This window comes from Panicum virgatum, chromosome 9N, assembly GCF_016808335.1.
Source record: "Panicum virgatum strain AP13 chromosome 9N, P.virgatum_v5, whole genome shotgun sequence".
Taxonomy (NCBI): Eukaryota; Viridiplantae; Streptophyta; class Magnoliopsida; order Poales; family Poaceae; genus Panicum; species Panicum virgatum.
In genome coordinates this window covers 65267655-65387164 of record NC_053153.1, presented here as the reverse complement: position 1 = coordinate 65387164, position 119510 = coordinate 65267655, and the positions used below count along the sequence as shown (strand labels likewise).

Sequence of the window (119510 nt, the reverse complement as noted above, 5' to 3'; positions counted from 1 at the left end):
AAGTCCCTAGGACTTTTTAGTATTTAGAAGTATTAAATAAATATTAATTATAAAACTAACTGCAGAACCCTGGGGCTAAACTGCGAGACGAATCTAATGAGGTATCTTAATCTATGATTAGCGAATGGTATTGTAGCATCACTGTAGCAAAATTATGAATTAATTAGGCTCATTAGATTCGTCTCGCGAAAAAGCACTCAGCTGTCAAAAAACATTTATAAACAGATTTTATTTAATATTATAAAATAGTAAGATTCCTTTTGATGTGATAGGGACTTCTGAAAAAAATCCTGGAGCCAAACAAGGCCTAAATCTCTTGACAACGACGGCTGATTTATTTTCTTCCAATCGGATGCCAGCATGCTACTCATAACCGCAACGTTCACTAGGCTTGAGACTTGACCGGACAAATAATTTCCTGCCGCTCTTGCGCGTCGTAAGATCTGATTGTGCTGCTGCTTTTCCGGGCTATAAACTGGCGTGCCCGGAACACAGGAGACGTAGGGGTGTTTGTTGATGGGTGAAAAGTTTTTGGTGTCACATCGAATGTTTAATCGGATGTTGGAAGAGATTTTTGGATGCTAATAAAAAAACTAAAAGGGTGAACAAGTTGGTGAAAAAGTTTGAATTTTGGTACTGTAGCATATTTCGTTATTATTTGATAAATAGTGTCCAATTATAGACTAATTATACTATGAGAAAGCTTATCTTTCAATATTGAACCCTGGTCGCGCTCGCGGCCAGGGAGATGGGCCACGTCACCTCCAAAAATATTGGCTGTCGGATCGCGATCCGACGGTCAGAAATAGATAGGGACGTAAATTTTGCAAAAAAATCCCGAACTTTGTTAAAATGAACACGGAGTCCATCAATTTAACGGAAAACCCGTTGGACTTTGTGGAACCTTACTTTACAAAAAAAACCCTGAACTTTTAGTAATCGTGCCGTACTCCGTGAATTTTATAAAAAACCCTGGACTTTGTTAAAATAATTATGAAGTCCATCAATTTTATAAAAAACCCCTTGAACTTTTCAGTACTCGACCGGTACTCCGTCGACACCAAATTTACCAAATAACCCCCGCAGTCTACCAATTTTACGAAAATCCCCCCGGACTTTTTGCAGTTCAATTTCTTAAAATAAACCTGAATTGGAGGGCATATTTCTGCGCGGCAACGCCACGCAATGTTCTAGTGATAGAGTGGACTGGGGTTTCCTTGAGGAGGCCATAGAAAATAGAGGTTTCTCTGAAACCTGGATAAATTGGATTAGAAGTTTAATTAGAGGGGGGTCTATCTGTGTGAGGATGAATGATGAAAATAGTAGTTATTTTACTCCTGACAAAGGCCTTAGACAAGGAAATCCCCTCTCCCCCATCTTATTTAACTTGGTTGCAGATGTGTTCACTAGAATGCTAATGAAAGCTGCAAATCAAGGTTTTATCCAAGGTTTGCTACCTGAGGTGCATGAAAGAGGAATTATTAGCCTGCAATATGTAGATGACACCCTTCTCTTCCTCCATAAGGATCTTAATCAAGCTAGACATTTCAAATTCCTCCCGGCCTGTTTTGAACAACTTTCTGGCATGAAGATCAATTATGCTAAAAGTGACCTACTGACTCTAGGAATGAATGAAGATGAAAATACTGAAATTGCAAAAGTTTTTTGTTGTAAAACTAGCTCCTTTCCTATTAAGTACCTAGGTGTTCCTCTACACTACACTAAGTTGAAGAGAGAAGATATTCAACCTATTGTTGATAAGTTGATTAAGAGGATTGTTGGTTGGAGAGGAAGGCTTCTCTCTAGTGCTGGCAAGCTTACCTTGCTTAAGTCCTGCCTGGCCAGCATCCCAATCTATTTGTTATCGGTCATTAAATTCCCAAAGTGGGTCATTCAGAATATTAATTCTCAGATGGCTAGTTTTCTCTGGCATGATGCTGAAGGAAACCATAAATACCATTTATCTAACTGGAATAGCCTTGCTCAACCTAAAGAGTATGGTGGCTGGGGTATCCCTGATATCAGTAATATGAACCTATGTCTCTTAGCTGCTTGGATAAACAGATATCATCTCAATGATTCTGTAATCTGGAAGAAAATAGTAAGTTACAAGTATAATAGTAGCCCTAATATCTTCTGCTGCCCTGAGATTAGTGCCTCTCCTTTTTGGAAAAGGGTACTTTGGGCTTATAAGGCAGCTCAAGTAGGAATAAAGTGGAAGATAGGAGATGGTAAGACTGTTAAGTTCTAGGAAGACTGGTGATTTAGTAATTGTAGCCTAGCTACCCAATTTTGGGATTTATATATAATTGCAGATCAAAAAAATATCTGTGTGGCAGATGTTTGGAATGGTTCTGAGTTACAAATCTCCTTTAGGAGAGGAGTAACTGAAAATGGTATGCAAAATTGGCATATTCTAACTTCTATAGCTGAATCCATCAACTATACAGAGGATTGTGACTCAATTATTTGGGCCTTTGATGCTAGTTCTAACTTTTCTGTCCAATCCATGTACAAAACGATCAGTTTTAGAGGCATTCAGCATGTCTTCACTCCTGTGGTTTGGGAGTTGAATGTCCCACCTAGAATTCATATATTTCTTTGGCTGTTGAGTAATAATAAAAGTTTTACTAGAACAAATTTAGCTAAGAGAAGGAATCTTGACAATCAATCTTGCTTGTATTGCTCTGAAAATGAAACTGTCCATCATTTGTTTTTTGGCTGCTGTGTTGCCACAGCCCTTTGGAATTATATTGCTGACATCTTTGGTATCCCTATAGGGAGTAATTTTGAGTCTGTTGCCCGTTGGTGGGTGAGCAACAAAAGGAACAATGTACTCAATACGTGTGGTGCTGCTCTTCTTTGGAACATCTGGAAACTGAGAAATGAAATGTGTTTTCAGGGAAAAGTTTGGAAGGACGTGAAGGTTGTACTGAACAAGATGGTCAGGACGCTGGAGAGCTGGACACCGATCTGCAGAGCTGGAAGCGTGGAGAAGATGGAGTGGGTCCTGGAACAATTGAAGCAAAAATCTCGCTAACCACTACAGCTGACCTACAATGCGTCGGAGATGGGGAATGTTACACTGTCACCATTGGCTCTTCGTACATCAGAATTGGATCCATCTCTAGCGGCCTCCGGAGCCACGGCAGAAGTTCGTTTAGAGCTATCGCTGGATGTTACTACTCCAGATTTATCTATTTCAGTCTGAACCTTTTCTGTAGCGGGCGCGCTTATAATACGTAACGGTGAACTTTGTACTGCGATACTTTATTTCCTTGAAATAAAGCGGGGGAACTTTTTCTCCAAAATTATAGACTAATTAGGCTTAAAAGATTCAGCTCGTGATAATCAGTTAGACTATATAATCAGTTATTTTTTCAACTACATTTAATGCTTCATGCATATATCCAAAAATTCGATGTGACGGATACTATATAAACTTTTTTTGGGAACTAAACACCCCGTAAAAGGGTGATGATGATCTTCATCCCCCTGCTCATAGAATTTCCAGATAAAGCACAGCTACATGCCCAGCCTAGAAATAGATACACTACGTTCAGCACCACCATAAATGCCTCAGCTAGACTAGATCTTACATACACATCTTGGCCGACAATTTTGTCACCTTTTCTCCTTGCCAAGCAAAATGACATGAGGTGATCAGGTGAGGTGAAACTAGTAAAATATATATGAGTGTATTCTGCCTTTTCAAAAAGAAGGTTTTTCTATTATATATACCCCAAATACTTGTGCTGCCGGGAAAAGAAACCATTTGCATTATTTACTTCTTTTCTTGCTTTTGATGCAGTCGCCAAGAGAGGTGAAAAAAGGCAACTCCATTGCTGCTTTTCTGGAAAGCACCTGAAATGTTACCACTCCCATTATCACAAGTAACCGTGTGTGTCTAAGAACTAATATGTGCAGGTAGTATATCAAGATTCTTAAATGTGAAATTCTATCAGTGCCATCCCTTTGGATGGAGATTTGAGTATTTTTTTTTGCTTCGCAGTGAATAACAACTGCAAAGCACTCGAGCTCCTTTTGTCGCGAACCTAAGCTGGAGGGATTATGTTCTAAAAAATAACAGGAAGGATCATCGATTGAGTGACAAGCAGAAGACAACGATTTGAGCAAGCTTTTTACATTTCCCTTGGTGTCACTTTAGATTTTGTTTGGTTGTAAGGGAATTCAATAGAAATAGAGGGGATTGGAAGGGATGAGAAGGATTTTGACTTACTAGGTATTTAATCCCTTCCAATCTCCTTTGAAGGGGATTAACCGAATAAGATCTTAGGGCACCAGCAATGTTGGAATAAAAGTGGTCTTTAGGACCTTATGGATAGCTATAACCAGTGTGGAGGCAGTCCTTATGCGTGTCAGAAGCTTGAGCCACCCATAGTGTCGCTGCGGGAAATGGGCGACTACAAAACTACTCGATTGCTCGTTTATTGTACGCTTAATCGGATATGGTCTAGCACGCAAAGACTCGAGGATTTAGACTGGTTCGGGCCTGAAACACCCTACATCTAGTATGGGGGGTGGTGTTCTCGCTCTATTGCTCTCGAGCTCGGGTGCTCAAAGTTCAGATGGGAACTTACAAGCTGGTCAAGTAGTGTCGAACCCGTGGGAGTCCAACCCTTTCCTATGTGGGGGGCTTTCCCTTTTATAGTCCAAGGTGGGGGCCCCATTTACAGATATCTAGCGCTGTGTCTTGACACCGCCGGGGTGCAATTCATCCTTGTCAGTCTTCGGGGCCCACTCGGTCGGTCGGGTGTGGGCAGGCTTGATCCTGGCGATCTTCTGGGGCAAGGGATGATCCTAGCGATCTTCTTGGGCGGTGCGTTCCCCTGGTGTTGTCCCATCTTGGCTCAGTCGGGGCGGCGCGACCACTCGGACGGTCGTTCGGGGGTCTCTTCCGGTCTTGTCCGCCGGAACCCGTGTTCCTTACCCGCGGGGCTATCTTACATAGCTCTGTCACCGGACGGCGTGCCTGGTGAGGGGTGTCTTACCGAGGCCTGCCCGGTGGCGTCCGGTCACACTCGCTGGCGTAATGAGGTGAGGCATAGAGGCAACCATCATTACGGCGAGGGGAGGCAGCGTCTGTGGACGCCCCCTCCTGTTGTGTCGTGGGCCCGCGCGAGCGGCGCTGTCCTCTTGTCAGGGAGTCCTGCTGGCTTAGCCCTTGCCGCAAGATAAGGATGGCTGGCGTCTCAGGGCTCGCACGGAGCCTGTCTTGGCCGTCACGCCTGTCAGGAGGCGCGGCGCCCTTGGAGCGCACATCCCGGGTCATCGGCATGGCTCTGACCCGGGGCGCTAGGTCGGGGGGGGGGGGGGCGCCACGTGTCCTGGGAGGTCGGGCTCCCGGACCCGTTGGCTTAGCAGCGAAGGCAGCTCCCCGCACGGGTTAGCGGGCCGTTCCGTTCTTGGCCCAATAGGCTTGCTGGGCCTTCTATTACATGAGTCAGGCCCGTTAGGGGTCCTGGGTTTGTACCCCCGTCACATAGCGCTATGGGTGCCCATAAGAAGTAAAAAAAATATCTTCTCTCTCCTGTTGCTGGGATCCCTCTCTCTTCCTAATCTCGTTGTTCCTCCCACCGCCGTCAGGACTCCTCTCTTGGCCATCCTCGTTGCCGCATCTGCCATGGCCGCTGATCTGGTCGTTGCATCCTCGCTACCGCACGCAAGAACTCAACCTCATGTGCTCCACCAAGACTCGCGCGAAGAAAGGAGGCAGCCATGGAAGGGAGCACGACACGGAGCTCAGGCAAGACCACGAGCGTCAGTGAGTGTAACACCCCAGGTGTTAAATTACCAAGTAATTAGGATTAATCATGTGTTTAACATCATCATTAGCATTGAATCATGGTTTTTAAAGATTTAAACTATCTTCAAATTTCAAACCAATCTGCGTTTAAAATAACTTCTTAAATATAGTTCAAATGAAAATTTATCCCAAAAGCAAAGTTGTAGCATTTTAAATGTGGAACAACTTTCATGTTCAAGTATTTTTCAAGTTTCTATACAAAAAGTGAAGAAAAAATTAAATTTAAACTGGAATATGGCAATTATGCACAATCATCCAGAATTCAAATTTAACTTCCAAACCAAATCTCAAATGAAGTTTTGCCTAAAACAAAAGTTGAAGATCTCGAAATTTTGAACAACTTTCATATTCACAAGTTTTTCATTTGAGGCCAAGAAGTAGGAGAAAAACTGAATTTTTCAAACAGTATTATGAACTTCAGTTTAATTACCAATTTGCCATCACCACCATCTCACTTCTCCTCTGTTTCACGCTCACGGCGTCGACACCAGGCTGCCCCACACGCCGTGCCCCCAGCCAAACCACCTTCCCCGTCCCCGGTTTTGCCCCAAACCGGCATCCCTGGCGCCTTCCGCGCTCGCCACGCGCCCCCGCCGTCCTCCGCTCGCGCCGTCGCCATTTCGACGTCGGTGCCGAGCCACGCATCGCCGCGCCGTTGCCCTCGCCACCGCTCAAGCCGTCGGTGTCCGTTCACGAGCCCAATCCTCTTTTTGCTTCTCCCCGCCTCGCGCCAGAGCCTAGAGCCGAGCTCCCCTGCTCAGGGACGCCGCCGTCGCACGCCATGGCCGCCACCCCGCCGAGCTCGCCGCGGAGCTCCCCCTTCCGGCCTTCCCCGACCCCGATTCGATCCACCAATAGGTAGAGCTCGATGTCCTCTTGCTCCAAGACCCATCCCCCATCGCCGGCGAGCCCTCCCTCGCCGGGAATCGAAGCCACCGCCGCGGCACACCGCCACCGCCCCTACCTCGCCGTGGAGCTCCCCTGTCCGACCCTCTTTTGCCCCCACTGACCAGCTAGCGAGCTTTCTCGTCGCCCACTGATGCTCGTCGGCCCGGCCACCACCGCCACGCCACATCGGAGTGCCGCCGCCGCCGTGGACCACCACCGCTGCCCCCTGTCCTCGCCGGCGTGCCCCCTTCCGGTCACCTCAGCTCGCGCCGAAGCCTCCCCAAGGTAGCTCTCGACGTCCTCTAGCCCATCCACCCCGGTCCCCTCACCGCCGGTGACCGCCGTCGCCGGAAGCGGCCGACGCCGCCCTCCCTGCGTGCTGTCCCCTGTTTTTAACCGGCCAGAGGCCTATTTGCGAGCCTCAATTCTTTCTGAGCCCCTTTCTGCAAAACCCAGGGACTTAAACATAATATTAGTTTTGTTTTTAATTTTTGCAGTAAACTTGGTAATTCAATTAAAAATCATAGAAAAATCATAAAATAGCAAATAAATACTTTTTGGAATCCTTATCAAAATCTCTACCTTCTGGAACCATAATATGACAAGTTTTAGTTAGAAAGTTTTGCTGCAAAAATAGATTTATGTTTAATAGTGCATAAAGACTAGTTGTTCTTACCTTTTTAATAACTCATGTTTGGAGCCATGTTATACCATGAAATTTTTAGGGTAGTATGTACATGTGAATCTAGTGTTAGTGTAAAAATTTCATGATCATTTCTCATGTTTATCTTTAGTTTTAATTGAATCCTTATTTATGCTTGCTTGCTAATAATTTAAGTCCATAGCTACTTCTTTTTGGCTCTAGGTGGATCCTTAATCTTCGTAATGCTTAATCTTCCTAAGTGAATTAGTAGCCTTCCTTTATAGGAGACACTTCAGGCTAAAATAAATTGAACCTGAATTCTCTTATTACAGCACCAACCCTTTTGCCTTTTGAGTTTGTTTGTTGTGTTTACTCGATAAATGATTGTCCAGTCATGTCTTTCCTTTAATCGCATTGCATTTGCATCGTTGTGTATCATCTAGGTATGCTAGATGTGCGACACGTGGAACCGGAGAGCAATGTTAAAGCTGAGCCAGAAGATGGTGCACGGGTGGACCAATCCAGAAGACGGAAGGACCGACTGGAGTGCATGCTTGGACTGGGATGATGTCAATCCGGTGCCAGACTACAAGCTAACTAACTGACTTTGTGTCAAATCCAGGCAAGCCCCGGAGCATAACCCCTAATTTCAGTATTCAAAGTTTATTTAAGTATTTGTGCATTTACGTTTCTAGGAGTTGTATGGAACCCTAGTATGCATGCTTCTCCCTAGGTACCTATGAGTCTATACTAGTATATAGGTGTCGTTAGATATGCTTTGCTAAGTAGGAACTCGGTAGAAGTCGAGTGATTCCTGTCACTAGCGAGATATAAGATCTTGTTACTTATGGCAAAGTGAAGCGTCCCCTCAAAAGAGAAGACTTAAATGTGATACAAAGCACCAGTCCCAGGAGGCTGATGCCACATTTATTACATCAGATGGTTCAAAACCGTACAAACCTTGGAGGACACTCGATACAGATGATAATAATAATTAACCAGGCTACGACATAACACCAGACCGCGAACCACATAGGGTCTATCACGGGCTCAGAGTACTGCGACAGCGGAGGCATCTCGACAGGGCCGGTTCCACAGGCAAGGTTGGGTGTAGAACGATAACCCTACTCGGCGTCGTCTGGAACGAAGTCTGGGTCTTCTTCTGTAAAAAGTAAGAGTGGGGTGAGTACAAACGTACTCAGCAAGTCCAATCACACCCACGGAGGGGGGGTTATATCAGAATAATATGCATAGGTAAATCAAGGATAAGGTTATGGTTTAATTTGCAGAAAAACGATATTTTATGCAGGGGTTTGTTTTAAAGAAAACCTTTATGAAAATCGATTTCAGAAGTAACACGGAGTTTCCAATTTTAAACTGCTACCGGACTCCCCGTCCGTCGTAGCACACGGCACAACTGCCGGACACAATTCCAAAACAACTCACACCAGCCCATCCCAATGAAACACTAGTTATGTGACCACACCATAACTCGCCCAATACCGTGGGCACGGACTATTCGAATAGATTCTTATCTCTGCAGAGGTGTGCAACTTTCCCCACAAGAAGGATACCACAACTCGAACACCGTCGTGTCGGTGTAGATCCTAACATAGCCATTACCCACCATAGCTAAGCCTGACTAGCCATCACGGGTTGCACCAAGGGGTCATTGACCGTTCACTTAGGTATAACCGGGCATAAGTCACTCGGGGCTTATCCCTTCTCCTTAGACACCCGTTGCTCTCAGCTCTCCTGATGGCTATCACACCAACTAGTGGGATTTATGCTACGCCGTTGCCCATTCAACGGTCGAGTGGTTTGCACGAAAGTAGAGTTAGGTGAGATGACACACCAACTCGGTCCTTAGACACGACAAGATGGATGTCTCCCTTCTCGCTCTGCCACACAGGCACAAGCACACCAATCGGCAAATCACACAGAAATGCCGTCCATCTCGCCCATACTCATCTTTCGAAAATCCACATTTTACCCCTTCCCACACGCACACATTTTCTTTATCAAATAAATCATAATAAGAGTAAAGTCCTAAGCGTTCTAATATCGATTAACGTCCAAGCAAAATCAGACATTAATCTAGGTGGTCAAGGAATGGTCATCACAAATCAAGGGGTGGCTATCCAACCGTGTTTTCATGCAAGCAAAACATATGCAACTTTATAAAACAGGCCATTGGGTTGCGTTCATAAAAACTAGGACAGAAGCATGCATCAAAGGATGGGATTGAACTTGCCGTCTTCGTAGCCTTCGGGGAAGTCCTGTCCTTCGGGCTCGGGGTCGCGGAACTGGTCCTCGTTCTCCTGCTCACAGTACTGCTCGTTGACGGGCTCTCCTTCGTTCACTCCGTGGTCTACAATGCACACAAACAAGCATCCAATCAAAACAAAGATTCATCGCTGAGCTCAAATCGGAATCACATAAAATATGGAGATAGAAGTGACATCTTTGAGTGGTTTGGTAATAGCGCGGCCCGAAACTATAATAGAAGTGCCATGGTAAAGTTTGGGGTCAATCGGAGTTGTTTCGGCGCATGAAATAATAGGTTTTGTAAGGGTTCAGGGGCTAGATCAGGAAGCGGGGACCTACTTGTAATTATTCTCTTGAGAAGGGAGGGGTCTGGTTGTAATTTCTAGAAATATTTGGACTAGACTGAAAGGGTCAAAGGTATACTTAGAATTATGTTTTTAAGTGGAAAGGTTTACTTGAAATTAAAACAAAGGGCAGGGTTGTTTTTGGATAAGAGCCATAAATGGGGGGGGTTCTTTATGGAATAGAGGGAAGGGGGAGGGCCTAATGGCAAAACTACCATCTCCCTCCTCCCCTCGCACTGGGAAACAGGGGAGGCGGTAGGGGGGGCGCCGGCGGCGGCCGATTTGGCCGCCCTGGGCCACGGCGGCGGCCGGGAGTGGGGGGAAAAGGGGCTAGGGGCACTTGGGGTTCGATTCCCCGGCTCACCTCGGGCTGGGGAAGCGCTCAGAGGCGGGGCGACGGGAGCGGGTGGCGGCGGCTCTGGTGGCGCGTGGCGGCGGCGCTAGCGCTAGGGAGGAAGGGCTAGGGCTGGTGGGTGCGGTTGCGGGGATGGCCGGGGAGCTCGGGGGTTCTTTTATAGCCGAGCTAAGGCGGTGGAGGTGGGTAGCGGCTCGGCGAGGCTTGCGGGCGGGAGTAATGGCGGGCGGCCGCGTTAGGTTGTCACGGAGCGGCGTGCAGCGGCGAGGGCGTCGAGACCGCCCACTGTGGCACGTGGAGGAGAAGGCTGGGCGCTGGCCTTGGCGCGGCCGGCGAGGCGGCAGCTCTGCGGCGGCACTGCTGCTAGGCGTCGCGCGGCGCGGCGGCTGCACGCGGGCACAGGGCGAGCGGGGCCGGGGTGAGGCGCCAGCGGCAGGCGTCGCGGCGTGCGGCGGGGCGGTGATGGCGGGGCGCCGGTCAGGCGGCCGCGTCGTGGCGCGCAGGGGCGAGGCGGTGCGGCGTGTGCGCGCGAGCGGCGCCGAGCGGGGTAGCGGGCAGCGGCGCGTGCACGGGCACCACGGCGCGAGCAGCGTACGCGTGCGCGTGTACCGCGTCGATGCGCGCGGCGCGGGCGGTGGCGACGGCGTGCGCGGGGCCGGGGCAGCGCCAGCGGCGGCCTCGGTACAGTGGGCGCGCGCGTGCGGGGCAATGGCAGGGCGCGGCTGGGCAGCGCTCGGGCAGGCGGCACGGGAGCGGAGGAGGCGCGGCCGGGCAGGGCAGGCCGGGCTGGACGTGCGGGGAGAAGGGCCGGGCACGGCGGTGCTCGGGCGCAGAGAGAGGGAAGGAAGGAAGGAAGGGAAAGAAAAAAAGGAAGAAAAAGAAAATAGGAAAAAAAAGGAGAGAGAGAAAGGAAAAAGGAGGGGGGGCGGCGGTGCGCGCCAGCGGCGACTGCGGCTGCGGTCGGCCACGCGGGTGCGGGCCACGGGAGATGGGGCACGGGGCCAGGAGGGGGAGAGGGAAAAAGAGGGGGCGGGATTCGCGGCGGCTGGTCACAACGCGTCGCGTCGGATGGGAAGGAGATGTGACGTGGATCGAATTCGGGTGTCGGGTTGTTCGGGAGAGGCTCCGGGAATTTAGGATTCAGGGTTTAAGTCGAGCTCAACGATAAAAACCCCCTTTAGCGCATGATTTAATTTGGTGAGTTTTCGGGATGTTACACAAAGTGGTTTGAGAATGAATATGTGAGAAAAGAAAAATGGAGACCGGGCAGAGAGGAATTGGATGATGGATATGGAATGTATAGAAAGTGGACCTCCGCCTGTGTCGATTGAGGACCGTACCATTGTTGGCCCTGATGACCGAGGATTGAACATGTCGGTATCCTGCAACTGGGGTACCCACTCCTACTGTGCCAAGACTCGCGTAGTTACTCGTAACTACGCCCTAAGGAGCTGAGCAGCCGGACCCCTGGGTCCGACTCCATCTCACCGGACCAACGGTCCCAGACCCGCTTCCCGCTCGGGGGACGGGTCCGGTGTCACCACGTGTCCCAGCGGTGGAAATGCTCAGCACCTGTGGCCGCGGACCCGGACCCCCGCAGGTGGGTCCGGGACCTACACGTGCCATCCGAACTCCCGCAGATGGGTCCGGGACCTCCACATGCCTATCCGGACCCCCGTGAGCTCTCGGCTCAGCTAGCTGCTCGGGAGGGGTCCGGAGCCGCCACGTGTCACACAGACGCGGGCGCGGGCGCAAGCCTTCTGCTGGAAGCTCCCTCACCCACCCGCATTAAGCCGCCACGTGTCACACAGACGCGGGCTCTGCTGCCTCTAGTCATGGGGCAGCTTTTGTCAGTCCACACTGTGGATCGCCAGTTACGAGGCGGCTCGTCAGTTACCAAGGCAAGCATTAAAGACTCAGTGCCGCGCGCATGGGCGACGAGTCATGATGACCAGCTACTGACTGGAGCAACAGTGCATGCTGCTACAGTGGACTGAGTCAGTAGTTCGGCGCTTCATCATGACCTCTACGCGCGGCTACAGAGGCTAGACTCTACTATGACAGGACAGCTCAAGACCATCCTTGGTCAGAAGCTACGCATGGAAGCCGACGACAAGATCTCCGGATCTGAGGCATTGAAGACCAAAATATAGTTTATAATACATCGCCGGGTCCACATGTCGGGGCCCCGCTCAGTGTACGTGCTTCCCTTGGACATATAAAAGGGAGAGCACGCCCGCTAGAATGAGGGAGCTCTCTCAAGCTCTCTCGGACTCTCTCGAGATGAGGGGAACACAAGCAATACAACACACATTGGACGAGGGTATTACGCTCCGGCGGCCCGAACCACTCTAAACCAGCTGTGTTCATCGTGTTCTTCCAGCGAGGTCGAACTAGTCCTAACTAACCCCCGAGTACTCACCCTCTGGCTTAGGCGGGTGCATTACGCCACCCGGCTGTGGGTTTCCACTCCACGACAGACCAGTATTAACCACATACCGGAAGTAGGAGGCAGTCGAAACCGGTAAACTGTGTACCGCTTTACGACGATACTTTGAATTCCGTCCTGCTACGCTGGGCGTGGGATGATGGCGGGTGTTGGATTGGATGTCGCCTCCGGGTTCTCCGGGAGTTCACCGTGAGGGGCCCTTCACCTGGGTTTTAGCTGGCGTGGTTCAGATGTCGTGGTAATAATGGGAACAGCTGACGCGTGTGGCCCGGCGTGGTTTGCATGTGTCGTGTGAGTTAGGTCCACCTTGCAAGGTTAAATCGGATCGATTCGCCGTGACTCGCGGATATGAGAGCTTTGGTCACTGCGTCACATCGTAGTAAAGAAGTGGAATAAGAGTTGAAAGACGAAGATGGAATATATGTTTGTTGTACTCTTGGAAAATTAATCTGATCTACCATGTGTGCTCTAGATACTCAAGCAAACCTAGTTGGTATTCGATATACTAAACATGAGCTAAAATATTGAAAATAAGGATCCAGTATTTGTAGTTTTTTAGCAAAATAAATTTCAGAACCAAAAAGCTTTGCATGTCTAGGTAGTGGGCTAAGTATACCCATGTCGGGTAAGTCTTGCTGAGTATTAGTATACTAAGGGTTTGTTGTTACCCTGTTTTCAGGTAACTGCTGCTGGTTGGAGCTAACCAAGATTCACATCGGTGGGCTCGATGTGACGTCCTCACGTCATCGTAGTTTCCATTGTTTTTCTAAACTAAACTTCTATTTGAATTCCGCTGCACTTTTGAACTCTGATATTTTTACGTAAACTTGTTGGAGAAACTCCGCATTGTAAATTAACTTTGAGAACTTTTGTCTGCTTGTAATCATCTGTGCTCGTCTTCGTGCGAGACTTCCCGTGTTTTTCGATCCTTAACCCGACAGACGACCGGATTTAAGTGCGTGGCAATTTGATTAACTATTACTCCCTCCTTCCCAGTTTATAAGGCATACACGTATATCAAGATTCAAATCTTCTCATCTTTGACCAATAATTTGACTATTAAATTTTTGTTTTTATAATGCAAATTTCATATGATTGGATTCATAATCAAATATAGTTTACAATGATTATAAGCTTATAATCAAAAGTGATATAATATATGATAAATAAATGGTCAAAGTGTTGTTTAGAAGACCGTGTCATGTTCCACCATGCCTTATAAACGGGGAAGGAGGGAGTAAGATGATAGTTAGCGTACTTAAACCGGTTTAATTTGGACGGTTCTATTACAGTGAGATCCAGCAAAGCTTGGGAAGACATCTGCAAATGGGGCGCCATAGGTTGGGGAGGCCAACTTAGAAGTGGACAGCTTGGCAACAGCCATGGAGGTGGCAGATCTCTCCCTCTTCCATTTTCCCCCATCTCTCGTAGTCTCATTTAGAGTTTGATTTTAACGAAGAGAAATCTGATTCGGTGGTAGGGGATTTGACTTCATGGAGGAACGAAGGTGAGAGAGATGGGAAGGGGTGGTGCGTGCAGGGAAGCGGAGGTGGAGGCGCGGCGGTGTGTGCTGCGGCGGCGCTGCTGAGGAAGCGGAGGTGGAAGGAGGTTGGAAAGTCAGGAGGAGTTGGATGCCTAGAATTTTTTATTTCTTCATGGGTCCCACTGTTAATGTCTACTTTTACCATAAACATTGTGAGGTGAGAAATAACTATAGACCATTATTATAGGACCCACACTTAAGGACTACTTTTGCTATATACATTGCCCTTGCCCAAGGCTGTCTCCAACAGCGTACCTAAAAGGTGACCCAAAGGCAAAATGGGTTGTGTACAGTGGTTTGGATACTAAAAACCATCCTCCAACGGAAGACGCAAAGCGCTACCCATTTTGCCTACGCAGACGGAGCAGGACGCAAAATTGAGTCTCTCCTCCGCGCGACGCAAACCGACCGCGTCTTCTCCAGGCGGGACCCGCGCGGCTGGCAGGGAGATGCGGCGCGTCCAGGTTGGTCCGCAGGGAGCGGGGCGCGGAGCCGCCGGTGCAGCAGCTCCGTGGCGAAGTGCGGAGAGGAGCCATCGGCGCAGTGGGTCTGCGGCGGAGCACAGCCAGCCCGGCCAGGCGAGACCGCGGCGGGAGAGGCAAGACGAGCTCTCGGAGGTGAGCAGCCGCGGCGGCGGGGAGCAGTCGCAACGGAGGGCAACGGTGGGGGTGAGGAGCAGCCGACGGCCGGGAGCAGTCGCGGCGGGGAGCAGGCGTGGCGGAGGGCAGGCGCGGCGGCGGGGAGCAGTCGCAGCGGAGGGCAGCGGTGGCAGCGGGGAGCAGCCGCGGCGAGGAGCAGCCGACGGCGAGGAGCAGTCGCGGCTGGGAGCATCCGGCGGCGGAGGGCAGCCGTGGTGGGGACCACGCAGCGGAGAAAGAAAGACGGCGGTGGGGAAGAAGATTGGGTCTGCTGTTGGAGAGGATAAGTTTTGGGTCCGTAACCCTTCCACTGTGCGCCACCTGAAACTATGAAATGGGTCTCTAATTTGAGTGGCATTGTTGGAGATAGCCATGTGTTGCCTAGTGCAGGTTCCTACGTCTGATTGTGTAGGGAAGATTTGGTGCTGGATGGGTTGAGCGGGTTCTATTTTGTCTTTCGCCTCCCTTGACATGTTTGAAGTGTCCCATTACTGTCGAGAACTTCCGTTTACCAGGGTAATAAAGTTATCAGCCATATCATCACTTTAGCTAAAATTATACTGCACTTTCACTGCAAATACCTTCACCAACCACAGCATTCCCATTTCCCATGATCCGTATTGGGTATGAGGCCACGAGGGTATCTGCATCCCAAGCGAAATCGTCATTCCTGGGAATGGTTTTGGCATGTACGAAGCCCCCCTAGACTAGGGCCAGTGGTGGAGCCAGAAATCACGGCAGGAGGGGCTGCTTCCCCTTCTTCCTCCTCTAGCCCCTCCCCTCCTTCTTCTTCCTTCTCAAATTTATAGGAGGGGCTTAGGGGGGGCTTCATGAAGATTACAGCGGTAGGGGGGGCTTGAGCCCCTCCCGCCCCACCGCTGCCTCCGCCCCTGACTAGGGCTATGTTTGGTTAGGTGGTGAATGAATTTTTTTTGCCCCTTTGACCACTAATTAGTGGTATTAAATAAAATTTAATTACAAAATAATCTCTACAATTATGGTACTGTAGTATGTGCGGTAGTTAATAAGGCATTTGAAAGCATAATTAGAGGATAATTAGGGAGTGATTACTGTAGCATCACTATAGCCAATCATGGTAGAACTTGACTCATTAGATTCGTCTCGAAAAGTTACACTCATCCATAAAAAAAATTTGCAAATAAATTTTGTTTAGTACTCCATGCATACATTTGTTTTTTTGTGAAAAAAATCAGGAGACTAAGGCCGTGTTTAGATCAGGGTGGTGTAAACGCAAAAAAAAAATTGCGTGGGAATCTTCCCAATTTGAAGTACTAAATGAAGTCTATTTACAAAATTTTTTGCACAGATGGGTTGTAAATCGTGAGACAAATCTAATGATGCTAATTAATCCATGATTAATCAATAATTAGCGGATGGTTACTGTAGCATCACTGTTGCAAATCATGGATTAAGTAGGCTCATTAGATGCGTCTCGCGATTTACAGCCTAACCATACAAAAAGTTTTTTTAGTACTTCAAATTAGCAAAATTCTTTTTCACTTTAATGCGTTTACAACTTTTTTGTGTTTACGGAGTGGTATCTAAACACACCCTAACCAAACACGGTCTAGAGTGCTCACTGCAGACACTGAAATGTCGAAACCGAGCAGTAGAGTCATCATTGTACCAGGGAGGGGTGCCCAGGCACGTAGATCCCCAAACCTGTGATTTTGCGGGCACAAATCCGTGCCCCCCCCCCCCCCCCGGTACCACTACCCCGGGCCTCCCTCCTCTAGTCCTCTTCGCCAGTAGCCGTTGGCGCCCGAACCGCCGTGGTCCGCGCCTGCGCGACGACGACGAGGACGGACACGGTTTCCCGTCGAAAACGACACGAAACTGCTCGGCGCCGCTGCCCCCACGGATCCACTCATCTCCGATGACCGATTCCTTCCGCAACCGCGGAGAAACCAAACCAACCAGGAGTCCGGCGCCCTAGATGACACTAGCATGAGTAGCAAAAAAAAATCTTATCTGGATGAAGCACTAAATGAAATTTATTTGCAAAACTTTTTTACGGATGGGTGTAACTTTTCGCGACGAATCTAATGACAGTAATTAATCGATGATTGGCTACAGTGATGCTACAATAACCAAACTCTAATAGTACGGTCAAAGGATTCATCATATTCGTCTCGCGAAGTAGCGCATGAATTATGAAGTTAGTTTTACAAACTGTCTTTATTTAGTACCTCTAATTTTTAGTCAAAATTTGTGGCACTCATGCTACTGGACATCGCTGCCCCCTGGCGACCGTGCCTGGCTGCTGGCTCTGCGCCTTGTGCCGCCAGGCCCGACCGTGCCTGGCTGCCTGCTCTGCGCCTCTGTGCCACCAGGCCCCGGAGGCGGAGGCGGTCGTCGTACGGAAGACAGGCCCTTGTTTGGTTTGGTTCTTTCAAAGAAATAGTAATATTTTGACCGATAATTACAGTGTCAACCAAAATCAATTTAAAAAACTAACTTCAGAACCCTGCACTAGGAACTCTAAAGATTCTAACGAGGTCTTTGACCATGTGATTTGAGGATGGTTACTGCAGCATTATTGTAGCTAATCATCGATTAATTACCGTTATTAGATTCGTCGTGAAAAATTATACCGATCCCTGAAGACGTTTTGCAAATAGACTTCATTTAGTACTTCATGAGGGGGCTAGAATATCTGTTCCAGGAAATCTAGAATGGAACCAAACAGGCCAGGCATATGGGATCCCGCGACGCGTAGGTAGGGGTGGTAAAGGGCCCAACATTTTGAACTAGAAAATCTAAGGATCGGGCCCTAAAAGAGCCGGGCTCTAAACATATGTATTTTTGAACTAAAATTTTTAAGGGTTTTATTGGGCTGTGAAGAGGCCATTAGGGCCATGGCCCGTTACCACCCCTATGCGTAGGCGCAGCCAATAGCAGCCCGGCACGTGTCGGGAACCTAGCGCAATCATAGGCGCGTGCTGTGGCGCGGCGGGCTGGTGGCATTCTCGCCGCGCATTCTCGCCGCGCGCGCGGGGGACAGCTAGGGCGCGTACGTCGGTACGTGTGCTCCGCAGGTGAGGTTGAGGCCCGTTTGGTGGGGAGTAGCACAAAAATTTTGACCAATAATTGGGTATTAAATAAAGGCAATTTACAAAACTAACTATACAACCCTACGTTACTTCGCGAGACGAATCTAATGAAGCCTTTGACCGCGCGTTTGGAGGATGGTTACTGTATCATAATTGTAGTCCATCATCAATTAATTACTGTCATTAGATTCGTCGTGAAAAGTTACACTCATCCGTGAAAAAATTTTACAAATAAACTTCATTTAGTACTCCATGCATGTGAGATTCTTTTCTCGGGAATTGTGTGTGATAGTTGTGATAGAGAAACCAAACAGGGCCGAGCTGCCCGAGATGCTGCCGGGGCCCGGGGCCAAGGACGCTGGTCCCGCGAGCAAGAAAATTAAGGCTGCCTTTAGTTTCCAAAATAATTTGCACAGTACTCGTCACATCAAATTTTCGAACATATGTATGAAATATTAAATATAGTTGAAAAAATAACTAATTAAGAAGTCTAACTAATTCCTACGAGATAAATCTAACGATGCTAATTAATTTATGATTGTATATTAATTATCAAATAACAATGAAATGTACTACACTAGCCAAATTTAAACTTTTTTCACCAACTAAACACCCCCTAAGGACTGCTCTTAGAGCGTGCTTACCCAAGATACGCGCAGCTTATCCTATACCCGCTGGATTGGTTAACACATGATACTCCCGGGAACCGAGTTCTGCACGGTTTGAAAACTGGGGGCCTCAACAAAACGAGGCCACGGATTGGCCCGGCGCCCATGACGCGCTGCAGGTGTTGCCGTGTTGGCAGCGGCAGCCTCTTGCCTCTGACTGCGATCATGCGAAATGGGGCAGGGCAGAGCACGGGAGCCGGCACGCTTTCCCAGCTCCCGAGGCGCACGACTGCAACCGGGACGGACATGCGTAGCATTTAGGCAAGCAATTTAGGGAGTCTGCAATAGTAATATCTAGTACTCCCTCCATTCAGTTTTGATAGATATATTTTCATATGACACAATGACCAAGGGTACCACAAGTGTGCTTATCAATCTAATAAATGCCACAGACTTTTTTGTTGGTCATCCAATGTTTTAACTAGGAACTCCTTGTAACTAGTGCTATTTATTGCCAATATCCATGCTAATAGTAAATATAGCTATCATTTTTGAACATTTAAGTTTTTGAAATATAGCTATCAAAAGTGAATAGAGGGAGTATTAAATATTTAGTTTGTTGATGTAGAAGTAAAAAAAAAAATACTATTTTATACTGATGGACCCACCAAGCCCGGTCCTTAGGGGGGCAAGAGAGGCCGCCGCCCCGGCCCCCAACACAAAAGGGTCCCATGACATGTACTCTCTCCATTTCAAATTATAAGTCATTTCAAAAATCTTGAAGAGTCAAATTTTTCTAAGGCCCTATTTGGGACCGCGATGGCGTCGCGAATGAGCAAGAAAAGCGAAAAAAGTATGCCGAACGCTTCGCGACAGACACGCGTCCGCTGGCCGCGTGTGAAGGCAAAACGCGGGATTTGACCTGGGCGGCCAAAAATCGGAGAAGCAAGCTCGCGGCCGCTTATCGCTTATTCGCCTCGCGCTTATCGCCCACGCAGTCCCAAACATGGCCTAAGTGTGACCAAATTTATACAATAAAATAATAATATTTACGATATCAATTAAGTAACATTAGATTTTTTATTAGTTATATTTTTATAGTATATCTATTTAATGTCATAAATATTTGTGTTTCTCTTTATAATTTTGGTAAAACTTTGAAATGATTTGACTCTCCAATATTTTTTGAATGACTTGTAATTTGGAACGGAGGGAGTATGTATGCAGGAATGCAGCAGAGGTATAAGTAGATTCTACGACGCGGAGCCTGCTCGTCTCGTTGATTTTCGTCTCTGTTTTTTTGGGGTGATTGGTGCATCACGGAGAGGCAGCGTGCAGGCGCTACGCAACACGTCGGTGGTTCACCTTGCCAGTCTGTTACCGCTGTGGCCGATCATAGTTCGCGGGCGCACCCTCGGGGCATGCCGGCCATCATTTTACATTGATCACGTGTCCGACGGTCATGCCCTCCGATCCTCTAGCCTCCGGTCTCCTCGAATCACCGTCATGCAGGGCCGCATGCCGCATCCAAGAAAGCAAGAAGCAAGTCAGGAATCGGAGGAGTGAGGTAGTAATTTTCAATTTTTGCCCATAGCTAGTCCTGCTACGCACCAGCTCCAGAAATTAGATTAATTGGTATTTCATGTGTTAATAATCAATTTATTGGACATTAGTGACTGAGTGAGGAACGGATGATATTTGAGTTTAAGTTCTACATAGAAATCATCTCATCTATAAAAAAACCACTTGAAGGTCTAGGATTCTTCCAGTTGCGGCTTCCATTCCGTCTCTTTCCAGTATTCGCTATGATAGTTCGGACATGGAACAACCACTTGAAGGTCTAGGATTCTTCCACTCGTTTTTTAAGAATGCAAACCGGGCCGCTGGTTGGGGGACGAGACACGCAAAGTACGGCACCTTACGATCACCGCAAGGAACGTCTCGTCTCTGCGGATGCGGATGCGGATGCGAACCTTCTTTTTAATTCATCCACCGCTGCGGAGAGAGGGCAGGAACGAGCAAAGGCAGCTCGGGCCGAGGAATGCCGATGGATGATGTGTTCTTTTGTGCGCGCTCGCTCGTCTGACATCCCATGCATGGACGACGGGAATGAGCGCCGCCACACCCGATGTATTGTGCCGTGGGAACCACGTGGGGAAAGGGAAAGCAGCCTGCTGGGTGCCTAGGACTAGGATAGACGGATGCAGTGGGGGATCACACGATCAAGTAGTCCGAGTCGGCTGAAACCTTGTTTGTGTGCGCGCCAGCGCGCGGGATGCAAATGCAAGGGGGTAGTGGAGTTGATTGGAGATGGTCTTTGTTGCCGGATATCGATGGCCTGGATGCTTTGGCTGTGCTGGCCACCGGGGAATCGATATTACCTGCTTCGTTTACACGGCAGGCTGCACCGCACTCGCAGACTCGGCCCTACCACCGGGAAACCGCTGGCATGCAGTTGGGTGGAGTATTCTGTCCGTTCTAAATTGAAGATGTTTCGGTAAATTTAGAGCTATGTATTCAGATATAGTATTTGTCTACGTAAATAGTGAAAAATTAGATTTTACCAAACGATTGTTTTTTTTTTAATTTGGAACGGAGAGAGTATGCGGCAAATCGAGTGGAGGCGTGGAGCACCGAACCCACGAGCAGAGAAAAGGGAGCTGGACTAAAATCTGCCGCCGGGCGGTAGGATTTTCCGCGCCATGGCCCATTGAGCCGCCTTCGGCCCAATTCATTCTTTCCTTATGGGCCCTGTTAACCGTCGCGGCCCAGCTATTGCAGAGAGAGAGAGGACGGTCCGTTCGGTCGGACCCGAAACGAATGGACACTAGTAATTAATTTTAACTATTAATTACGGATATTAAATAAAGACAAGTTACAAAATTAACTCTATAATTTCTGCGCTACTTCGCGAGACAAATCTAATGAAATTTTTCACAGTATAATTATAGAATAGTTACTGTAGCGAATCATATATTAATTAGACTCATTATATTCGACGCGCAAAGTTGCATCCATCTGTTTAAAAGTTTTACAAATAAATTTTATTTTAATATTTCATGTATGTAAGATTCTCTTCTAGCGCTAGATGTGCTAGGGTAAACTTTCATCTTGTTCGGCTGACCGTATGAATAGTGTAGAATTGGTAGAATGAATAATATTATGTAAAAGAAAATAAGTCGAGATAAGCCAAATCTAGATAAACCGAAATGCCTCTTGTTTCGGCAGGGGACGGTGATGTGACGTGGGTTAGTTGCGTGCAACCGCATCAGTAGTACAACTGTTTTTTTACCAAACAAGGCCAAAATTTCAGAAGGGCTCGGGTCAATACGTTGGATAACGCATAGGAGACGGACCCGACCCCGACGAGGCGACAGACAAGCGCATTACACACACGAGACGTGACCATGTGTCGTTGTCGCACCGTCACGTAGGAGCTGTTCCACAAGGCGGGCTCTTCACAAGAAAATCAATGGAGCTTTACACCTGTGCACCTCTGGAACTGCCACTTCGGTTCGCGCCGAGACCCTTCCAGAGCAAAGAAAGCCGCGGCCGGGCCACGGCCACCACCTCCAAAACCCGACGAGCGATCGGCCAGCAGCACCGAGCAGACGCCAGAGCCCGGACGGAACCTTTCAGCTCACCCATCAGCCGTGTCACCAGCTGATCTCGCTTCTGGAAGGCCGACCGTACCGCATCGCATGGCGACGAGCCCGCCGGCGGAGGGGAAGCCGTGGGAGCTGGCGGCGCACCCGCGGCTGCCCAAGGGGACGGTGGTGGCCGTGGTGGTGCTGGACGGCTGGGGCGAGGCGCCGCCCGACCCCTTCAACTGCATCCACGCCGCCGACACGCCCACGCTCGACGCTCTCAAGAAGGTACGCGGCCCACTCAGCCTGGGGCTGTTGCCGCCGAGTTGCGTGCCGCGCGCGATCGCGGGCGTTCGCTGATGAACTCTGCTCGCGTACCATGCCAGGCGGCTCCGGCGAGGTGGAGGCTCATCAAGGCGCACGGCACGGCGGTGGGCCTGCCGACGGACGACGACATGGGGAACAGCGAGGTCGGCCACAACGCGCTCGGGGCGGGCCAGATATACGCCCAGGGGTAAACGCTCTCTGCTAGCTCTCCGGTTTCGTTCAACTTTCGATCAGCTGACGTCGGTCGACCACGACGGCGCAGGGCGAAGCTGGTGGATCTGGCGCTCGCCTCCGGGAAGATATACGACGGGGAGGGCTTCAAGTACATCCGGCAGTCTTTCGACGACGGCACCCTGCACCTCATCGGCCTGCTCAGCGACGGCGGCGTGCACTCGAGGTTCGACCAGCTGCCGGTTTCGTTGCTGCTACCGCTTGCTCCTGCTGGCAGGTTCCAACTTCCAAACGTCCCCAAACTGGTCGCGACACACAGCTGACGGTTACCGTCTGCCGCCTTCTTTCTTGGCAGCTGCTCCTGAAAGGGGCTAGCGAGCACGGGGCGAAGAGGATACGCGTCCACGTCCTCACGGATGGCCGCGACGTGCTGGACGGCAGCAGCGTCAGGTTCGTGGAGATGCTAGAGGAGGACCTCGCGAGGCTGCGGGAGAAGGGCGTTGACGCGAGGGTCGCGTCTGGCGGAGGCAGGATGTACGTCACAATGGATCGCTATGAGGTAGTACTGCTACCACTATTTGTCAATGTGTTTCGATTTGGATCGTTGGGTTGTCAGCTAGTAGGAGTAAAACGGTGGCTTGTTGCCACTCTGAGCATAGAGAAGAACGTTCGATCAGTTGCTGAACCGTGTATCCAATATTGTGAGAATTTTAGTTACCATGATAATTGTGATAGGACTGAGATTTCACCTAGAAGAAACAATCTGCAGAATACGAGAACCGCTGCTGCATTGTATTGGCCAGAAATCAGTTCTGAAAAATGAGTGCAGCTCAGCTACTCTGCATTTGTTGATTCGTACACCGCTGAAGTAACCTGTCTTCTTTCGCAGAATGACTGGCAGGTCGTGAAGCGGGGTTGGGATGCGCATGTCCTTGGCGAAGCCCCACACAAGTTCAAGAGCGCTCTTGAGGCTGTGAAAAAACTCAGGGAGGATCCAAAGGCCAACGACCAGTATCTACCCCACTTCGTTATAGTTGATGAAAGCGGAAAACCGGTCGGCCCGATACAGGACGGGGATGCTGTCGTGACGTTCAATTTCAGAGCTGACCGGATGGTGATGCTTGCAAAGGCATTGGAATACGAGAACTTTGACAAATTTGATCGGAGTTAGGTTCCCCAAGATACGCTATGCTGGTATGCTTCAGTACGACGGCGAGCTAAAACTTCCGAGCCATTACCTTGTTGCTCCCCCAGAGATAGAGAGGACATCTGGAGAATACTTAGCCCGTAATGGCGTTCGCACCTACGCTTGCAGGTAAATTTCTGTCTTGTTTAGTTGCCTCGTGTAAAGTTTTTGAAAAAAAAATCTTTCTACTTTTGAAGTACTAAACATAGACTAATCACAAAATTAATTACAGAACTCGTCTTTAAATCGCGAGACGAATCTAATGAGCCTAATTAATCTATCATTAGAGATTATTTACTGTAGCATTACTGTAGCAATTTAGCGTATAATTAGATTCATTAGATTCATCTCGCGATTTACAGACAAACTGTGCAATGCGTTTTTTATTTTATCTAGATTTAATTCTCCATGCAGGTGCCGGAAAAAATATTTAGATTTTTGAATTATGCAACTAAAAAGGGCTCTGTGGTTTTTCTTGTGAGAAGTCTTTGATCTGAAGGTCTGAATGTTACATTACTTGTGCATTGCTTGCTCATGTCTTTTCTATGTGAAAAAAAAATTGCAGTGAGACAGTCAAGTTTGGTCATGTCACCTTTTTCTTGGAACGGAAATCGATCTGGTTACTTCAACCCAAGTTTGGAGAAATATGAAGAAATTCCTAGCGACATAGGCATCCCCTTCAATGTTCAGCCGAAAATGAAGGCCTTGGAAATTGCACAGAAGGCAAGGGATGCCATCCTGAGCCGAAAATTTGATCAGGTAGTTCTTGGGTTAATATCTTCAAAGAAAAGAGCTTGGAACACTGAACACAAATGTAACTTATAGTTAAGCCAGGGAGTTCAAACACTAATAAGGACATCTTGTAGGTGAGGGTCAACATTGCAAATGAAGATATGGTTGGCCACACAGGAGACATTGAGGCAACTATAGTTGGATGCAAGGCAGCCGACGAGGCTGTTAAGGTACATGCGCATCATCTTTGCAATCCCCTAATCTATCTTACTGAGATTCCATAGTGATTGCTATCCTGTTGTAGATCATCCTCGATGCAATTGAGCAAGTGGGTGGCATCTTCGCACTCACCGCCGACCACGGCAACGCCGAGGACATGGCGAAGAGAGATAAATCTGGAAAACCACTCCGTGACAAGGACGGGAAGGTCCAGACCCTTAATTCACACACGCTGAATCCGGTAAGTGCACGGCACACGTCTCGGGATGCGTTAATCCATATATATGTCCCGGTCTGTCGGTGTGGTCTTAGGGTGTGTTTATTTGGTGAAAAAATTGGGTTTTTGGTACTGTAGCATATTTCGTTGTTATTTGACAAATAATATTTAATTATGGACTAATTAGGTTTAAAAGATTCAACTCGTGATAATTAATTAGACTATATAATTAGTTATTTTTTCAACTGCATTCATGTATGTGTACAAAAATTCGATGTGACGGATACTTTAGAAAAAATTTTGGGAACTAAACACCCCCTTGACTGAGCCTGAAACCATCTGCAGGTTCCAATCGCCATAGGAGGACCTGGGCTTGCCCCTGGGGTCAGGTTCCGGACGGACCTCCCAAACGCCGGCCTCGCTAATGTTGCGGCGACCGTCATGAACCTTCATGGCTTCCAGGCCCCTGATCACTATGAGCCAACACTCATCGAGGTCGTCGACAAGTGATTGTCCCAATCTTTTGCAGGTACCTCCCAGTCTCAAACTCTCAATAATTCATCTGCCGTCGCTTGCGAGTGCGGCGCAAGGCATGTGATGATGTATTGAAGCGTCAGTCTGTCCCTGATCTGTAGGCATGTGGTGATGTATTGAAGCGTCAGTCTGTCCCTGATCTGTATAGTTGACAGTCTCTTGAGAGATGTGTCATGTATGCGCTTCCTGCTTCGATCCAAAATAAAATTGCAACAGTGAGAAACTATGTTGCACCTGCAGAGTTTCCGATAGTTTGAGAAATTCTATGGGTTTGCCACGTCCGGGCGCATCACAGGCCGCTATACGAACACAAATTCACATCAGCTCCCGGTACCAACTACGGGTAAACCAAAACGATTTTGGTAGAAGCAGGTCTCTTGCGAGCCATGCAAACATATCGGTCATCTCAATCAGCTCGTAACCACTGTAAATGAAATTTACAGAAAAGCTGAAGCAAAGTATGACAACTCATAGGCGGAAGCTATATCAAATGGCAGGCGACCAGAGCCCAACACAGCAAGCTGGCACCGTCCCAACAATCAAATCGCAAACCATTCTCTTTTTACATCTATTAGGCATCCTGAACGGAGTTGGGATGAAACTATCCATGTATCTGCAGGGCAAAAGGCATATATGCTATCGAAGCTTCGAATCATTCGATCTGCTGCTCCGGAAGTTTGAGAGGGAGAAGAACGACCTTGATGCTGGGTACAAGGTGACGGATTAGAAATAGCGTAATTTTAGACGGCATGGTACATTACCTGACGAAAACTAACCTTTTGCTGATGCGGCAGCTCCAGGCCTCTCCCGTTGCTTATCTGAGTTCATAGAGTTGAAGCTGCCAATGGTTGATTGAGCTGCAAAAGAATAGGTCCAGATATATGAGTAGGATACATTAATAGCCTTGAACGTAAGAATGTGTACTCATGAACTAATTTGATCAAGCATAAGAAAGATGACATGATGTCATATTTCAGAAACACTCAAATGGTCCTCACATAACATATCTACCCAGTGACAGTATTAAGATAAGACTGCATATTTATTTTTCAAACTTGGATGCAACTACTATAAGGTCCTACACCATACACTATTATTCAGTATGATACAGGACCATCCTTTAGAACATGGTTGGTAAAGATACCTGATAAGATGCTATTAGTCTTTGAACCATCAAAAGTTCTCCGGCTCAAATTTGCACCATCACTAGTGCCTCTTGATTCTTCTAGTTCATCTTCTCCTTCAGAAACTACTGATGGGCTTGCCCAGCCATTAGTGTTGTTGTCTCCCTTATTTTTCCGAGCAAACTTTAGAAGTCTCTTGAGTCCTTTTGGAGAATCCTTTTGAAAAACTATTGCTGGTGGGTTTTCAGCATTTCCCCACTCAATAATTTCTGGTTCATTGCTATCTGCTTGCAGCATTTGTGACAAGGAATGACGGATTCTTGGGCTTGATGATGGCAATGGTGCAATTCCTGGGGAAGTCACATCCTCAGCCACTACATTTTCACTAGGGTCAGTGACTTCTTGTTCTTGATGCTCTACTTCTACCCAGGCAGCTGATGAGATGCCCATGTCCTCATCCGGAAGTTGTATGGCCTCATCTGCCTCATTGGTAGAGGGCTCAACCTGGTCACTGGAGCCCATTTCTGTAGCAGTTAAACTCGAGGCCGGTTTCTCTGTTTTTTCAATATTCAAGTCATTATCGAGCGAAATTTCTAAATTTTCATCAACATCATGTGCTGGTTGAGCAAGATCAGCCTCCAGTACCTTAGTAGTTGGCTCGGTTGTCATAGGAGATTGCTCCTTATCTTCAGCTTGATTAACACTTCCACTATCTTTATAGGACTCATCAAGTTGGGGCACCTTTTTCTTCACTGTACCAGAACCAACACTTTGACTAATCCCAGTGGCTTTCTTCAAGGGTTTGGACTCCAGTGGTACAACACTGCTTTTCTTTGAAACCTTACGCAAGCTTTCCTTAGTTGTTACACTTGATTTTTCTTCTGACGAAGGTGAAACTTTAGTTATTCTACTTGTCTTTGCTGCTGTTTTTGGCTTCTTCTCTTCTTGTCCCTTGATAGCTGGCTTCATAGCAGACACAGTTTCCTTCTTGTTCTTCACTGGTTGAATGGTTCTTTCCACTTTTGAAGCAGGCTGAGATGACGGATGTGTTGTCGGAGACCTCCTTCGGCTAGTTGGTATAGATGTCGAAGCCATCCCAGGAGAGCTTTTGGTTCTTTGAGTTGTAGTTGCTTTAGTCAAAGAACCTCCTGACCATGAACTATGTGTAGCAGGCGCAGGTGCAGGTGACGGTAATGGTTTTGGTGAGCTTTTTCTGACTGGTGTCTTTGAAGCAACTTCTTTGGGTAGGACTGGAGGTGATGAATTTCGCCGTGCCTTTTGTGGAACTGGTGAAATGCGTTTCTCTGTTACAGTGCCAGTTTTGGGGGTCCCTGCTGACTTCTTCTGCCCAACTGTATCCTTCAAGGGCTTGGAGCTCACCTCTTTTGTAGGCCGCCTTTTGCCTTTCTCAGCTGGAACCTTTGTGTCTCGCTTCTCTTTATGCTGACCATGAGTAACACCTTTCTTCTGATTGGTGGAATCGAAGCCAGCAGCAGTTGCATTAGCACCTGCAAACTTTCCAGGCATGACCTCCATCATTTTCAATAACATCTGATTAAGCTCAGCTTCCTTCTGGCGGTTCCACTCAGCTGAGGCCATTGCCCGATCACTACTTTCCTCAAATCCAGACTTTGTTTGTTCTGCACAAATATTATTAGAAACCACGCTCTCCGTTTCTGACACTCTGATGTCATGAGAATCAGCATGGGTAGTTAAACCTTCAACCTCAGATGCAACGAAATTCTTTGGTGCTTTATCTGGTTCAGCCTTCATTTCAGCTCCATCCTTATCTGTTTCGTAAGACAAGTTGTTTGATTTACTTTCAGAAGTGGAATCTGAGATTCTTTCTTCTGACTTGTCATTCAAAGAATCACCCATTCCTGCACTCCACCTTCTCAGGACAGACTTAGTAGCAAACAAGCCAGCTTTCTTATTTTGCGAATCTGGATTCTGATCCTTCTGCTTGCTCTCGAAAAGGTTAATTGCATCCTGCACACTCATTCTTCTTACGTTATTGTCAGATTTCCTTGGTGGCTGGTCAGTTTCACCATTGCAGTTACTACTTTCATCATTATCCAAAGGAATTCTCTGACTGGGAGGGAAGTAACTGAGGCTCTTGATGGCAATTGCCGTTGACCTACGTGATCCTGATCTCCCAATTTGAACCCTCCGCATTGGAGAAGCCGATCTTCTAGGAGAAGCAGATCTTACAAGAGGTCGGCTCCTTTCAACAACAGCCTCATCTTCATCACTGGACTCAGAGGAATCATCAGTTTCTGTCGAACTTTCACGCTCAATTTGTGCAAGCTTTGCTGGAGAAACATTGTTGGCAATAGGCCTCTGGAGATTGGTCTGAGGGCTGATATCACGAGTTTTATGTGCATTCTCACCCTTATCAATTTTCTCAGCTGTAGAATCCTGCTGTACAGGGAGCTCAGAGGGTTGACAATCCGCAACCAACAACACACACCGCATCAACCAACTAGCAAAAGAGAAAGACCAACAGTTAATTTCTTGTCTCAACTCAACTAAACAATTAAGACAGATCAAAAGATAGGACACGGCATACAAATATCAAGGCATACTAATTCCAAGTGACCAAGTTTGTCAGCTAATGAATGAATAGAAGGCACCAATGTAGCTAACTAGCATTATTTGTACCCTCTGGTTTTACAAGATTGAGTGACCATGCAGCGTACAATGCTATTTTAACATACCTAAACTCTGATGTTCCAAATCGCTGAACAAAAGCAGATAAATCAGAGATTTCTCTTGTCGACAAATTGGAACCAACTGCTCGATTCAATAAGACCAAGATCTCTTCCTTCAGTGCAGTCAACCTCAAATCCAATGCTCGAAGCAATTCGTTCCTAGCATATTTATTTTACCGTAAAAAGTGTCAACCAAAAGAGGTAGCACAGTAAAGTAGCAAGCAAACAGAAAGGAATTTACTTTGTAGCCTCAGACGAATTTGGCCCAACATTTCCCTAAAAGCGGATGTTTGAAAATGAAATGTAAGCTGATGGATCAAGAAAGAGTACAACAACGTAAAATTAAAGCCTTGCAGCAGTGCAAAATTACCTGTTGTGCAATGGCTCCAGTACCAAACAAGCCTCCTGCAAAAACAGTATACCATACCAAACTGAGGACACTGCCAATACAGGGCTGTCATGTCTGGTTACCAGGAATAAATATCACTGGAGCATTTAAAACAGCTCCTCTAGCAGTTTTACTGCTTATATATTTGATATTTCCAATGGTTTTTGAGTGTCCAACGGATAGTTTTGCCAGTGTACAATACTTGAGAGAAGCATGAATTGTACCCATCAAGACTAGATGAGTACTTTGGGATTAGGGTTTATCAACTAAAGTCAAAGCATCTAGTCAGACTAAACTAATTATTCTCAGAATTTACAACTGATAACTATTTCTTTGGTGATAATCAAGCAATTCATGGGCATAATGTTTGGAGGATTCATCGTCTGTAAAAAATTAGCAACCAAAACACGATACTTTTCACCACTGCTAAGATCAATTATGAGTATAATTACATTGCAAATGAAAATTGAAGCCTGCAACCCAGGAAACACATAGATGGTAAAATAAACCTAAAGCAACTGAAGCGGGTCAGTTCAGTGACTCAAAACAATGAGGGGGTCATAATGCATGCATATCTGTTATTCATTAAAAAAAGTTTTGATGCTCTCTCAAATAGTAAATAACATTCGAAGAACCAGATGCTTGTTTACCTGTCAAAGCACCACTAGTAACATTTTGTTGCCCCTGCAAAACAAATTCACTTCTATTATTAATGCCACGTGCATTCAAATGTTCAAGTGAAATTAGCTGAAATATTTTGTACCTTAATATAGAACAACTGATGAAACTTTCTAGTTTCCTCCAGCTGTGACATCTCGTCTAAAACTCCATTGACCGATTTTGATGTATCAGATGAATTAATGATATGCAAGAATCTGGTGGTGCAGCTCAATTTAGTCATACTTACAACTGAAAGAAATATAAACAACTAGAAAGGCTGCAAATACCTCTGTATCGTCGATTTCGTAAACCAGGAAGACCCTTCTCCATCACCAGCCAATAATAGTTCAAAAGTGCCACTTGATGAACGAGACTGGAATTTTTTGGCATCTTCCAGGTGCAGAACTAACTGATCGAAAGGACCAGATGCTATCCGTTCTGTATTCCCCTTACTGCAAGCAATTGCCTCATACCTATACATGAGACGCAAGAGGGGCAGAATTATGCTTTATACCCAATTGTTAATCATAATAGCCCGGCATAACAACAAAGAAAAGCAGCTTTGTACTTGACAAGATGTAACTACAAAAACTGAAGGACAGTTACTTCTAAGATATGCGAAACTCTCTTGTGGGAAAGGACTGTAAGAATATATGTAATGCTGGAGCATCACACGAACCGGACAACTTTTGAAAATTCTTAAGAACAACATTGCAAACAGGAGCCTAAAAGCAAATGTTAGAGAAACAGTGATTAAGCGTTGCGCATAAATATGCGACCAATATAAGCCAGCATGTGTTCACCTGTTGTCAGGCGAGGATACTTGGAAGACAGCAGAATCGAGCTCCACGTTGCTAGCAACTTTCCCGTCCATTTTGCTCACAACCGTGAATGGTTGCCGCTTTCAACACTACAACTCATGCAAACACAGCCAATTCCTCATCCACTTCAAAGCCCTGCAAACAAAAGGAAGGACAGATAAACCTCAGCAATCCGGCAACAAGGAAGTGTGTTCCAGATGAATCGGTTGAAATGCCATAGCCAAACCCCCAGACGGCGATTGTACCGGAACATATAACCCTACATGCTCCAAGTACCAGATCTGTAGCAGCCACTTTCAACACCAAGGGATTGAATAAGCCACGAATCCAAAACCCAAAGCCCCCCGAGATCCAGCCGCAATACGCCACGATACGAAAGCCTCTAGCCGACAGGAAGCGGATCCGGCGACAGCGGCCGCTCGCCGACCCACCCAACGCTTGGAGCGGAAGCAAGTCACCGGGAACCGCATCAAAACACCCCCGAGAAGAAAAAGCGCCAGAAAAAAAAATCGCAGCAGACGAGCGCCTCACCAGATCGAGCGCCCGCTTCCAGCGTCCGGTCCGTCCGGCGGCGCCGCGGTCCGGATCGAGAATTCGAAATGCTAGTCGGGAATTCCGTGGTGCCCTTTTCGCTGCGGAGCGGCAGCGGAGCAGGGCGGGGGAGCCGGGCGAGTGGGAGTGATGGGCGGAAATGGACGCGAGGAAAAGGGACAAGTGGGGAAGCCTGGGTTTAAATGGCGGAGGGGTAGGGTGGGGATGTGACACTGTGGTTCGCGGGTATCTGCCGTCCTGCCACTGGTGTGGTGTTTCGTGCGCTCCGTTCCGTGGAGTGCGCCCTGCTGGGGTTCGAACGCGGTGGGGAGTGGGACGGAAGCGGGCCGCGTCGGTCGGTGGGGAGGCGTCCCGTCCCGTGCGGCGCATGGACCAAAATGCCCTCCGGGGGAATTAGAAGCAGGAGCTTGGAGTACTGGATTAATTATTGGCCGGTGAGTGTCTTTGAATTTTGACGTAATCCGGGACACAGCAGATTTAGGCTTGAGCCATGCAATCAAGCGAAACGTGTGCCCCGTTCGTCTGAAATGGTAAAATCTCGGACAAAAAGGCGAGAGTGAGGACGCCACACGTCCACAGCACCAATCCAGTGCTCCCACTGCGGTTTACCCCCATCCCGCTGGAGAAGGTTCTAGCACGGGCACGCACCGGGCGGTCCCGTCTGCCTCGGGTTGGTAAAGGCCGTCCTCTCGTGTCTCGTCTCCCCACTCGACGATCGACGAGCCCTCGATTTGTCATCCCCGGAAAAGGACCGGTGGAGGGGGTACGGGCTGCCGTCGTCGCCTTCCGTAACGGGACGCGCCCGGCCGCCGGGCGCCGCCCAGCGATCCGGCGCCACGAGCCCACGACACGCTCCCCCACCCCCTCCCCTCTCTGCCTCTATCCATCGCCAGTCGCCAAGCGGACATGTGCCCCCGCGCGGGCGCGGCGCTGCCGTGCTCTGCCTGCTGCCCACGTGCCGCCGGGGCCCGGAGAACACCACCACCTCTCGCCGCCCCCCGCCCGCATCTCCGCCGGAAATCAGGAAGACAGCTCGGGTCGTAAACTCGTCCGTCGTCCGTGAGTGCTGGTCACCCGTGTCTCCGTGTGACGACGACCGCATGGACGCGTTTTATTTTTCTTGAGCACGACCGAATGGACGCGTTACGTGCCTGGAGCCCTGGACGGCTGAACCGGCGGGGGCACGAGGTCAAAACACTCCTCCTCAGGCCGCAATAATCGCGGGGGAAGGGTCCCCTGTTGCAGGATTGCAGCGACCGTCCGATCCTCTGTCGCTGGGATGTGCATTGCGCGGCGCGCATCGACTCGTCAAGGGACAAACCATCTCCAAAAGATTAGATAAACTTGGTTGGTTAGGTTAAAAATAAAAATAAAAAGAGAAAAAAGCTCCATCCAATAAACTCTCTATACTACTACACTCAGTATTCAGCTCGCCATCCCACGCCCCTCACTCGGAAAAAAACCGAGCCCGGTCCGCTCTGTACGCCCCTTCTGTTCCCGCACCGCCCCTTAGGTCTGAGCAAATATAACCGAGAATCAAATCAAAAACCGAGAACCAGAACCGAACCGAACTGAGATCGAGAATTTTGGTTCCTCTTCGGTTCCTGGCTCAGGAACAGAAGTACTTAGTTCGGTTGCGGTTCCTAAGTCGGTTAACTGAAAAACCGATCCATTGTACATTTAGCCTATCAAACTATTAGTTTGTAGTCTGTTGTGAGTGTGAAACACTGAATTGTTTATGATTGTTGCTTGTTTCCTTTGAATTTGAGAGAACCATAATAATAATATCTTGTGTTGTTGTTTTATGTTGAATTGCCACTGTTGATTGCATGAAAAATAAGGTGAAATGTTGTCGAAATTTGCTATTGAATGAGCTATTTTTGGTGCATCATGGAAGTTCGGTTCCATCGATTATAACCGGAACCGAACCGACAGGAATCGAAACCGAAGTTCCTCGGTTCCTAATTCTGAAAAGAACCGAATGATTCATGTTTTCTAGGAGAGTACGCTTTCGAGGAACCAAACTCCTTCAAGATCCGAGGATGTTCTAACTGAACGCCCAGGCCTGCCGGCCCTATCCGCCCTGAAAGCATCTAGGCCCCTAATTCGAGTTTTAGTAATTAATGATAATGGTTTGTGGATTAACGATTTCATTTGAGATAATGAGTATAGGTTGATTCATGAATGAAAGAGATTTGGTTGTGAACGTATGGAGTTTTTGGAGATGATGAGCAAAGCTCGGGCTCAAGGCAAAGGTATAAAATAGGTTTTTTGTATTTTACCGGTCACAAGGCGTTTAGTGGATGAAAAGTGACCGGATTTGTTGGATAGATAGTCGTACTATCAAGAGGGGTTGTGTACTCGTGCTTGACGGGTCCTTAGTGCCATTTTGCTCAAAATGTCTAGTTGCATGCATGAGGGCTAACGGCGTTTTGAAAAGATTTGAAAAAGAACAAGTTTGAGAGCTGACTGCACAAGCGCGGACAGTCCGCCCCCTGGGGTGCGGTCGGTCCGCAATCGTTCCAGAGAGCATGTTTGGCTCTGGTGGTTTTTAGAGGTGACTGGCGGACAGTCCGGCCCAGGTGGGCGGACGGTCCGCAGCTCTAACTCAATTTGTACCAGAGAGGGTGTTTTCTCTGGTTGGGCTTATGATCTGTGCGGCGGACGGTCTGCCGGCTTTTTGACAATTTGTACCAAAGACATTATTGTCTCTGGTGGATTTTCAAGGATGAACTGCGGACGGTCCGCTCCTGAGGCGCGGACGGTACGCAGGCTAATTTCAAAGTTGTACCAGAGACGATGTTCGTCTCTGGTGGTGTGGAACACTCACTGCGGACGGTCCGCACCTGGGGCGCGGACGGTCCGCCAGGGCTTAACGGCTAGTTCTGATACGCATTAAATGCACTCTGACTCACTGGTTTATAACGGCGGACAGTCCGGTTTTTGAAACGCGGATGGTCCGCGACTTCGCAGAAAAGAGTGTAACGGCTAGTTTTTGAAGGGTGTCTATATATACCCAATGCCCGGCCATTGGGTGTCTCTCTTGGCCATTTGGACTGCATACTTGACGTCATAGAGCTAAGGTATCCCTCTCTCACACACACTTGCTTAGATATTGCATTCTTGAGAGTGTGAGGGCCTTCTAGTGCATTACATCAATAGTTTAAGCTTTGTGGCACTAGGGAAACTTCAAGCAAACGTCATCGACTTGTTACTCTTGGGAGTTGCCGCTCCCTAGACAGCTTGGAGAAGATGATTTCTTGGAGCACCTCCAAGGAGATTGTTGAGGAGCCCTGATTTCGGTTGTGAGAGGTCTTGTGCTCACCTCACCGGAGTGGTGAAGAGCAACTCTAGTAGAATCGAGGTGTGGAGCGGTTCCTTGATTCAAGCCGGCTCAAGATCAAGAGGTTCTTGATAGAGGAGCGGTTGATTCTTGGAATCCACCTCAACGTGAATTAGGGGTGACCGGCAAGTCATCGACACCACAGGATAATTTCTTGTGTCAAACTTGGTTACTTCTCTTGCTCACTTTTATTCTTGTCTTTACTTTGAGAAATTTACTTTACTAGAGCTTGATTCGTATCTTGTCACCCTAGGTTGCAAAACCCATCCAGAGATAGTAATAGCATGACATAAGGCTTTCCTTTGTTACTAATTAAATTTCTTTAGTGTTATTGGCTTTAGTTTTTAAACCGCCTATTCACCCCCCTCTAGTCGGTGTTCTTGATCCTACACGCCCTCGGCCGCACCGGCGTCTGGCCGCGAGACTATGCTCGCCTTGCGCCGCCCTGGCCCGCCCTCCTACCGGGTGTTGCGCCACCGCCATGCCGTCCTCACCCTTCGGGACCCGCGCGCAGGGGCCTCCTGCTCGCTCCTCGACCACGTAGGCGTCTAGCCGCCTACGCCGTCCTAGCCCGCTCGCCACCTACCACTAAGGGAGCTACCATGCGAGGAGGTCCACCGCTTGCCGTTTCGCCCCAATCGGGATTCCCTGACTTGCTGAAGGCAAGTCAGGGAATACTGTTCCCGTGACTTTTGAGTCTCTGTGGGCCGTCCGATCTGAGATGGATGGACAGGATTGCTACAGTACCCCTGTTCATCTTCGTGCCTTCGCTTCTTCACGTCAGTGAAGTTGGACCCGTTTCGCCCCGCCCCGAGCCCCCAGGACCTGCCGCGCGAGGAGATTCGAGTAGGTCCAGGCCCGGCTCAGAGGGGAGGGCAGGCAGGGTGTTATATCACGAGCCCATGGGCCTAGAGCCCAAGAGATTCGAGTGGGCTACTGTAGCTACTGTAGCATCACGAAAACACTGTAGCGTCGCGAGATTGGTCCGGAAACATTAGATGAGCCAGACCAGCTTAAAAGGCTGGGCCTGGGAAGCTAGTTATTTCCGGATCGATTTTTTTACGCGAAGCGAGAACGAAAGCGCAAGAGAGTTATTTAGCAGGTGTGATTTACTCAATGTGTAGAGTAGATCATAGCCGTTATCCCGGACCGGGTCATTACAGAGGTATCAGAGTCGACTCTCGCAGTTTCACACCATATACGGACAGAAGTGCGCGGGCATGAGCACGGGCGCGTGGGGGCGCAGATGCCACTGGCATGTGGACGGGCGCGTGCGAGGTACGGATGTCGCACAGGGATCGTTGGCACTGGACGCACGGACGTGGCACATGGGACCGTTAGCACTAGACGTATGGGACGTGGCTAAGAGAGGAGATTCCGATCCTTTGTCCCGCCTGGGTAAGCTGGTTCGACGAGGACGTCGAATGGACGTGGCACATGGGACCGTTAGCACTAGACGTATGTGACGTGGCTAAGAGAGGAGATTCTGATCCTTTGTCCCGCCTGGGTAAGCTGGTTCGACGAGGACGTCGAATCTAAAAGGGTGGGCGAGTGGGTACTGTAGCTACTGTAGCATTGCGAAAAAAACTGCGGCGTCACGAGCTTGGTCCCATACTGGAAACGGTAGATGAGCCAGACCAGCTTAAAAGGCTGGGCCTGGGAAGCTAGTTAATTCCGGAGCAATCTTTTTGCACGAAGCGAGGACGAAAGCGCAAGAGAGTTATTTAGCAGGTGTGGTTTACTCAATATGTAGAGTAGATATTAGCTGTTATCCCGGGCCGAGTCGTTACACAGGGAGACCGCCCAGGGCCCACGAAGCTTAGGGGCCCAAGACTATATAGATAATTAGTACATATAATTTTTTATTTGGATGTTTTTTCTCAGGACAACAACTATAATGTTGATTGAATGATTTTTTCTCTAAACTAAAAGTGTTGCAAGTATCTTTGCTAGAAGAATTGATAACAGCAACTGAGATTCTTCAGTTTGTTAAAGCTGCAGATTGTTATCCGAATTGTCTCTATTGCATATTGGTCTCTACACTATTCCAGTAATAGTAGCATCAGCTAAAAGAAGTTTCTACAAAATGTAACAGTAACAATAGCATTGAGAAGGATATTTTGAATGATATTAATCTTGATATAGTTCTTGAATATTTTTGCATCAAGAAATGCGTGAAGGCGGTTTGTTACAAAGCATTGAAGCTTTATATTTTTATTTGAGATAATCATAATAGTTATTATTTGGGGTCCCTTATCATTTTAGTTTTTTACACTATTGTTATGTTTATGAGCTATGTATATATTGCAAAGTAATTTTTGTGATTTCATACTATATATTAATTTTGATACTAAAAGTTAGTTTAATGGGCTATTATTTTTTTCTTGCCCATAGGCCCTTAAAATTATAGGGCCGGCCCTGAGTAGATCCGGCCCCCCACCCCGAGCTCCGAGGAGCTGCAGCGCCGATGTGCTTCTCCACAGGGAAGAAGTGGGGTAGAGAGCGATGGAGGAACGAAGAGTGAAATTAACTAGTCTGTTGAAGTATCCTGACTAAACAGATAGCTAAATAGGGTAATAGAAAGTAAGATGTAGCTAAACTTTTGGAGGTGCCCTGGTGCAATCGCGTCAAGAGAGCGCTAATCATGACAGGGCCTGGGGGCTGGATTGGATTAGAGTATGGGCATGGGTTCCGTTTCGAAGTCTAGCTGCAGGCAGCAGAGTGTCCTGTTCAGGCTGCAGCCCGGAACGGGATCCTCCTGCAACGGTCGATCGAAGGAGCTGGCACCGCCAGAGTCCGGACTGGAGAGAAGAAAGAAGTCACAGCCACCGCGACCAGCCATGGTGGGGTCTGGAGCACGGCTGCGGAAATCGTGCGCTGCGGCGCGCACGGCCGCACATCGGCACATGCCATGTCCGGTTAGCACCGAGCTCATCCTGCGTCACTGCAACAAATACACCTCTGAAAACCGGGTCAGTTTTCCTTTGGCAACACGACGGTTTTATTTCTGCCACCATAGTGAATTCCGTAGAAGAATGACACTTAAATCTTCTCTCCCTTTCTATCATGAAAGCGTGAGCGCATTAAAGCCAGAATAGCGTGTTTCATCAAGGCAGTGAGTTGTGATGAGCATCTCTTGCCCATCTGGCAGTAATAAGGCCGAACCTGAACGTTGGTTGCAACAATGCACATGCATGTGAAAAGAACTTATGACACGCCTCAGCTTTTCATCTACAGCCACTACCTACCTGCCTCCCAGAGAAAGAATTTCGTGAAAACTTTTTGCACTTTTGATTGCTAATTTAGAGTATTAAATAAACTATAATTATAAAACAACCTCCACAACCCTCCTAGTAAATTGCGAGACGAGTCTAATGAAGCTTTTGATCACGTGATTAGAGAATAATTATTATAGCATCACTGTAGTAAATTATGAATTAATTACCGTCATTAGACTCATCGCGAAAAATTACACTCATCCCTAATTTTTTTTTGCAAATAGACTTCATTTAGTACTCCATACAGACAAGATTCCCTCTTCGCGAAATGGTTACTGACTTACTGTTGTAACCAAACACGACCAAACGCCCCTATAGCTGTAGGGTTGGGAAAAGGCCTCGAAAGCGTTGGCCTACCTCATGTGCCGCCATGTGAGGGGATTGACGGCGGCGGTGAGAAAAGCTACCTGCCCGGAGCTGAAATAGCACCCCGCAGTGGGCATCGTCTTTTCTGATTGCTACCAGCTGGTGCTGGATGCTGCCTGGCTAAATCCTGGATTAGGTGCGTGCATGGTGAGTAATTTACTGTTAAAAAAGGTTGTGTGCCAGTACGCAAATGCTGCTTTGTTTAGTGTCTCTCGTCGGCACACTTGGGACCGTGTTTGGTTCCAGGCGTGTAATTTTTTACACAAAAAGACGAATATATGCATGGAGTATTAAATAGAGTCTATTTGTAAAAAAAAATCAGAGATGAGTGTAACTTTTCGAGACGAATTCAATGACGGTAATTAATTGATGACTTGCTACATTGATACTACAGTAACCATTCTCTAATCACGCGGCCAGAGACCTCATTAGATTTGTCTCGTGATTTACACATGTGGTTATGGAGGTGGTTTTGTAATTAGACTTTATTTAATACTTCAAATTAGTGGTCAAATGTGCAAAAAGTTTTCGCGAAATTTTTTACAGCCAAACACAGCCTCAGTCGCTTTATCGGATGGAGTCTACATTTAGCGTTCTTGTTTACTCAGAAAGGTGTTCGTTGCTTCAGTCAAGATATGGGGCAGAATTCAAAAATGAGATAGCCCCGTAGGTAGCTAGCTTAGCTTAACGCCTCACTAGTTTTTATCAGCCCATACCGTGTGCTAGCAGAAAGCTACCCAAAGCTTATGCTTCTGCTACTCTCCTCATCCTCGCAATCAAGAACATAATTCCCAGGGCCTGATGTTCAATTAGGCAGGTCCAGAGCAATTGGTCACGGCGCCGTTGCCCGTTGGGGTGCGCCGTGCAAGGTTGCCGTAGCCACGCGCGCACGGATCGGAGGATCGCCGCCGTAACATCCCGCGCGCGCGTCGTCGTCGTCGGCACGGCACGGCTCGGGCACCAGCAGGCCATTGATAGCTCAAAGCGCGCAAGATAAAGCCAAAAAGGTCGCTGGTAATGGCATCCTTTGTTGCTTTGCTCCCACCGACAGGCGAGGCGACGCGCGGCATTAACGTGGCAACGTGCTGATGACTCGATCGGCGACTCCTACCCTAGACCACTCTACCAGCAACTTTTGGCCTTTGCTTGCGCCGGCGGTCGATGTGCGATGCCTTGACGCACAACATGTCATCACGAGGTGTGTTTGATAAGGGTCGCAACAACAAGCACACGAGTAGCTAGCTGGTAGCTAGGAAGGATGATAATTGTCGTGTGCACTGTGCAGTACAGTAGCTGGTACGAGGAGAGAAGTTCGGTGGAGGCATGAAGCTAGTATTCAAGAGGCGGTGTTTGTACGCGTCACGGGAGTGCTACATACGGCCGGCCGTGTATGGAAACACGGGGGAATTGTTCTTCTGCCATTAAATCTGTGCACAATTCGAGCTGTTTCCTACGTATGCCAGTATGAAATTCCAGGAATTTTAAAATCTGTTACGGATGGAGTACTATCTAGGACAAGGAGCTCCCAACTACCTCTCCTCGCCTCACGTAACAGCGCACACGACGCACTGCTGTTTAGGTATCATTTAGGATTTGGGGTGTGTTTAGTTCGTGAAATTTTTTGGGTTAGTATTTCATTTTTATTTGGTATTTAGTGTCCAAACATTGTCTAATTAGGCTCAAAAGATTCATCTCATCATTTCCAACTAAACTGTATAATTATTTATTTTTATAAACTACATTTAGTGCTCCATGCATTTGTCTAAAATTCGATGTAACAGAGAATCTTGAAAATTTTTAGAAACTAAACAGAGCCTTAGGCCCTGTTTGGAACTAAACTTTTTTCAGAAGTCCCTATCACATCAAAAGGAATCTTAATATTTTATAGTATTAAATAAAATCTGTTTATAAATGTTTTTTGATAGCTGAGTGCTTTTTCGCGAGACGAATCTAATGAGCCTAATTAATTCATAACTTGCTACAGTGATTCTACAGTAACCATTCGCTAATTATATATTAAGATACCTCATTAGATTCGTCTCGCAGTTTAGCCCCAGGGTTCTGCAGTTAGTTTTATAATTAATATTTATTTAATACTTCTAAATACTAAAAAGTTCCAGAGACTTAAAAAAGTCCCTGGAACCAAACAACCCGTTAGTATATGCAACACATTCAATCGCTCCCTCTGCCCCTCACGGGTTTATGCCTTTGATGGCAAACAGTGACACTACCTTTAGCAGGAGCTATAGATGGCCAACCAGGCCGCTCGAGCATGGCATGGCTCGAGCACGGTCGGCACTAGCACAGAACGGCATGGCACGCCGTGGCATGGCGGCATCACTGTGCAGTGCCGCGTAGTGCCGCCGTGCCGGCATCCCGCCCAAGGCACGGCACGACGAGGCCGCCGGCGTGGCGTACCGCGCCGTCCCCTGAGGCACGACAGCACGCCAGGTCGGGGGGCGGCGGCGGTCTGCGCGGGGGCGACAATGGTGGCCGGGGAGGCATGGACAGGAGGCGGTGCCCAGGGGCGACGGTGGCGGCCGGAGGCGGCGGCGGCGACAGGACGCGACGACAAGTGGCCGGTGAGGCGGGGACGACCGGCGGAGGCGGCGGCCGGGGGCGGCGGCGGCGGCGCGACCGCAAGGGAGAGTGCGGCCCGTGGAAAGAGAAATTAGGATTTCTTTGTTTATATGAGCTATTGAGTTATTGGGCTGTTGAACGGCCACATCGTGCCGGCCAATTAACCGGGCCATGCCCGTGCTAGTGCCGCAGGCTGCTTCGCCGGCCTAGCTACGGCACGGGCCCGAATGGCCACAGGCCGGGCTGTGCTTTCTCGGACTGTGCCCGTGCCGGCCCAGTGGGCTCGGCCAAGTTTGCCAACTATAGCAGGAGCAGTATGGATCAAAGCCAGCGATTCAGCGGTGGCAGTTGCGGCCGGGATAGTGCGCGATAGGGATTAGGGAAGCAGCGGTCGTGCGCGTTCGCCTGCACCTGCACGTGGGGCCACCGCAATCCTGGGTAGTGAGACCGCCGATGCCATGCCACTCACTCATCAATCACCAGTCACCAGCCACCAGTAGTGCTGCCGCCGTGGGCCATATGCCCATGCACTCATCCTGCGCCCGTGCCCGTGCGTGTCGCTGCTGCTGCGTGCGGGTGCATGACGGACCGGCAGATGCTGCCGGCCACGCGGCCGTGTACTCGCGTGCAAGGGAAGGTTTGCACTGCTTGCTTGCATCAGCGGATCCATCGAGTATTCGAGTTCGGCTACACTACACCACCAACCCACCACCATCGATCGAATTCGCCGTGACGCAAGCTGGACGAGGCGGCAGCGTGGGGAGCGACCCCAACCGACCGAGAACGCACTCACGGGCCGGTACGGGACGATGATCCCGAGGGCGTAGCGCGCTCCGCCAAAACCGGATCGCAGGGAATGCGCCGCAGGGCGCGCGATGCAAGCGTACATTTCCTTGTGATGATGAAACAAGGCGCCAAATCGCATGCAGATGGACACGCGGCCGCGCGCCTTTTTTTCTGTAAGAGTCTTTGATCCTCTCGTGTGGTTTCTTCTTTTTTTTTTTACAAGGAAAGGGATGCTGACATGCATGTTGATTATGGGTGGTTCGTGTGTCATGGCCACGCCTAGGCGGCCTTGGTGGTAGCGAGAGGCCACAGCCGTTGTGCGGACAGTGAACACAGGGTGACAGCATGGTCGCATGCATGTATGGCATGGCATGGACAGGCCGTGAGCGGGAGGGTCATCATGGTCCATCATTCCTGATGCCTACACCTGAATCATTACGTTGGGAAACCAGGTTCTACCAGCATCCAACAGGGAGGATCGCGGATCGGGGCCACGCTGGATGCCGTATTGGCATATCCTATCCTGCTGCGGCGACTGGCGAGCTGCCTGAAAATTCAGCCGAAAACGAATCTGAAAAGAAAGCTCCTCGGATGTCCATTTTTGCGAGAAATGTGGTCCATATGGACCGCGTGGTGATTCGTGACTACGCCTGGGCCGAAATTCCTCTTGACGGATTGGCACCCACGGCCCAAATTGCTCCTTCGGCCCATTACAATTCACTCCATCTTAGACATTGCTTACGCCGCCGCTGCACTCGCCGAGGCGAGTGCCCAAGCTAGGCGCCCACTCCACTTCTCTCTACAGATAAGGCTGTCCGCTTTCCGGCCTTCCGCCTCCGCACCCTCCACCTATCCTCCCCGGCACAGTCCACTTCAGCACAGCCCGACACCGCGACTCCACCCGGCGGCGCCGCGCCCGAGCCCAGCCGAGGCCGAGCCAATGGTGGCTGCCGCGACGTTCTCCCTCCGCCCCTGCGCGCCGCCCCGTACCGCGCCGCCCCGCGCGCGGGCCTGGTTCGCGCCCGCCACCCGCGCGACCCCGACCGTCGCCGTCTCCTACGCGGCGCGACCCTTCGGTGGCATCCGCCGCGCCGTCGCCGTCGACTCCGACCAGCAGGGCTCCCCCGAGCCTCCCGAGCAGGTACGATTCTCCTCCTGCCACGTCCCACTCCGCTCGCTCGCGCGTGCGCAGAATTCAGATGTTGTGATTTTCCCCGTGGCGTTCGCGCAGGAGAAGAAGCCCAAGACGTACTACTTCCTGGTGGCCAACGCCAAGTTCATGCTGGACGAGGAGGAGCATTTCCAGGAGCAGCTCGCCGAGAAGCTGCGCAACTACGCCGAGCGCGATAAGGAGCGCGACTTCTGGCTCGTCATCGAGCCCAAGTTCCTGGACAGGTTCCCCAACATCACCAAGCGCCTCAAGCGCCCGGCCGCCGCGCTTGTCTCCACCGACGGCAATTGGATCACGTGAGTGTCTATGCATCGAAAGAGCAATGCTAAATACCACTACAATGCATGCGCTTGCCTTGCCTTATGGCTTTTCCAAGCCAGCGATCGCTTTTTTTTAAAAAAAATATGGCGCCGTGTGAATATGCCGCTATCATGCATCCCACAGGGCTTGCGAATTCAAATTCTTGCGATTGTAATTGTCAAACAACCAGCATCCTATAATGGCCAACACTGGCTTGTAGTGTGCATGCGCAGCTGATTGCACCTTGCCATCTGTCATCAGTCAACGACATGCGCATATACCTACAGCATTAGCCTTGATAATCCTGCAACATAGTACTGTGCATGCGAAGCTGATTGCACCTTGCCATCTAGCTGTAACGTTTTTACTGTTAGAGCATCTCCAGCAATAGCTCCCAAATCACAGCCCTCGTATAGTTTTTTTGGGCTAGTCCCCATCTCAAACCCTCCAAATAATACATCCAACTCCAGCAGAAGCCCTCGTATTTGAGCCTTCATCCAAGTCTAGAGGGGCCGGTGAGTGGGGCCCACGGATGGAGGGCTCCCTAGAGTCTAGAGACCCCAGGCCTAGGGGGTGGAGGGGGAGATTTGGAGGCCTCCCTAGTTTAGGGACTCAAGTAGAGGGCCTGCTGGAGTTGTTTTGCTTGATTTCACCTTTCAAATTTGAGGTAGGGGGTTTGATAGAGGGTCTGCTGGAGTTGCTCTTATCAGTCAATGACGCCCGCTTGAAATGTGCATATACCTACAGCATTAGCCATTTAGCCTTGATAATCCTGCAACATAGTCACCATTGGGTACACATTCATCAGCAAGTGACCTTTGATTGTGCTGAGTGCTGACCTGTTGTCCTCTGTAGCTGTTGTGACTGGTGATTGGTCAGGTCTGCCTGCTTGATTACACTAGTGAAACTGTAAAATTAACTAGACGATCATCCCCATGGTTCACTCTAATGTTTTGAATGAGTCCATGACACACTACCTTTATATGTTGAGTCCTGATCAAAAAATTATGATCATATTTTTTCTTTGAAGTTTTGCTTGATGCTTTGAATTTTTGGAGTATTCCTGCATTTTACCCAACTAATTATGGTGTTGCATCCTTGGATTATATCCTGAATTCTTGATAATATTGGATAGTAGTGCCTAAGAGTGCCTCTTTTCTTTTTCCCCCCTTTCACTGACTTGTAGAACCTTATTATGATACTACAGCATGTGAACATAGTAATTAGAGTGATTAAATGTGAAACGAGTAAAAGTAAGCATAGACAAGTAGTTCATAAGCTAAATAGACACTAAGATGAACAGCGGGAGGTTATCTTTGATCGCTTGTATTTTCTGTCCATTCTTTTTAGCTGATGTAGTATACCTGCAGTACTGAGCTCTTAATGTCTCTTTTGATGCCAGTTTCATGAAGTTAAGGCTAGACAGGGTCTTACAAGACCAGTTCGACGCAGAGTCAGTTGAAGAGGCATTGGCTTCTAATCCTGTTGAGTTGAAATTTGAGAAGCCGGAGAAATGGACAGCTCCATATCCTAAATATGAGTTTGGATGGTGGGAACCCTTCTTGCCTCCAAAATCGAGCAATGGCACAGCGTAGGGATAAGCAGCAATCCGTATGAGGAATTGAAGATTTCTTCAATGTAAGTGATGAATGTAATTTTATTTTTGATGATGAGTATGTAGTACTTGAGGTTGTACGAGTACAGTTAGTTGAATTTGTTGCAGAGCTTTGGTAATATCAAATAATCACCGGTTTTGTTTGAGGAAGTCGTGGTTCTGTTATGGCTGATTGCATCTTTTCTTGATGGATGCTTTCTATAGGCTATAATACGAGGCACAACCCACTGCCTCACTCTACCCGGCCAAAAAAAAAAAAGAGCCACAAATAAGTAAAGCATTATTCAATTGTTTTATCCCCACAATGTGATGCCGAGTAATAGTTGTGCCAAAACGCTGATAAAAGCTTGTCATCGTACGAAGTTATTTGTGCCAAGAAGGATGACAATGCAGAAATCGTGTTCATAATAATTCAAGTGGATAAATAAACTGAATGTCTAATGTTCAGATGGTTTATTAGAGCAAGGGAGACATCAGACACGAGAGAAGCACAGTACCTACATCAGTGGTGGACGTGACCACCACAGTTAGAACTTAGAACACACTGAAATCACAAGTCATCAACTGGATTCTGACGACACACACCATGACTATTCCCAAGCTACCAAACTAACACAACCCTTAGTACTTTAAAACGTGGCACAAGTTACTGATGTTGTGGTTGCTCCTCCTCCAGTCTTTAGGTGCTGCAGAACCTGCAGAATCAAGCAAAATTAATGCTTGCGGATTAATGGAAATTTTGGCAGAAAATGAAATTCTCAGAGACTATGTGCTACTGCATGAATTGTTCATTTAGCTTGCTGCCAGTTAAGAAAGAAATTTTCTTGGCTGGTATAGTCTTGGGGTGAGTTTCTTTGAAAAATCTGTTAGTTTGCTGTCAGTCTGTCACTGAAGAAAAGAATAGCTTGGTTGGTGTGGCAATCTTCACGTGCTCAGTAGGTAGCCCTGGGGAGACATGGCCCATGTGGAGCTGCCTAAGACTTCCATTTTTGCGCATGCATGTGAGCAATGCTGGTATGTCAAATGATGAATGTATAAAGAACTTTAGAGTCGCTAGGCTTGTAAGTTGTAATGAGTTGGGTTGTTTAATTACTATAAGTAGCTTACGAGTAAAGACTGAAGAACCATGTCATCACTCATTATAGATGTTTGCAGGACCGGAGAAAAGAAGACATTTTTAATTTTCAAATCGCTCATTAACCAGGCATATATTGTTTTTACTAATTCTTTCACATAACCAGGAAAAATGAGAAGGGGCAAAAGTATATGGAGAAGGAACATTTTCAAACGACGAAACACCTTTGTTTTCTGAAAAGAACATTTTCAAATGACGCAACTGAATATGTAAACGCGCTGATAGTGATAGGGAGAGGCATAGGTGAGGGAAAGCACCAAGAAAGGGAAGGAAGATCAACTTGGAGGGGAGGGAAGCTGGTCAAGGTCAACGTTCTTCTTACATGTAATAATGCTACTCCCTCCTTCCCCGTTTATAAGGCATGGTGGAACATGACACGGTCTTCTAAACAACACTTTGACCATTTATTTATCATATATTATATCACTTTTGATTATAAGCTTATAATCATTGTAAACTATATTTGATTATGAATCCAATCATATGAAATTTGCATTATAAAAACAAAATTTTAATAGTCAAATTATTGGTCAAAGATGAGAAGGTTTGAATCTTGATATACGTGTATGCCTTATAAACTGGGAAGGAGGGAGTAGTAAATAAATCAAGAACAGGAAACAATGCCCGTGGCCTGTGGGCCTTCGCTGTTGCCCCAAATTTCTGAAGACTACGATCCCAACCAGAGCAAAGCCAAGAGCAAGAAGAAAACACTGCGCGATCAAGAAGAAGAAGAAGCGCTGGGTAGAAGAAAAGGCGCTGCCTAGCTAGATACATACATGTCAACACGCAGTAGAGGGCTGGCAACGCAGGGGCGCTGCAGCTAGGCGCCCCACACGGTGATCCCCTGCATCATGTTCTTGAACTCGCCGAAGTCGACGCGGCCGTCGCGGTCGCTGTCGACGTTGCATATCATCTCCTGCACCGTGGCGAGGTTCCGCGCCTCGGGCAGGCCGAGCTTCTTGAGCACGGCCTGGAGCTCGGCGGCCGAGATGTAGCCGTCGCCGTCCTCGTCGAACACGCGGAACGCCTCCTTCATGTCCCCCTCCTCGTCCTCCTCGGGCACCGCCTCCGGGATGGGGCCGAACAGCGCGTCCCCGAGCGCGCGGTGGAGGGACTCGAAGTCGCCGAAGCGGAGCCCCGCGGCGCCGGCCGGGATGTACGCCCCGACGGCGGCCTCCAGGCCGGCGCGGTCGGCGCCGAGGCCGAGCGCGTCGAGCGCCGAGGCCATCTCGTCGAGGGTGATCTCGCCGTCCCCGTTGCGGTCGAAGAGGTCGAACACGCGGCGCAGCCGCAGCGCGTTGAGGCTGCCGTTCCGGAGGCGGAACGACGGCGAGGGCTTCTTGGACAGCGACGGCTTCACGGCGGCGGGAGGGGCGTCGGCGTTCTCCATCGGGAGCAGCTTCTCTTCCTTCCTTTCTTCGCGGGTTTGTGGGCGCTGCAAATGCGAGGATTGAATAATTGTGATGGTCGTTGAGTGTCGCTGGGTGAGGGGTGGGGTGGGGTGGGGGGACGGGTTTTATAGCGACAACACGGCGCGGAATCAGGCCCGCCGCGCGGGGCCCAGATGAATTCTCCTCTTCTTTACACCACCTGTTTTGAATAGGGCCAATAGAATATCTTCCTCTTCAAACACCTTGTCCCTCTTTAAAAAAAATTCTTCATGACATATTCATATGGATCACCAAACTACTATCTTAGTACATACGTCAGCCTCACGGTAAATATGCTTATTGGCTCATCGGTTATTGCTTAGTGGCGTGCGCATTTTTTTTTACCCTAGGAAAAACGGGAGAAGTTGGACTACTCCAGTATTAGCGTTACATACAAATTGTGCGTTTGGATAGGCATGGACCAACCCCCGGTTCCTCCGTTCCAACTCCGTCGACTTGTTTTAGCGTTGATTAAACGCTGTTCTGGGAAGACCAGGGGCGTGGATGCATCTGCGGCTCTGCCCTTTCCGGGCTGTGACTGCGACTGCGAGGTCCTCGCTTCGTCAACATTGAGTACTAGTGTGTCCTCCCGTGAGTTAACCAGATCGGGATCAGTTCGTTGATTGGGGGGCGATCCTTCCAATCCACCGTTCGTTGTTGACCACCTCGCCCTCCCCATGTGTCTCCAATTATCACGCCCCGGTAGCTCTCTCCCGCCTCCTCGGAACGAATAATCATAGGCCCGCCTTGGGCACCGACGACGACGCGGCTCCGATCTCATCGCTGCTTCCCTGATGATTGCGGTGAACTACTCGGGCGCACGCCGGCGCTCCGGGGCCGGGAGAGCGAGTGCCGAGCACGACGACCGGTATCATCGACGACGTGCCCGTGACTCAAGGCCAGGCCACCACCGCGTCTCGTCTCATCAGGTACTACTACCCAGAAATAACAGGAGCCATTTTGCCCCCGCGGCAGCTGTCGACAAGACACGAGCAAGGGAACCACGAGCGCGCGCCCGGCCACTCCCTTGTCCCTTCAAATTTTCTAGCGCACCGCGTCGTCAACTCTCGCCGTGAAGCATGGCGGAAGGCCGGAAAGGCGGGCGCAACCACCGCGCACTAGCACTACCCTGACCCCGTGACCCTCTCGCCATCTAGAATGGTGGCCAGCGACAAGTCAGCTTGGGCTAGAACCGCACGCGGCTGGCTGCATAAAAAAGCATTCGTCTCATGCAGTATAGGAGTACTTCATTTCTAGATCGCCGAGGATTCCGTCGGGAGATTGCACAAATGTCATCGGGTCGCCGGTCACAGCGGCGACGGGGGGAGAGTTTCGAGTCTGGCGCGCGCCGATCATGACCAGGGGGAAAAGGGAAAATTAGCATCAGATGCGATCAAAACCCTAGACTACGTACGGAAGATTCGGCAAGAAAGTTGGGAGGCCTGGGGGTTGGCGGAGCGCCGCGCGCCAAGGCGCCTGTCTGTCCGCGGCTCCGCGCGCGCCGCGATCAAGTGTTGGCCTGGCCCGCCTGCGCGCGCGGCGCGGCTGCCCGGCTGCCGTTGACATCCTGACCCGGCGCTTCGGCACCGCAGGCGCCGGCCGGTTCGTGCTCGCCACGCCGGCGGGCGGTGGCTTCCTCCGATCCTCCTCCCTCCCTGCCCGCCGGCGGCGGCTACTACTCGGTCCAAGTCACCCCGCGCGGACATGTGCATGCTTTCCAACAATCTCGACGAGCTCGCGACGCCGCACAACAAAATTAAGTGTCCGGGTCTCAGCCTCTCAGGCAGTCAGCACCACTCCACGCGGGCACCGAGACGCGTGACGGTTGCTTCCGTTCATTTCTCTTGCGTTGCTGCACGGCTGCTCTGCTTTCACACTGCTGCTGCCGGTATCCGCTGCATCTGGAGCCCAATAATCCGAAGCGACCAGGCGAGGAGAAAGGAAACCCTCCTGTATGTGTATCGGCGCATCGCGATCAGGAGAGGACGCAGCCCCCCCAGCGAAATGACGGAGCCACGGAGGAGTTTCTTGCTGTACGGTTTATGCTGCGGCAAGGGCGGCTTCCGGCGTCCATCACGAGCGCGTACGGTTCACGCGTGGCGGGCTGCAGCCGTACTGGGGCCCCGCCGCCGACGGGGCACCGGCGCGCCGCGGCGGGCCACAGAGACAGAGGAAAGGAAAGGCCGGGCGCGGGGCTACCCGCCGGCGCCGGGGATATCTCTGACGCTGGCTGGGCGGAGTGGGCGCGTGGTTTTGACTAGGAGCGCGTTGCCGCGGTCTCGCCGTCGCCGTCGCGTCGCGTCGCTAGCAGTCGCGTGCCTATCACCCAAATAAACGCCAAGTGGTGGCGAGTACATTATGACCTAGTAGGAGGCTAGGAGTACGAGTATGAGGACGCACGCAGCCAGGACGTGACGACGGCGCCTGCGCCGCCGGTAACCACCACCGCGGGATCGACGCGGTTCCCACGCTGCTCCACCGGTAGCGTGTGCCGCGGCGCGTGGAGTCCTGGCGGCGTGGTCATCAACTTCTCGACTACGACTACGAAGCGCGAGGCGCGGACGCTGTCGCGGGGAGAACCCGCGTACGTTTTCCAACACAAAAATTTAAAAAGCGTCGCTGAAGTGGATTCCCTGAAGGCCTGAATGATCCCATCTCCGGGGCCCGGCGCCGCCAGGCTGCCCCAGGCCAGGCAGCCGCCGGACCGGTGTAGTGGTTGTTGAAGGCAGTTAGGCTGTTTCTCACCGGCACCGTGTGGTTTTATCCCCCCGCGAAGCAGGGCGTCAAAAAAATGGGTAGGAAAAACAAAACAAAACTGAGATATTCTATTTGTTCTTTGGTGTTTTTTTTGAAAGGAGATAAACTCTGCTTTTCTTGAAAGCGATAAGAGGTTCAGTACAAAAACTGGGGGATTCCCAGATACAAATCAGCACATAAAACTAATAAAAGGAACGCGACCACCCTCACAACTCCATAATGTCCGACACCACTACACTACTCGGCGTGAAACGGTCCAGCCAAGTCTTCATTTTGCCTCCCAGGATCATCAGCTCGTCTTGATCGGCAGCGTCCAGCAACGGCTTCCACCTCTGTACAAAAGAAACAGCAGAACGAATCACAGCTTGAGAACTTTTAGGGAAGATTTTATCAATCGCCATCTTATTCCTGGCTCTCCAAATAGCCCAGGAAACACCTGCACAGATAAAGAAATTCACAGATTTTGCAATATTTTTGTTGTCATTCCTAAGACCGCCCCCCCCCCCCCCCCCCCCCCCCCCCCCCCCCCCAGATCGGCAAAGGAAGAGGGACACCCAACCCAGCCCAAGGCATGCACCAAGTGAAACGTGCTAAGGAGCACTCGAAGAGCACATGCTTAGCAGACTCCGCTCGTCCATACAGGGCACACTGAACAGTTCCTTTCCAACCTCTCTTCTTAAGCGACATCGCAACCTGCAATTTGTCGTGTTTCAATTGCCAGAGGAAGATCTTAATTTTCAGTGGGAGCTTGGTCCTCCACACATTATCAGAATCAGGCAGGCGCACCCCCCTGTGTGTCAAGAATCTGTAGAGAGACTTGGTAGAGTAGTTCTTAGAACTGTCCAGCGCCCACAACATTTCATCTCTCTCGTTTTCATCCAGGTTCTCATTCTGCAGCATATCTAACAAAATATTCCAACTATCTGCCTCCCTAGCAGAAAAGGTCCTTCTGAAATTTACTCTCCATTCGCCATTCTCAAGGCAATCTACAACGGAGACTGTAGGATCCTCACCTATCCCAAACAGCTCTGGAAACTGAATCTTCAACGGAGTTTGCCCCAGCCACGTATCGCCCCAAAAGGAGGTTAAGCTACCATCCCCCAGTCCCCCACCTTGTGGATCGCTCCCCATTTAAATAAGTGCTTTACCTTGTGAAGCCCCTGCCAAAATTTTGAGGTGCCCTTGCATTTGGATTTGAAGAAGTTCCCATCTTGCATGTATTTCTTTGGTGTTTGGTCATAAACCGAAACGAGCTCATTGGAAGTCTGAAACATATATACAGTTCTTGGAATCCAATCCTCTATACATCAGATTAAAACAAGATGCACCAAAATCGACTGCAGATTTCTTTTTCACAAAAAAAACAACAACTGCAGATCCGATCAACAGCATATATTGGCAGGGAGCGGTTGGGCCGTTGAATGGGTGTGCACTCGGATCAGGCGTACTGATGGGCTGATTTGGTATCCTTCTCACGAAAGGCGTGGAGATAGGGCTCACTTGTAACCCATATTAGACTGGGCCGGATAGGTATGCTATGGGCCCTGGGCACGGGTTTGTGACACTTTCTCGACTCCAGATCGAAACGCCTCTCTCTCTCTCTCTGGAAGAAAAAAAAAGGGAGAAGTCTAAATACCCCCCCAAACTATCAGCGTTGGACTACATAACCCCCCCTACTACTAAACCAGGTAACGTGGACCCTAAACTTTGCAATCCCGTTTACTTCACCCCCTATAGTGGTTTTGTCCGGTGGTTTTGACACGCTGGAACGATGAGGTGGACTAGGCTGCTGAGATGGCGCCTCTGACTTGCGGGACCGGTATGTAAGTGAGGGATAGGCCATGGCGGCTCTGTTACTGCAGAGAATGGCGGGAAGGGCACTGCAGTTTCCCTCCAAAACTGATGGCTGGGACGCTGCAGCATTAATCCCTTTCACCAAACGTTAAGAGGAGCAGCTAGGGTGGGAGGACAGGGAAGGGGAGCAGTGACGGCCATGGCAACTTTGAGTTCGCGCTCGTCTCGAGCATCAGCATCGAGGGCGCAAGGAGGTGAAGCGGCGGAGCAGGTGAGGTCGCCGGTGCCGTACCGAGTGGGGCCTTTGGCGTATTCGCCTGCAGTGTTGTGCCAGTGCCGCCGGAAGACCCCGTGCTGGACCGCATGGAGCAATGAAAATCCTGGCCGAAGATACTACAGGTGTCCTGCGGGAATGGTAAGAAAGTTTGGTTTTCTCTTTTGTTTTTGCTAGATTGGTTCCCTGATATGTCAATTGCTACTGGCGATGTGATTGTGCAGGCGCCAGGGGACTGCGGGTTCTTTCAGTGGGTTGATCGTGAGGCGACACCATATGAGCGGACATTGCTATGTGATCTGCGTGATGCTGTTTGGAGCTTGAGAAGGGAAAATGCAGAGGCCAACCGGGTCATTGAGATGATGCAGAGTGATAATGCAGAGTTAAGGCACTTGAAGGCGAAACTGCAGAAGGAGAAAGAAGAGTTGATGCAAAAGCTGGGACAAACTGAAGCTACAATGGTTGAGATGGTCGACAAGATTAAGGAAGGGAATAGATGCTGGCTGTCTAGGTGCCTGGTTGTGTTCGTTGTAGTAGCCATCTTGTTTGGATTAATGTTGGTAAAAGTGTGACATTGTAGTAGCCATCTAGGTGCATGTTAAGTTTGTTCTTGGTACTGGAATGAAAAATGTTCAGCAAAAATGTTGGCCTCATCCTTTTTTTTCTGTGACTCCATTTGTCTTGTCATTGTGAATGAAAATTGTTTACAGAAAAAAATATGACAAATTCTAAAAAACATGACAGATCTGAGAAGGTTGATAGATGTAGATTCATAACCATATGTCTGTAACATTGAACGTTCACATTCAGACTTGTGACCAAAGTAGGTGCACAGTTACATCAAAAGACGCCTCATAACCATATGAGTTGTGAGCTTAGACTTCACAGTTACATCAAAAGACTATTCTTGCACATTCACTAGTGACAGTTGCACATTCAGTAGTTATCACCAAACAACAGGTACTGAAGGCCTCCACTCCTACGCGGGATGCTTTTCATGGCTTGATGAACCGGTGCTGCCGGGGATTGATGAACTGGTGCTGCTCTCGGGGCTTGATGAACTGGTGCTGCTCTCGGCGCTTGATGAGCCGGTGCTGCTCTCGGTGCAGGCCTTGGCTGTCCCTGAGGTTGTACCTACAAACAAAAATGTGTTGGAATTGAACAGACAAAAGAAAAGATGTGGCCAGAAGTAGATGTACACCGAAATCGACTTACACTTGGGCCAGGAGTAGATGTTGCAGCCTCATTTTGCTTTCTCTGCCTCTTAGCATCTCTTTTGATGTGTGCATTTTTCCTCTTGCCTGCTTGCTTGTTGTAAGGGCATTTTCTAATGTTGTGAGTTGTTTTCTTGCAAAGGCTGCATGCCATCTTGACTCCAACCTTGCTTATCTTTGTTCCAGCAGGCTTCTCACCTACCTCCCTTGTTCTCTTGGTCTTCTTTCTTCCAGGCATCTTTACATAAGCAGGAGGATATGGCCTTGGCATTTTAGAAACTGGCCAACTCTCCTGGCCTTCTACAGGTTGCAAACAGAACTGGTAGGTTTTCAAGTACTCTGTGATTGAGTAACATGGATTTATAAAGTCGTCCAAATTTTTTGAGGACTTGTAGATAGCACTGATTGCATGGCAACATGGAAGTCCTGAAAGTTGCCAATACCTGCAACTACATGTTCTCTGAGCTAAATTGACTGTAAACTTCATCTTGTCCTTCTCCTTCACCTCAAATCCATCTTGTCCATTCCAGAGTACATAGCATTTGCCTGATCTCTCAATGTTCAGCTTCAGCTTCTTAAAAATATTTGGGCATATTGTGCCTTGCCATTTCTCTGCCTTACTCCTATTCTGGTGAGGTTCTCAACATGTCCTTTGCACCATCTGGAGTTTCTTGAGCTAGCTTTGCTCTGTTGTAATTGAATATCACTTGAGAAGATGACTTTGCACATCTCCAGAATTTCCTTTGCAACTTCTGTCCTCCATACTTCTTCCTCCAGTTTGCATAGATGTGCCTTGCACACATCCTATGTTCAGCATTTGGAACAAGTTCTGATACAGCTTTCAATAGACCCTGCAATGTCAAGAACAAGTGTTCAGCACAAGTGTTAAGAAAAAGTGCTAATCAAAGTGTTAAGAATAAGCTGTAACCTTTTGCTGATCAGAAATGAGCACCCATCCTTCACCTCCATTGTTGATGTTAAGGTCTTTTTGCAGCAAACCAATAAACCAATACCAGGAGTCATGAGTCTCCAACTCAACATATGCCCATGCTATAGGGTACATCTGGTTGTTGGCATCTTTTCCAATAGCACATAGCAATTCACCATTGGTTGCCCCCTTGAAAAAACAACCATCTAGCCCAATAACTCTTCTGCAACCAGTGGAGAACCCCTTTTTACAAGCATCAAAGCACACATAGAATCTCTGAAATACTTGCTTCTGTATTATGTCAGGATTCAACATCACTACCACAGTGCTACTAGGGTTGCTTCTTAGTAACTCCATTTGATAATCATAAACCCTTGAGTATTCTCCTTTGGTAGAGTCCAAAGCTTCCTGCAGCACCAAAGCCTTTGCTCTCTTGCACTTGGACAGAGATACATCACAGAGAAAGTCATTTAGAACTGCTTGCCTAATCAAGTCCACCTTCCACGTGGGGTTGTCTCTTATCTGATCTTTGTATTTGTCTGCAATCCTTCTTGATGTCACCAGCTTGTTATCCCTCCTAGGTGGACAGCAATGTTCATCCACAAATGTGACTACTTTGAACCATTCTGACCTACTAGTTTTAGATCCATAAATCAACCATTTGCATCCTTTCCAAGAACAGATAGCTCTAACCTTATTCTTTTCATCCTTTGGAAACAAAAGATGCCTATGTGTTGTCAACCCATACCTAACAAGTGCTTTCTTGAACTGTCTACTAGACCTGAAAGCCATTCCAAGAGCAAACATAGGCACATGAGCTTTACTGTCATACCTATTTTCAGTGCTCCTCCACCTGATAGTTTCTCCATCACTACCCTCCTCATATGAGTACTCATCACTTGAGTTGAAATATGGACTGCCATCATCTTCTAAATTGTCTACTTCAGCCTCTAATCCACCTCCTGTCTTCTTGCATTTGATGTCCTTCTTGATTTGCTTAGCAAACTGTCTCAGTTGTTGTGTTTCATCATCATCTCCAGAGCTGTCCAGATCTTTAGGCACCCAGTCAACATCTGAACTCTCACTACTATCACCTTCTAGTTTGCTTGCATGTTCCTTTCCTTTCTCTGCAGGACACTTGGATGGAGACTTGTAGAATTGTCTGAATGAAAACAAGTCTTTATCTCTCTGCTTCTCTGGGGTTGTCTCAACATTAGTAGGCATAGATGAAGGAACATCAACATATATTTCCTCTTGTTCATCATCAGCTTCAGAAAACTCCAATTCCCAGTCACTGTCCTTTGCATACTGAACTGCAGGAACCTCAACATAGATATCTACTACTCCACCATCACCAATGTGCTTAGGAATCTCACAACATGCATTGTCATCATGTAGCAATCTCAAACCCTCACCCAATCCCATTCCTGGATACAACCAGTGCAACTGCACTCTACCATCCGTTGCCATATGATCAGCAAGATGACCTTCGATCTCGGGCAAAGACAACTTATCCACATCAATGACAGACATTCCAGTACTCCCACCAAAATATTGTAGGTGTCCTCCCACTGTCAGAAATTCCCCTCCATAGTGAAATCTCACCATCAGAGACTCGATTGGATCCATGCTGCCAAAAAAGTTAAAGATTTTACAAGATTAAAGGTTTATGGTTGTAATTCATTGCGCAAAAACACAAATTAAATCGTTCTTGGCCACTACGATCACATTGTATATCTAATCCCCATTCTTTCTTGCTTCTGTTCTTTTCTAACCCTAGGATTGACAGAATATGATGCGCAGCGGGTGAAATCAAGGGAAAGCGAATAACTTTTCAAACTAATTTCAACACTCATCGATGGTGAAATCCATGACAGAAAAAACCCCAACAAAACCCCACCTCGAAAACCCATGCCCTACTTCGAGTGCCCCAAAACAAACAAAACAGAGTGCGGAGTTGGAGTAGTGGACACTGACCTCGACTCCTGCAACACGACGATCAACCGAATCTCGTCCAGATCATCGCCTCGCCGGGGGAAGGGTTGGAGCCAGCGACGGAGCGGGCGGAAGATGGAAGACGGAGGGGCCGAGGGAGTTCCAGTGCCTTTTAACAGAGCCACCATGGCCTATCCCTCACTTACATACCGGTCCCGCAAGTCAGAGGCGCCATCTCAGCAGCCTAGTCCACCTCATCGTTCCAGCGTGTCAAAACCACCAGACAAAACCACTATAGGGGGTGAAGTAAACGGGATTGCAAAGTTTAGGGTCCACGTTACCTGGTTTAGTAGTAGGGGGGGTTATGTAGTCCAACACTGATAGTTTGGGGGGGGTATTTAGACTTCTCCCAGATCCAAACTTGTTGAACCCACAGCGAAGAAACGTCTTGCTGGTTGCTGCTGCGCGCATCTCCGTGCATTGGGTCTGGCCGTTGTCGCCCTTGCCTCACCGGCGTGCCGCACTTCCCCTCCTGCTTGCGTCTCGCCGTCCATCCAGCCACCGCGGCCTCTCGAGCTCTGAAGGTAAGCCCTCTACCCGCTTAACTTCCGATTTGAGATGCGTTTCACCGCCGGCCGTGGCATGCTGCGTCAAATTTCGCGGGCTAGGGTTTGAACCCGGTTTCCCGGTCTTTGGGGTTAGGGATGGCTACTGTGTTGGTGCCGCGAGGCTCACGATCTCGCAGAGCGGAGGCTTTCTCGGCTCGATTCGTGCTGGGATTGATGATCTCTTGTACCGAGTCCTGAATAAGAGATCTTAGAACCTAGTAAGTTTTTCACACAAAATTCGTGGTATGTCACGCCGATTACAATGGCTTATTATCTTGTGGGGTTGAAAGCAACACTGTATGTTTAAGTTTATTATCTGTTCTAGTTACCAGGATGTTGCTTCCTTTTGCTATGTCGAATGCGTGCATATGGAGTAATCTGTTACCTTTACTTTGATGTTTATTGACCTGCACACGTAAACAGGAACATCTTTTGAAAGTTGAAATTGACAGAAGTATGGTATGCAGGAATGGGCCTATGGACATTGCTGGAGGGTTTTTTGCTTCTCGCAAATGCATTGGCGATACTGAACGAAGACCGATTTCTTGCTCCCAGGCGATGGAGCATGTCTGAAGTGTCAGGAAATGGGCAAACAAAGTCGTTGAAGGGCCAGATCGTGGGGCTTATCTATGCTACACAATTTCTGAGGATGCCCTTGATAGCCCTTAATGTTCTTATCATTGTTGTGAAGTTGGTGTCAGGTTGAGCCTCACTGTCTGGTTTTGACCGTTGGGTTAGATTGATATCAGTTCCAGCATTATGTAAATGTTAATTATAACCAAAGTTGCTGGGAATTTGTTCATGTTGACTCTAATGTTTTTGTAAATTAATTGGTGTGAAATTGGTGCTGCCAACATTTATACTAAGTATGTGTGTGTGCCAGTGTGATCAATTTGTTTGAAATGTGTCTTGTGCGATACATGAGGTTATTTTTCCTTTGTCCTTATGAATTGCTGACACATTTGTTACTTATGAGCATGTTTTATGGTTTCCTCTCCCCATTTTAGTGCTCACTGTTGTTTGGCAGTTGGATACTTCTTACAGCCAGAAGCATTTGTCTCCCACCTCAGGCTGACTGGTGATACAAACCAACCTTATGTGTTATATGTTCAGCCATGTCTGCGTTTTACCCTCAGTTTACCAGTCGCAGATCTTCTCTATGGAGACTACCCTGGGTCCGATCTGGTTTTTAATTCACGTTCAGCTCCCTTAATATTCAGATATGAAGGCAGTACGTTTCAAGACAGATGGTGATCAAGCGGAGAAAGAAGAGCGATGATTTATTCACTCATTTCTTTTGCAACTTGCAGGGAGGTTTGAGTTATATTCATACGTCAGGTATGCAGATGCAGCACCCCTCTTGTTCATCAAACAATCCAGTATCTGTACTGGCATACTTGTCCATTGAACACCTTAATAATGTTCCAACATATATTTCATTTCGGTACTAAAGCTGTAGTGTTTTTCCATACAATATTGGCATAAATGGTTGGCTCATTTGGCACCATTTTTCTATCAACTTATTATGAACATGCATATCACATATCATGGGATATCTCTGTACAAATCCCCGCCCCCAAGCCGCGCCCATCAGATTATAGTTTTCTTTCCATCACATAGTACAACTAATATTATTGTGCCCAAATTGCAGAGCCCCTCTTAGTCAGTATAGACACTGCACTTTTGTTAAGGTGAGGTCCACACCAAGCTCTGGCTCCACGAGGAGCTTAAGTGTCGGAGAATGCTCGTAGTGCGGTGAGAGCTTCAGAACAAACTTGGAAATGATAAGAGAGATGAGGATTTTAAGCTCAGCCATAGCAAATCCCTGCCCTAGGCAGGTCCGTGCCCCAGCACCAAACGGCAAGTATGAATGTAGCTGGGGTTTAACATCAGAGAAGCGCTCTGGGTTGAACTCTTTCACATCAGCGCTCCATAGCTTGGGGTCAAGATGCATTGTGGAGACAGGGATGTAGATGTTGACACCTTTTGGTATATGTACACCACCAAGCTTCAGGTTCTGGAGGGCCTGCCTTGATACAAAGGCCCCTGCTGGGTACAAGCGCAAGGTTTCCTGGATCACCATTGTCAACTAAATTGGCAAAGAGAAGTTAGTGCCATGTTATAGAAAATCAAGGGAATGCCTTTTTGAACACTTGAGGATAAGATAAGAGCATACATTTTTCATTTTCTGAAGTGATTGGGAGTCTATTGGCCGGCCTCTGCAGACTTCATGCACTTCTGCACGTACCCGGTCCTGCCATTCTGGGTGCAGTCCAAGGAGCATTAGACACCAGGCAGCTGTGACAGCCGTGCTCTCATATCCTGCAAAATATATGCTCTTGCAGTTATCCACTATAAAGTTCTCTGCCTCGGCGATGCCCACCCTGCTGCAGCTTGCGCTGTGAAGAATTGCACTTAGTAAGTTCCTGTCTTCTCCACTTTCCTTTACGATGTCTAGAATAAGTTTGTGGATTTCTTTATGAAGCTCCCACGCCTGCTTGTTCCTCATTGAAGGAAAGAACCTGCAAGCATTTAAAATCTGTACCTTATAGCTCTTTTTAACCAATGTGTTACTTTGGATCAACAAGAATCTAATTTTTGTTCCTTCGCAAAGTCAAATATGTACTTGTGATGTGTTTCTAAATCAGTAGTTATATATATTTCCCCTAACCTTAGACCAGTCATTTCAGCTAGCACATTTGGCTTGGACACAGCCTGCTGGAGTTCTCTGATCTTCATAAAGATTTCTTTTCCTTTGATGTAGCTGCTACCGAAGCACGTTCTTGAGATCACATCTGCAGAGTAGGCCCTAATGCCATCATCAATCTTAATGTCTGTGATCCCACCATTTCTGTCAACTCTCTCCTCCCATGACTTCAGCAGTGGTTGCGCAGAATCGACCATGAGATCCACCATGCCCTGAATATGTGAAGGCATAAGAGATACGGTAACATGTCAAAATTCATGGCCGACTGCTGTCTCAAACCTCAAAATTCTAGTTTACTGATCAGCGCCCATGGTAAGGGGAAAAAGTCTCCCTCCAACCAATGAACTAAGTGACTGCAATATTTAGCTTAGTAAAAGATGCAGAGTTACTGAAAGTGGTCCTGACTCCTGACTAGAGTCAAATCCCACATTATCTAGCTGTTGCATGTTTTCATGCCAGCTCTCATACTGAACCGCCATTCTGAATTACTATGTTTGCGAATAAGCGGCCACATATAGACCCACAGCTTAATTGCTGCGGCCCACTGAGCACAAACAGCTTTAATGCTCCTGCGTCAATCTGAAACTTCTTAATTTTATCCGCAAATCGCCTTTAATTCTGTTTCTACAATACAGGTCCTTTTGAGCAAACATCTCAGGATTGCCAGCTACGGGAGCGGGTACGTGAGATGCATCTGAATCATGCTGGGCCTGAAGAGTTTCAATTTTCACATTGGTGTGTTTGCATAGCCTTGTTTACGTACATTGTCTTATGGTATAGCAGTTAATTGCTAGTACTTATTTGTTGGGACAGTGTGATGCCTCATACAGTCATACCTTGACCTTGTCCAGGAAGAACTCGGGGGCGATGATCTTCCTCTGGTGCAGCCAGGCCTCGCCGTTGGACTTGAGGATGCCCCCGCCGAAGAGCGGCTCGTGCGTGGCCTTGAGGTAGGAGCTCTTGCCGAGGTCCAGCGACACGCAGAGGTTGATGTCCCGGACCACGTCCGGCCGGCTCACGTGAAGGAATACGACGTTCCCCATGGAGTAAGTGAAGATGGGACCTGCATTTCAATAGAACCGGACAGCATTAGCTCAGGCTTGCTCCTCAACCGGTCACTGTCTAGCTGCGGAAGGAGCAGCGAATTAGGTTGATGGGAATCCGGTTTGGATCCTCACCAAGTAGGAGTAGAATGATCATTGATGTGGACAGGGGTCCAGCCACGGGGTGTTATTTACATACTCCTCAATAATGGAAAAATGAATACATCTGATGACACTGTCATCCAGAGTTTTTCCAGGTAAACCCAGTTCTCGTATCCCTGGCAAAATGGATCGCGACCTGTCTTCGAATTCTTTCCGAGAGGATCGTAGAATCTTGGCTTGAGGAAAACAAATTTCATGGCACATGGTGGCTAATGGCTTTCGCCTGTAGCTCCCGAGATGTTCATGGAAAAATATCAGCGGTTCGCTCGCCGGGAAGGCGTGGCGGCGGCTGTGGGGCGTGGGCACCCTGCCAGTCGTCCGCTTCCGGCCCCCTCCGCGCGAGTCCCGCCGCCCTATCTCCACCCGGCCCGGCCCGCCAGCCATACCCGTGCGACTTTTCTTCCCATCGCTTGGCGGGGCACCCGTAGCCCGTAGTGCCCGGAGGAGCCAACCCGCGCTCGTCATCGTCAGCCAGCCGATCCCTGTCGTCCCCGCGCGCTGTTGTTCACGGCCCCGGCAGGCAGGGGCCCTCTCGCGCGGGGATTCGAGGTCACATCGCGACGGTTGGACGCAGCGTCACCCGGCCATCATCGTCGTCCATGCCAGCCTGACTGCCTGCCGGTGACGCCGACGCGCCCGCGCGGCGGTGCGGCGGAGGGGAGGGCGGGGCGCAGAGCCACACGGAGAGAAGAGAACAAAGCGACACGCCCCCCACCCCACCTGCGCGCGCGTGCGGCCCCTCGCGCGGCCCACGCGCGCGCCCCGTGCTGCGATCCGGCGGCACCCGCGACGCCGACGTGCCGCGGATCACGCCAGCGGCGGGCCCTTTTCAAGCTACGAGCCTGACCGGTCTCGGCTCGAGGAAGTGATCATTGTTAGGAGCAAGCGCTACTGCACGACCGAGACCGGGGAACAGAACGCGAGCCTCCTCGATCCTCATCTTGCTGACGCGATGTGTTAGCTCATGTGTGTGCGCGCGCGCCCTGCGTCAGGACTCAGGACAGGAGCCATGCTGCGGGTGCTACATTGGCTTGCGTACAATTGTGGAATGTCCTTGTCCTCGTGACGTGACCTGATTGTGATTTTCTTCCTCGGATGGCTACTCATCGCTCGCCGTTCGTTGCGGTTTCATTCATTCAATTATGTGGTGAAGAATGGGACGGAACAAAAAAATAAATCCTACTTCAAAAGGGACAGAAAACTAACAAAGTTTAAGCCGGAGCTGCATGGCATGGCGCATCTACTTTTATCCGGAAGCAAACTATGGTGTCAGTGGAAGTAGCTCCTCTGCATTACTGCACAGGGATGGTCCACACGTAAATGAGGTAGAGTGCCTCTGCATACCGTAGAGAAGACTCGTCCGATGGGTGCACCCACTTGGCTAGCTATATCCTTTTGCGTCGTGCCAAAGCTACACGACATCATCTAAACCAAATCGTCGCCTCAACCCCCAACCCCACCGTACCCCAGCTTTTTCTTTACCATTATTTGTTGGTTGCAGATCTTTGTACGTTTGTTCTCTTGCTACGTCTCTCCGTGCCGCTAGCGTCCAGGGAGCTGTCCATCGTGATGGCCAGCTCACCCCATTTATCAGCAGAAGCAGCCTGCGCTGCCGCTGCGTGAGATGGACCCCCGTTCAGGGATGAGCTGTTACTGCTGAAACGGCTACAGTTAGCGTATGTAGTATGTAGGATCAGCATCGGCATGGGGTGATGGGGTTATCTTTGGCAGTTTAGTACGCCCAACTGGATGTGCACCCATCACCCATCGTCGCCAGCCGGGTCCCTGGAAAGGACGGCACTCGGTGACAAAAGAGCAAAGAAGTGTGGTGAGATTTCTGTTGCTACATGGTTGTTTTTGCTGTGGAGTGGCCAGCTTAGTGGTGGCTCAATTATTGGGGTAAACATGTAAGTATGTAGTGCCAGTGTGCCACCCATCTGCTAACTCATTGGTTTTGTTGACCAAAACACAGGGGCTTGGTGGATTCCATAGGCAGCTGTTTGCTATCACTTCCTACTAGTTGCAGCTACCCCCAGTGGTTGGATGAACCTCAACATTGTTTGTTTTTTTTTATCTTTTTCACTGTCTACAGCTACGTACTGATGACAGAGCATGTTCATTGAATGCTGGTAAAAGCTAGAATGAATGAACGCCGCCTTTAGTTTCTAATCACCTCAGGCGTGATCTATCTGTTTCGTTTCATCTATGATGACTCGCTTGCTTATGAATCATGGTCTCCGCCCGGCACTCAACGGAGCGGTGAAACATACAGCGGAAGTAGCTAAGAGAGCAAAGCCAGGACCATAGCCACACTCGAAAGGATCAAGAATTCCGTAAAAACACGCATGCCGAATGATCACGCCCAAAATGCTATGAAAGTATAGCTTAAAGATCGGCACGCACGTACCGTGCTCTTTCCTCCATTTCTCGTAGTAGGGCAGCACCGCAGGCCGGTAGTCGTGCCTGATGCCGCCGGCGCCGGCGCCTGCGGCGGCGCGGCGTGCCGATGCGCGCGCGGCCTTCGCGGCGGCGACGGCCTCCCGCATGTCGGCGATGTTGCCGTAAGGGAACGACGGCGGGGGCCCGCCGATGCCCTGCATCCTGAACTCGGCGAGAACCCTCTGTGGCACGAGCCAGAGGGTGTGGTAGAGGTACATGGCGAGGCCGCACGCCCCCACGCAGCACAGGCTCAGCAACACCTTCACCGCCATGGCCACCTGCTCCATCTTTCTCTTTCTCTATCTGCTTCCTCGGTGATGCAGACTAGAATGATTAATTCTTGCTCCCCCACTCCCCTCCCCTCTCTCCGATGATCTGGGGATCTCTACTCCTCTCTCTACCTATGATTATGAGAGAGTCCGGTTGGGTTGTGCGTGCTTGCTGAAGGTGGTGGTATGTGTATATAGGGGCCGTGGACTGGGGGAAGGTGCTAGAGTCCAAATGCCGTTTGGCATGAAAAGGCTCCCAAAAAAAGAAGTTGCATTACTCACATGTGCCACGATTGAAACTATCACGTGTTCAAAATATTTTTTTCCATAAGTGAATCCATAATTGGTCATATTTATCTCCTAGGATGAAAATATCCCTTTTTTGTCTATGAACATAGATCTTGCTATGCATCGAGACATATGCTATGCCCGAGCCAGCGCTGCGCCGCATCGGCGATGATGTGGCCCTCCCTGTCGCGCCACATGCACTGGCGCGACAAGCCTGTCGCGCCATGCGGGCTGGCGCGACAAGGCCAATGTCCTGGGCCCGCGCCGGCCTCTTCTCCCCCTCCCTTTCTTTCCCTCACTCCTCCCCGACCAGACCTCCTCCAGCGCGTCGCCCCCCAGATCCCCCCCCCCAAATCCGGCGTTTTGGGGGGGAGTGGGGGGAAACGTTCCCCACCCTCCCCCGAAGGTATTGCTCCCATTTTTTCCTTCTTTAACCATGCACAATTATAGATATTAGCGATTCTTGGTGATTAGGGTTTGGTTCTTGATTTGAAAAATAATGTCGTAGTTGATAGTTTTGTCATGATTAGTACTTTAGATGATGCGTAGATGGTACTCTGCTCTCGATTTGGACGTGAGATAGTACGTGCATGCATCGATTAATATGATTTCTAGGATTGAGTAGTGGGGATGTTAATATGAGTTTCACTCATGGATACTAGGCACCGTGAAGAATTGTTTTTGTAGTTGATTTCTTTGTATAAGTGATGAAGGTACTCTGATTTCTTTTTTGTTGTAGATGGATGAATTAGTTCGGGTTTTTCATGGTGATATGGTTAAGGAAAATGTAGAGTTTGAGAATATGGTAGAGGATATCAAACTGTTCGATAGTCCTCCATTGTTAAATGATTTGGTAGACCGGGTGGTTTTAAAACATTCATGTGGAATTGATGAAATATCTCTTAGGGGTAGATTTGATTGTGGTAAAGTTAGAGTACATTATGTTTTGATGACATTGGAATCTGAGATGCATTGGAGAAAGTACAAGGATATAGTAGCTCGTGCAAATGTGGTTTGCTTGGAGGTGGTTGTTGAAATAACTCGTAGAACAAGATTAGAAGAACCAGTTGGGAGAGTAGATGAAATTCCATTTCCTATTGAGAATATGACTCAAGAGTCAACCTTTGTAGAAGATGTCCCAAATCCCACTTGTGCTTCGGATTACGATATTGCAGTCGCTTCCGATCATTTGGGGCCAGATAGCTTCGAGGCACAAGATGACACGGATGCTGCAGATGATGATGATATTTCTTTAGGTTCGGAGGACAGTGAATACGATAGTAGTGATGAGGACGACGATGATGAAGACACCGGGGTAGAAGAACGGGAGGGTAATGGTGTAGAGGCCCAAGTAGAGCAGGAAAATGATGCCGACGATGGAGCCAACGCAATTGATGATGATCAACGATTTATTTATACCGCCGAGGAGTTGCGCATGTTGAAGTTAGCCCACGTTGAAGTCCCTGCGGTATCAAATGCTAAGGACCTTAGCAGGATCGATAGAGCCATTTGTGACTCAACTATTTTTGAAAGTGAGTGTGTAATTGATAGTGACTGTCCGGAGATTCGAAAGGGCATGAAGTTCAATTCACTTCTAGAGTTGCAGTTTTTCTTGGCTGATTATGCAGTGCGTCACCACCGACCATTTTATGTGGTTCATTCAGACAAGAGGGTACGCTACGATGTGCTATGTAAGCAGAGATGCCTTTGGGGTGTTTGGGCATGTATTGTTAGTGGCACTGGTCAGTGGAAGATCACCAATGTAAGACAGCCTTACACATGTGCATTGTCGAAGCCGAAGCAAGTTCATGCACAGTGCACTGCGCTTTACCTTGCTCATCAGATCCTTGGTATTGTTCGGAAGGACAGCGACACCTCAGTTCCATCGCTTATGGAGTCTATTTTCGCTTTAAGTTCTTACCGGGTGAAGTACTCCAAAGCGTGGCATGCAAAGCAACATGCTATAGCTCTGTTGTGGGGAGATTGGTTAGAGTCATATGCCAGGGTGCCCAGGGTGTTGACGGGCATGTCCCTCTTCAATCCAGGCATAAGATGGTTCACGTACACGGGAAACATGATGCTCCCTCATAATGGAGTGTACAAGCATGTTTTACAAAGGGTGTTCTGGTGTTTTCCCCAATGTGCTGAAGCATTCCAGCATTGCCGACCTGTGATTCTCGTGGACGCCACATTCCTGACGGGTAAATATAAGGGGGCACTAATGATGGCCGTTGCCGTGGACCCTGATAGGCAACTAGTCCCTCTAGCATTTGCTTTGACCGAAGGAGAAAACAATGACAGCTGGTCTGGGTTTATGAAGCTGGTGCAGCTGTATGTGTTGGGTCCCTCGAGACAAGTTTGTATGATATCTGACCGGCACCATGGTCTCCTAAACTGCGTTAAAGAGCACATGGATGGATTTCCACCTCTTGTGCATAGGTGGTGCATGCGACACTTTGCAGCAAACATGTGGAGGCGTCAGAAAAAGAAGGAACTAATTGGGAAACTAAAGTTGTTGTGTTCAGTGCGCACGAAGAAAACTTTTGAAGAAAAACTTGCTGATTTAGAAAAGGACATGAATGAGAGGGCCAAGGAGTGGTTGAAAGGTGAAATGGTGGACAAGGACAAATGTGCTCTTGCTTATGATGACGGGGGGTGGCGGTACGGTATCATGATCACAAACAACGCTGAGTCAGTGAACAATATATTCAAAGGTATTCGATCAAGACCTGTTGCTGGCATTGTAGAGTTCTCTTTCGAAAAGTTGAACGAGTACTTCGTCGATAGATGGGGGAAAGTTCAGAGTTTGTTGGATAAGGGTCAACAGTGGGTACTAATAGCGCATGAACACCTTGGGGATGCCGAGAATAGATCGGTGAACCAACTTGCAGCGCCTTACGGGCCTGAAAGAATGATTTATGGTGTTAGAGGAGCAGGTGGTACAAATATAGGAGGTGAGAGTCATGGAGGACGCCATTACAAAGTGGACCTCAGATCTGGAGACTATACTTGCATGACTCCACAATTGTTACACCTTCCATGCTCGCACCTAATAATGGCATGTAAGGACCGCGGTCTTTGTTTCAAAAGCCCCACTTACTTGAGTCCGTACTATGCTCGGTCGAACACAATCAAAATATGGGAGGCTAGTTTTGAACCTTACCTGGATCCATCTCAATGGCCGGAGTACAAGGGAGTAGAGTACGTGCCGGATGCGTCACTGTTGAAACCTAAGAAAGGAAGGAGGCGAAAGAAAAGGCTCAAAGGTGATATGGATGAGGTGCAAGGTCGGGCTAGTGCAGACTACGGAACCGGTGACTTTGATGAGGACAAGAGCCAAAACCGTTGCTCCAAGTGCCATAGATTTTGTTCTCAGTGCAAATGTAAGAAGAAAAAGAAATCTAAACGAAAAAGAACGGCCACAACAAGCGTTAGAAAGAGGACTAGGCATATCACACGGAGAGAGGTACAGTAGTTTGCGCTTAGTACAAATATTAATATATACATACAGTGTTTTGCATATCATTATTAGTTTGGGTTTGTCTTGGTCTTTTTTTTGGCTTATACTCATCAAGTTTTGATTCAGCATTGCAGGATGGCGCACCCCACGTTCCCCCTACTGGAGACGTTCTACGACTCCAAGCACCGAGCACACGTCCTAGTTGACCGTGGCGAGGTTAGTATTACTGTTTCTCAATAGTTCAGTTTAACTTTTTATCTGCCTCTAACGACTCCTTTGTTCCCATATTAGGTGTTGGTGCCCCTCCGCGCACGTACCCACTCCCCCTTCGGTGGGATGAGCGGTATGTGTCGTACCTTCACCGGGCTGGGATGCTTCCTCTTGCTCGAGCTGTGTGTGCAGGCCTCCCAGCGATGGATGAGCCTCTGCTAACTACTTTTGTGCACCGTTGGAGGCCGGAGACACATTCTTTTCATTTACCTTGCGGGGAGGTCAGCATGACTTTGCAAGATGTGGTGATGATTCTTGGGCTACCTTTAGAGGAAATTGCAGTGACCGGCATTATACAGACTGATGGCTAGAGAGATCTGGTAGAAGCACTGATTGGGATTCGGCCTCCAGAACCACCTGAGGGGGTCAAGGACAGGAAGACCTCAGGGGTTAGCTCGGCTTGGTTGAGGCAGAATTTTAACCATTGTCCTCAAGGAGCACCTCAGGAGGCTGTAGAGCGGTATGCTCGCGTATGGTTGTGGCACCTGTTTGGAGGTTTCCTGTTTCCTGATGGTTTGGGAAACACGATTTCATGGATGATACTTCCAATTCTGGGCCAGAAGTGGAAGAACATTGCTCAGTACAGCTGGGGGTCGGCAACTTTAGCTTGGATGTACCGGCAGCTTTGTGACACATGTCGGCAGATTGCTAATGATTCAAACCTAGGAGGTTGTGCATACCTCCTGCAAATCTGGATTTGGGAGCGCTTTCCAGTAGGCCGGCCGTACCGAGGCGAACTAGAGGTATTAATTAGCGTTGCAATCTCACTTTTCGTTGGCGGGACATTAAATGATTTTTGGATAACCATAATTTTCCTCCTTTTGCAGCCGTGGCCGCACCATGATGAAGACTCTAGGCCCACCGTTGCTTACTGTTGGAAGAACATGGGAGCTGTAAGAGGGGATCCTGCACATTGCTACATGCATTACATGGACGACCTAGACTGCCTCACTCAAAATCAGGTTATAACCTTCATACCGTTCTGTAAATAAATGCTTCTGTCTACATGATTTCTAATGCGTCCGTGGTATCTAGATCTTCTGGACACCGTACAGTAGAGACGAGCTGGACGAGTTGGAACTGAGTGACATTTGCACACGCGATGCTGAACTGTGGAGGACTTGCGTGCCTTTGATTTTTTTCTTTGTAGTCGAGATGCACTTGCCGCACCGTGTCAAGAGATAGTTCGGCAGATTGCAAGACTTCCCTCTGGAGGGAATTTCGACGTCCCAAGCTTTGCATAGGTACATTTTATGCCTTCAAATTCATTTCTCTTTACCAATATTATTTCACTAATAGACCGCTCTTATGTCAGTATTGACAGGAAGAAACTGTACACTGAGAATGATTGGCGTGTAAAACACGCACAGCCACTGGCACAGTGGGAACAAAGGCAAAGGATGCATTCGAAAAGTGGACCGGCACATAGGCACAACCATTACAAGGAGTACCTTCGGTGGCTTCATTCAGTGGCTAGAGTTTCAGTCAAGCCACCACAATCCACTGAACCTATAGAAGACCACGCGGACACCGACGATGATGATGACATCATCGATGAGTACGATGAGATCACTCGTGGAGGAGTTCAGCCCGAACGGGGCCCTTTGCAGAACTACATGGTACATCACGCTCTTTGTTTGACATTTCCTTACGTTTGGACATTTTCAATTATTTTTGGACTAACTGAATCCAAATAGGCACAACAACTCGGACGCCTTGCTAACGAGGCTGGTGTGTCAATGGCTCATGCAAACGAAGGAGACAATACCAGAGGGCACTTTAGGGCATTTGTCGAGGTTACTATCTTTCCTTTAATCCGAATGTAACCGGTTCTCTGAAATATAGTTCAATGGGTAATGACTCACATATTGCTCTTTGATACAGAGAGTCCGTCGGAGCTGCAGGCGGATGGCCGCTAGGCTCAATTGCATGGCTCGGCCAGACGAGGCGTTTGGTCCACAGGCCTCTGGTGCGGGAACTTCAAGTGCACGTGGCCCCACTTGTAGCATACGGACACCGATTCACTATGGTGCCGCAACCGCTACAACTCCTGGGCATTCCGGTTCGAGAAGCCGTTCAAGGTCCACTTCCAGGACTGGTTCACGTGCCTTGTCAAGGGGCAAAGCTATCCAATCATCCGAAGGTAGTGAAGAGTCCGACCGGCAAGGCGACTCAGAAGATGAGGACCCAAGCTTTCAGGTGCTTAGGATGTCGCAGATGTTTGATGCTCCCCCAGCTACGCAGACTCAGGGCGAATCAAGCCAGGTAAGCATGCGTAATTCAAATCATATAACTTGTACGGAACATTGGTCTTCTATATGCTTTGAATACTTTACCTTTGCAATGCAGGGACCTCGAGACGCTCCTTGAGACTCGGGAAATGCTTCCCCTCTGCCACGCCGACAAAGGCGTGTTTGTGACCACACCGACGTCAGTAGAGGGAACGTGCTCCCAACAGCCCCTGGAAGGCAACGGCGCCGCAATGACCCTTTCAGCACTGTCGAACAGCAGCGCCGCCGTAGATAAAGCAACGAGCTCCCAGTTGTGTGCGTGTATGATTTGTGTTGACCTTGTCAAAATCTAGATACTTATTTTTGTGTGTCATGCACTCTTTGTATTCGTGTTTATCTTGCACTATGAAACCTATGAATCTTGTAGTGGCACTATTTGTGTGTTTGATGCACTATATGTAAGACTGTCGCACTCTGGTATTCTTTGTATTCGCTTGGGTTTCTTGTGTCTGGTGATTTGCTTTGGAGCTGTGTAGGGCCACGAGCAGGCAACACTTGGTGACCTCAGACATCAGGGCGAGTCGCAGCAGGCAGATGTAGAGAGGACTCTAGGCTCATACATTCACAAACCTGGCGTAATTACTGTCATGCCAGGTGTGTTGGCGCGACCAAACTTCACTGTCATGCCATGAGGATGGCGCATCTAAGACTGGCACCGAGAAGAAAGGCTTAGCCTGATTCCCAGGCCTGTCGCGCCGTCGAAACTGGCGCGACAAAGTCAACCTGTCGCGCCGTCAAGACCGGCGCGACAAAAGTAGTCTGTCGCGCCACCGTCTCCGTTTGCGCATAGTGGCATGTTTCAGCGGGGCATTGGCGCGACAAGAGGCCTGTCGCGCCACTACCATTGGTGCGACAGGCCTCTTGTCGCGCCAACGTCCCTCCTTGCCCAGAGAGGGCTGTTTCGGCGAGCCATTGGCTCGACAGCAGGCCTGTCGCGCCACGGACGACGACACGACTAAGTTTTGTGCATTTTCCCATAATTCTGAGATCTGAGATGAAGGAAGGGGCTGTGTAGTTTTTTCATAATTTAGAGATGGGCCTTCACTCCTTTCACTACCCTTGGCCTTCACTCCTTTCACTACCCTTGGCCTTCACTCCTTTCACTACTCCTTTTACCTCCTCAAATTCATTAGTGAGAATTTAACCATCCCAAACTACTCCAATCAAAATATAGTGAATCGCATGATCCATAAATTGACATGGCACAATATATGAGGTTGAATGAATTGTGGAGGTAACTGCAAATGAACTAACTGTTTAGATTGGTGAATATTAATCATTATTCTACTATATGAGGCCAAAGGTCGCTATTTGTGGTACATAATAAAACACGGTGGATTAGTAAGGGAAGAAAAAGGAGATGAAATGAGTGCTTTGGTTCGCTGTTTGCGGCAGTCTTGTCAGCTTTGCACTGTCGGTCGTCAGTGCGCTTTTCAGTGTCTGGTCATATCAAGGAAACTTTTCATTGTCTGATCATATCCAGGAAACTTTTCAGTGTCTGATCATATCAACAGAACTGTTCCGCTTTGCACTGTTGATGTTCAGTGCGCTACTAGTAATAGCCTTTTCAGTGATGCATCATATCCGCTACAGTCACAGATAGCATTTTCAATAATGTCCGCCATGCCAGGATCGAGGTGTGTCCTAGGTGTAATATATCAATATCTCGACCATGTCGTTCACGCTGAACATTGTAAGCAGCTAGCGAAACCCAAACTAAGACAAACCATGTCATGGATGCAAGGGCCGATCGATCCGCCTCCTCCACAACCAAACTTAGAAGTGAGAACCAGAGCATTCTACGGTGCGCACAATGCCCTTCCAGTAGAATTCTGGCCGCCATGCCACCATGGAGACGATGCTGTTGTACAGGTCTACGAGCATTTTGGTGATGCCGTAAGACGGTTCCTCCATTGCCCTTACTACGAGGTTTTTATATATTTCACCTGTCTCTTGTATGCAAATTTATGATGAAATGTTGACATATAACTCTTTTTAATTGAATGTAGACTAGTGATTGTGGGTTCACTTATTGGATTGATGGCCCTATGGAAGTTCATATCCAAGAATACATACGTCACCTGCGCGTACTGAACCAGCAAAAGGACATAGAGATCAATATGAAGCATGATCAAATCAACCAAATTTTACATGAGAATCAAGAACATGCCCATCGCCTCAACAACATTGAGGCGGAGAAGTCGACAATGGCCGAGCGCATCACTCAACTAGAAGAAGAGCTGCGCCAGGAGCGTGCCAATAACTTGACGCGACGCTTCATGCCACCGATAGTTTCGGGACGACGGAGCTATTATGGTTAGAGGAGATGCATCTCTATTTGCAAAGCAACAATCTTGTAGGTGTCATGTATCGTTCTAGTTCTCTAGTTGGCACCGAGCGCATCTACTATTCTATATTCGCATTTGGAATATCATGTGTCATTCTAGTAATCTCTCTCAATGTTGAAGGTGTCATGTACTTTTCGATGCAATCCTAAATTATGTATCCATCTAAGTTGTAATCCTCAATTATGATATATGTATCCATCTACCATGCAATATTAAATCCAAAAGTTGTAGTTCACAAATTCGAGATCACCCTGCATTGCATCATGAATGAAATAAAATATAGTCTCAATTTAACAACCATACAAAGTCCATTACACAAACAACATAGTCCATTACACAAACGAGATACTTAACTAAAGTCTCTAACACATAGGTCTTGTACGCGAAATTACAGTCTGAAACTCAAGCAAAGTCCATTAAATAAATAATATAGAACAAATACGATACATCCTAATCCGAGTCGCAGTCCGCAAGCAACTCGTCCTCACCCCAATCATCATCTTCATTGTCCACCCAATTAGGGATGTCAACTGCTTTTCCTTTCCTATCAGACTGGTGATTCTGGGCAGGTAAGTCTCCTACAAGTGCCTTCATTGCCTCCATTTGAGTAGCTCTAACACCCAAAACCTCCATGCTCGCGGATGACACATCCTTCTCAACGTTGGGCACCTTGTGTGGCAGATCAGCAACTAGGGCCTGCATTGCCTCCATCTGAGCCTCTTGAGCTAAATCCTCCATCTTTTTCATTTCTTCCATCCTCTTCTTAGCCTCCAATTTTTGAAAATATTCTTCCCATGAACCCTTTGGGTATTTAGCTTCCGGATCAACAGTAATACCTTTCTTTGCTCTTTCCTCCCTTAACCTCTGCCTCTCCATCTCCTCCTCCTTCTTCTTCTCATAATTTGCCAAAAGCTCCCTATCTGTGAGGGGCCGTGGGTACTTGCTTCGGTTCCTCCTCCAATAAACAATGCCATCCTCAAGAGTTGCCTTTTATGCTGCCTTCTTTCCATACTCACGCCGTAGGTCTTGGAGTACAGGCCCTGACAGAAATGACTCAAGGGGCAAAGTAACTTGGTAATCCTTCCTTATCTTCAATTTTCTATTTAAAGTGTCTCCAGATTTCCAAGGCTCATTTGTTCTGCCCAATTGCAACATTAGCTCATACCGGCCTTCGAACCACTCCCAATCACATGTCCTTCACTCCTGAAAAATTATTGAGAGCCAAACATTCAGAAATGTTAATATACCAAGTACTAGCACAATGACCGAATCATAAGGAGTTTCAACTTTGTGGTTAATATACGAACCCAATACTCTCCGTAGCTATTGCCACAGTAATATCCGTAGCCAAGCTCAAAAGGAACTATGCCTTTTGTGGGCAGAATACCACACTTGCATCGAAGACTAGGAGTAGTTGTACATGGCCATGGCTTCTTCCCACTCTCAAATTCTCGCACTTCCTCTTCTGTCGGCCAATGAGATCTAGGACCATAAATATACTCATTGAAGTCACATGCCGGCCATCCATCCTGCATGACACATAACATTAGCCACATAATTACAGCAAAATTAAAGAATCAATGCTACGTTACATGACACTTACTCTAGTCTTTAGCGAGCATCTAAAAAAGGGAGTGAACTTTGGAGGGACACCAATATTAGGCCTTTGAAGTTTGGCACGAACACCGCAATGACATTTGGGAGGATTGTTCACACGATATATAGCAGCTTCTTGCTTCTCTTCCTCTGTCATAGGTGGTGGATTTGGTGGGGGAGGGACCCATCGTCTAAACTCATTGTACGCCCACGACTCTGACCGATAATAAGGGAACAGCCGAATTCTAGGATCGAACTTATCTGGACTATCGATCCACTGAAAGAAAAAGCAGTGGCAAGGATTCAATGAATCATTCCACTTGCATATGTAGAATGCTCTACCGGCCGTCTTGGGATGCCTCGATTGCTTCACTACTGCCAGCTGATTGCCCGGTTCACAACGACAGAATGGAACTGGAAGGGCAGGAGGGACTGTGCATCCTCATCACACTCGGATGGGTACTGTCCACCACCAAGCAGCTTGTACCGGGCATCGCTCATTGCCATGTGTACTGTAGATACATAAATTCCATTGCCATGTGAAATAAACAAAATACTTATGGAAACAAAAACAAAATACTTATGGAAACAAAGTATATACTAATTAAGCACAATATACCAGCGTTCAAAATATAATATGTACATTCGTAAAACTATGAAATAAAATTACATGTAACTCATATTAACATCCCCACTACTCAATCCTAGAAATCATATTAATCGATGCATGCACGTACTACCTCTCGTCCAAATCGAGAGCAGAGTACCATCTACGTATCATCTAAAGCCCTAATCATGAGAAAACTATCAACAACACCAACATTTCTCATATCAAGAACCTAACCCTAATAAAAAAACCACCAATAACTACTAATGCACACGCTTAAACGATGAGATATTAGGGGCAATACCTTCGGACAAGGATGGGGAACGATTTCCCCCACTTTTTCCCCTCAAAAAATTCGAATTGGGGGGGGGGGATCTTGGGGGGGGGCGGCGGCCGGCGGCGTCGCCCTGGCTGCAGCTCTGGTCGGGGAGGAGGAGGGAAAGAAAGAGAGGGTGGGGGAAGGTGCCGGCGCGGGCCCAGGACATTTGCCTTGTCGCGCCAGCCCGCATGGCGCGACAGGCTTGTCGCGTGTGACATCCCGAAAAACTTACCAAATAAATCACACGCTAAAAACAATTTTAAAAATAATTTTTCATCGTTGAGCTCAGTTAACCCTAAACCCTAATCTGAATTTTCTGCCGTCCCAACACCCGAGTTCATTCAACGTTCTGTCTTTCCTTTTTTCCGCCGACCGTACCCCTCCCCTTTTTCCTCGTCGCCGTCCCGTCCCGCGCCGCTCGGCGGCTTGTCACCCACGCGCGACCGCCGGCCGCGATCGGCGCCGGCGCACTCTCTCTCTCTCTTTCTCTCCCCCTCTTTTTTTCTTTTTCCCTTCTTTTCCTTTTTTCCGTTTTTCTTTTCTTTTCCTTTTCTTTTCTCCTCCCTCCTCCCTTCTCCTCTCTCCTTCCTCTGCTCCCGCGCACCGCTCGGCCCGTACCGACCAGCCCTGGCTCTTCGAGCCCCGCCGCTCCTCACGCGCAGCCCGGCCCGGCTCCCCCTCCCCTCTCCCGCGTGTTGCGGGGTGGCCCGCTCGCGCGCGCACGCACGCGGTACACCGAGCCGCGACGCACGTGCCACACCGCGGCCGCCTGCCCAGCGCCGGCCCTGCTCCTCGCCCACGCTCACGCACCGCGCACCCCGCCTGCTCAGCCCGCACGCCTCGCCCTCCTGTGCCGCAGCGCCTCGCCGCCGCCTGCTTCCCACGCGTGCGCACGCACACGCACGCCTGAGCCCGCCACGCCGCGGCGCACCGAGTCGCGCACGCCGCGATACGGGCTCGCCCGCGCACGCGTCCATGCCGCCCGACCACGCGCAGCCACCCACCGCCTTCCCCTCCACGCGCCCCACGCGCTGCACACCACGCTGCCGCGCTGAGCTCGCCGCGCCGCCCGGCACAGCGCCGCCGCCTCGCCGCTCGCGCCGCTCGGCGACAAGTACAGCGTCCGCCCCCCCCATGTGCCACAGTGGTCGGCGCGAATCGAGCTGTCGCGACGCCAATCGCCATTAAGGCGCCCCACCGAACTCGCCGGACCGCCACCGACACGGCTCCTCCCCTCCACCGCCTCGCCACAGCCATTCCTTGGCTATAAATACGCCCTTCGCGCGCCTCCGCTCGTCCACGAACCCGCTCAACTTCTGCGCGCCCCTTCCTGGCCTTGCAGCGCCGCCGCCGCGACCACCTCCACCCACCGCCGCCGGCCCTCGTCGCCCCACCTCCTCGCGCCGTCCCAGCTCGAGGTAGGACCGGGAATCGAACCCCCATGGCCTCCTCCACCTTTTCCCCTCCTACCCGGTCGCTGTCAAGGCCCCAGGACCGCCGGCCGGGGCCGCCCGCGCCCCTCACGCCCCTCCCCTGTTTCCCCGGTCGGGAGGAAGAGGAAAAGGGCAAATATGCCCAAAACCCCCTCCCCTCTCTTCTAATTGCTTAAGAGCCCTTCCACCTTTTAACCTTTTTGCAAATTAAACCCTTCCTTTATTATATTTCAAAATAAACCCTTCCCTCATATAAACATATCTATAAATAAACCCCCGACCTTTTTCAAAATGACCCAGATAAACTCTAAAATACCAAACAGGCCCCTGCCTTCTCAAGAATAATTACAAACAGGTCCCTGACTCCTTATTTAACCCCAAAACCTTTATATAACCTATCATTCCATGTGCCAAACAACCTCAGATCGACCAGAAACTTTACCACGCCTCTCATAACATAGTTTTGGCCATGCCATTAGGAAACCGCCCAAAAATCTTACTTCTATCTCCACATCTTAATTGTTTCTGATTCGAGCTCAATGATAAAACTTTTATTTCTTTTTCTTGATTGTGTGTTTGTTTGTATACGTCGTAGATCATGGTGTGAACGAAGGAGAGCCTGTGGACGAGCAGTACTGCGAGCAAGCGAACGAAGACCAGTTCTGCGACCTCGAGCCCGAAGGACGGCACTTCGATCAGGACCTCCCGGAAGGATTCGAAGACGGCAAGTTCAATCTCATCCTTTGATGCATGCTTTTATCCTAGTTTTTATAAACACAACCTATTGGCCTGTTTTACAAAATTGCATATGTTTTGCCTGCTGAAAACACGGTTGGATAGCCACCCCTTGATTTGTTATAACCATTCCTTGACCACCTAGGTTAATGTCTGAATGCGTTTGGACGTTAATCGCTACTAGAGCGCTCAGGACCTTAAACTCAATACAATTTGTTTTATAAAGGAAAATATGTGTGTGTGGGAAGGGAAAATGTGAAATTTTAAAAGATGAGTTTATACGGGATGGATGACATTTCTGTGTGATTTGCCGATGGGTGTGCTCGTGCGGTCGTGCCTGTGTGGCAGAGCAAGGAAGGGAGATATCCATCTTGTCACAACTAAGGACCGAGTTGGTGTGTCATCTCACCTAACTCCACTATCGTGCAAACCACTCGACCGTTGAATGGGCAACGGCTTAGCATAAACCCCACTAGTTAGTCTGATAGTCATCAGGAAGCTGAGAGCAACGGGTGATCAAAGAGAAGGGAATAGCTTTGTGTGACTTATGCCCCGATTAAAACCTCTGTGATAGGTCAATGACCCCTTGGTGGATCCCGTGATGGCTAGTCAGGTCTAGCTAAGGTGGGTAATGGCTTTGTTGGGATCTACACCGACACTACGGTGTTCGAGCTGTGGTACCCCGCTTGTGGGTAAAGTTGCACACCTCTGCAAAGTTAAAATCTATTCGAATAGCCGTGCCCACGGTACTGGGCGAGTTACGGTATGGTCACATAACTAGTGTTTCTTTTGGGATGGGTTGGCGTGAGTTATTTTGGGAAGGTGTCCGGCAGTTGTGCCGTGTGCTACGGCGGATGAGGAGTCCGGTAGCAGCTTAAAATTTGGGTCCTGTGTGGGCCAACATTATGTGATATTCGGTACAAAGAAAACTTGCTTTGAAAATCCTTTCTTTCAAATGAACCCTTGCATAAAATCTAGCTTTCCGCAAAATTAAATCTTAGTCTTATCCTTGATTTACCCTGTGCATTATATTCTGTTTATACCCCTCCGTGGGTGTGGTTGGACTTGCTGAGTACGTTTGTACTCACCCCATTCTTAATTTCTACAGAGGAAGATCCAGACTTCGTTCCCGAAGACGTCGAGTAGGGTACCGTCCTGTACCTAGCCTTGCCTGTGGATTAGGGTCACCCGCAGGAGGTTCCGCATGGCGCAAGACTCTGATGACCCCCTCTTCGTAGTGAATGTAGTTGTGTGGGTTTTAGTTGTAATCCTCGCGATAGTGGCGCTTCACTGCCCATTACCGCGTAGAGTTGTACGGTGATGAACCATCTGATATAATAAATGTGTCATCAGCCTCCTGGGATTGATATTGGTATCACATTTAAGTCTTCTCTTATGAGGGGACGCTTCATCGCGCCAGTGCATGTGGCGCGACAGGTTGGCCACGCCGCGTGGCCCTCCCTGTCGCGCCGCATGCACTGGCGCGACAGAGGCTATCTGTCGCGCCGGGGCAAGTGGCCGACCAAACGGGCTACTCCCTGCAAATAAAAATCAATACGGGTTGAAATTAAAATATTATTAAAAAAAGGTTAAAAAAACATTGTGGTTCCTCGCCCTCCCTCGTTCCTGCGTCTAGTCGGGCGTCGGCCCCTGCTTGGGCTCGCCACTTGCCCGCTTGGGTGGGCATTCGGGTAGCCCGAAAAATTTCGGGTCGAGTTTTCGAGTTTTCAAAATTTCAGGTTTTGAAATTTGATATCCGAAATTTGCCCGAAAAAATGAAAACCCGACATTTCGGGTACCCGAAAATTCGGATTCGGATTCGGGTATACCCGTATTACCCAAAGCAGCGGTGTGCCTGTGTCACAGCTTGAGTGGCGGCGGAGGCTCGGCCAAGGCGCCCCCACAGTGGTGGCTCGCCTAGCGCGCAGAGATCGGCGATGGAGGCGGCGGCGCGGCGCCGACTGCACTACCGGTGGGGGTGGTGGCGGGGACGAGGGCGTCGAAGGGCGGCGGCGGCCGGCGAGGGTGGGGCAAGGGCGGACGGTGGTGCCGACTGCACCGGCAGCCGGCGGGGGTGGAGGCGGGGCGGGGGCGTCGTCGAGAAGCAAGCCAGCGAGGAGTGAGGAGGGCAGCGGCCGGGGTGGGGTGGGGTGGGTGCAGCGCAGTGGGCGGCGGCGGCCGGCGAGGGTGGGGCGAGGCGGACGGCAGTGCAGAACTTCACCCGGCGGCCGGCGGGGGTGGAGGCGGGACTGGGGTGACGCATCGTCGTGGGGCGAGCCGGCGAGGAGGGTGGCAGGCGGCGCCCGGGGTGGGGTGGATGCAGCGCAGGGCCGACAGTGTGCAGTGGCGGCATGGGGGTTGGGAGCACCGAGCACGGGATCGGGAGCTCAGCTGCCCAGGGTTAGGGTTAGGAGGGGTTTGGTGGGCTGGGCTGGAAATATGAGTATGAGTGGGCTGAAACTAATGATATTTTTGGGCTGGGCACATGTTCGGGTTTTTCGGATAGTTCGGGTACCGTGGGCTGATACTCGAATTAACTGTAATAATTTCGGGTACCGTGGATTAGAACCCGAATTAAGGTTTGGGTTTTTCCAACTCGAGCTCGGGTTTTTCGGGTTCGGATTTCGAGTATTCTGCCCACTCCTCTGCCACCCGTCGGGGCCCGCGGCACCGTTTGGCCGTGCCCTGACTCGATCCTGGCGGCACTCCTCGGCTTCTCCACGGCTGCACGCCAGCCAACAGTTGCCTCTCGCCTCCTGCCCGGCGGCCGGTTGCCCCGATGTGTCCGCGCTCGTGTTTGATACTGCTAGTAAATACTTCTCTCCCTCTCACTCTAATCCATAATTTCATTAAGTACTGATTCCATTTGTATTATTTCTGAATTCAGACATTGATGAGTGATTAATTGAATATTTGGTACATCCATATGTACTGTTGTTGCGTGTTCTTGATCATTAAATTGGCGTTGATTCTACCAATGGCAATTGCAATAGTGGAAGGAGTATTTTCTGGATTGAATCTAGTGAAGACTTAAATAAGAAAATCGTATGTGTGATGAGTTAATGAATAATTGTTTGGTCACTTTCATTTATGATCAAATTTTCTCTAGTATAAGTGAGAATGACATAATCCACACTTTCATGGCATGAGGAAGCGTAAAGCAAAAGGATTAAACTAGACTAGTATTTGTCATCTTGTATTTATGTAAGATTTAATTGATGTTGCAGCTTTTTATATTGTAAATTATTTGAGTTTTGAACTGATTTGTTGAATTGAATGTAATATAAGACTTTTTTTACTTATGCTATTACAAATTTGATCATTATATACCATATTGTTGACAAAGTGCTGTTAAATAATACCGGATCGCACACACCCTAGTTTCTATTTTTGGGTCCGCCGCTGGGTAATATGCAGGGGGCAATGTGCCTAAAAAAACCCGTCCCGATCCCCAGCAGCACGCCCATGTGGCGCCATTCAATTCGACCTGTATCGAGCATGGGGGAGGCCTCTGTGATGGCGAGGATTGCGCCAGTGATGGCGCGCGGCCGTCTGCCCCGGCTGGTTCTGATTACATCGGGTCGAGTTGGGTTCCGCGCGCACGTGAATGCGGGCCTGGTCCAGCCAGACCACACCGCTGGAATGGGCTTCGTAGTCGGGCCGTGCTGTGCTTGCAACTTTTTGGGCTTGCCGCCCTCCAACAAATCGTGTACAAACGCATGTAGACGTGCTGTGCGTGACGCTGATTTCGGCGGGTGGAAAAAAGCTAGCCGATTTAGGCTGATTCAACAATTATTTGTGAAAGGGAATTTAATGAGCCTAATTTGGTGTGTTTAGTTCCCCCAATTTGAAAAAAAGCTAGCCGATTTTGGTGTGTTTAGTTCCTCCAATTTGAAATTTTGAAAGAGAATCTTTTCACATTATTTTAAGTATTAAACATAGATTAATCACAAAACTAATTATAGATTTTATCTGTAAACTACGAGACGAATCTAATGAGCCTAATTAATTCATCATTAGCACATGTTTATTGTATATTTACTGTAGCAATTTAGTACCTAATCACGACCTAATTTATTAGATTCATCTCGCGATTTACAGTCTATTTGTGTGATGGATTATTTTCGACTACATTTAATACACCATGCAGGTGATTTATAAATCTTTTGGAATTTTGAATTTGGAATCTAAACAAGACCTAAAGCTAAAATAAACTAAAAGCAGACATGCCAAATAGAGTTAGAAGAAGATTAACAGGTAGGGTAGCTGTTCCCTCAGTGGGCTTGGTGCTATTCGGGTCAGAATTCGATAAGGCCGTAGCCTGCGGCAGCTCTGAGCTCTCGTTTTATGTGGCGAGGAACCAAGGGTATATCCGACACGCCGCGGACTCTGCCGCCAGAACATTTCGTGTGTGGCGCGGACCGTAGCTGCCACCTGCCATACAGAGGGTATCTCTATCTCAGCAGCCAACATCGGTCGTGGCTCTAAATTCTGTGCCATCATCATCTGCCCGCAGTTCAGCCACGAAGTGAACCGCTGGACCTATACCCTCGCAAAAAAAAAATCTATAGTATGAATAAAGCATCGTCTGAAAGAAAAGATGCAGTTGAAGCTTTTCAAAAAATAGAAAAAATAGAAAAGATGCAGTTGCACAGCGTACCACGACGTCAGCGGCTGAACTTTCCTTCTTTTTTCTTCTCCTGACAGAACACTCGTCCTGCATTATTTTTCGTTTCGTTACGTCGTGTACTGGCCTCTATGGCCGAGCCGTGATTGGCCGCTGCTTGAGTCAGAGTTCAACGATTTCGTTTCCACGTGTCAGTATGTCGCGCCGTGGGTGCAGTGACTTTTGGAGCTCTTCCTATCCTGCGTGTCCGATCACGTGCGGATGAACTGGAAGAGCTGAGGCAACGACTTTTTCCTTTTGTACTCTCGCATGATGAATGCAAAGGTTCTGGCCATCTTTGAGAAATCCCAACGAGATTCAATGCCTCGTTTAGGCTCGGGAAAATATATCGTATAGGCTTATCAAGGGAATGTCTAAGGGTATGTTTGGATCGGAGGGTTTAAAGTCGAGTGCTAAATTTTAGGTATATCTTTACTAAAGTTTGTAAGTTTTAGCTAAACATTAGCACACTATATTAGCACTTCTGTTTGGATACAATAGTGCTAAAGTCCTCACTTTTATCGTTAGTACTCATTCCGTCCCAAATTATTAGTTATTTTGACTTTTCTAGATTCATATTCTTTACTGTGCACCTAGACGTAATCAGGGTCGGTTCTATAATTTTAAAAGCCCTTGGGCAAGCAAGAAGACAAGGGCACGTTGAACTAAATTTTAATATCAAAATTATAGTATATAGTGCGAATAATAAAAATTACTTTACAATATATGTATAGCTACTAAAGTATAATAATAATGTAATATAAACTAAAATAATAACAATTCTGATTATATCAAATAAAATTATAAAACTTCGGTGCCTCGTAAAAATCGCCTTCAGGCATATCTAGGTGCAAAATCTTCAAGAACTGTATCACCATTGATATCATCTAAAATATCCTTCTCAATGCTACATATAACCAAGCCTTTCAATCTTTCTTATAACATAGTTGATTTTAAATAATTTTTAACAGTTTCAATTTGGAGAAATTTCTTTCAGTTGATGCTACTGTCACTGGAATAGTTAAGAGAATCCGATATGCAATGGAGACATTCGGATAACAATCTGTAACCTTTACAAACTGAAGAATCTCAGTTACTGACATCAATTATTCTGGCAAAGATACTTGCAACACTTTTTTAATTTATAGAAAAAATTATCCAAATCAACATTAGAGTTGTTATCTTAAAAAATCATCCAAATAGAAAATTATATGTACTAATTATCTATACTATCTTGGGTCCCCAAGCTCCATGGCCCCAGGTCGCACTACCTGCCCTCTTCCTGAGCCGGCCACATAATATAGTGCCCTCTCTCTGAGCCGGCCACATAATACATATGTAGATGTATAGTAAAATTTATGAATTTAGAAAATTCAAGACCTAATAATTTAGGACTGAGGGAGTATTTGATCCAAACGGGAGTGGATTAGTTCCCTTTGTTTGCTCACACTGTATCTAAGCTTTGTGTCTTGCTGTACATCAATTTTAATATCAGCGCAACGCTGCACAAGGAGAGCATGACATCAATTTGATATACTCACTCTTCCTTTATTCAAAGTATGATAGAAATATGGTTGATTGTCGTAATCAAATAATAGAGAATAACGTGCCGGTTATCTCGTTAAAATGACTACCTAGTCTTCTCGTGAAGTAATTGATGGCCTAAAATTTCACCACATTTTTGCAAGAACTACCGTGTAAAATGGACTATCGAATTTTGGATAAATACCATATGAGTGCATTTTGTTTTCAAGGCTAGCAAGCCCATCTGTTGTCAAAATCTTACTCGCCTCACAAATCTGTCCAGGTACGATGAATCGTCCCGTTAAACACCAGGACACACCAAAAGAAAAGGAAGAATGTTAGGCTGGTTCCAACGGGGTCGGTACCGACCCCCGCCGGTCGGTACCGACCCGGCTACCGACTCGCGCCGGTCGGTAAGTGCGGAAACCGAGAGCGCGGGGCGGTAGCGCTACCGACCGGCCGGGCGGTCGGTACCGACCGGCGTTGGAGCCGCGCGCGGTCGGTACCGACCGGCGTTGGAGCCGCGCGTGGTCGGTACCGACCCGGCCGGTCGGTACCGACCCCACGTCCGGTCGGCTGCCACGCGGCGCTCTGTGATTGGCCAACGGCTGCCACGTCAGCTAGCTGTTGCAATTAGTCGTTTTTGACTGTTTGGACTCCAAAAAATTCGAAAAAATTTCCAAAAAATCACAAATTTCGTCCCCAAATTTCGTCGAATTTTTATGTAATTTCTGAATTTTTAAATTTAATAAAGTGGTTTTGCTGTGTCAATTTAAATCATAGAGCAACGCGTTCTGAAATGGTTAAGTCTGGAATGGAGAAGCTGACGTGGCGCTGATGTGGCTGTGGGCTGAGGCTGCAGGCTGACTGATGGAGCGCTGGGGTCGAGTGGGCTGGCGAGAGCTAACGTGGCGCTGACGTGGCTGTGGCTGTGGGCTGGGCTGCAGATCCGCGGTTGGAACCAGCCTTACTGCCAAAAGAAAAGACTGCCAAAAGAAAAGGAGTACTCGTAGATGGGAATTTGGGAAGAAAAGACCCTACTCTCTCACAGGGGGAGTCCACCTCCCCCTCCACGCTTCTCCCGCTGACCCTACCCAACACGGCCACCGCCGCCGCCGCCGCGGCCGGCAAGCGCCATGCGGCCTTCCTCGCGCATACTCGCGGCGGGCCACCTCCACCGCGGCTTCCGGCTTGAACCATCCCAGACCGCCGCCGCCGCCGCCGCCGCCGTATTCCGGCGGCTGAACGGAGCCAGCAGGCCGGGCGTGCCGAAACCTCTCACCAACCCTCTCCTCGGAGGCTTCGGACCCAACTGTGGCATCCCGCCCGGGAAAGGGGGCCTTTTTGGCCGCCTCGGCAGCTTCCTGCCCGACTCTGCCTACCCGCCGCACGGCGCGCGGCTTCCCCGGGACACGGTAATCTGTGCTTACTACCGCATTTGTGATTGGTTGAATTATAGGATTTTTAGAGACCATAGTGGGTGTTAGCATTTTTTCTTGGCACAATGCATACGCTGAAGTAGGCCTAGTGACAAGTGAAATATTGGTAGCAAAACAGAGTGCAATAGTAATAGTGTTTCCTTAGTACCTTTTGCTGATAAAAACACGAAGAAAATATTGGTGATGATCAGTGGGACCTGCTGTTTCGTCTCATTTTATTGTTAATGGTTGCAAAAGGACATTTGTAAAAATTCAGTATTAGCCTTTGCTTCTATAAAGTAATCTCTATTGAGGTGCTTTCAGTATAGTTTGCAATTAGTTAGCTTATGATGATACTTTCGTGCTTAGTGCATCAAGGCACTAAACAAGGGCAAGTTTGACGCAGAGAAAAAGGAGTATCACACCTAATGTTCTATTTGCGTGGTATTTTTTCCATTGAAAAAATTGGTAGTTTCACATGGTTGGTCTAAGGGCAAACTGCTGCCTTTTTTCTGTTGTCTTTCTAGGAATGTTTTTTGAATTCTTATTTTGTTTTTCATGCTATATGTGCAGAGAGGACATGCATTCTCCACATCTGCAAATGCTGTGACAGTTGGAAAGCCGGATAATGACAAGGTGAAGAAAGATGCTTCAAAAAAGGATGTTGATGAGCAGATAGCAGATTCTCAGATACTGAAAAACCTTGGGAAGTACTTATTATTGAATGACAGCCCTGACTTCCGCTTCAGGCTTGTGTTGTCGCTGGGCCTATTAGTTGGTGCAAAGGTAAAGCTACTCCCTCCAATTCGAAATGCATGCCTGTTTGGACTTCTGCACAGATTAAGGTTGACGATAAACGACTCTATGGTTTGGACTTATTTGTAGAAGAGTAAGAAAGGCTAGATGGACATATATATTTGAAATCTGAGGGAGTACTTGTTTGAAAATGGTAACTTTTATTTAGGCATGTGTAGTTTGATATTGCACTGCTTACGTTTAGTGAAGGCATTTGTTTCTTTTATCAGAGGCATTAATGAGCAAACTACCCATTTGAGCTGCCTCTTTTCGAAGAAAAATCAGCATTGACCTTTTGCATGAAATTTTCAACTTTCTTACCTGACCTTTTGCATTTGATATGAACAACAGGTTATTAATGTTCAAGTGCCTTTCTTGTTTAAGCTTGCTATCGATTGGCTTGCAGCCCTTGGTGGTGCTGAAGCCTCACTTGCATCGTTCACGGAAACTAATGCCACCCTATTGGCTCTCTTTGCAAGCCCAGCAGCTGTGCTGGTTGGTTATGGAATTGCACGATCAGGAGTGTCGGCGTGTACAGGTATACACCTTTCCAAGTCTTCCTGGATATCTTTCTTTGTTCCTCTTCTTGGAACGCATATAATTACCTTTTGTTCTCCCTAAATGTTCATTTCTGTGTTTCCAGAGCTTCGAAATGCTGTATTTTCTAAAGTGACCTTGAGAGCCATCCGTTCAGTATCCAGAATGGTAAATATTGGAACTTATTGTTTTCTTTCCTTGCTGTAGTGTTGATCATCTACATTTTTTTTTTGTAACTGTCCAGATGTTCCAACAAGTTGTGAATCTTTCTGGAATAAAATGTCTTGCTTTGTAGTTGTTGTGGACGCCTTTGTAGGCATCCAGTACCAGCGCCGGAGAAAGGGCAGCTCGGCTGGCCCTTCATCTAGTGGATAGAGTTTGTTACTATTCTTAGTAGATTTGTTTCAGAAATTACTAGAGTTTGTTATGGAAAATTGTAATCTCCGTGCTATATAAGAGACACGGCTGGACTCTTCAAGCCAGGCAATAAAATAGATTCAATCTACTCAGAGCCTCCTAGGGAGGGCGAGTTATCGAGTCTTACGATTGCCAATCGATCTGCTATATCATCTGGTATCAATCCTCTTGATCCTGCGCCTACTTCTTTCCTGTGTCTCCACGTCTTCCCACCGCCGCCGCCATCCTTCTCGCTGCGCCCTACGCATCGCCATCGGCACCTCGACGATGGGCGACGCACTCTCCGCCACCGACTTCAAGACCAGCATGGACAAGATCTTGGCCGAGATCACTTCGGTCCGGGATGAAATCACCACGATCAAGGGCGAACAGAGCCGCCTCACCGTCGCCGTCAATCGTCTGCAGTCCGACAAGCTCGCGTCCGGACATCCCGGCGAGAAGAACGACGACAAAGACGACGACATGCAGAAGCCTCCACCTCTTCCGCCTCCGCCAACCCACAAGCTGCGTTTTCCCAAGTACGACGGCGCCGAGGATCCGATCGGATGGCTTCATAAGTGTGAGCAATTCTTCCGGGCGCACCGCACGACGGAAGATGAGAAGGTCCTCACGGCCTCCTACTACATGGAAGGCACGGCTCAGCAGTGGTACTACCGCCTCGAGCGCAACCGCGGCGTGCCGACGTGGCCACAGTTCGTCGATTTCGTCAACCGTCGCTTTGGGCCGCCGGTGCGCAGCAACCCCTTGGGCGAGCTAGCGCACCTCCGCCGCACGGGCTCGGTCTCGGAGTACCAGGACCAGTTCCTGCTTCTGCTCGCCCGTTGTGACAACGTCTCCGAGCGCCAACAAGTCGATCTCTTCACCGCCGGCCTCCGCAATCCACTGCGCATGGACGTCGAGTTGCAGCGGCCGGAGACTCTGGAGGACGCCATGAGTCTCGCCCGCTCCTTCGAACGCCGGCTACAGATCGACGACGACGACGTCCAGGAGGCTGTGCGAGGACCAGCGCGGTCAGCCCCCCCACCGCGGTCTCCCTCGACGCCCTCCCCAGCGCCGCGCTCCTCCGGCACCAACGGCCCGCGCCCTCCACCGACGACGCCGTCCGCTCCCGCGCGGCCGCCACCGAAGCCCGGCGCTCGCTTCACGCGCCTGACGCCGCAGGAGATGGCTCAGAGACGCATCGACGGTCTCTGCTTCAACTGCCCCGAGAAATTCACCCCAGGCCACATCGACAAGTGCACCATGAAGGGCATCTACCTCATGGAACTTGATGATAGCGCGCCAATGGACGCCGCCGCCACGGACGAAGACCTCGGAATCTCCCTGCACGCGCTCACGGGCATCAAGACGGCGGACACAATGCACCTCGCTACAACTCTCGCCGGCTCCACCGTGCGTGCCCTGATCGACTCGGGCTCCACGCACTCCTTCATCTCCACCAAGGTGGCCGACCGGCTCGGCATCAGCTACTCGCCACGCCCCGGCCTATCGGTCGGTGTGGCTAACGGCGACCGCGTCCAGTGCGCCGGCCTCTGCTCTGCGGTGTCCCTCTCCATCGGACACGAGCAATTCGTCGTCGACCTCTACGTCCTTCCACTCGAGGAGTACGACGTCGTGCTCGGGTGCCAGTGGCTGAGGACTCTCGGTCCTATTCTCTGGGACTTCGAGCGCCGCTCCATGACGTTCTGGCGCGACGGCCAGCGCGTTCAGTGGCTGGGATCGTCCTCGACACTACTGCCGCGCGTGAACGCGCTGTCCCCCGTCGACCTCCTGGCGCTCCTCATCGCCGAGTTCGCCGACGTCTTCGAGGAACCTGTGCAGCTTCCACCGCAGCGCCGCCTGGACCACAGGATTCACCTCCTGCCTGGAACGGCCCCGGTGGCCGTGCGTCCATACCGTTACCCCCAGCTCCTCAAGGACGAGATCGAGCGTCAATGTGCTGAGATGCTCAAGCAGGGCATCATCCGCAGGAGTACCTCCGCATTCTCCTCGCCGGTCCTCCTCGTCCGCAAGAGGGACGGTTCTTGGCGTTTCTGCATCGACTACAGGGCGCTGAATGCGAGCACCGTCCGCGACATGTTTCCGATCCCCATCGTCGACGAGCTGCTGGACGAGCTCAAGGGGGCGATGTTCTTCACCAAGCTTGATCTGCGTAGCGGCTATCATCAAGTCCGCATGCACGTCGACGACATCCACAAGACGGCGTTTCGCACTCACCATGGCCACTTCGAATTCTTGGTGATGGCGTTTGGGCTCACGAACGCTCCGTCGACTTTCCAGGCGTTGATGAACGAGGTTCTGAGTCCGTTCCTTCGTCAATTCGTGCTTGTGTTTTTTGACGATATTTTGATTTACAGTCGCACATGGGCCGAGCACTTGAGTCACATCCGCCAGGTCCTCGCTGTATTGCGCGAGCACTCCCTCTTCCTCAAGAAATCCAAGTGCTGCTTTGCAGAACGCAGCGTGTCATATCTCGGCCACATCATATCATCCACGGGTGTCGCAATGGACCCCTCGAAGATCGAAGCTGTCCAGGACTGGCCCCAGCCACGCTCGGTCAAGGCGCTGCGCGGCTTCCTTGGCCTCACCGGCTACTACCGGCGCTTCATCAAGGACTACGGCACCATCGCTGCTCCATTGACGGCCTTGCTCAAGCGCGAGGCCTTTTTGTGGTCGCCGGCCGCTACTGAGGCGTTCCTGGCGCTCAAGGCGGCCCTCACCTCCGGGCCAACCCTGGCCCTGCCGGACTTCTCCGCCCGGTTCATCGTCGACTGCGATGCATCCGGCACAGGTGTCGGTGCGGTTCTTCACCAAGGCGCCGCCCCGATCGCCTTCTTCAGCCGCGCCATGGCGCCCCACCACGCCAAGTTGGCCGCCTACGAGCGCGAGCTGATCGGCCTCGTCAAGGCGGTCAAGCATTGGCGTCCCTACCTCTGGGCGCGCCCGTTCACCGTCCGCACGGACCACTTCGCGCTGAAGTACTTGCTGGATCAACGGCTATCGACCATCCCGCAGCACACTTGGGTCAGCAAGCTCTTCGGCTATGACTTTGCGGTGGAGTTCAAGCCGGGGCGCCAGAACGCTGCCGCTGACGCGCTCTCGCGTCGTGACGAGTCGGTGGTGTTCCCGGCCGCCTGCGCCATCTCCCGCCCGGATATCGAGCTATTCGAGGACTTCAGACGAGAGGCGTCTACCCTGCCAGAGCTCGTCGCCAAGCGGGCGGAAATCGAACGCGGCGACGCGGGCGCTTCCTGGAGCATGACTGATGGCTTCGTCATGCACAGAGGGCGAATCTTTGTGCCGGCGTCCTCCTCCCTCTGGCCGAGCATCCTCGCCACGGCCCATGGCACGGGTCATGAGGGTGTTCAGAAGACCCTGCACCGGCTGCGCGCCTCGTTCTACAACCCCGGCGCCAACCGTCTGGTGCGCGACTACGTCCACGGCTGCGCCACCTGCCAGCGCAACAAGACCGAACATCTGCATCCCGCCGGTCTCCTCCAGCCTCTTCCGGTGCCCACAGCGGTATGGCAGGATATCGCACTCGACTTCGTGGAAGGATTTCCTCGCGTCGGCGGCAAGTCGGTCGTCCTCACCGTCGTCGACAGGTTCTCCAAATATGCGCACTTCATCGCCCTCGGCCACCCCTACTCGGCGACCTCGGTGGCTCGTGCCTTCTTCGACCAGATCGTGCGTCTCCACGGCATTCCATGTTCCATCGTCAGTGATCGGGATCCCGTCTTCACCAGCGCATTCTGGACGGAGTTGTTCCACCTCTCTGGCGTCGAGCTTCGTCTCAGCTCTGCATTTCACCCGCAGACCGATGGGCAATCCGAGGTGACCAACCGCATCTTGGGCGTGTACCTTCGCTGTTTGGCGGGCGATCGGCCGCGCTCTTGGCTTCGCTGGCTTCCCTGGACGGAATTCTGCTACAACTCTTCGTACCAGACAGCGTTGAGGGCGACACCGTTTGAGGTCGTCTATGGTCGCCCCCCACCGACCATGGCCTCGTATCAGCCAGGAGTGGCCCGCGTCACTGCCTTGGACAAGCAGCTCAAGGAGCGGGACGTGTTCCTGCAGGAGATCCGGGATCGTCTCCTCGCCGCCCAAGTCTCCATGAAGCAATACTATGATAAAGGGCATCGTGACGTTGCCTTGCAGGTTGGTGATTGGGCCTGGTTGCGTCTTCACCACCGCTCTGCAGCCGGCATCACCGACAAGTCTTCTGGCAAGCTGGCCCCGAAATACTACGGGCCATACTTGGTGCTTGAGCGCATAGGTGATGTTGCTTACCGCCTGCAGCTTCCTCCCCGGTCCAAGATTCATAATGTCTTCCATATAGTCTTTCTCAAGAAGCATCAAGGTGATCCTCCTCCAGCACTCGTGCCCTTGCCGCCGGTGATTCATGGACGTGTCGTGCCTACACCAGCATCGGTCAAGCGAGCTCGCCTTAACCGTGGCGTTTGGGAGCTCTGTGTTCGCTGGGTCGGTCAAGATGCATCAGATTCTACTTGGGAGAAGCTTGACGAATTCAAGGAGACGTACCCGGAATTTCAGCTCGAGGACGAGCTGTTTCGCGAGGAGGGAGGTAATGTTGTGGACGCCTTTGTAGGCATCCAGTACCAGCGCCGGAGAAAGGGCAGCTCGGCTGGCCCTTCATCTAGTGGATAGAGTTTGTTACTATTCTTAGTAGATTTGTTTCAGAAATTACTAGAGTTTGTTATGGAAAATTGTAATCTCCGTGCTATATAAGAGACACGGCTGGACTCTTCAAGCCAGGCAATAAAATAGATTCAATCTACTCAGAGCCTCCTAGGGAGGGCGAGTTATCGAGTCTTACGATTGCCAATCGATCTGCTATATCAGTAGTTCTCCTATATATGTCTGTATTCATGAAATAATTACTGTTCCAGTTGTTGGTTGAGTAATGAACATGTTAGTGAACTGATGCTTATACACGCATTGAAATATTTTCTTAGATGAAGATGTTTTGAAGACTACACATCATTCTTCCAAATTTAAAAGCATAATTGAAGCATCATCCTTTGATCTATCTCAGGCATAAGATACTTCTGATTATTTTCTATTATTGATGCTGAACACATAATTAAATGGTAAAATTATCCTTAATTTGTGGGCTCTTGGTATGCAGGTATTTTCTCACTTGCATGAGCTTGATCTTCGTTATCATCTAAGGTACTTATAGGAAATGCTCCCTCCTGTACTAATTTTCTCAGTCTCTGGAAGGAATAAATCATTTCATTTATTTAACTCATGATATATTTGAGAAAACATCGAAACTCAAAAGTAACATAGAAGGTTACCCTTACCCAGATAACATCAGAGAATTAGATAACTTGACTGCTTGACTACTGGTATGAAATTGGTGATATTTCTTGTCAGTGAAAAATACTCCAGTCAAGGGACTGCTGACTGCACTATTTTCATTGCGATAGTCCCATTTTACTCCCAGTGAGGAAGGGAGTAGTTCCCTAATAAACATCTGTGGAAACAAGCCTTAAGAATTCAGCACTGGTTGTTATATATACTCCTTGCAGTCATGATAAAATGATGTTAGGGCAGCAAAATTAAACTAAACTTAGTTGTTGCTGCCCTAACTTCATGCTATTATGACTGGCAGGAGTACCTTTTTTTAGCATTGATGCATACAAGGTGGAGAATATTTGAAGTCTTTCTTATGCTTCTTACTTGCTTCTGTGTTTCTAGCCGACAAACTGGTGCTCTAAATCGCATAATTGATCGAGGCAGCCGTGCAATAAATTACATTCTGACAGTGATGGTATTCAATGTTGTGCCTACAATACTAGAGGTACCTATAATTTATTGTGTATGAATGCTATGATCCATGAGTTATGCATATTTCTCGTGATGTTGTTTCACCTTAGAAATATATGGCATTTTTCTTTTCGGCTTTTCTGTCACCTAAGCCTTGTGTTTTTGGTTCTCATTTACAGATTGGTATGGTCTCAAGCATACTTGCGTACAAGTTTGGTTCCACTTTTGCTTGGATTACTTCTGTTTCAGTTGCTACTTATATTGCTTTCACTTTGGCTGTCACACAGGTGCAAACACAATGCTATGCCATCAGATCTCTCAAAATATTCTTGTTATCGCAACTGTTCAATTTGTCTTTGTAATGATGTTGTCATGTGAAGTCTAATTGTGTTTTACTCTGTTTCTCATTGGTGTTCTTTTTTTAAAAAATATATATATTATTATGATAGTGGCGGACTAAATTCAGGACAGCCATGAATAAAGCTGATAATGCTTCCAGTACAGTGGCAGTTGACTCTCTTCTGAATTATGAGGTCACATCATGTCCATTACTCTAGATTCTCCATGTTACCTTATTTATTCTAGTTGTAACAAATTGTTGATCTTTCTTTGATTGTGTACAGACTGTGAAGTACTTCAACAATGAACAATTTGAAGTTGAGAAGTACGACAAATATTTAAGAAGTGAGTGCATATATTTCATTCTTCTTGGTTGAAATGTCATCGTAGAGTAGATGTGTGCAACCAGATGTTCCTTAAACATTAGTTTCAGCATTCGAGGTTACATTATTTTACAAAAGTCACCAAAAAAATATTTCGCAAAATTCGATACAAGGTTGGTAATTGGTGACATGTATCAGTTGCATTCTTGATATGTTGAATGTGCTCCCGAAAGTAAAAAGTGTTAGAATTGAATTGTTGAATTGATCTTTTTGATGAAAATTAAGGGTTCAGAATGCAGAAGTTGTTTTATAAGTGCTTAAACAGGACATCAAATTATGTTTCATAGATCTGATGAACCCCAGCTGACTATTTTGTTAAAGAGATCTGATCAATTAACTAATTTTTAAAGTGCTTAAACACTGGCACACATCATAAGTTGATTTTGTTTTATAGATCTGATCTTTTAACTATTTTCATTACCGTGCGGCCAGAATATGAGGATGCTGCATTGAAGACCCAAAGTAGCCTTGCCTACCTGAATTTTGGTCAAAATGTTATCTTTAGCTCGGCTTTATCAACAGCAATGGTTTTGAGCTCATATGGAGTAATGAGTGGTGCTCTTACTGTTGGTGATTTGGTAACTATTTATCACATCCATGTTCTATTTGTTTCCTATATCATGTGATGTTACCGTTGCATGTCTCACACTTTGACATGGCTAGTAACTCATTCGTATGACCGGATGACTAGAAGATATGGAATTATGATATTAAAAATGATTTGTGAGCTATATCAATAATTTTTTAAAAAACAAAAGTTTAATTAAACCTTGATTTTATATGGCTTTAGTTGTCAATTTTGTCTCTAGTCATTTTTTTTCTAGAACGTGCAAATCTCTAGTCATTTGCTAGTTGCTTTTGATTAATGTTGTGATTTTTTGGCAGGTCATGGTTAATGGACTTTTATTCCAGCTCTCATTGCCTCTAAATTTCCTTGGGAGTGTGTATCGAGAATCTAGACAAAGCCTGATTGACATGAAGTCTATGTTTCAGTTGCTTGATGTAAAGAGCGTCTACGTGCTAGTAGTTTCAGTTTCATTCTTAAAACATGCTCTCTGATGCTTCAGACTCGCTATTTTCATTTTCTTAGGAAAAACCTGGAATAAAGGATGAGCCTCATGCACAACCTTTGCAGTTCAAGGGAGGATGCATTGAATTCGAAAATGTTCATTTTGGGTAAGTTTTGTTCTTTAATAACTTGTTGAGAGGAGCAAAGTGCTTATATTCTTTCCTAAAAAACTATGCAAGTCTCAAACAACTAGCACCAAAGGCACTTATTTTTTCTAACCATTGATAACCATTAATTTTTGGCGACAAATATGGAAGCATTACAACTGTTCTTAATATGACCTGATTGAGAGTGAATATTTCCTTGCTGAAACCTATTTCAGAGCCGAAACTGTAGTGATCAAACTATTTTTGGTCAGTCAAATTTTGTGATCCCTATGTTTGTAGTCTCATCACTTAGAAGGTCAATATGGTGAAATGTCACCTGTTTATTTCTAACAAATTCCCATTGCCTAAGTCATTTTAGTAAACATCATTATATATGAGATAGACAGATGCCAATACACGAACATATTAGTCAACACAGAGCCTACAAACTTTAATTTCTGATTTCTCAGAAACAAGTTCTTATGCATCATGTGGGTTGGAGACTTCTATTATAAGTGTTAATAATTAATTTAAGATAGAATATTGAGAAACCCACTGAAGTTATTTTCCTGTTTGGTCGAACTAACCAAAGATTATCATAATTTGGTATATGGTGTGAACTACAATATATTGACATAATGGTGTATTTATTTATGATTTGATTTCTACAGGTATGTACCAGAAAGGAAGATTCTTGATGGTGCTACTTTCACTGTACCTGCAGGACAGAGCGTGGCCATTGTAGGAACTAGTGGCAGCGGTATGGGAATATTTTTTATTTATCAAGTTATATCTAATGCATCTGTGACCAGACCTAAAATTCGAAGGTTTCTATTGCTTATCATATGTTCAGATTATACATCCGAGAACCCGTTTGTTATTTTTTATTGAACTCATTAGTTTGCTGCTACTGTTGCATATGAGTTCTGGTATTGAATTGAATTCTTATGATTTTGGATCATAGTATTCATAGTTGGTAACAAAAGATAGTATTTATTAGGCTTCATTTGGTTTTGAGGTGGGTCACGACAATCTTGCTTTGGTAGGAATCCTTGAAGCTTTGGTATTCAGATTAAATTTTTTCTAATCTATATTGCAAATGGCGATGTTGTGTGTCAAACTACAAGACAAATATGGCATACAATAGTTGACCTTCATCCATCACATGGGCCCTAATTTGCTGGACATGACACAGTATAAATTATGCATTGACCAATACTTGCTTTCTTGTTTCCACCCCTTGTGTTCATGGTGAAGGATGATGCATGCTACTAGCCTTGGGGATGTGCACATATTTTTTGGGTCCTGCTTGGTCTATCTTCTCTATATGCTCACTGCTGGAACTAGCAACTACCAGCTAGTGTTCACCAAGTTATAAGCCTCTTATCTAAAATGATGCTGAAACTCACCATGTCCATTTTGATACCCAACTACTGTTAATAATCAACTGGCATGGTTCTATATTCTATCTGTTTGAAATTTCTATGCTAAATCTTGTGGACAGTGATTAACAACAGGTAGCATCATTGTTTGTGTAGTGTCAGGGATATCCTTTTTATGCTTTAGTGTGAGGCCTTAAAACTTTTATTATGTGAATTTATGTTCTGTATAAGGGTTCCTTAACTGTACTTTTCTTATGCAGGGAAATCAACCATTCTTAGACTTCTGTTCAGATTTTTCGAATCAACATCAGGATCTGTAAGAATATAAAAACATGAATCTTCTTTCTAATTTCATGTTAATCTAATCAATGCCCACCTCATGGTTTATTGACTTTGAGATATGTATATTGAAAATTCTATTCATGTGATCCCCCCGGCAGATACGGATTGATGGGCAAGATATCCGAGGAGTAACACTAGAGAGCCTTAGAAAATGTCTTGGTGTTATGCCTCAGGACACTGTAAGCCTTCTGATATGCAATAGTCAATGCTGCAGTTTTCAAACTATAGAGGAATGTGAAATTGGATTTCTTTGTTAAGTTCTGTTTTATAGTCCAGCCTTCCATGTGCAATGAGAACTTCTTCTAACTATTATTTGCGAACATCTTTTGATTATTTCTTTTACATTCAAACATGAGTTCAATACTCCAATTTAGTTAAAACGTAAAATAGTGAAGCAACATTTCTTCTGGAATTGCAGTTTGTGGAGTTTATTTAGCACAAGAGATTTCTAATAATAGCCAATGAATAAATCGTTTGGTGTCCTTAACTCCTTATGCATCTTTCTTCAACGTAGTGGATCACTAGCTATATTGAAGGTTCTCTGTTAACACGTTTTCAGGAAATTGTGTCTATAAATGTTAACATACGTTCCAAGCCCAGCCAAGCTCACATTGTAGACATCAATGCAGGTACTTTTTAATGACACGATTAAGCATAATATACAGTATGGGCGGTTATCAGCAAAAGACGAGGAGGTACCTATTTTCTTCCAAGACATTCTGAAGTGCATATAGCATGATTATATGTTTTTGTTTTGGAATGCTATAGTTTGTTCCCATGCAGGTCTATGATGCTGCCCGACGTGCTGCTATTCATGATACAATTATGAACTTCCCAGACAAGTATGACACAGTAGTAGGAGAACGAGGATTGAAGGTGAGACAACATATTGTTAACATGCCAGATGAGGAGATGTGGTAACCTGTTGTTCCACTGCCAAAATATCTAACAAGTTGTGGCTTGTTGCAGCTAAGTGGTGGGGAGAAACAACGAGTGTCAATAGCTCGTGTATTCTTGAAGGAGCCCTCAATTCTGTGAGTGCCCCTTGCTTTTGTTTACTCCTTTTTCATTTAGATCTTGATGACCTGAGCAATGTGTCACTGTGTTTAATCTTTTAAGGAAGCCAATCTGTTATAAGCTCTGTTTTTGTGCTTTTGTGGGAGTTCACGTAGTCACGTGATATGTCAAAGTCGGTCCTGCTGAATGCATTAGAACTAATTCCAGATTTCTCACAGTAAATGCTTTTGCAAATAATAGGCTTATCCAATGACCCTTTGTCTTATTTTTTTTCTTCTGAATTATGTCAGATTATGTGATGAAGCAACAAGTGCTCTTGATAGTACTACTGAAGCCTCCATTTTGAATTCTCTGAAATCTTTATCCGTTGATCGAACATCAATCTTTATTGCTCATCGACTCACGACTGCAATGCAGTGTGATCAGGTATGTTTTTGCAACTTCTCAAGATTCAAGAAACCTCAGTACTCTTTGAACTCACCGATTTTCCAGACCATAACTACAAAGCTTCCCAGTACACTCTAGAGTGGCAACTGCTTGTTGGTTTCATCTTTTCTCTGATGAGTCCTGTTTCAAATTTGAACTTTCAGATAATTGTTTTGGAGAATGGGAAGGTAATAGAACAAGGACCTCATGATGTTCTTCTGTCAAAGGGTGGGCGATACGCAGAATTGTGGTTTCAGCAGAACAACAGTGATGCCATTGACCCTGCTGCAGTTAACCTAGAGGTTTGATTGACATTGTATACTTTTCCCTTCTGCAAGGGAAAACAGTCTTGTAACTGAGAGGGGAGCAGGTTTCAACTTATCTGCGCCTTGTAAATGGAGTAGGATTTTAGATATGCGGGGACATAAGGAGAGAGAGATCTCCATTCCAAGATAGCCTGGGCGATTCTTTTTCCCCTTTGAGATTATATAGACAATCCCATCTGTTTTTTTCATGGCAATGTAACAATTCTGTAGCACAAGGAATAAGTTTAGTAAATATTTACTTGTCTCAGCTCAATTACCATTTTGGTATAGATGCTGTTACTGTGTACACGTATTTCTTGCTACTACAACTTACGTGCACAAAAAGAATATGATTTCCTGTAAATATTTGCCTGCCATGCGGTCAATTCAAACACTAGCAATTTTACGCCAATAATTGGTTGGTCGTTATCAGCTTGTTCTGTACCGTTCATGTTTTCAGTTTCTCAAGCCTGGCTTCCACACGCCTATACAGTTAGACATTGTTACAGTTTTTGTCCTTTTTAGAGAGAGAACCGTTAACAGTTTTTGTTTCTAAAAGATTGTGCTCTCTTTGGATTTGCAAAAGCGTGCAAGTTCATTCCGCTCAACAAAAGCTGCAAGTCAGCATTGCAGCAAAACGTGTGTTGCAATACTACACAGATGCCAAATTGGCAACTATATGCAACGTAAAACCCCAGTGTAGTATCATTCCACCTAAGCATTGTATCAAGTGATATGGTTGTTATTCATGATGGTTTAGGGCCTCTTAATTTGAGTTAAACCAGACCTTAACCTGCTGTAACACCTTAGTGCACAGCTGCGTGTGTGCTGTTGCCATGAGGCCAACTGTTTCTTACCCTGACGCGTTGGGATACTACATGATGTGGTGATGTGGTCACTCTTGCCTAGTACGTCTACTAGGATTCCAATTTTGTTGAAGAAAACTGCTCACAAAAGCTCTTACAAGCATGCTCACAATATCCAAAGTTAATGTTTGGGATACTCCTCACATTCAGCTCGCCGGGTCATCACTCCTCACAGCTAGCTTTTGCTGCATTCCTCCTATCTATAATAATCTGTCGCACCAAAACTGCAGGTCTTAAAGGCCTAGAATATCATGGCATTCCGGTGCCCCTCTAGCCCAGTAAAAGGTTCCATCCATCTGAGGCCATCTGAGGATAAACACTCACATACATGAGCTACCAGCTGTAAAATTGAATCATTTTCCATCTTGCAACATAAGAGCACAAAAGTTCAATGCAGATGCATTGCCATCATCATAGGCTCAGCCCTCTCTGTCCCTTGTTTTTGTTCTAAGCAGCAAGGAAGAAGAAATGTCTGGAAAAGGGAAGAGGCGAAGCGCTAGATTGTTGAAGCTGGAGGAGGAGAAGAACGACGGCGACTCCGGCGGCGTCTGCCTCCTTGATCCCTGGCAAATAATCCGGAACAGCATTTCCGGTTCCAGCGCGCGAGGGAAGAGAAAAAGGAATGAAGAAATCCAGGTAAATTGTGTAGGCAGCCATTGGGTGCTTCCAAGTTCCAACTCTCTTCATACGTGCGTAGAACTCTTCATATGTCGTCTTCCTGGTTCTCATCTGCCGGGCGATCTTTTTCAGCAGTTGCAGGGAGAAGCTTCATGTAGTCACCAACAGCCATCAGACGCACCTAATTGCAGTACGTTTTGTGTTTCTTTTATCACCTCAGTATTGTGGTGCTGCCTGTAGCAGTCGTGTGAATTCTTTCTCATGATTTCGTTTCAGATAACTCGACAAGCCAAAACTCAGTGGGGCAAATAATCGAGTACATCCTTGACGAATTGGAGCTGTAATCTTTGGGCTTTCTCTTCTTTTGGCTTGTTCATCAGGCATCATCTTGTTTCCTATTAAGTGTTAAGATTTATACATATGTACGTATCTTCATCTCTTTCAGGAGAGATCGGCATGAGTTGTTTGCGATGCCAGATGACATCCAGGTGAGAAGTGAGGCGATGCATCTGAACTATTTGTGTAGATAGAGCGACAGACTGAAACATTAGTGCGTTACTGCAGGTGACTGATTATACAGAGCGAGTGAGCAGGCCCGGCGACTTTGCAACATTAAGGCAGAAGAACAAGGATGGCATGTACACGGCACTAGAGCAATTTGAGGTCCGTTTCTTGTCGCATCCTTGGGGTTGATTTTACCTCTGGTTTCATGATCTTCATTCTCGACGAGATCGCAGAACGATGTTTACATGGTGTTCCAGCGAGCAATAACGATGAACAGCCAGGACACCGTGCCTTTCAGAGAGGTTCATCGTTCACACTCCAACATGCATGGCCACAGTGGTTACTATCTACCGGTACCTTCACATTGCATTATGCCAGGAGCAACTTTTCCTTGATCTATGCAGGCGATGTCCCTGCTAGATCAAGCCAAGCAGGTGTTCATGTCCCTGAAGAACAACCAGATGTACTCGGTGACGGAGCTCGCAGCATGGCGCCAGAGGCACCTAGACCAGCTGCAGCAGCCGATCACGCCGGAGGGAAGAGAGGGGGGCAACAGGGGCCCCTCGCGCCACGCAGCTGCGCCGCCGCTGCAGCCGTCCGCCGCCACGCCGAGGAAGAGGAGCGCCGGCGAGACGAGGAAGAAGGAGAGCGCCAGCACCGGCGCCGGCGGCAACACTCCGGAGAAACAGAAAACGAGGCAGCGACGCGCCAAGGAGATCATCAATGGCACACCGCCGGGAAAGAAGGCGAGGAAAGGTATTGAGGCGTAAGCCAGCTCTGTTCCATTCTGTCGCTTAAATGTAGCTGACACGCGGTTCGCCGGAGATGCAGCAACGACGGCGGGCGTCGGCGGCGCCGGCGTGGTGCCGCGAAGGAGGCTGACGTACAACGAAGGTGCCGGAGCCGATCAAGGCTGGCGAGCCATGGCGATGCCTGTCTTCCAAGGCCGGCAGGTTACCGTCAATACTGTAAGACTCACTTGGCCACCTGTGTTCCAAATCAGTTTATTCGTTCAAGCCTAGTTTGAGAATTTGAATGGCTTTCATGATCGCAACTTCTCGTGATCAAATTCAAATCCAAACTGAAATTGGTGCAAATTGTTCAGCAGCCGCAGGAGCACACGTACCGCGACAGCCTGCACGGGTTCGTGCGGCACGCGGGGCTCAAGGCGCGGGTCGCCGCCGAGTTCAGGACGCTCGAATGCGTATCGCGCGCCAGGCACAGACCCGCGCCGCAATGCTGGAGCGGCTTCTCTCCCAGCGCCGGCTTCCTGCCGCCGTCGCCCCGTCCCCTGGCCGCCGCCGCCGCCACGGAGGCGATCCCAGCGCGGCCGTCGTCGGCCGGCGACCTGGCGGCGGCACCCGAGTGCAAGCTGGAGACGGACGAGGTGCTCAAGCTCTTCGTGCTCATGGGCACGCCCGCCGCGTTCTTGGACAGAGCCTGTAACACCTCCGATGTTAGCAATAAACCCAGCGCCAGGTAGTCGCAGCTGGCGGTGGTGGCGAGCTGGCCGTGCGCGTACGTGCACGTGTGTGTGCGCGCCAAGCGCGTGGGCGCGCGGGTGTCATGTGTTGTTCAGCGTGTGTGCGCTGCGTGTGCGTGCGTCGTGCACGGATGGCTGTGCACGAGTCAGTCCGTGGCGCGCGTGTGATCTCGGGGAGCGCGTGTGTGCGCGTGAACCGTGGGGGAGGTGATCGTGCGAGCGATCGGGCGGCAGCTGAAGGAGGCTTGATCCGTGTTGATCGCGCGGATGATGGCGGCCGTTGAAGACCGTTGGAAGTGGGCGCATTGGGCGCAGCATCTCCGGGCATGGCGGGAACGCGTTGGAGCGCGTCGTGCGCGCCCGTGGCGGAGGTGGCGGCGTCGTGGTGAGCAGTGTGGGTCGTGGGTGCGTCCCTGGGGCTATAAAGCTCTGTTGTACTCCGATTATGATCCTTGCGAGTGGAATTGGAGAGCGGCGTCCGGCGCTGTGCGTTCGTGCGCGAAATTTTCCCGAGTTACTGTTCATCTTCTTCCTCTCGCCAGCCCAAATTCGTCCTCTGTGTTTGTGAATTCGTGAAGCGAGCGGGTCGGTGAGCTTGAGGGTGAAGTAGTGTGTGTGTGCTGCGCGCCAAGTTCTTGCCTGGAGATCGCCGGAAGGGTGACTTCACCATTGACCCCCTTGGCGGTCCTCTGTTTTGCGGCGCGACGGCGACAGGAGGAGCGCCAACAATTGGTATCAGAGCCAGTGAGGTTCTGCGGCGATGTCATCACCCCCGACGTGCTCGGCGACTCCACCACGTCAACGTTCACGAGGTCGATCTCCACCGAGGAGGCGAACGCGCGAGGTCATCGTCGAGCAGGTGGTCGAGCGGGTGGCGACGTCCGGGTCCGTGAGCTATCCGGTGCTAACGCCGTCGGGCTACACGGCATGGTCGATCAAGATGGAGGCCATCCTCGACGCTCAAGGTCTGTGGGAGGCAGTGGCGCCGGTGGCAGACGCGGAGGTCGACGGGCGAAAGAACAAGATGGCTCGGGCTAATCTTCTTCAAGCGTTGCCCGAGGATATCTTGATGCAGGTATCGACCAAGCCCATGGCGAAGGAGGTGTGGGAGGCGTTGAAGACGCGATTCGTGGGCGCGGATCGTGTGCGGACAGCGCGCCTTACCACGTTGAGAGGGGAATTCAACTCCCTGATCATGGCGGACGGCGACGCGCTGGACGTCTACGCCGGCAAGATCAGCGGGATGAAGGCGAGCTTCGCGAGCCTCGGATCGACGCTCGATGACGCAACGCTGGTCAAGAAGCTGCTCGACACCGTGCCCGACCGGTTGTATCCGACGGTGGCTGGCATCGAGCAGTTTTGCGACGTGGCGTCCATGCCGTTCGAGGAGGCGCTCAGGCGGCTCAAGGCATTCGACGAGCGATCGCGGCGGCAAGCTCAGCTGACGGGTGGACAGGCAACGCCCGGTGGTCAAGGCGGCGAGCGGCTTCTGCTCACAGAGGAGGAATGGCAGGCGCGGCGCAAGTCGAAGTCGAGCATTGGCAAATGCTTCAATTGCGGCATGCGAGGCCATTTCGCGCGTGACTGTCGCAAGCCAAAGAAGGAGGTCGTGATGGCGGCCATGGCAGATGTCGGCGAGGAGCCGACCGAAGGAGCTCTCCTCTAAAGATTCCGGCGCAGGCGGCGCTGGGATCCGGCGTAGGCGGCACTGGGTTTAGGGGGGAGATTGTTAGCAATAAACCCAGCGCGAGGTAGTCGCAGCTAGCGGTGGTGGCGAGCCGGCCGTGCGCGTACGTGCGTGCACGGGCGGCGAGCTCGTGTGTGTGCGCGCGCGCCAAGCACGTGGGCTGTGCGCGCGGGTGTCATGTGTTGTTCAGCGTGTGTGCGCTGCGTGTGCGTGTGCGTGCGTCGTGCACGGATGGCTGTGCACGAGCCAGTCCGTGGCACGCGTGTGATCGCGGGTGAGCGCGTGTGTGCGCGTGAACCGTGGTGGAGGTGATCGTGCGAGCGATCGGGCGGCAGCTGAAGGAGGCTTGATCTGTGTTGATCGCGCGGATGATGGCGGCCGTTGAAGACCGTTGGAAGCGGGCGCATTGGGCGCAGCATCTCCGGGCACGGCGGGAACGCGTTGGAGCGCGTCGTGCTAGACCGTGGTGGAGGTGGCGGCATCATGGTGAGTAGTGTGGGTCCTGGGTGCGTCCCTGGGGCTATAAAGCTCCGTTGTACTCCGATGATGATCCTTGCGAGTGGAATTGGAGAGCGGCGTCCGGCGCCATGCATTCGTGCACGAAATTTCCCCGAGTTTCTGTTCATCTTCTTCCTCTCGCCAGCCCAAATTCGTCCTCTGTGTTTGTGAATTCGTGAAGCGAGCGGGTCAGTGAGCTTGAGGGTGAAGTAGTGCGTGTGCTGCGTGCCAAGTTCTTACCTGGATATCGCCGGAGGGGTGACTTCACCATTGACCCCCTCGGCGGTCCTCTGTTTCGCGGCGCGGCGGCGACAGGAGGAATGCCAACATCGGATACTCCGGGATGTGCCCGGATACTCCGGACCGCCCACGTCCTTATCCTATCCCGAGCTGCCTGCTGTCGTCCTCATCTCTCTCATTCAGCTCTCGCTCCTCCCTTCAGCCCGAGCTCGAGCTGAGCCCCTGCTCTCACCGCCCCGGCCATCTTCGGCCGCCGTTCGTCCATTTCCTTCCGCGAGAGCCTCTCCAACCGTGTTCCGCACCTCCACGAGCCTTTCTCGAGCCTTCCCCGGCGGGAATCGATGGCCCTACCGCCGACCGCCATGGGAGCGCCGCCCGAGCTCCGCCTCTTCGCGTCGATCCGCTTCTCCGGTGCTCCTCCACCCAAATCGTCTATGGGAATGGATTCCTGGTGAGCTCCTCCACCTTCCCCACCCCTTTCCCGGCCCTTTCTTCGCCGCTCCGTGCACCGCGCGCGCCGCCATTCACCATGGGTGCGCGAGGTTGGCTACTGTTTAGGTATACCCGGAAACTCTGGATATACGTCCGGATTCTCCGGACTAGGGATCCCGGAAACTCCGGACAATTATCCGGAAACTCCGGACATTGTGTCCGGAGAATCTGGGGTAAAACCCGGAGTCGCCGGTGGTTGGTTTCTGTTTTTTATTATTTCAGCGAAAACTTGCAGGTTGCCTAATAAATCAAGAAAAAATGGTAAAAATACAAAGTTAGTTTTGTTAGATTGGTTACGTCTGTATCTACAAGGGAAAAATATTTGTTCTTGCAAAATGTCTTTTTTGCCTATAGTAGAGTTTAGAGTTAAATACACTAGCGGCCCTCGAACGTGTCCTGAGGTGTCATTTAGGTCCCCGAACTCGCAAAATCGAAATCTGACACCCTGAACTTGTTAAGTTGTGCCACTTAGGTCCATACCCCTTGAGATAGCGCCATGTGGCATGAATATATGCACCATGTGGTATGGACCTAAGTGGCACAACTTAACAAGTTCAGGGTGTCAGATTTCGATTTTGCGAGTTCGCGGACCTAAGTGACACCTCAGGACAAGTTCGAGGGCCACTGGTGTATTTAACTCTAGAATTTAAGTGGTGTTTAGACTCATTTAATTAGTTTCGGCAAATCTGTTAGTCCAAAAATTATGAAACCGAGGCAGTGGTTTAGTTTAGGCATGTGTAGTCCACTATACAAGTTTCTGGCCTAGAAAATATAGTTAAGGTGTTAGTGAATTCTTCATGTGTTGGTTTATTTGGAAATTAAAGAATAGTTTACAATTAAGAAGAATCAGGTTAAATTAAATTAGAGAGCTAAACCAGTGTTATATGACTTAGCTAGGGTTTATTTTCGGCCAGCCGGTCTGACCGGTGCTTGGACCAGTCTGACCGGTATGGGTCCGGAGACTCCGGCCATTTGCCCGGATATTCCGGGTTTGTAGTGGTTTAGCTACTCCGAGTTTATGTCCGAATATTTCGGGCTTGGGAGTCCGGATACTCCGAGAATACGTCCGGATACTCCAGATTTTTGATCTCGAGTCGCACACAGGCCAGACCGGTCTGACCGGTTTGGTATACCGGTCTGACCGGTAGTAGTAGGGCTGACAGTCGTAATTATATGAGAATAGTAGCGTTTATACTCGGTCGATAGTTGCTTCGTGTTTGTGAAATTATATCCGCATTATTTATATGCATGTACATTAATTGACATTTCATATGCATTCGTATAGAATACGTGGTGAGAATGTCGACTATAGATGGATCGTGAAGCTCAGGATCGGTGAAGCAGGATTGAGAGGGGATTCGTGAATACTCGGCCCAATGGTCGGAAGGGCCCAAGGCCTTGTTAATATTAACACTAACTTAGTGTTACCCTCAGGCAAGCCCTGGTGCACATCCTACTATTTTAAATTATGTCACTATATATGTCTCTAATAATTGTGCATTAGGTTTAGGAATTATTTAAAACCTTAGTTGCATGACCTCTAGGTTTTCCTGGGCCTTATACTAGTATGAATAGGTCGTTAGCACTGCTATGCTTAATAGGGCTCGCTAGAAGTCGAGTGATAATTCTGTCACTCGCGAGATATAGGATGTCTTTATATTACAATATATGAATCATTATATTCAAGATGGAAGGTATGGTATGGGAGACTGGATGGGGGAAGGTGTAGCCCCATCTGTATTGATTAAGGACCGTTCCGTTGTCGGCTGTGCTGATCGGGGATTGAACTGTACTAGCAGCATGCCGGGAGTAGGAGGCAGTCGAAACCGGTAAGCCGAGTACTGCTTTACTTCGAAAGTACAGAACTTCTACCCACCCCTTAGGGCGAGTCGAGTGGCCGCGGAGAATTGGGATGCATATGTTTACTTTTGGTGGTCTCTCGTAGGGCTCGGCTGACTATATGCAGGTGGGACGGTTCTGTAGTTCGAGACAGGGAGGGGAAATGTTGGTGCGTGGGGTCCGACGGGGCTTTTGCGTGCCGTGTTGGTTAGGTCCACATTGTAAGGTTAAATCGGATCGATTCACCGTGTCTCGCAGTTATGATAGCCTTGATCTCTTGGTCACATCGTAGAAAGGAAATGGAATAAGAATGAGATGAGATGCAATGAGGGCTGATATTATTTAATTAATGATTTGCGCACCTTGCTTGTGGTAGCTTTGCAAATCCTAGATGGATAGTAAATTTATTAATATAACTGGAAGCTAAAACTGGGAAAATAAGGACTCACTTCTAGTGTTTTTTCTGTAAAAATCAACCACCAGCCAAAAAGACTTGTATGCCTAGATATGTGGGCTAAGTTATATCCACGGACCGGATAAGTCTTGCTGAGTATTAGTTGCTCAGGGTTTGTTGTTTACCCTATTTTAGATATAGGAGCTAACTGTGTTTCACATCGGTGGGCTCGATGTGATGCCTTGTCTTCACGTCTCGGTAGTTCTCGACTTATTTAGTTTTTTTTGTTTATTCTCTTGTAAAAATGCTTTGTAAGTTAGATTCTCTTCTGCTGTTATCTTCTCTTTTGGAAATTTTAAATGTAAAGCTGTTTTGTAAAAGTCTTAATATTATTTACTATTTTTGTAAGATTTTGTCATGCTGGTACCTTCTGCGCTCGCTTTCGTGCGAGACTTCTGGTGTGTATGCTGGTACTTTCTGCGCTCGCTTTCGTGCGAGACTTCTGGTGTGTTTCGATTGGCCTGTGGGTTAGAAACAGCCTGTGAAGTTATACTTAATTAAGCTAATACGTCTGATATGTTCAAATGATGACAGTTACGCTTAATTAAGCGCGTTTTAACTCGGCGAAGATGTTCGGCGACGACGGTCGCGATGAGACATCGAGAAAGGAGGGGCAAGCGACCAAGGCTGTCGACGACGCCAGGGCTGGCGCGGTGGCAGCGGCAGCGGCCGAGACCGGGCAGAAGAGCGGCGCGAGCGTGCCATCGGCCGCCGCGCGCGCTCCGTTCGCGGCGCCCAAGCTGGTCCCCGGCCGGCTGAGCTTCGGCCAGTTCGCGAGCTCGTCAAGGCAGCCGTTCAAGCTGAAGTCGAAGCCTTCGACGTCGTCGAGTGCTGCCGGCAAGAAGAAAATTTCGTGAATAAAAAGCCAGTTATAGCTGCCGCCCTTAATTGTCTCTGTCGATCAGAATCTCGTGTCTTCAACTTGAAGAAAGAAACACAATAATCTGATGATTTAGCTTCGATATTTTATTTTGAAATGGATCTGTGATCACACCCAAACGAAGTACTGATCAGCGACCCAAGAACTTCAAATGTAGGCTAGTTACCCATCAGAGAGCTTTCAGATATTTCAGGTTTGGCAGAGGAGCAGATCAGATATAAAATAGTTCATGCATTACTGTTCGCAAACAAACAGTTCATAAGTTTAATGATTATTGTTTTTATCAACACGGAGCTTATTACGAGTCTTCTCCTTCCCGACGCCATACCTATCAAAGCATTGCACGGCAGTAAACCTCATTCCCACCTACAGGCAAGGTTTCTGCATTAGCTCACTTCGAGAGGCGGACCGTCCAACAGAGGAGTGGCAGCCGCATGGGTATCAACCTTTCCAGTTATCTTTGATCTTCCTGACCTCGCTCAGCGCTTCAACTGGAGACTTGGCACTGCACTTTCCCTGCAAATCGATAGGGTAACCAAATAAGGAAATTGGTCCAAATCTAGGAATCTTTTACTCCTGCCGCTAATGGTTATGATTGGCAACAAAATAAGTTTCTAAGCATTCTTCAATTTTACATGATGCTACCTGTTTCCTTACATGAACATGGGAGGCAGAACAAGAAAACTGAGAGTTTCAGGTAAGCAGATTCACCTGTATTTCTGGTAGATCGACACGCATGAACGTATTGATCTCAAACTCATCTCCTATAGTTGAGGGAACTGTAGGCTGATTCGCTTCACGCTGCTTTTCAGACCATTCCAGTTTCTGTTTCATCATCTCGTTCTCCGGCTCGAGTGTCAGCATGAACTTTAGGTTCTTCACAGTGTACTGGAAGTTACCATGCAACAGGTAAGAACATGGTATGAATCTAACAAGCCAATAAGTAGACCATATTAAGAAATGATAACCAAAACGGTCGAATATTCCTGGTTATTTTCTTCTCCTACGCACTGGCGGAGCTTCATTGTGGCCAAGGAGGGCCATGGCCCCCTCTGGCCAATGAAAATCCCCACTGCATGAACAGTAAAACGGTTACTGTTCATTAATTTTTTAGAGTACATTGCCATGGATCCCCCCCCCCCCCCCCCCCCCCGGTTAGCTCGTCAGGCTCCGCCACTGCTCGTACGGCTGTTATGATGCATGTACCACTGAAGTTTCCAGCATATTTTAAAAGTGAAGTTCAAAATCTCAAAATTCAGCAAAGGGAATAACAAAGAACAGGAACTACCTGTTATCAAGCTAGAACCGAAATGGGAAGGCAACAAGCCAAGCAACTAATGAACGTATATGCTGTATCTATAGTTCTTTGCTATTAGTGAGAACAAAAGGAGGCTCATGAGAATATCAATTCATTATGTTATGCCATTGCTACCGGATTTCGCTGAGGAACACAAATCATTAAAAAAGCAATCGAGCCATTATAGAATCTAGAAACTACAATATAAGACATCTTATAAATCATTGGACAATGTAGAAATTGCCTACTCCTAAGAGAACAAAACATAAAATGAAAGTAAAAGTGTAAAACTGTACATGCCCTTCAATTACCGATAAAAAATACTGAACATCGTTATTTATATACCATACAGATTCCATGACACTCAGGTTCCTCCAGAATGAAAGCCTAGCATTATGGGATGACCGGAAGAATCCGATCTGAAAACAAGAGGCCATACCTCATGCCCACAGTAAACTCGAGTTGACTTTGGCAGTGAGCCCAGTGTAACAATAAGGGACTGGTACATTTGCTCTGCAGTACCCTCAAAAAACCTTCCACAACCAGCAATGAACTGTATTTTTTTATAAGAAAAAGATTAGGATACAAAGTCGAAAGGAACCACCGGTGTAAGCCAGATGAATATACTAACCAAAGTGTCTCCAGTGAATACCGCTGGATCTCCCCCCTCTTTACTAGTAACATAGTAGCTAATATGACCTTTTGTGTGACTGTTAAAGAAAGAAAATGACAGGGAACAGAAAATCAAATTATCGACAAGCCATATATAAAAGGATTAATTGGATCCATGCTATTACAATTATCCGAGTTCACTGATGTGCCATTACAATTCGTCATATTGGAATCATGCCATTACAATTCTTCCAAACACACCACTACTTACCCCTTCACTGTGTTTTTGAAAAAATTTGGACTAAAATGTCCTTGGTCTTCTTCTTCCTCTGATCCTCTCTCCATCTCTCATCACTTCGGGTGCGTGCGGTGTCGTCGGGGCAAGAAGCCAGTGGCACGGCCAGCTAGCTAGCATGCGGGTGGGCTGGGAACGCATGTGGAGCTCACATTGGCCGGCGAACTGACGTCCCAGTGATTGTCGATGGCGCACCCTCCGGCATGGGCGGCCTGTGGCCCCATGCCGCGCGCACTAGTAAAAGGTGGCCGGTGCACGTACTGGTTCATGTCGCCGTCACATCGGGCGCTGGCGGAGGACGGCTCCAGCGGTAGCGCCGAGGCTTGAGCGACTCAGGGGCTGGTGGGAAGATTTGTTTGAGTTGATGACTGAGCTGAATGATTAGGCAACGAGGCCGGCGAGGCTAAGGGCGGACGGACCGGAACGCTGCGCAGGGGCGGGGCCACCGGTGCGGAGTCCGGCCCGCGCGTGGCCAGCGAGGCAGCATGCGGGCGGGCCGGGACGCGGCGGGGTGCAGGCGCTCGGGAGCAGCGTGCGGCGGCGCTGCAGCAACGCGGGGGCGGGGCCACCGGTGTGGGGTGCGGCGCACGCGTGGCCGGCGAAGCGGCATGCGAGCTGGCTGGGACGCGGCGCGGCGCAGGTGCTTGGGAGCAGCGCGGTGGCGCTGCAGATGCGCGGGGGCGGGGCACAGCGCGCGCAAGACGCCTTCCAGCAACGTGCGGGCGTCCACAGCGACAGCCATGCGAGAGCGTAACCTCCCCGCCATGAGAGCTAGCAACGGGCGGCCATTGGAGATCCGGATGCCATGGAGAGAGAGGATTAGAGGAAGAAGACCGGCGGGCATTTTGGTCCAAAATTTTTTAGAAACACAGCGAAGGGGCAAGTAATGGTGTGTTTGGAAGAGTTGTAAAATTGTAATGGCATGATTCTAATATGACGAATTGTAATGGCAGATCATTGAACTCGGATAATTATAATGTCATGGATCTAATTAACCCCATATAAAATGCTTACAGATAATTCAAGTGAGGATTTATCAATGAGCTCAACTAAGTCTTTTAAGTAACATTCATGACGTGTTTGTGCCACTCCTCAGCAGCATGCAGGTTCCTTAGATATAAAAGAGCCTCCAATGTAGAAAGGCATAATGTTTCTTAAAGTGGACTTGGAACTGAGTGTTATACTAAATTCACAATTTCAAAGGGCTCTTATTTGGCAGCTATGACTTTTTTTGTAAATAAATCGTCCTTACTCAGGAGGTGACTGTTTCTATGATACTAAAAACACACACTAGTTATATCATAAAACAGGGAACTGAAACTTACAAGACAAGAGAGCATTGTAGTTAATAGCATACCAAGGAGTGTGTAGGCATAGTATCTCAATGTCCCTCCCAAGTGACAATTTTGTTCCATTCTCCACCTGATCAGTGCAGCCTTTCACATTGTCCAGGGATCCTCCAAAGACCTTTATCCCTGGCACCTGCAGCCTCATCTTCTCATTGCCACCAGCATGATCCCTAGAAGCACAAAATTCAGTTGGACCGTTTATTAGTTATATAGTAGTCAATTGCCAATGAAGTTCACCAACATCTGTTCATTTTTAGTTCACATCTAGTACTTTGCATGTTCTGACACATGGTAATTATTTTTAAAGCATTGACCTTTTTTCCCTACCTACCTGAGATTTCAGTGGGATATTTAATTGTGAGCAGGAGAAATCCCTTGTTCCATTAAAGAGATGAAAGAATCACATAAGTCCACTTCGCACTAGAGGTTACATCACATAGGAGTGAACAAGATGATGCCAGAAATCTAAACAGCATCTTGTAAATTTATACTGAAAACAGACTACTGTAACAGCAGAAAAACAACCAGGCCCAAGCACACTACGCCTGCTAATGGGTTTGGGCGAAACGGGTTTTTTGGGGCGGGTTCCATAATGGACTGTGTCTAACTAGGTGAAAACGAGTCCTATGAACTCACAGGTCGGGGTGGGTTGGGTTAAAAAAAAAGCGGGTTGGGTTCCTGTGCTCCCATCTCACGAGCGGCTCCCTCACGAGCACCGCCGCCGCCAGCTCGCTGCCGTCGTCGCTGCGCCTCCGCTCCAGACTCCAACGTCGTCTCCTCCAACGCCGGTAGCAGATCCAAGTGCTTTTCCTCCAGATCTGCTCCCCCATCTTCTCCTTCACGTCATCTCCTTCTCCTTCCCCTTCTCTTTCTGCTTCTTGATATGATGGTGATGGTGGAGCAGTAGATCGACAAGGAGCTGGCCACCGCCAGGCTGCCGGCTGGCCACTGCCCGGCTGCCGGCTGACAAGGAGCTGGCGACGACTGGGCTCGCCAGCTCTTCCCCGGCGACGAGCACCCCCCTCCCCCCAAGGTATGCCCGCCCCCTTCCTCCTGTCGTGCGAAATCGAGCACCCCGACCCCTAATCTCAGCTGTTTATTTTGGGATCCGATCGGACTGCAGGTCGGCGGCGCGGCCATGGCTTCCAACAGCATCGCCCCCAGAGGTATTAATCGACCCCTAATCCGAGCTCGATAAAGTGGCGGAGGCAACTGCGAACTGCCATGGCCCATCAGTAATTCAGTATGCACTAGTAGCAATTGCCCAAATAAACTAACTTGAGGATGAAATTATATGAACCCAAAATAATAAGCGTGTGGATACGTACGCATCACAAAACAAAAGGAATAATATAATCATCATCTGGTTAGATTTTCCTTTTCTTTTCCACATGCCACTGCACCGGTCATGATAGACATACATTTTTGGGCTCCCCTCTCTACATTACCCTCATGAAAAAACTACCATATATACGTTTGCAAGACTATGATGTGTTCTTCCTGACCAAAACAAAACTAATATCCCATCTTTTATTTCATCGTATTGCTAAATTTTTGACATTCCAAAGACCGACCAAAGTATTGTAAGCAGTATAGTTGAAGTGCTGAACCGTTCTTGTGCGTTACCTGGAAATTATGCTGAGCAAACTTGTCCAAGCATTTGTACAGAATAATTTTTGTGTGTTTGTTTCTTCTGTGCTTGTAATGATTGTTCTGGATATCAGGCTTTGTATTGTCTACTACCAATATGAATTACATGCCATTTATGCAATATAGCTTGTAATGTAATTTGATTCCTTATTGATTACTCAATTATAAAGATTTTGATTATATGAATTTACAATATGTTTTGGTAAGCCAAAGACTAATATAGCTGGGAGGGATTGTAGAAGCTCATCAAGAAGTCAAAGCACTCAGTAGAGTACAGTCGATCAAGCTGGCTGGGGATGGCGATTTGCTGAGAAGAAGCTGATGATCTAGGAAGCGATACAGAGGAGATGTCTTTTTCACTGGATTTCTGTGGCTGTACAAGCTCTAATTTTGCACCATTATATGTTCCTGAAACGATCTAACAGTCGCATGTGTCTTTGATTGTGTGTGATTTTAAGTGGACGCTTGAATTGTGTGCAACCATTACAACTGAATGATGTTACTGGCTGTGATTTCCTTCTGCTTTTCCCAGGTAGCCATAAGCAGGATGTTTAATGTTGCCGTTGTTTTTCTGCTATGGATCGCTATTCGCTAGCTCTGTTTGTTGCAGAGATTTGAGTGCGCAGCATACTGTAAGGTGTTTTTATGGAAGTTTGGCTAGTTGGGGCGGGTTGGGGCGGGTGTAATAATCAAGTATCTGGATAGGGTTGGGGCGGGTGATTAAATATTTGGGTTGGGGCGGGGTGGGTGCAGACCTCCTCTGACAATGGGTAGGGGCGGGAGTGGGGTGGGTTTGTCCCCATTAGCAGGCGTAAAGCACACTTCATATATGTCGACAACTTTCATTTCATAATCAGCCACACTTACAGTCAGGACACTGGAAGCCAGTTTCTTCATTTATTAAAATTGCACTCTCCGATATGGAGACATAGCAGTGAACAAGAAGCTGCATTTTGCCCCGAGACGGGCCGAGACCTCAGTGTCCTTTTTCCTTTTTTCTTTGCAAGGACGTGTTAACAATATCAAATACTTTGTGAACTTCATTACCAGAAAATGATAATCACTGCAGTATCTCACATAGTTCTGTTCTACTTGGTGGGTCCATGTAGCAATTAAACTGAGAATAGAAAATCTCAAGTTGGCAAGGTCCATCTATTGAATTCCTATGTGCATATCGCAGTCAGCAAACCCTTGCAGCAATTATGTAATAACCAGATCAATTTAGAATGGACCAGTGGCAGTAGCCTGACCTAATAGCTAGCAAATAATGTTTAATGAGAGGCCCTTTTGTGACCCAACTCATAACAAGATGTTCAACAACTATGGGAAGCAAGAAGAAGGATGTTCTAACATTAGTAAACAGCCAAGTACTGAAGCCCCAAAAGAGCTGGACACACGACTAGGAGGCGATGGTATACCAGTGGTGGTGGGTGGTGAGGACGCAGTCGACGTAGGCGCCGACCTCGCTGGCCGCCTTGAGAACCTTCTCCGGCTCCACCGGGTCAACGGCCACCGCCTTCTTGGTGCTCTCGTCCACGATTCTTGGAAAGAAAATAAAACAGGTAGCAATCAAGAACTAATGACTTCAAACTAATCGCTGAACGAATAGGGCAAACAAGCGACGCAGGCAGATTCGTACAGGTAGGCATAGTTGTCCTCCAGGCAAGGTACAGGAATTATCTTCATCTGCGGATTCCTCTTGGGTTTCTTCTCTTCAAGCGAAATCTCTGGAGACCGAAGCGAACCACCGAGGAGGAAGTGGATGGATATAGAAGGTTTACCTTTAAGAAATGGAGGAAGGAGACGAAGCCGACCGCTGCCGGCAGCGGAGGGGGGCCGTCGTCTCTGTCTCCCAGGTCCGACGGTCGTCATCCCAGCCCCGCCAGGCCTGCCGCGGTGAAACGGCCCAGCCCAATGCTATGTTGCTATATCTTCTGCAATTAGCGTACTCCCCCATTTTCTTTTCTTTTTCTAATCTATAATCGAAGAATTGTCAAATATACCAGATCATTTTTTCGAAACACAATACAAACACAAATGCCACAAATACACGCACACTCATCCCTATAAATACACGCACGCAATCCTACCCCAATGAGCACTTTCGAGAGACTGAGCTGGCAGATCCTCTAATTGACGAAGTCGCCACTGGCGCCTCGCTATCAGCAGGCACATCGCCTACCACTGAAAGAATAGCAGTGGTTAAATTCTGGAATAAATTCAGAAAAATGCGAACACCATTGCCGAGTCGAGAGCTCGAACCCTGATGAATAGGTTTCACCACAAGGACCTTACCATCTAAGTTACGCTCAGTTCGCATAAAACAGATAAATTTGGCATCACGAGTCGAAATTGTTTTGAACGTGTTGAGGAAATACTGCAAAAGTTCCGTCCAGAAGATTAAATAAAAATTTAAGAAATGTTTCAACAGTCTTTCAAAAGATTTAAAAACATTATGCAGAAACTTTTTCAAGAAAATGTGATAACAACTGAGGAAAGTTTTTCAAAGGAATTTTGTAAGATCTTCTCCTAAAAGTTTTTTGTGAAGATTTTCAAATATAAATTGCCTGGCTAGAACCTAGCAAAAATGAGTGTGAGATTAGAGAGATACCGTATAGGGACATGGAACTTTTTTAAAAAGAAGAACGTGAAGGGGAAGAGGAAACTTTCTTTTCTAATCAGAATTGGGTTAGGTGGCAAGAACATGTTGGTGTCATGTGTGAAAAAAGGATAACTATCCACACCGTCCGTGAGCAAGAAGTAACACATGTACTCTAAAGATAAATTCGGCGCAAGGCCCATAAGACCGCCGACTTCTGCAGATGGTATTCAGGAGTATCTCCCATTCTTCTTTAGTTCTTTTGTGTGTTCTCGGGTTCGAGTCCTTTCAATGTGAAGATCCATATGCCCTCGAGCTTCTCTTTGTAAAGTTTGGTTTGCCACTACACTACAACGTCATGTTCCCATCCGAGAACCAAGCGAGAGCCTGGATGCTTATTAGCAGATTTAGGTTTAGTGTCATGTCACATGTGTGTCTCACTAATGCAACTTTTGTTCAGAGGTACTCCTATGCGACATGATACACTTGCGATAACTTCTGCAATCTCGAAATATGCTGCTTCAATCTCTCGTGTATGTCTGCGAGCCTCTTGCTACCCGATGGGGTCGAACTCACTCACCGAAACATTCGCAACACCTCTCTGTTGGAATCATGGGCTTGGCCCATTTATTCTAATCAATACAATAAAAGAATTTAAAATCCACTATTAAATGCTAGGGAATCAATTGCTTAATTCCGTACCGGGATTTGAGAAAGATCTCAACCGACTTAAAGGATGGAATTCGTATAACCACTTATGAAGCCGGTAAGAAGAGGTCGGTGAACCACACGCGCGCTCACTCGTCTCGCCGGGCCGAGGCCGTGGGCGAGGCCGGTGCACGTGCGGTCGTGACGTTGCTGAGAAGAACGTTTTGCTATTAAGAACATTAAAACAGAGAATAAACATTGACAGTAATGACTGGAGAATCACACCAGTAACTGTCGCTCATCAAAGCTCTTTACGACGTCCAGGTTCGTTGAACCTGAGGCACCTCCACGCCTATATAAACCACCCCTCCCTCTCCTGCTTAGGAGACCTCTCCCTTCTCCCTCTGCTGCTTTCTGTCGTTCCCATCGCTAGTGCTGCACGCACAGCTCTAGCGAGAGCAGGACTACAGAACCTCTGCTCGCTGAAGGTCCTGCACGGGACGCGGGCAACCTCTGCTCACTGAAGGTCCTGCACGGGACGCGGGCAATCATGTTTTTGGGGAACGTCTTGACGCGACTGCTCGCTCCCTGAACGACTACTTCGTCTACTTCCCGGCACGAACGAACGACTACTTCGTCTACTTCCCGGCATGAACGAACCTATTCCTGCATCGACATCGTTCGGCTACTTCAGGCAAGGCCAGTCGAATAGCATGTCTATTCTAGCTGGTAACGGCGCAACCGGTGCCTCCGACACTGGTCACGCCTTGGGGTACACTCTAAACCTATTCTGGTTTAACTTTTTGTTCATGTTTATTATTAAGAATAACATTAACACATGCACATATCTTATTCACACATTATCACTCATTTATGCCATGAAATTGCTAGTAATATTTGGAATTAAAATATACCGAAAATTGCCTAGTTATCTAACAATCCAAAAACCTGAATTTGTTAATAGGCTTTCGGTATCTAGCTTTGCTACATCAATCAAACCACCACCTTTTGATGGTTCAAATTACAAACGTTGGCAAGAGCGGCTCATATTATGGTTAACAATATCGAGAGTGATCCATGTAAAAGAGGGTAAGCCTGAATAGTTCACTCCAGAGGAAGGGAGTGCGTTCGATGAGGCTGATACCCTCTTTCGAGGCTTGGTCATAAGTGTTCTCGGTGAAAACCTGGTGGATTACTATGTCCGGCTGCCAACTGGCAAAGCGTTGTGAGATGCTCTTGAGACTCAATATGGAGTGTCTGATGTCGGCAGTGAGTTGTATACGATGGAGCAGTTCCTTGAATATAGGATGGTAGAAGACCGTTCTGTGGCGGAATAGGCTCATGAAATACATACTCTGGCAAAAGATCTCAAAAATTGTAGCAAAGAGTCCCCATGTGTGTTACCCAATAAATTTGTGGCCGGAGGTATTATCTCTAAACTGCCATCTTGGAGGGACTTTGCTACTTCTCTAAAACACAAGAGACAAGAGTTCAAGAGTTCACCATAGATGGACTCATAGGGACTCTTGATGTTGAGGAGAAGGCGAGAGCAAAGGACATACGTGGGAAATGAGTTGTTGGTGCTTCTAGCGCCAACCTTGTTTAGAAGAATAACTCCCACAAGAACAAGAAAAGGCCACCGCAGAACCAACCAAAGACTAAGCAGACAACCACCTTAAAGAAGAAGAATAAGGGAGCTTGCTATGTGTGCGCTAGTACGGAACACTTTGCTGCAAAGTGTCCGAACCGCAAAGGCAACGACTCCGCCAACATGGTCATTAGCGAGCCTGGAGGAACATCGGGGTACGGTAATTTATTACCTACAGTTCTTTCAGTTTTTTGTTCACCCGAATGGTGGGTTGACACTGGTGCTAATATTCATGTGTTGTGCTGATGCTTCTTTGTTTTCTTCTTACCAGGACGGCGGGACTTCCTCCTTGCTGATGGAGAACGGATCGCATGCGCGTGTTCTTGGTGTTGGTACGGTAAATCTGAAATTTACTTTGGGGAAGACCGTGCAGCTGAAGAACGTGCAACATGTCCCCACCATCAAGAAGAATCTAGTCAGCGGCTCTCTATTGTGTAGAGATGGTTTTAAATTAGTCTTTGAGTCCAATAAATGTATCTTGTCTAAGTTTGGTACTTTTGTTGGAAAAGGTTATGAAAGCGGAGGGTTGTTCCGTCTTTCTTTGTCAGATGTTTGTAATAAAGTTGCATACAATGTTATTAACGTTGATCAAACAAATGTTTGGCATTCGAGGCTTTGTCACGTTAATTTTAGTTGTATGATGCGCTTAGCTAATTTGAGTTTAATTCCAAAGTTTACTTTTGTAAAAAATTCTAAATGTCATGTATGTGTTAAATCAAAACAAACTCGCAAGCCTCATAAGGCCGCGGAGGCGAGGAGCTTGGCACCCTTAGAATTAATTCATTCCGATTTGTGCGAAATGAATGGAGTGTTGACAAAAGGTGGTAAAAGATATTTCATGACTTTGATTGATTACAGTACTAGATTTTGTTACATCTATTTGTTGAAGTCAAAAGATGAAGCTTTACACTACTTTAAAATCTATAAAGCTGAAGTAGAAAACCAACTTGAGAGAAAGATTAAAAGAGTTAGGACAGATCGTGGTGGCGAGTACTTCTCAAATTTATTTACTTTATTCTGCGAGGAACATGGTATTATTCATGAGAGGACGCCTCCCTATTCACCTCAGTCAAATGGGGTTGCCGAAAGAAAGAACCGCACTCTAACAGATTTGGTTAACGTCATGTTAGATACAGCAGGACTTTCCAAGGAATGGTGAGGTGAGGCTATATTGACTGCATGTCATGTCCTAAACCGTGTTCCTACAAAGAATAAAGAGATAACACCATTCGAGGAATAGGAGAAGAAAAGACCAACACTTTCATACTTACGTACATGGGGTTGTTTGGCAAAAATTAAGTGTGCCAATAACCAAGAAACGTAAGGTTGGACCTAAAACTGTGGATTGTATCTTTCTAGGTTATGCTATTCACAGCGTTGGGTATAGATTTCTAATAGTGAAATCTGGAGTACCTGACATGCATGTTGGTACTATAATGGAGTCCAGAGATGCTATATTTTTTGAAAACATTTTTCCCATGAGAGATGAAACAAGTTCATCTAGGCAAGAGTTCATCGAGGATGATAGCTCTGCTGAGCCGATAGAACACAATGAACATATACTTTTGGAAAATCCCGAGGAGGATAACAATGATGCTCCGAGAAAGAGCAAGAGACAAAGGACTCTAAAGTCTTTTGGTGATGATTTCATTATATACCTCATAGATGATACACCCAGAACTATTGAAGAGGCATATTCATCTTCTGATGCTGACTATTGGAAGGAAGTAGTGAGGAGTGAGATGGATTCTATTATATCTAATGGAATCTGGGAGGTCGTTGAACGTCCTTATGGATGTAAACCGGTTGGATGCAAGTGGGTGTTCAAGAAAAAACTTAGACCAGATGGTACTATTGAAAAGTACAAGGCTAGGCTTGTGGCCAAGGATTATACCCAAAAAGAAGGAGAAGATTTCTTTGAGACTTATTCACCAGTTGCCCGATTGACCACAATTCGAGTGTTACTTTCCCTGGCAGCCTCTTATGGTCTTCTCGTTCATCAGAT

The 119510-nt window shown here is 48.2% G+C and overlaps 9 protein-coding genes and 1 pseudogene across 14 annotated transcripts; 5 read left to right on the top strand and 5 right to left on the bottom strand.

The window, feature by feature from the left end:
* The first annotated feature begins 22147 nt into the window (after positions 1-22147).
* On the top strand, positions 22148-25841 carry LOC120692542 (annotated as a pseudogene).
* Positions 25842-25930: 89 nt separating this feature from the next.
* LOC120692541 (serine/arginine repetitive matrix protein 1-like) lies at positions 25931-32020 on the bottom strand. Of its 2 annotated transcripts, XM_039975865.1 has the most exons (11): positions 31846-32020; positions 31297-31449; positions 30781-30966; positions 30597-30708; positions 30484-30517; positions 29816-29850; positions 29687-29721; positions 29452-29604; positions 26755-29216; positions 26387-26467; positions 25931-26314 (listed from the first exon to the last, which is right to left on the bottom strand). In XM_039975865.1, exons 2-11 carry the CDS (start codon positions 31365-31367, stop codon positions 26247-26249), a joined length of 3237 nt encoding a protein of 1078 aa, XP_039831799.1. In that variant the 5' UTR covers positions 31368-31449; positions 31846-32020; the 3' UTR covers positions 25931-26246. The 2 variants fall into 2 exon arrangements, with proteins under 2 accessions (XP_039831799.1, XP_039831800.1); XM_039975866.1 differs by lacking the exons at positions 31297-31449; positions 31846-32020 and having other exon boundaries at positions 30597-30652; positions 30781-30923.
* Positions 32021-42977: 10957 nt separating this feature from the next.
* LOC120688513 lies at positions 42978-45455 on the top strand. Its single transcript, XM_039970861.1, has 3 exons — positions 42978-43360; positions 43451-43686; positions 45093-45455. Exons 1-3 carry the CDS (start codon positions 43160-43162, stop codon positions 45283-45285), a joined length of 630 nt encoding a protein of 209 aa, XP_039826795.1. The 5' UTR covers positions 42978-43159; the 3' UTR covers positions 45286-45455.
* Positions 45456-45687: 232 nt separating this feature from the next.
* Positions 45688-47943, bottom strand: LOC120688514 (probable calcium-binding protein CML27). Of its 2 annotated transcripts, none has more exons than XM_039970862.1 (2): positions 47217-47942; positions 45688-46000 (listed from the first exon to the last, which is right to left on the bottom strand). In XM_039970862.1, the coding sequence occupies exon 1, from the start codon at positions 47828-47830 to the stop codon at positions 47261-47263; it is 570 nt and encodes a 189-aa protein (XP_039826796.1). In that variant the 5' UTR covers positions 47831-47942; the 3' UTR covers positions 45688-46000; positions 47217-47260. The 2 variants fall into 2 exon arrangements, 1 of the variants encoding a protein (XP_039826796.1); XR_005681152.1 differs by lacking the exon at positions 45688-46000 and adding an exon at positions 46738-46776 and having other exon boundaries at positions 47036-47943.
* A 4310-nt stretch (positions 47944-52253) lies between these two features.
* Positions 52254-53339, top strand: LOC120687763. The gene is made up of 3 exons (XM_039969787.1): positions 52254-52315; positions 52413-52836; positions 52920-53339. The coding sequence occupies exons 2-3, from the start codon at positions 52621-52623 to the stop codon at positions 53265-53267; spliced, it is 564 nt and encodes a 187-aa protein (XP_039825721.1). The 5' UTR covers positions 52254-52315; positions 52413-52620; the 3' UTR covers positions 53268-53339.
* Positions 53340-53623: 284 nt separating this feature from the next.
* LOC120689262 lies at positions 53624-56262 on the bottom strand. Its single transcript, XM_039971568.1, has 4 exons — positions 54838-56262; positions 54617-54760; positions 53911-54537; positions 53624-53829 (listed from the first exon to the last, which is right to left on the bottom strand). The coding sequence occupies exons 1-4, from the start codon at positions 56260-56262 to the stop codon at positions 53632-53634; spliced, it is 2394 nt and encodes a 797-aa protein (XP_039827502.1). The 3' UTR covers positions 53624-53631.
* A 927-nt stretch (positions 56263-57189) lies between these two features.
* Positions 57190-58309, top strand: LOC120690617 (protein transport protein yos1-like). Of its 2 annotated transcripts, XM_039973333.1 has the most exons (3): positions 57190-57356; positions 57475-57598; positions 57848-58309. In XM_039973333.1, exon 3 carries the CDS (start codon positions 57850-57852, stop codon positions 58084-58086), a length of 237 nt encoding a protein of 78 aa, XP_039829267.1. In that variant the 5' UTR covers positions 57190-57356; positions 57475-57598; positions 57848-57849; the 3' UTR covers positions 58087-58309. The 2 variants fall into 2 exon arrangements, with proteins under 2 accessions (XP_039829267.1, XP_039829266.1); XM_039973332.1 differs by lacking the exon at positions 57475-57598.
* A 475-nt stretch (positions 58310-58784) lies between these two features.
* Positions 58785-64171, bottom strand: LOC120690616 (cytochrome P450 714B3). Of its 3 annotated transcripts, none has more exons than XM_039973329.1 (5): positions 63700-64171; positions 60924-61150; positions 60052-60299; positions 59557-59902; positions 58785-59469 (listed from the first exon to the last, which is right to left on the bottom strand). In XM_039973329.1, exons 1-5 carry the CDS (start codon positions 64016-64018, stop codon positions 59044-59046), a joined length of 1566 nt encoding a protein of 521 aa, XP_039829263.1. In that variant the 5' UTR covers positions 64019-64171; the 3' UTR covers positions 58785-59043. The 3 variants fall into 3 exon arrangements, with proteins under 3 accessions (XP_039829263.1, XP_039829264.1, XP_039829265.1); XM_039973330.1 differs by having other exon boundaries at positions 60052-60301; positions 60956-61150; XM_039973331.1 differs by lacking the exon at positions 63700-64171 and adding an exon at positions 61266-61302.
* Positions 64172-84509: 20338 nt separating this feature from the next.
* LOC120688212 (ABC transporter B family member 25, mitochondrial-like) lies at positions 84510-98210 on the top strand. Its single transcript, XM_039970405.1, has 20 exons — positions 84510-84952; positions 85529-85741; positions 86102-86288; positions 86394-86455; positions 91854-91897; positions 92429-92531; positions 92677-92784; positions 92947-93030; positions 93121-93181; positions 93652-93797; positions 94105-94221; positions 94310-94395; positions 95046-95134; positions 96017-96072; positions 96197-96277; positions 96728-96793; positions 96882-96974; positions 97068-97132; positions 97406-97541; positions 97706-98210. The coding sequence occupies exons 1-20, from the start codon at positions 84674-84676 to the stop codon at positions 97847-97849; spliced, it is 2220 nt and encodes a 739-aa protein (XP_039826339.1). The 5' UTR covers positions 84510-84673; the 3' UTR covers positions 97850-98210.
* Positions 98211-107618: 9408 nt separating this feature from the next.
* LOC120690750 (hydroxyacylglutathione hydrolase cytoplasmic-like) lies at positions 107619-114517 on the bottom strand. Its single transcript, XM_039973541.1, has 8 exons — positions 114250-114517; positions 114029-114151; positions 110969-111130; positions 109336-109414; positions 109144-109257; positions 108119-108295; positions 107854-107923; positions 107619-107773 (listed from the first exon to the last, which is right to left on the bottom strand). Exons 1-8 carry the CDS (start codon positions 114480-114482, stop codon positions 107739-107741), a joined length of 993 nt encoding a protein of 330 aa, XP_039829475.1. The 5' UTR covers positions 114483-114517; the 3' UTR covers positions 107619-107738.
* Between the last annotated feature and the right edge of the window lie 4993 nt (positions 114518-119510).

Bases quoted from the DNA above. Each gene is read 5' to 3' on its own strand.
- LOC120688513 (XM_039970861.1), top strand. From the start codon at position 43,160: ATGGTGGCTGCCGCGACGTTCTCCCTCCGCCCCTGCGCGCCGCCCCGT. The intron at 43,361-43,450 runs GTACGATTCTCC...GCGTTCGCGCAG, and splicing joins CCCCCGAGCCTCCCGAGCAG to GAGAAGAAGCCCAAGACGTA. The intron at 43,687-45,092 runs GTGAGTGTCTAT...TTTTGATGCCAG, and splicing joins ACCGACGGCAATTGGATCAC to TTTCATGAAGTTAAGGCTAG.
- LOC120689262 (XM_039971568.1), bottom strand. From the start codon at position 56,262: ATGGGATTGGGTGAGGGTTTGAGATTGCTACATGATGACAATGCATGT. The intron at 54,538-54,616 runs GTGATATTCAAT...GAACCTCACCAG, and splicing joins GTGCAAAGTCATCTTCTCAA to AATAGGAGTAAGGCAGAGAA. The intron at 53,830-53,910 runs GTAAGTCGATTT...TTTTGTTTGTAG, and splicing joins CATCTACTCCTGGCCCAAGT to GTACAACCTCAGGGACAGCC.
- LOC120690750 (XM_039973541.1), bottom strand. From the start codon at position 114,482: ATGACGACCGTCGGACCTGGGAGACAGAGACGACGGCCCCCCTCCGCT. The intron at 109,415-110,968 runs GTATGCTATTAA...TTTCTTTAACAG, and splicing joins CTATGCCTACACACTCCTTG to TCACACAAAAGGTCATATTA. The intron at 109,258-109,335 runs GTTAGTATATTC...AAAAAAATACAG, and splicing joins TATTCACTGGAGACACTTTG to TTCATTGCTGGTTGTGGAAG.
- LOC120690617 (XM_039973332.1), top strand. From the start codon at position 57,850: ATGGGCCTATGGACATTGCTGGAGGGTTTTTTGCTTCTCGCAAATGCA.
- LOC120688212 (XM_039970405.1), top strand. From the start codon at position 84,674: ATGCGGCCTTCCTCGCGCATACTCGCGGCGGGCCACCTCCACCGCGGC. The intron at 86,289-86,393 runs GTATACACCTTT...CTGTGTTTCCAG, and splicing joins AGGAGTGTCGGCGTGTACAG to AGCTTCGAAATGCTGTATTT. The intron at 97,542-97,705 runs GTATGTTTTTGC...TTGAACTTTCAG, and splicing joins CTGCAATGCAGTGTGATCAG to ATAATTGTTTTGGAGAATGG.
- LOC120692541 (XM_039975865.1), bottom strand. From the start codon at position 31,367: ATGGACGGGAAAGTTGCTAGCAACGTGGAGCTCGATTCTGCTGTCTTC. The intron at 30,709-30,780 runs GTATTTGCAGCC...CTGCACCACCAG, and splicing joins ACGAAATCGACGATACAGAG to ATTCTTGCATATCATTAATT. The intron at 29,722-29,815 runs GTAATTTTGCAC...ATCCGCTTTTAG, and splicing joins CTGGAGCCATTGCACAACAG to GGAAATGTTGGGCCAAATTC.
- LOC120688514 (XM_039970862.1), bottom strand. From the start codon at position 47,830: ATGGAGAACGCCGACGCCCCTCCCGCCGCCGTGAAGCCGTCGCTGTCC.
- LOC120687763 (XM_039969787.1), top strand. From the start codon at position 52,621: ATGGCAACTTTGAGTTCGCGCTCGTCTCGAGCATCAGCATCGAGGGCG. The intron at 52,837-52,919 runs GTAAGAAAGTTT...GTGATTGTGCAG, and splicing joins ACAGGTGTCCTGCGGGAATG to GCGCCAGGGGACTGCGGGTT.
- LOC120690616 (XM_039973329.1), bottom strand. From the start codon at position 64,018: ATGGAGCAGGTGGCCATGGCGGTGAAGGTGTTGCTGAGCCTGTGCTGC. The intron at 59,903-60,051 runs GTTAGGGGAAAT...AAATGCTTGCAG, and splicing joins GCTGAAATGACTGGTCTAAG to GTTCTTTCCTTCAATGAGGA. The intron at 59,470-59,556 runs GTATGCTCTTAT...TTGCCAATTTAG, and splicing joins CACTTCAGAAAATGAAAAAT to TTGACAATGGTGATCCAGGA.